A 144,179-nucleotide genomic window follows, 5' to 3' on the forward strand; every position below is an offset into this window, starting at 1 on the left:
TTAAACCTTACTTATTTGTATGAAATGTGTTATTATGTGTTATTTCTATTATGCATTTGTCAATGGAAATTACTTTAGGTCCATGAAAGTTCAAATTCATTGCTGGCATTTTGTCTACAAAATTTTGCAAAAGAAGTGCTTCTATATTTGTAGCGGTCAAATGCAATGACGACTCCACAGTTCTGAAATAACTTGCGGATCTGTGAGCAAACTTCGACTGTGCAAGCAAGGTATGTCGTTTATGTGTATTTATTATAGATAGATAGATAGATAGATTTCGGCATAGGAAGCATATACACAGTTCACAACATAACATAGAATAAAATAATAAGCAATTATTAAACACTATATCATGTACAATAAACTATGACATGCTCACCAAACCAAGGATAACACAAAAAAGAGCAAGCCCTTATTTTCATTGTGGTCCTTATTATTGGTGGAATGACAAAAAGAGGCAGACCTTAAACATAACTTTATTGACCTTAAACATAACTATGTTCATAGTAAAATAATTATTTAATGAAATAAAAAATATAAATCACCGTTCAAAAGAGATCAAACTAATTATCACAGTAGTGCTCAGAAAATATGACAGGAGCTGGAAACTAAGATCAATTGATTATGTTATAAATTATTGCAACACATAGATATTTTGACAGTTGTTATTTGATGATATGAGGTATCATGAATTATCTAAATTATATATATTGCTAAAATGTATGTTATGAAGTATGAACTAATAATTATTAAAAAATAAAAACCTAAGCCGAAGTTAATATCTGCTTATTAAAAGTGAAAAGATACACATATATAAAAAATTAAATATTATTCATTAAATGACTTTTAATGGCAACCTTAAAGCCTTCTAACCTGTTGACCTCTGTGAGTGACTCAGGTAAAGAGTTCCAGAGTTTAATGCTGTTAAAAGAAAAGGATTTGGAACCATGACAATTGACCTTGGGTAAACAATACCCACCCTTTTTACTAAGCCTAGTGCTGTAATTATGCATAGAATCTTGGGAAACAAAGTGTTCACTCAAGTAATCTGGAAAAAGGCCATTTCTTATTTTGAAGACATGACATAACATTATTTGATTTACTCTCATGTGAACTGGTAACCAGTTGAGGGACTTAAAGTGAGATTGGTCAATATGAACTCAAGAATCAAGGTCAAGAACAAACCTAATTAACTTATTTTGACAGGTTTGTAACTTATTTCTTAAAGACTGAGTTATACTATTATACCAAACACAAAAAGCATAATCATAATGACACTGAATCAGTGACATTACAAGAAGTTTCTTCGTATGCAAAGTAAGGAAATCTTTCTTACGATAAAGGAATTTTAACCTAGAATTGGCCTTTTTCAAAAGAGACTCAGCCATTGAGCAGAAAGATAGGTTTTTATCAAGGGTAATTCCAAGATACTTAACGGATGATGTAGAAGCAATGGGTGCACCATAACAAGATATATCAATGCTAGATTGTGACCTAAGTTTTTGCTTGGACCCAAACACAATTGACTCAGTTTTACCTAAGTGCAATGACAACTTATTGTCGATCAACCATTGGCTAACCAAGTTCATATCATCTGTTAGTGCCTTTTCAACATCAAGTACATTTTTACTAGAAACAAGTATTCCAGAATCATCAGCATATAATAACAATTTATCTTTAACCACCGCTGACATATCATTCACGTAAATTAGATAAAAGAAGGGGTCCAAGGATTGAGCCTTGGGGTACACCACAGGTTATACTGGCCTTAGAAGAAAAGGTACCGGAAACATCAACAAGCTGGTTTCTATCCGACAAGTATGATATGAACCAGTTTAAAACGCCATCAATAAGACCGGATGCTCAAAGCTTCACGAGAAGAATTGAGTGGTCGACTGTATCAAACGCCTTCTGTAAATCTAACATAACCATGCCAACAATATTACCTTTATCATTTTCATACCTGATAAAATCTTTTAGGTGAATTAAACAAGTATCCGTGGAGAAGCCACTTCTAAAACCTGACTGAAATTTATACAATAATTTATTATCTTTTAAATAAGATTCAACCTGGTCATAAACTATCTTTTCAAGGATTTTAGAAATAACATTTTAAATGGACACAGGCTGGTAATTACCTACAGACAATTTGTCATCCTTTTTATAGAGGGGAGCAACTCTTGCCGTCTTAAGATCATCGGGGACTTGACCTTGTATGAGGGACAAATTAATGATGTGAGTTAAGGGACTAACAATAACAGAGGACCCGTCTTTGACAAAACGCGAAGGTATGCCATCTAAGCCAGTAGCTTTCTTTGTACCAAGTGAAGATAAATATTTAAGAACTTTACTCTCAGTTAGAATGGAAAAAGAATAACTATTAGCATAAACACCCTTATTTGCATAAACAGAATTAACAAAAATAACACCAAATTTGTGTACACTTTCAGGTAATTTTGCAACAAGCTTACATGCAATAGTTGTATAGAATTCAATAAATGTTTCAGCAATAAGTTTCTTTTCAAAACAAATATTATTATCAATGTTTAAACACATGTTGGAGCCAGATATTGCTTAACCTTTCTTTGAAGGCAAACCAAGATTTTTAAGAGTTTTCCATAAGGATGATGAATCATTTTTATTTTGATCAAGTACATTGTTAAAATAATCTTTTTTAGCATTGTGAACAAGTAACTGAACTTTATTTCTAAGAGGCTTAAATATGTTATAATTATCTACACTTATATCCTTTTTATAATTGTAAAAAGCCTTGTCTCTTTCATTCATAGCACTAAGAATGCTATATGTATAACTTGTGTTTTGATGTTATCGTGTGAATACAGTTTGGGTTCATTTTCATGTCATTTAAATTATTATTAGACGGTAAGACACTTAGCAACCATGCAATTATAAAAAAGGTTCACTATTGTAAATAAATACGAGTCCTTGTATTAATATATTTATTCTAACGGGAAAATATATGAATGTCTGTAAAGTACATATAGTTTTAATTGTGAAAAGCGCTCTTGGAAATTCATGTTCTGTAGATATTTTCTTTCATGTGGGTCAACAGCTATGTTGTTAAAACCAGTGCTTGAACGGGATAATTTCAGTATTGTCGTGAAAAAACACGTCTCGTGCAGCGGATACGTTTTCTGTTATTTGACACGTTTCCAAAACATTAATAAGACACAACAATCCATTTTGTTTGTTTAAATTCCTGTCTGAGGAAAAAAAAATCAGCATAAAACATATGATCGTTAATGTGTATCGTGGCTTTTACCAATCCCTCATCCACCAGAAAACTAAACCGGACTTTAACTTGTAGTTAAATGGACTTTTCAGGACAAACCTAGCCAAGGTAACGTGTTTTTATCGAACACAGGTCATATTTAATATGTGTTTCATAGCGAACATTGTATTTTGAGCCCAGGGCTCCTCATATCCTATGTTATACCATAAGACTTATGCTTTTTAGGTGAACCATTACGTCAGCAGCATATAATGTTGTCTGTATTATAGTCTCATTCAATCCACAATTTAGTTAAAGACAAAACAGAGATAACACGCAACAAACTACAAAAAGAACCATATTAAGAAAACGAAAAGAAATTGTATACAACACAGTCTGAACTTGTTACTGTAAAATGTTGATTTTATTTGTGGTGGGTTGCATTTAAATGACAACAGTAACGATTTTTTTTAAATGAGTGTTAAAGAATGTGGCTTTAATGCAACCTTTAGATGAAGAATCGAATGCAACAAGTTATATAGTCCAAACAACCGATATTGATGGAGAAGTTTCTAAGTTCGTACACGCCGATTCTAAAATACTAACTCCACAATACCAAGGTTGTTGTCGTTCAACATTACATAATCAACAAAGAAAACGGAAACAATAACAAAACACAGTACATTATAATATAAAAAAGGCATGGATTTGTTTGCCAAGTATGGGTGCAACAAAGAAATTTCATCAATTGGGCGTCGATGTTTTGAACGAACACATCCTAACGGCATTGAATACGAGCTAGGGAGCATACACAAAATATTCAGCAGTGTGAACCGAAAACTGAAAACACATAAATATCTAGACAACATAATAAGCAGGAATGTTCGTAATTTTCTCTTTCAAGACAAACACACACTGATTAGAATATAAGTTAAACACAAAAACAACATGTAAACAGGACTTAAAAAAAAAACAGATCAATATTATAGGTGCTTAATTATGCTTTAAATGATAACTAATATAATTATATTAGTTTTTTTCAGTGCTGAAATCAATCAAGTTTGCTCAGGATATTCTAATTTATTTGCGCATTCGCATTTGTACATTACTGCATCTTTTATATATACCTCTTATTTGTCATTATATGTGTTTCTATCGCTAGCACAATATACTGTCGCTAAGTAAGCAACACATGTCCGTAAAAGCATGTTCTTTGCATTTTCAGTTTAAGCCTGCAATAAATTATTTAATTTTGTCCCTGAAATTGGATTGCTTACTACCGTACAAATGCATCAACTATTATTTAAGGAAAGGGCAACATACCATGTGAGGCACAAACAAAATCAAAATGCAAATTGAGGAGGGCGTTCTAGGGGCGCATAATCCAACAGATTCAGTCAACACATTGTGGTTGAAAAAGCTGCCTGCATGTCGGTTTGCAAGGCACCAAGGATCATCATTTCCTTAAATATAAGTTGATGCACCGAAAAACAAGATAAAATAAGTATGTATCCATTTACGTTTCTGAAAATAGTATAAAGTTATGTTTTTTATTACACATAAGGCAAATTAGCAAACAAAATATATACAAATTGACAAATATTTTTTTGTTTAGAAACAAAGTATTTATGGGTAAATTGCGTGTCAGATTCTGAATCTCTGAATCATAATATTCGATTGAAACAATTTAATGTATTTTAAACTATTTTATTTTGCTTAAAAAAGAAATAAATTGCCTTTTACAACCTTATTCTTCTTGCATTGTTTTAAGAGGATCTTAATGTAAAAAACTATATGAGCAAGGCTATTGCTATTTAGCCTTTTAATAAAAACGCGATAAAGTTGAGTCCTGCTTTCATCTCATCGTGCTTAATAAAGTTGCGGTTGTGTTGCTGTGGTCTTAATATAACCATTGAGTATTGAAATTGTAGTTATATTGACATATTCTATTGTATTGCTATTAATATTGAATTATGATGCCATTATGTAAATTTTATTACAGAAATGTTTCATTAATAATTCTTGGCAAAGTGTTATGTTAAGAGGTCCTTAAAACATGTTCCAATCACCATTGCTTTTGAATTAACCGTTTCAATTTGGTGACCCCACTTTTGTTCATGTGTGCGCTTGTTATGTACGTGTGTGTTTTGTCTATTGCATTTGTTTCGTGTCTAAGTTTTAGCGATTGGTGCATTTCTATTAATAAAGGACCGCAATGTGTAATAAGAGAAAAAGTCTTCCTCTTGCTGGTGCAGCATTAGTTTGACTGTAAGTGTATTTTATTGCAAAATGCTATGAAAATGTCGCTAACTTTTATTGATGAAAGAAAAATACTTAACAAGCATTTTAACAGATTAGGCGATATAAAGTTAAAAATATGATGGATCACAAGGCTTGAAACTGAATGAACGTCAGACAAAACCAATAATCGGAGTTAGGTAATAAGAGAAGGATTTCTCCTATGATGACCACAGAAACCGGAAAGCTATGTTAATATATGCACATCAACGACCTGTCAAGTTTTCTGAAGTCAATGATCCATTTTACCTGGTACCAAAAAGCACAAGCAACACAGACATCAACAACACGAGTATGTTCTCAGTGGTATATTTGAGAAATAATTGGAATGAAATATAATCAAAGTGATTACACTTATGGCTGTAGATTCCGTTCTTCCAGCAGAGAAAAGCAGCATAACATATTTATAAACGGTCGACATTTTATTCCAGCGACATTAATCATGCCTGTTACTGTACAACGATTCATATGCCAATTGTCAATTACTCCCATAAGACTTCAAATCAACAAAACAGTTTTCAAACATACTTGCCAGCCACGGCCATGCTGCAGAATCCTTAGATATCAGGATACCTTCACACCAGCACCTATCCCGTCCTAGTGCAATTTCAACGATCCTATGACCATGTGAATTCAAGTTTCAATTTGAAGCCACATTGCTGCTCATCCATCTACAAGATAACTTAAATAAGTCGCTGTACAGCTCCTTCAGCTCACTTCTTTGGTGACACATTCAACATCCAGAACTTGTTTGTACAAAGGTTGCTACAGTTGCTGGGTTTTATTTACAACTTTGGTTGTGTTTGTGTTGCTTATGATAAGTGCTTTTAATGCAAAATAAATAAATAAATTTCGATTATCATTGTTCATGATGTCACGGACCCATTTACTACCAACTTAGTAAACGAAGCAGGTTGTAAGTAACCTGTAGTTTTCTCCCCACATCTATCCACACAATTGTAGTGAAAACTTGTAAAATCTAAATGAAAACACAATTATTGGGAAAAAGCATACCAGATTGGCAATGAATAAACAGAAGCTTATTAAGCTTGGCACAAACACTCTCGCGCTTCTGGTGGTATCAGCATCGCAGGAAAATATTATAGTAAGCTAGCCATGGTTGCCCAGCTCTTACCTTATCATTCAAATAAAGAGCTCAAATGGACAATTTATGCACCCACGACCTTCAGCTATTGGTCACCTTCTAATTTTGATTACATGATATTATTGCAGATTCATTTAGCATTTCTTCTCCTATCCCTCTGTGTTCACAGGTGGAGATTGAGAAGATCTTGTCCATAGGGGTGTCTCTGTCACGCATCATCTATGCCCACCCTTGCAAACAGTCCTCAATGATTCGCTTCGCTGCCAGTAGCAACGTCGAAATGATGACTTTTGACAATGAATCCGAACTTCATAAAGTGAAAAGTCTCTTTCCAACTGCAAATTAAGGTTTTGTAAACGAAATCACTTTAAAAAAAGATTTTTCAATATTCACCTGTGTCTGAATAAGCGGGTGGGTTATTAAATTTCTAGTGTAATATATCGTAAATATTTGAAATATGTTTTTATCTTTAAAGAACTTTTAATATTTTTAACATTCAACGTATAAACATTCTTTCTTAAGGTCAGAAAAGTTCATAGGCTATGAAAGTAGCCTGAACCGACAAGGGAGGCAACTCCTGAGGACACAAAAGGGCAGTAAACAAAAAGTTGCACTTGATTATCTCGCTTTACAAGGGGTCTAATCAAACGTTTAAAAGCTCTTTTCTGATTGGAATTAACAGTCCGAAATCATCAAATCCAGAACGTCGAGACACGAATCTGTCAGAACACTCAATACCATGCTGCATGCATGCTATTAAACGTGTTTATCCGTAGTATCCAACCTCTTAATGAATACATACGAATTTTGGAACTGAACAAATAAAAAAACGCGCATTTGTTATATGTTATTCTATAGTTAAATGTGTATTATTGGACATAACAACGAAAACTGCATTTAAATCGGAAACGGTTTGACAAAATACTGGCTAGGCTAAGCTCCCTGTAGTAATCTGTACAATTGTCTCATAGTATCGGCCCTTCAGATTGGTTGCTAAGATTTATAACTATGCGCATGTACTTGTTCTAAAAAAAAGTAACTTAATGGTAAACGAAACTCTTGTTCATGTTGTTCTTTAAATATGTTTACATTATATTCAAAAATAAGCGGCATATAAAACATTTGATAAAACTACTGTTAATCCATAAACAAACTAACATAATTAAGTGTTACGTCATCATAGCATCACGCTCGAATAAACATGACCAACTTTCCAACGAACACCGGAAATCATGAGAAGGATCGTCGTAATAGTCATAGATAACCATCAAATAAGAACAACTTCTAAAAATTTAAAAACATTAACTTTCAGGCACTCCTTGATGGTTTCTCGTTAAAGGCGCGATACTATGAGGAGGACAGATAATATGAGAGTGCGGGATACTTAACACACTCCCTAGTTAACACACATCGTAAACCAAAAAGTTTAGAATATCTTCGCGGTTATAGACAGTGTTCCTGGCTGAAACCAGAAATTATTTTAAATCATTTATGTATTTGTTTGCAACAAGAAAGTTTTGAAACTGACGATCGGTAATTTCCATAACCGCTTGGAAAAATTCAGTAAACAAGTTTATTTTAATATTCTTATGTTTTCCGCAAATATTGTACAACGAAAATGTATTATACTAATGCACAAATGATTTAAAACAAATATTTCTTTGATTATGGTGAGACAAACTGTCTGTAATTGCTAAAAAATACACCTCAACTTGAATGCATATAATTAAAAAAAAATATTTCAGTTTATACTTCAATATTATTATATAGTTTCATTAAATCCTATAGCTCGGCCACAAACTTATTTTTAGAATGATGACAAATATCTGATAAAACTTGAATTATGTTTGTTTTTATTAAGAAATTTCAATCACATAATGGTGTTTTTTTGTTTAAAACATGTCAATTATATGTAGATCTATTGTTAAAAATAATACCGGCAAAGTTTTAACATGTAATGTAAAATGCCAATAACTTTGAAAATATTCCCTTTGAATCAGTGTTCTGGTTTTAAAAAACAATAGAAATATCACTTTATTGATTTATTTAAAATGTATAAAAACATTTAATATTTTCCGAACGAATGATGAAAACAAATTGATATGAAGATATGAAAAAATCAGGGTTGCTAGGGTGCCCGTATAGAATGGTCAAGTTAGTAAGGAATTACCTGATATTTTAATATATTTGCATTTCTTTTATGTGAAGGCATAACATGTTTAATTAAATGTCGCACTTGGTTTGAAAATGTTTTCAGTAAATAAGTCAATTTAACTCTTAAGTGGCGGTGAAATACTAGTGGCTCGTTATACAGGAAAAGAGGCTATATGCTTTTTAACATTAAAAAACAGCACCATAAACATCACTTTATATGAATTTTCTGTTCAAAAGTGATTTGTTTAAGTGTATAGAGAAGATAACTTTATAAGAATAAACAACCCAATTATATATGTTTAAGAAATTGTGCATGTCATCCAGTAGTTTCATACTAGTGTTTGGTTAGAAAACCAATAACGTTTTTTTTGAAAGTTTGTAACCTCTTGTTGCCAAAATAATCATTAAACATTTAATTTTCAGAGTAATCAATTAAAAGAAAACAGAAAAAACTTTCCTTAACCTTAAATATTGTTTCTGCACTCAGTTGACATCAATTACTTAAGTTTAAAAAAATCATTGGTTCAAGCTAATGATATTGATTTATTGATAAAAGGATTCAGATTCATTTCTGACTAAAGAATGTTTACCTCAAAGAAAAATGAAGGCATAACTGTAAATATCATAAAAGTAATACGAAACAATATCAACCGTATTTTTGGACCATTGACAACACCAAATTCTGCATTTAAGACTGGTTCTCCGCATCCTGCCGCCAAGCAAATTCAAATGCCTACGGGTTCTGAGCATTAAGTTCGGTGTGAACCCCGCCAAGGCCATCAATCTCCTGTGCGCTGCCAAAAGACTTGAGTTGGACGTCATAGGCGTCAGTTTTCACGTTGGATGCGGTTGCCTGGAACCAGAGGCCTTTGAAGCCACCATCAAACAGGCCCGTATGGTGTTCGACCAGGGACGCGACCTCGGGTTCAACATAATGGTGCTCGACATCGGCGGCGGCTTTCCGAGCCACGCAAGCGCGCCAGTCTCCTTTGATTCTGTATGCGGTATTTGACAGTTTGAAGCTCTTCATTGTGCGATGAAACTTTGTTGTGTATTTCCTTATCGTCGGCTATGCATACAATGTTCATAAACGTGCAAATAGGAATTAAGTATTGTGTTTGGTATGCAAACAAGAAGAAAAAAACACCTTTATTTGGCAATAAGTATGTGTATCTTTGACTGAAAAGTAATCTATGGCTTTTTAAATGTGGCCTTTGACTTAGTTTGCAAAAAAATTATTCCGTTTACATGAAAAAAATGTAAATAACACAATTGTCGTGTTAAGATTTGTTCTTCATGTGAAATAAATATTAGTAAATAAATAACGTAATGCGTGATTGTCTTGTTTTCAGATCGCCCAGGTGGTGAACATGGCACTGGAAAAGTATTTTCCGGCGGAGGATAGCCTTGAAATGATTGCTGAACCAGGCACCTACATGGTAGCGTCGGGTTTTACACTTGCGGTCAACATCATTTCTAATCGTATTGAGCCAAGCGGCCAGCATTGCAACGGTATGTTTGCATTTTTCTCAAGATATTAATATACTTTAATAAGTTGTTATTTTACTGTGTTGCAAATATTGACAAAAGTTATAGGATTAATTGACCATTTTGTAGAACACATTTAGTAAGCTTAGATTTAAAACTTGAGTGCGTTGTTATGAGATGTAAGTTGAATCAAGTTTATCAAGTTATAACTTGCAATATGATAATAAAATCATATATATTGAAATTTTAATCACGCAACACGTTGCATAATACCTCTGCAATAACGGTATACATTTGAATATTGAATTCATTGTGTTAGTCGATCTGTTTGTTCTGAAATAAAAATAAAAAATTTGGGTGCGTAATTAATTCACAAGTGAGCCCACATTTAGTTGTTCATCATCATGAAGCGTGCATGTACGAGACAAGTTTCTTTCCTAGTTATCCACAGAATTTCATATGAGCCATGCTCTGTAAAAAAAAGGGGTTAAACGCATGTGCGTATTTTTTAGTGTAATGCCAGATTAGCCTGTATAAACTGGATGTTTGCTAAGAAGAGACTTTCTTTAAACAAAAAAATAATAAAAGGTGAAAGTGTCGTCCCTGATTAGCCTGTGCGGACTGCACAGGCTAATCGGAACGGCATTGACGAACATGCATTAAACCCCCCTCTTACAGAGCGAGGCTCATATTTATTTGCTAGTTAATATATAGATGATAAAGCATTGGGGTTTTTCGTAAGCTTTATCTTGAAATAAAGCTTAAATGTGTTCGTTTGTTATGTATTGGATGGTTATATAAATTCAAGTGACACAGTTTTGTTTGGTCTTCCAGATGGGGAGCTCACCGATCAGCCAAACATGTCTGACAATCCCGTCGTGATGTATTACATAAGCGACGGAGTCTACGGCTCATTAAGCACCCTCCGGGACGACCATACTGCCGCCGAGGTACCATTCAAGCCACTCAAGGTGAGGATCTTTATTTTGCCCTTTGTATTGGATTCCAGTTCTTGTTTATCGGGCGTTTTGTGTTTTTTTAATTCGATTTTGTCTTGAATGGTGAATTTCTAATGTTTCTGCTTGAGAAGAAGAAAAATCGTGTAGTCATACTTTATAAATGTAGCACAGAGAAATTATCTGTAAACCTTGCTACATACAGATAATAATTATATCACCTTCGCCTCAGAGATGTGTAATTGGTAAAAGAATCGGCTAATTTGGATTTTTGTATTTATAAAATTAATAAAAACGTGATTTCCTTTAGTAAAATTCATTTCATTAAAATAAAATTTAACAAATTTAAAGAGATGGTCGTGCTAACCATTGGTGTTCTTTACCCAGGACAACACGTGGATGGTGGTGAATAAAAAGCATATCCGGAACATGTACATGCTATACTGTTTATGAAATGGAATCGTTCTAGTACGTGAATGTCAACGACATGACCTTAGAAAGCAGCGTATGGCGCCCAACGTGCGATGGAATTGACTGCGTACTGAAGAAAGTTCAGCTCCCCATGCTTGAGGTCGATGACTGGTTCTACTTTGAGAAAATCGGCGCGTATACGGTCTCCACTGCATGCGCTTTCAATGGGATGCAGACTCCCAGACGTGTCTATTTCTGCGATGCTGCCGTGTGGTTAGTGGTCTGAGTTCATTCATTGCATGACATTTTTGGTTCTGATTATTGTTCATTTTAATCAAAATATTTGTTTGTGTGACTATTTAGTTATGTTTTACCCGATTTCATAAAATTTAAAAGACTATATGTAAAAAAATACTGACAATATTCATTAGCAATTAAGTTTCATGTAATTAAATGAGAATTAAATATAATAATGTACAACACATATTGGCGTTAGTGTAAAAATTTAAATGGCTAATCTGATAAGTAATGTACATCAGAGTAATATACATCATCAATTTTACTTTATATAAATAAAAAAAAATGTCTACCATCAACAAAGTCAGAAATTTAGCCAATCATTTCCCATCTGGGTGGGTGGATTCGTCATATAGAATTCATTTTACAGTGGGAACCCTCTAAACCAGATCTCTTCTTAACCGGAGTATTTACATTAAAATAAAATAAATATATTAGGATAAATGAAGCATACCAACTTAAACTCAAACTTATTTGTATTTCTAGTGTTAACTACACAGAGAATAATTGGAAGCTCTGATAAATTACTTCCCTTAAAACCGAAATCCAATCTAAGCCGGCATTGTATGCCCACGGATGAACGGTTTACATGGTTTTCACTGTATATATGACCCTTTTGGGAGAGGCTATATCGCAGTAATCTGCCGGCTTTTCTCTCGGTCGGCCACTATACGTAAAATGTTATTACACAACTATATTAATAATATTGTTAATGCGAATATGGCATCCCCGTGAAGAGCAAATGTGAAATACTGTTGTTTGCCTATGAACATAGGCGTGACAGAGGTGTAAGAGATAATATTTTAGTCATAAAAGATACCTACAAATCACGTTTACTCTTTGAAGAATGGCATGTTCATACTTACACTAAGTATTTGTTCTGTGTTCCAGGTTTGACGTCTACCCAGAGCCAGTCCACAATTGCGCCAAATCAGGTAGCCCTAATCTGTGAACGGTCCATTACCTGCGAAACGGTTCCCGCGATATTCCTTGATAGCAACGCCATAATGTGCAACTAATAGAAATTACGTGACTCTTCCCCACAACTTCTAATTGAATGAACGACCAATTAAAAATGAACGTGATATCGCTTTCCTAATTTGTGCATTTTTCAAGTTTCCAACATTACATCGTATATGCTAAAACTTAGAGAGAAAGAGAGTGAGAAAGAGAGAGAGAGAGAGAGAGAGAGAGAGAGAGAGAGAGAGAGAGAGAGAGAGAGAGAGAGAGAGAGAGAGAAAGAAAAAGTAATTAAAAAATAATTACTGTTTCCTTTTTGCTGAAAAGTTACCCTTTCTCTCGTGGAGTGCTTCAAAACATTCCAAAACACAAAATGACGTCATTAGTGTTACGAAATGACGTCATTATACCAGCGAAATTCTCCAGTTAAACTCTTTTACAATGTAAATAAACGCTGAAAAAGCATAAAATAAGAAGAAAATGTGTTTGATTCCATGAAATGTTGATTTTAATTCACTCGTGATCATAGAAAATATATATAACATTATTCATCACATGATATACCCTGTTTGCCATGTAATACAACCATTACATATTTTTTATATTGCACATGTGTAATACAACATTTTTCAGCGTTTTAATTCCTTAGTTTGCGTTTATTGACCAATCGCATTTTGTTATTTTTGCTTAAATGACGTTGCAACGTCAAATGACGTCACGAAATGTAAACAACATTCGGGATTTATCATTATGTTTGCATAAATATTTATTTAATTTGCTCATTTAAAAGCATTTGATAAAAAAGATCTGACACTCGTTGTCATTATTCCATAGTTTATTAAACTCGTCCACGAAATTCGTTAGTAAGCTCGCTAAAGGCTAGCTTACTAACAAATCCTGAACTCGTTTAATAAAATATGGTATGATATGACAACTCGTGCCAGATCCTATATTTATGATAATCTTAAAATAGAAAAAGGAGATCCGAAAATTTGTTATTTTCGCCGGTGCATGACACAGATGGGGATGGTTTGCGAGTTACATTGGAATATGTTGTCAACAGGTTCCGTATTTTCCCTGAAATTTCACTGTAGTTTATAATGGACTGGACATGTAATTTTCATAATTTCGGTTGATGCGATATTTGAATCCCTTAACTTTTAACTAGGTGTGTTCGAGGAGAATGATATCTGATACTTTTTTGCCTAATTAAACCGTTGCCATTCTTATAGACATATTTGCAAATTGTATTTTCTGTATTTTCATTTGTCGCAAGAACAACTGATAATAACTGATATGTAACATGTGAAAACATATAATAATTATAATTTGTTAATCTATATTTAGGAAACACGCCTTGAGCTGTTGCAGCCTTATCAGATGCCGAGATTGAAAAACTGTATGCGGACAACATATTGGGTAAAATACAGATTATAATTGTGTTATCAGAAATTGTTTTGTGTTTTTTAAACAATAGCAATAAGAAAACGCTTTAAATAGAATCAAATGCAAGGGAAAAAATAAATGAAACTAAATATATATTTTAATTATATTTATTATTTTTTTAGAATTGCATACCATAGTAAACACCGTGGTACTATTTATCTTTTTTCTTGATTTTTAAGACTTTATGCTATGCTACAGTCTCGTGAGAGGGAAAATGATAGCGTATAGATACTTGGCACTTTTAAATTTCCACTCGATGCTTTCCACGATGCTACGCAGTGTTTTGCTCCTATTTATAGCAATCTTGCGAATGTATAGCAGATGCATGACAAGATATTCATCGACATGGTCAAGTGATAAATGGTGGATTTCCATTGTTTCGCTTCTCATTACAATATATTATTGGAATCGAATGACATCTGCAAGTTTTTCGTCGTGTTTTGTGATTTGTGTTAGCTTTTGATCATTTTTTTAATTGTTCTAATGTAGTCATGCTTTTCCTAAGACATGAGATTTTAACTGTTTAACACAATTCCTGTGGCAAATATGAGCAGACTGAAAATTAAACCTTAAAAGAACGTTCTTGTTTAAAATCATTTGATCAATACATATTACATGGAGTTATGTGATTAATTGATTTACGTGTGTGCTTTTTACCTTCATTAATCAATACATATTACATTGAGTTTTATTATTTATCAACAACTTGTGTGTTTTTTGTTATTCTTAATACGTTTCATTGTTTTATTTGTGTTTGCGTTTGTCTCTTTATATTTGGTGTTGCAATTTTTATATATCGTTTGACCCTTGTCATTTGCATAGGTAGGCGTGTCTTAAAATTAGTCCGTTTGTTACATGACGTTAGAATTTACACACGCATCCTATGTTATTTAACCCTTGTTGGTGTTTTCTTTTGTTAAAAATGTAAAGCATCTTGGTATCAAGTTGTTCGTTTTGATAAATCTGATTCATTTGTACAATAAAATACGTGTTTGTTAAGTCACAGTAAGTTAAGTTAAGTGATCTATTAAGGCTCATTGACTGATATATTTTATATAAATTCCTGTTGAATATGATATAACAATCATATCATGCAGCGTTATTTCAGGCATATATCAATGCAGTGGAATGATAAAAAATCATTCATAGGTTTATGAATTTTACATTTTCAGTAAATCTTCTAGTCATAAAATTACTTTGAAACACAAATGTTGTCTTTCTACCTATTCAGCCCTATTTTGCGAGGGTCGCATAGGAGAACAATATATTTGTATGTTTGGCCTTAACACTTTTTACGCACATCGTTTATATGTTGAGATAGAAGCATGTCATAAATTGACTGTCTTTAAACGGTAAGTGATTTGTACCTTTGATGCGCGTCAAAAGTGATATAAAGTGATGCTCAGTGTAATCTACTCGTCACCTGTGAAATGTAATATTACGATACAACATATCTAATGCGTTGACGGATGTATGTTACTTTGTTTTCAAACATGCAATACGTGTTCGTGCGCTTGCTGATATTACAATGGAGTTTAATAACGTGTTATGTTGCTTCTCAGACAGCTGATGATGTAAAAAATCTTACCACGACGTTATATAAATCTGCTGAATATAGTAAAAAGGTTCGCCCGTTAAAAGATCAGAACGAAGCTGTTGTAGTTGGGACTGATTTGATTCTTGACGGTAAGTATTTTGTACTATATGCATGTTTTCTCCGTTAACTTCTGTGACAAAAACTTTTGTATTGCAATGTTATTGTTATCTGTATTTGTGTGTTAACTTTTATAAAAATTAAGTAAAAATCATATACCATTTAGCTATAATGTTTTAATACGTATTTTCTCGTCAGGTGCAAACCCAATGTGTTACATTGTATCTATTTATAATAATAGTTGCATTGTCAATCGAATATAAAAGGCAAATTTGAACATGTAAGTTGGTATACCCCATCGTAAACTGAACATAAACATCCTCAGCGGAGTTTGATTGATCTGTTTTTCGACACAGTCTTGCCAAAAGGCATGATTTATTTTACCATTTAATTGATGCGTATACGCGATAAGAATAGTTACATTTACAGTCGAAACCCGATGGCTCGAACTCTTTGTGACCGGCAACAATAGTTCGAGCCATCCGGAATTCGAACCATCCGATTTCTTATAAACTTTTGTTTACGAACAAGTCTGCAGTACATTTTCACCTCCAGTTGAAGAGTACACATATTGCTTAAACTCCGTACTACTTCGCACTACTTACTGCTTTTGAATTCATAAGTTAATAAGAAACAAATATATACTTAATACTTTAATTTATGAATAATTTAATACAGTTACAAATACAATTAACATATAGCATTTAGTAAATTATCAGCACGTTTTAGCGTAGCACATTTTAAGGTAACAAAGAGCACTAAAGAACGAAACATGCACCCGCACTATATACACATTACTTACGAGACAGAAGTATATTCCTTTATTTATTTATATTTTTTTAAGAATGACATTATGTCCGTCTGTGTTGCATTCCGTAGCAGTCGTCGAAAAACGAAGCTTTTTAGCGATTTAGCCGTTGCAGCCATTATGATAAAGCATCTACAAGAACGTCATGTCTTATACAAAATGCCATCTTTTTTACTCAAATCAATTAACGATTGAGTCGATGACATGTTAGCAAACAGGTGTTAAATCAATTATTGCGTGCCTGTAATCAAGCGGTCATAATCGATTTACAATTGTGCGTGTCTTTAATCAAGCGGTCCTAATCGAATAACACTTTTTTGGATCCGAAGCGAGTTCGAGCCATCCGAACAAAGAACGTGTGAAAAATGTAGCCGGGACTGTGAAAACAGTTCGAGCCATCCGATAATTCGAGCCATCTGACAAAATTTTATATGAATATATAGGCAAACGAAATCTGTGCTTTGATGCGAGTTCGAGCCAACCGGAAATTCGAGCCAAGCGAGTTCGAGCCATCGTGTTTCGACTGTACGTTAATTATAAGGCGTAACGGACACGTAGATGGTTTAGATTAATTTAATGAAATGCATTTTATTAATATACTGACAATCTAATGGCAATACATATACAGTATAACTTTATCTTGCATACAACAGGATTATTCAAGTTCCCATAATGTTTCAATGAATAATGATATGAACAATATTTTAATTAAATAAAGCTGATTTTGTCATATTTGTGTTCTTCCCGAAAAATAGAAATAAATGTTTATTGTAAAGTAATTGTAGACTGCCAACATTTAAATATACTGTTTGAATGCGAAACATACGTCTATAGTTATTCTGAATACATATTATAATCTTAACATTCATCAAAGAAATTTGAATGTGGCCTGTACTAAACCGAACTTGAAACTTACAAATGTTATCGTTAATTCAATGTTCCTTGTAAGTGCAATGCTTGTTGTTTTTTTTCAACCAACAAGCATGGCATACGTATCTCGTTTATATTTAAGTTAGACTTTTTGTAAAATCTATTTTATAACCGTTTGTAATTACATCGTCGTAGTAAAGAAGTATCCTGCATATGATGATGCGCTTTAGTTCAACTTAATATGTCTAGAAACTGCACGAAATACAAATAGCAAAAAGACGTATATTTATTTTAAAACAATGAAAAGCGCATGCGCCTTTAAACGCATTTTTGGTGTGGGATATTTTCGACAAAATTTCAAAAGTGGTGGATAGAGAACATCACAATAATTTCATAATCCCAGTTCTTTCATGCTGTCACTACGTTTAAGTTTAGTCATTGATATTCCAACTATAACCACAGGTGGAAGTAACGTAGCCTGGATAGTATATGGGCCCAGGAGCCCAATATATTCAAAAAAAATATAAAATCATCTTTAATGAGAGAAAAATTGACAAAGAGCCATGAATAAAAAATCCCCACCCTCTGATATTGGAATCATAACAAGGTCATTAACTTGAATTTATCATAGACCTGTCTTCGCGGGCCGCAAAAATGTCTAAAACAATTTTAACCCAAAGCATTCCTTAGTCTTCTTATGGGCAATTGGACAACCTTTCAAAAAAAGTTTACTTCACAGAAATCTGTCCAGCCGTTTACTCACAGTCGGCCGATAACCAAGCAATATTTCAAGCCCGTTTGTCAACCCGAATAAATCTTCGACAGACTTTCAAAAATATTGTTTCGTTTTTTCCCCTTAAACAATAGCTCGCGTCCTATTCTTTTAAAACAACGAGGCATGTCACATAATGCATGCATATGCAACGACTTACCCCTAAAACCTAATTCCAAAAGTTTTTATTTTCTTTGCAACAACGGTTTAACTCTTAATTTGATTTACTTGAAAACGAAAGTAGCCATTGCTCTTGAACCCGGCTTTGCAGTGAATTACACTCACAGAGCCAGGCTCAAAAATATCCAATCAACAACATCAACGACGCTTTGACAAATGTAAATATATGAAAAATACTAATCATTCTGATTTTATTGGAATTAGTTTTTAGAGGTAAGTGGTTGCATATGCATGCATTATGTAACATGCCTTGTTGTTTTAAAAGAATAGGACGCGAGCTATTGATTAAGGGGAATAAACGAAACAATATTGTTTGAAGTCTGTCGAAGATTTATTCGGGTTGACAAACGGGCTTGAAATATTGCTTGGTTATCGGCCGACTGTGAGTAAACGGCTGGACAGATTTCTTTGAATTAAACTTTTTTCGAAAGGTTGTCCTATTGCCCATAAGAGGACCAAGGAATGCTTTGGATTAAAGCTATTTTAGACATTTTGGCGGCCCGCGAAGACAGGTCTATGATAAATTCAAGTTAATGACCTTGTTATGATTCCAATATCAGAGGTTGGGGATTTTTTAATTCATGGCTCTTTGTCAATTTTTCTCTCATTAAACATGATTTTATATATTTATTTGAATATATTGGGCTCCTGGGCCCATATACTATCCAGGGTACGTTACTTCCACCTGTGACTATAACTGTTAACAAGTTATAATAAAACCAATTGTATCATGATATTTTTGGTTAAATATTACCACAATTAAACTCCAGTTGCATCAACAGGAGATAATTATTATACTCACTACAATTTCATTTCTAAAATGCAAGTTTCGATACCGAAATGACAAGTTATTCTACTTATGACATTTAAAACGGGTAAACCAAGTATTGCATGAAAACGACGAAGTTCAGACTGTCACAGGATTCAAATTTAAATAAATCGAAACTCCCGTTGCATCAAGGCATTACTCGTTATAAAGCCCTCTTGAACGCTGTAGAACGTTTTAATTAGATCATGTTTGTTTCCGTTTAAGCTATTATTGATTTCAATGAGCGAGAAGAGAATTTGAAGATCAGCGGTTCTCTATTCTTGACATGGACCGATGAATTTCTTCAGTGGAATACAACGGATTACGGAGGGCTTGAACATCTTCTATTGGTATTGCGATTTCGTCAACACTTACCGAATTAGTAACTAATGGAATTTGATTGCAGTTGTTTTGTTACTTCGTTTAAAAACAAAATTGATAAGATCACCATCAAAACAAACTAATACTTTAAATGGCTAAGTTATGCATAAGCTTCGTATTTTTTTAATGCATAAATAATGGTTTTGTTTATGACATATGAACACATATCGCTAAAATAACATTAACAGACGAAAATATTAATTTTAAGTTCGCTTAAAATGCATGCTTGATAACTGTAACTACACTGATTATTCCCATACTGACACTGAAGAGGATATTAAAATGAGCCTTCCCGTGTTACATTTGTAGCCGCAAAATGACATATGGCGACCGGGCGTCAGACTTCATAACTCCTTTCGACCATTTATCGGTTTGGGTTCAAGTGATTTGTTGCTCAGAGTTTCCTCCTCAGGTGATGTTTCCTGGCAACCTTACCAGGTTAGAAACGCTTTAATAATCATATAGCATGCGATGTAGTATTTCTCGAAAGTACAATAACTTATAGTATGGATTATTGTAAGTTAATGTTTATTGTAGAGATGATTATAAAACATTGATACACGTTCATATACAGAATTCAACATATATAATTAACAACTACATACAAAGAGTGAAGCAAAAAAAACAACAACACATATAGCGCAAATATTTTGTTTTGAAAAAAAGTGTTGTAACAATCTTTGATATTAGTAGCTATACATTCCTTGACGACAATTGATATAATAATAGTATACAAGGAGGGGCATTTAACACATGTTTGCACTTAAATCTATTTAAACAGATATTTGAAGCAACGTGTGAAGTAGACATCACGTATTTCCCATTTGACACACAGGAATGTCCTCTAAAATTTTCTTCATGGAGCTATTCAACAGATCAAGTAAAACTGATTGGAGGAAGCTATGTAGAATACGTTGAAGGAAGAAAAGGCATCCTTTTGAATCAGTTTGACAATGCAAGATGGTCGATGGTATATGCTGTTTTATTTTGAAAAAATAACTTAATATTCGTAACATAAAATATCTTTCATAGGCAAGAGTTTACCCTTGAATACTGACAAACGTATTTTAATATTCCATATGAAATTTTCGCGTTATAATTTTGAAATGACAATACATCATATATTCATTTATCCGTAATAATATTTCTATTTAGCCTATACTTGTCTTGTTTTGTATAAATATTTGAAAGCGTATGATTTTAGGAGAACACCACAGCAGGGGAAAGTGAAGATGGCTTTGTTATTTACAAGATGACACTGAAGAGGAAGTCAACATTTTACGTGCTCCATATGATCATCCCAATCGTCTTACTTTCGTTTTTAAACGTCCTCACATTTGCACTACCGATATCGTCGGGAGAGCGTGCTTCTTATGCAATCATAGTGTTCCTGTCTTTGGTCGTATTTCTAACAATAGTAGCGTCTGAGATTCCAAAGAACTCCGACACAATTCCAGTCATCTCAGTTTACATCACGGCAATAATAACACTCAGCACTACGAACGTAATAACGTCACTTTTAGAATCGCGACTGGCATGCAGAGATAAATGCACGAATTCAATCGGTTCAGGATATAGGAAACTTTACCGATTAGCTTGTATCTGTCAGTGTAAATGCGACGAAAAGAGCGATCCCCAAACTGAGCTTGACTGGAAAGATGTTGTTACTGCATTGGACTATTTCTTGTTTTGGTTATTTTGTGCGCTTACCTGTGTAGCAACTGTAGTTTGGTTTGTTATCGCAAATGGACGGCAAAGTAAATAATTAAAACAAAAACAAAATGACATGGAAAAATGCGTAACAAACGAGCGTAATTCTTCGCTTGAGCAAAAAAAAAAAAATTCTACTAAAATAAAAAAGAAAATACGTTTAAAGGTTCAACTTGGTTAAATAGTGGGAATACTCGAGGTTAATGTGACAACCATATAAAGAAAAGGTCGAACTGATCGCCCGTATAGAGGCAATATTATGTTTGTTAAAAAGAATAGTCGCCATGTTTTTAAATCTTCTTAAAATTAGTTTGTAAAATTCTAATATAAGTGGTTCACAATTGTTTTTAGGTTTGGTTATACGACAGGGTTGCCTTACAGTATTAATTTTTTTTTTAAATTTGGACTCTTGTGTTTATAACTATATTAACACATATGCTAATATTTCGACTACAAGTTTATGCATTTGAACTTATAACAATTTACACGATTGTCACTTCTCATAAGGAAAAGGTAGATCGGTTTTGAAATGTTTACCTACTGAGTAGGAATCGCTCGTCCTGTGAGCACTTCGGTCGGTAAACGCATCGGACAATATACAAGAATAATTCTACAATTAACTCTTGCTTATGTTTTAAATACGTGCCGAAATCTTGAAATTATGCTTTTGTAAAACCTATTTTGATTTTTGAAAACTGTTGTCGCATCTCTTACCTGCATTTATTGTCCTTTTTGCTCTAACAAGAAATGAAACATTCTAAAATTTGAACGATGAAAATTAAGATCTTTTGTCAGAGCTTTGTGGTCGTGACAAAATTAAACTTTGTTTTATTATGTTTGTTGTTTTGCTTCCAAAGTTTAATTTATACACGACCAAAAAGATTTGAAAAAAATTATCTTATTTTTGATCGTTAAAATTTTAGAATATGAATACATTATTTGGTCTTATTACACTCAGAATGAAAACGGGAATGTACACAGAATCACTCTCGAAGAATCCCGAATAGCAAACGTTGCTGAAAAAATAATATCTTAACAAATTATATATGAATTAACATTTTAATCATATTAATTTTGCAAAAAAACAAACACTATATATATATATATATATATATATATATAACATAATGATACATTCATACATTTTGTTAATTATGCTATAATTAACTTAGTATAGTAAGAATTATCTTGATTGAGCATACGTGTTTAAGTGTATTATCTCGTATTCTTAGTTTGTAGTTTGAATTATATTTTTGCATGCCGGTGTTTTAGTATATGCTTTATTCTTCAGTTTCTGATCAATGAAGTTACAATACAAGTTTGTGAGATTTTATTTTAGTACACTATTTTCATGTTTAATCATTGTTGTAACACGTATAATACTATAATTGTATACTATATAATATTATTTTAAATGTCCATTCGGAATGATAATGCAAAATTTAAAATAAAGCAACCCCATTATAATTATTATAGGGGGCTTGTCCTGTGCATAAATACTGTTTGTTCTTATTTATTTTTGATAATACACATAATTATTAAACAATGTAATTTAAAATGATTTAAAAAATCAAATGTATGCATGTATTTTTAAAAAATATTATACAGAGTGTGTTCTCGTATTTTTCATAGGAAAACAATGGTTTCTTCAAATTTATCAAGTTAATTTCATCTCTCGTAAGCAAATGGAAAGTTTAATTTCATATTAATAGCGCTTGCCGCTTTGAATTAGCATAAGAACAATTGCACATGTTTCTCAAATGATCGCGGCCTTATAGTCAGATAGAAAATACAGAGAACTTACAGATCTTACAGATCTTTGAATTCTCTTCGCAAACAACAAAATTATAAAACAAAATCGTAAATTTGATATCCGTCGCATAATAAATGTTGTTTATGGATGGATGTCGTTTATATCTATGCATCAAGAAAAGTTCATGTTAAAATCGTAACGTATTTGAGATATTGCCCAGAAAAGTTACATAATACAAAAAATAACAAAGGGCAAAAACTTTATGTCAGAAATTGTAGGGTTATTGTTCTTGTGCATGATTTCTACACACCCTTGAAGTTTCATGCTGAAATCGTGTTTAGTATTTGAGAATAAGCCCTGAAAAAATGCATCATACACAAACATTAAATGGTAATAACTCTTATTTAAAAAAGTGTATGGTTATAGTTCGTGTGCACGGAACTTCTCCTTGTTGATATGTATACACCTAAAATCATTAGCCAATAACATAAGATAAGTGGTTAGTAACGTAAGATCGTTGGTCAATAACGCAAGGTCGTTGTATGGGCGCATATTTTCACGTAAACGATGCATTCCGATTCGATAATCCTCCCACGTGACTGTAGATTCCAAAACTCGTTGAACCAGTCGCGTATGCTTATTTCATCGTTATTATTAATGGCCGGACTATTTTTTAATTCAGTAATTGCTAGTTTGAACCATCAACTCACCTGCAATCCGAGACTCCGAAAGCTCACGTACAGGGTGTGGCTGAAACGGAACAACCGGGTTAGTCGCGTGTCTGCACATGGCTTGCATTAACGGAACGGTCGTCATCTTATGTTGTAAAAACTTGTGACCCAACCCTTTTGCTTTTTTATGAAAAAATCTTTATCTTTTATTTCTATGTGAAGATCTTGCTGATTTATTAGTGTGGGTTGTTGGTGTTAAAAATTGGGTAAATTCACTTTTTGAAACAGTAAACATAAACAGAAAACATGATCGACACAATGTTCGTAATATTATATAATTATTCATTTGTCTTCGAGTAAATAAAAAAAGCGCTACCATAAATAAGGGCGACCCGACATTAGTACTTTTTACATACGATAATGAATTATGTTGAGCCGCGTTCTGGGAAAACTGGCTTAATACTTGTGCGTAAAGTGTCGACCACGATAAGCCTGTGCAGTCCGCACACGCTAATATGGGACGACACTTTCAGCCTTAGCATGATTTTCGTGAAGAGGAGACTTCATTGGAACTCCATTAAAGCGGAAAGTGTCGCCCCTAATAAGCCTGTGCGCAGTGCACAGGCCAACCTTTGATGACACTTTACGCACATTCATGTCACCCAGTTTTCACAGAACGAGGCTTTCACAGTGCTTGCACATCTTGTGCTGAAACTTCTACCCTCAAAAAGCTCGCTCAACAAACCGAACCGCTTATTGAATGAATATGCCAGTGAAATTGCTAACTATGCATTTTGAGACCTTCATGTGACAAAATGCGTGTCGATCTACTTGAGTAGGAACCCTACGTTCTACTTGAGAAGGAACCTACGTTCGTACTCAAGTAGATGTACACGCATTTTTAATGTACATGCATTAAAGCACTGCTTCTAGTGTTTGAAGTAAATACAACGTTAACGATGTCACTATAAAACATGACTTAACAAATATGTGTGGGGCGATTGCCTTCTGCAATAAGCCCCATAGGAAACATAATATACGTAAACCGAAGAATGTAGTCCGTTACAGCATTTAACCACTTTGCATCCAGATTCTACATTCACACACAAAATAGCTCCGATGAGCGCGTTCCATTCATGGCAACGTCTTTTCACTGTGGCATTAGCATCCGATTAACACGCAGTCCTCATGGAAGGTGTATACAGCGACGAAATATCGGTTCATTACTGAACTATCTACACTTAACCGATACAGCGCATTTATGTTCTTTCGTTTTAAGAAATCAACTGCGTTCGCGATATGGGCGACACAATTTAATTACCACGCGCTACACTTTTTACTGTCAAAGTAAACATCTCAATGTTCTCTGCGCTTCAAAGTTTGTATATGACAATTCGCCCGTGCTTTTCATGCCAGTTTTTAACTTTTTCCTTACATACGAAATACATGTTGTGGTTGTCACTTTCAGAGTAGCTAATTAATTTGCGTTAATGTTTTCCAAGTAATCAACAAAATCTCGTATATGTCCGTCCTAACAGTAGAACATTATCAACATTTATTTTGTGTTCCCATAAAGTCGCCATATGACCTACACTGTGTCGGTGTGACTTAAAATTCAGCAAACAAAATAATTGAATATATATATGAATAATAATTGAATCTATATGATGTATAGAAACCTTATGACAATGTTTGTCTTAACGAAATCTCAGATACATATAACACTAAGTCAGAGTAAAAACCTAGGTCAACAGTTCAAATGATAATAATCATAATTGTATTCACAAACGTTTCGCAGTTATGATTTGGCATGTACGACAATGACTTGTTTTAAAAAGGAGCATTTACTTTAAACCCCAATAGCTAAATCATATATTATGTTGACAGCCTGTCACCCTTCCTTACTTCCATCTGTTTTAATCAACAAAGGTGATTGTTGGCATCACGGTGTATAGTGTTTTTACGACCACAAAATTTGAGCAAAATCGCCACACCAGTACTTTCAGTACTTTGATTTTATACTTGTTTAGAAATAATTTCATTTCAATGTCGGATTATCCGTTTACAGATGAAAATGACGAAGTGACGTCACAACATGTATACAATAAATCGTGAAGCCAGTCGACGTCCATATTGATTGAAAGGGGGTTAATAAAACACTATCAAGTACCCTTTTGAAAATAAATAAAACATTTGTATGAGACAATTAACAATGTTCAGACTCACTGCGAAGTTATGCGTTTTTCATGACACATTGATTTTGTATCGTCAAATGTACAGTAAAAATAGTGAAAATCGTATATTTTACGACGAATAATTACACTGCCCCAAACGAGATTTGTCTGTTTCCGGTGACGAAAATATTATAATTGGTAAAATTTGCAAATTAAGATACATTTTGACTTCCGGTGATGTACAAAAGTCTTATCTTTTTGCGCGTAAACAAGCAATCAAACGGCAAGTTCTCGATATTCATGCGAATGGTCGATTAGCATATACTATAAAAACACAGTAATCAACAGAGATAGGATGTTTAGTAAAGAGATTTGTAATCTAATAGAACATAAATAAATGGCTTATCAAGACGCAACGAAGACGCAACAAAACATGTTTTCACACTTAAGGATCGCGTGCTTTGTGTTGATTTTAACGTTGATGTTCTTCGGAGGTAAGGTTTTATCGTAATTACCTAAGATAGTGTTTTTTCAAATGGAAACAAGCATATTTATAAACATACCGATGAGGTCGAAAATGGTAGTATAGGTTTCAACTCAAATTTCTATGATGGTTATATGGTGTTTTTTTTTCACCATTTTGGGAATAGGGCCATGCTATTTTTTGGAAAAATTGCGTTGTTTAGACTTAAATTGGTAAATCAGTGCTTTTGTTCATGGGCTAACAAATGATTTAAAATTGATAATAAATTTACTAATATTCAACTGATGGAGCTTGATGGGAGAAGAACTCCATGTTGAAATTAACAAAAAATATTTTTGCTTGATTACCTTCGATTTTTGGGAATTGTAGGTCCCAATTTTGACAAATGTATACTCTGTTCCATAAGAAATGGGGTCAAGTACAGGAGCCAAATTTGACAATAGAAGGAACAAAACAGCACCGAAGACAATTGATGAGCTAACTAATAATACTAGTATGATAAATCTTATTATAATTTTACTTATTGTGTTAACTGGTATGAGAGAAAAAAAAGGTTTGTTCTCCCTTTCTTGCCTTTGAATTACAATTGGAAAAAAGTATTTGAACTTGAGAAAGCTCCTCTATAATTGTATTATATTGTCATATAATCTTAATTTATTTTGTATATACCGTCTTACTATTTGACCCTTATATATTGACTGATTGTAAAAATGTAATATACTAGTGGTACATGTATAGTAAAATAGAACACCCCATGTGTGTGATGTTAATGGAGACTAAAGGTAGAGGTAAATATTACTCTTAGAGTGATTGGCAGTAATATTAAATTTACCAAGAAACATGCTGATGATAATTGATAGTTTAACCCTAGTTCTTCTTGAATTCTTTTATGAGTACATACGTACAGCTCAAAGTTCTTCCTGGTAAAGGCAAAATATATGTAAAAAAGTCTCAAATGTCTATAAAAATGAGTTTTATCAACCTAATACATTGTAATTAACACGATACCCGTTACCATCAACAATATAAAGATCGATTTCGAATATTGGTCATATGCATCTTCAAACAAGATCACTATGACAAATGTTTCATTACCATTTTCCATTATATTATTTTTTTATTATTGTTCGCTTGTAAGTGGTGAATGCTTAACGATCTTTGAACTCAACTTTTTGTCTTGGTATCGGTACTGGCTTCTCAGATTGTATGTTTGCATCTGGATTTTTTCTATCTCTGGTAATGGTTACATAGAATGTCTGGGTTTTGTAAGACAATGCGACTTGCGTTGACCTTCAAATGACCAATCATTTCAATTGCCACATTTACACACGTATACCTTAAATCCATGATTGTCTAATAAGAATTTAGTTAATCAAATATTAACCAATTAAATTTGTTTGAAATTATAATAAATTTATTCAAGGTCGAGAGCGTTAATTTCAAACTTGCCATTTGTTTTAGACATATCTACAATTAAGATTCTTACTTTCATTAAGTTAAAGCAATTCACATTGCCACCCCTTTTGTTTGGAATAATTTCACTCGCTCAAGACGACATAAATATGCAATTTGTGTAGACAATAGTTCGTGTATATATATATTATTCAAGTTCTATCCAAGTTTTTACATCAGCATGGTTCTGGATTCATAATATAGAGAAAGTAATCAGGATAATATAGTAAAGTATTGAAATAAATGTGAATTACAGAAATATGTTTATCGGAAATACATTTAATATTGAAGAACATAACACAAAGTTATTGTTAAAAAATGCATAATGATATAATTAGTAGTGGTATTTGTGTCAATCTGGACCAGTATGGGCAGGCGAAACTTTTCAACGAACCAGAACCACTTTACAACAAAGCAAATATATCAGAAGAATTGTTCTGAGCAAGTTTCATGATGATTGGCCACACAATGTGAATTTCAGGGTTTTCACAATGTTTCACAAAAGCCAATAAAGAAACTGCCCATCCCACTGGTGGTATATTTTTCAACGGAAAGAACCTATTTTTCTAAATCAGAGCAGTGCGTGTAAGAAAAATAAATGAAAAATAATGAATCTAAAACGCTATGCTATTGATACACGCAATTTTAAATTTACGATAAAAAGCGTTGCACACGTAATAACATGGTTAACATCGCTTTTAATCCAGAAGGTTATTTCGGTTGTTTTAATTAAATAGATACACTCTTTTTAGAAAAAGTGTTATTTTACCAATCTGTGGACATCTCTCTTTAATTAAAACACACCTGTCATTTAACCTGTGGAGCATTCAGATGAATACGCAATATCATGGTTGTTTTGAGTTGAACATGTATTTAAATGAAAATTGAGTTTGCATCGAGACGATTTAATTTATTGAATTAATTTATATGGATATAATTTTGACAAAAAAATAATTGTACAAAGAATGTAATAACGTTATGAGAACATTATCAAAATTGAATGCTCGCCTTATCGTTGTCTGCAAACAGACCTCGTTGAAACTAAATAATTTCAACATACCTTTTAAAGTTTAACGTTCAATTTTCATATGTCTTGCTATTTATTAAAATACTTACTTGTCCAATGTGTTACTCAATAACTAACAACTTTAGTTCCGTTAGTACCTTGATAATGCAATACGATCTTATCAAACCTTCATATAAAATATTGAAAGTAAAATAAAACAAACAAAACGTGGATGTTAACCTAGAATAACAGCTAAGAATAACTCATACTACGAAACTTCAAGCATAAAAATGAGTTTTACATATTGTATAACTTTTAAACACATTTAGTCGAAAGCCCAGTCAAGAAATGGATACCTAGAATAACAGCTAAGAATAACTAATACCAGTAAAGCCTAGAAAAGAGTTGCTCATCTTGTATACCTTAAACAAACATTGCGTTGAAACTCAGTCATGGAATGGATGCCTAGAATAACACAGAAGAATAACGTATACCAGGAAACCCTATGTACGTTGTCATTAAAGTAACATAGAAAATAATGAAAGTAAAATAGATCCGTTGACACGTGGATGGATACCTAGAATAACAGCTAAGAATAACTTATACAAGGAAAGTCCAAAAAAAAGAGATTTACATCTTTTTAAAACTTAAAAACACATTTGATCGAAAACTCAATCATGCACGTACAATAGACATGTACAGAACACTAATGGGAATCCTCATTATTATTTGTTTTAGTGTTTCGTAGATGACTTATTGACACAATTTATGTTTGTCCAACAACTACCATTAAGTATTTTGGTTGTTAATGTTTTTATAAAATAACTCGGTGACATATAAACCGTATATCTCTATTTGAGGTCCCGATTCTTATATTCTTAATTTAAGTATATAATATTTATTTTGTACTCTTTTAAATTATAACTTAGAAGTTTGTACGTAGCCGTGTGATTCCCAAAGACTCTCAGAAAGTCTTATTAGTGCCTAGTCGAAACCTGGTGACTTCCAAAATCGAAAGACAGACAGTCCCTGGTTGTAGCCAAATGACTCCACGATTTTCTGGCTAGAACCATGTTGTTGGAATGTGACTTACAAAGACTTCCACACAGTGGCACGGGGTCGCCTTGTCGTAGCCAGATAGTCTGCGTGTTTCCTTCATCATTCGCATCCTAATGACTCTCAGCCAATCTGGCTTATTTTTGGACTAGACTAGATATTACTAAAGACTCGCATACAGTCTTGTTACTACTTGGACTTAGCCTAGATAATACTAAAGACTCACATACGGTCTTGCTGGTTCTTGGACTATGTCTAGATATCACTTAAGACTCACAGTCAGATTGTTCTTGAACTTAGCATAGTGAATACTTAAGACTCTCAGACAGTCTGCTAGTTTGTAGACTTAGCCTAATGAGTACTAAAGGCTCACAGACAGTATTGCTAGGTATTGGACAAAGCATAGTTATTACTAAAAACTCAAAGATGGTCTTGCCATTTGACTTAGTCTAGTGATTACTAAAGACTCTTAGACAGTCTTGCTAGTTCTTGGACTTATCCTATTGTTTACCAAGGACTTACAGACAGTCTGTTAGTTCTTGAGCTTAGCCTAGTGAATACTAAATTCATACAGTCTTGCTACTTATTGGACATAGCCTGACGTTTACTAAATACTCACATACAAACTTGCTAGTTTTAGCGACGCCTACTGACAACAAAAGACTCATAAAAGAGTCGCAGACAATTTGGCTAGTGTTTCGTCGCAGCCGACTCCCAAAGACCCACAGAAAGTCTAGCTAATGTTTCGTAGCAGCCAAGTGACTCCCAAAGACCCTTGGATAGTCTGGCTTGTGTGTCGTCACAGCCAAGTCACTCCAAAAGTCTCGGAGACAATCTGGCTAATGTTTCGTCGCAGCTAAGTCTCGCTCCAAAAGACTCACATACAGTATGACTAGTGATTGATCGTAGCCCAGTGACTCCCAACAACTTTCAGACAGTTTGGCGAATCCCTTGTCGTAGCACAGTGGCTAAAGGACAAAGTTGCTAGTGCCTTGTCGTACAATTGCGACTTCTTAATACACTCAAATAGTATGGCTTTTTCCTGGTCGAAGCCGTAAAATTCCCGCAGAGTGTGCTTTTTTCCAGTGGTATTTGAATTCTAATGACTCAAACAAACAGCCTAGTGACCCCAAATGACCCCCAGACAGCTAGCTAGTTCCTTTGCGTGGCCTAGAGACTCAATTTACCAATTTATTTGTGTTTAGTGCATGTTCAGAATGCTAATGTGCATGTTCAAATGACTTAAGATAAGGTAATGATAAATTATAATGGTCTTTGCTGTCCATTTGATTCACAAGTTTAAGTTAATTTCATTAACACTGATGCAAATCATGTGTGTGTGTGCGCGTGTGATAAGGTTATCATAAATCATAATGGTCATTGCTGTCCATTTGATTCACATGTTTAAGTTAATTTCATTAAGACTGGTACAAATCATGTGTGTGTGTGCGCGTGTGTGCGTGCGCGCGTGTGCGTGTAAAACAGGCTGCTGAATATGGTTAATGTTATAATTTGGCTGTTCATTTAATTGGTTTATTAGTTTGCTATTTAGGCTTAATATGCTTAATAATATGATATTAAAAGTGCTTTGCTAAAAGGCATACATATTTCACCCTATTTGATAAACTTGCGTAATACTAAAAATATGCTTAGTGTGTTGCTTTTATAGGCCGAATATGGTAAACAGCCTCTATGTTTCAACCTATATAAGAAACTTAATAAATAGGCTAGATCTGCTAACTTTACATACGTTGGAATTGAATAAGTGACTTTTAAGTCATAATATAGGGTTCAATTCAGTTTCACGGCACAAAAGACAATGGTATTAGCTACTCAGTGTAAAGTGTGTGTGATAATTGCTTTCGTGCTCGTTAATCTATTACGATCTTCTATGATTATATTAAACAGTTTAATGCAAACAAACATTGCATGCGTATACAACTATTGTATTAAATGGCAGGGGCCGGTAGCCAATATATCACAATAATCACAATGTTTCGTGTTATGTATCTGTGACAAAATCTAATTATATTTATTACTAAATTTCTTTCTGTGTGCACAATTTAAACATTTAAAACGAGACAAAATATCTTGTAGAGCCGCTTGTTCAATGACAAATTGTTTTAAGATATTAAAATTGCCTTAACACGATCCATCTCCTTCTTGGTATGTTATGCTTAAATTTGTTTATACCAGTAACAAGTGTGTAAGTAACATTTAGTACGTGTATTGAATTACATTTTCCAAAATGGTGATTTATCATGCAATTAATATGGTATACCCCTCATAAATGTTTAATTTATTATAGCAGAAAACCAGTCATGGCTTTGTTGGATATTCTGTCATCACTCGATACCATGACTTGCATTAACAAAATACTTTACATTAGTTACGACGCGAGTATCAGATATTTTAAATACAGTTTTATTAGCATAAACCACTTAGATTTAGCTGATTGGTCTTTGATACGAGCTGTTTTGGGAGGAAAAAATATTTTATGTCTCAATTACTGGGAGCTCAGGTGTTTGGTAGACCGGTAGGCTCTTTTCACATCATTTATGGTTTGCTGATAAATCGCAACCTGTATCAAGATGGATGGATAATATTAAAGTACAATAGCAAACAGAAGAACTTCTATGGTTTGAAACATAAAGAAAAGTGTAGCGTATGGCCCGAGTTTAAAGTAGCTCCATACAATACATTGAGTTGAAAACAAAATAAAACCAATGTGAACGTATAACTTTCCTCAAGCTACCTGGCTTTATTATTAGCAATTATTCCACACCATTGATAAATTGATTAGTTTTGGACAGTAAATCAATTAATAAACTAATCAAATGTTATTAAAATCTGACCTAAAATCCGACCTTAATAGTATGCATTATAAGCATTGACTTCGAGTTTATACAAAATACGTATCGACTGTACAAACAGTATTTGCACTTGTATACACGATTATTTCGTCGATGTTAAGGTTCCATTTGTTCTGAAACTTAACTTCTAGTTTGTTATTAACGAACGTTTATATTGTTCGTTACGTTAATACGGTTAAATGCATGAACGTTATTTTGCGTTTCAATAAATAAAACCTTGTGTTTTTTATTTTTTTATTTTTAATCATGAGCTGTTTTAAAGTTACAGAAGAAGCAGTCTAAAAAAAGAGAAACACCGGTTTATCAGTAATACAAAGTACACAAAATCACGTTGAAAGTTCATTTGTTTTTAAAGGACAAACTAGATATAGCGAAACGACTGAAACGAGCTGCGTGTTGCAAAACTAGAACTTTTTATGATTAAATCTTTATGTTCTCAGGGTTGTCAAAATTTACGATTCATTTCGTTTTAGTGGTGAAAGACATTAACTTTTATTGCTAAAAACTATATATATATGCGGGATTCGATCATTACTCTGGTGACACAAAGCATGTTTTATTTTTATTGTGATGTTTATCACATCTAAGACCACGTGAAATAGCTTGTCGCTAAAGAAGGCTAACCAAAAAGTGATATGTTTAGATTATTAAGTGAAGGGCTATACTTTATACTGTTCTTGATTTTGTTACACAACTCTTAAGTTGTTATGAAACAAGCAAGGTCTATTTAACAACTTTTTCAAGCTGTAGTATGTGGTATGCCGCTATGCAAGACTGCATTTAATATTGAAGGTGAAACCAATCATAGGCAAAAAAATCAGAATTTGCAAAGCTTGAACGATCTTCTGTTTAATGCAATCATCGGTCTATACAACGTACAGTAGCCAAATGTAGAACACGATTAGTATATTTATAAGCGTTTAAGAGGTAAATGCAGATTAATTGAAATTATGTAAAACGAGTATGTTTTCTCTCCGTTTTTTTGCGACGTAGTACCCTTCTTAGGTCCACGTGTCGCTGAATCGCTAGCCAAAGTAGTCATATAATCACGATAAATGAGGGAGATTTGCGTTTTATTGCTGCAAACCGTGAACTGTTAATGCATTACACTGAACATCGCCGGGCATGTGTAATCTTTTAAAAATAGTCAAAAAAACTTATCTTTTTGTTTCATTTTATTGCAATGTTTTTTTCTTCTCAAATTCACATGTCACTGAATGTAGGCTTACCACAATAGTTATATTATTACAACAAATTGGTGAAATATGAGTTTTAATTTGTATATTATAACCTTACGTATCTTTCAATAAACGTCTTGTAGCAGTAGAAAAATGTGTTTGGTTACAACGAGCATGTTTAACATTACTTATTTCGTAACAAGTTGTCGATATTATTTAAATACACAACTTGCTGTCTTACTGCACAACTGAACCACTTACACAGACTAAGTAAATACAAGTGTTTGTTTTTCTGAATCTTAGATTTACGTATCATAGTCAAGGTCCCTAAGAAAGACATCCTCATTGTGAAAATCGACTGGAACGCCAAGGTTGGACCAGACGCTTACCAAGGCTGGTCAGGGACAGAAGGTAGATTTGGCTTAATAGAGACGCACGGAAAAGGGTTGTGATTTCTTGAGTTTGCCAAAAGCCACCATCGTACCCTGCAACCACACAGGCCGTCCAGAAAATTGACCTGGCTTGCTCCAAATGGGCAGGTACACAGCCAGATCGATTTCATAATTGCGCCGCAACGATTCACGCCCAGCATCAACAAGGTAAACACTATAACGTTTCCTGGTGTCGAGATCGGCAGTGACCATGACTTAGTGCTCACCACAATCAATATGCAATTAAAGAGCAAGCGCATCTTTAGTGGATTGATGATCAATGTATCAACATCGACATAGCGGTGGCCACAGGCAGCATGAAGAAAGCCTACAGCACGCTCAAGACCTCACAAAGACCAGTCAGCCCAAGGCAAGTATTATAGCATACGCTGACTGAAATATCCTGCCTGAGAGTTCCGCAATCCTTCACAGGTGGACTGAATACTGCAGCGACATCTATACTACCCGTTTCTACCAGACCCCAGTCATCCTCAGAATGATGCCAGACCAAAAGCGGACGACGAAAGTCCGTCCATACTAAAGCAGAGGTGGAGGAGGCAATGTATAGTCTTAAGGCAGGAAAATCTCCTGGATTTGGCAACGTCCATTTCGAGCTAATTTAGCACGGAGGAGAGGCAATGACTGCAGCAATGACTGCACTATGCCAAAAGATCTGTGAGGAGAAGAAGTGGCTAAAAGAGCGGACCAAGTCTCTGGTCACCCATCTACCGAAATAGGTTTACCTAAAGCTGTGGGAGCATTACCGCACCATCAGCCGTATCACTCACCCCAGCAAATTCATGCTACGCATCAACCTCAATCGATTGAAAAGTAAGGCCGGGGAACTGCTGGCCGAAGAGCAGGCTGGATTTAGAGCTGGGCGGAGCAAAGTTTTTCAACTGAAGAGTCATCATTAAGAAACCTCTTCAACACCAACGTGACCTTTTCAATAACTTCATCTTCTTTAAGAAAGCTTTTGGCATGATGGACTGTTGCATGTTATGAGAGGATTCAATATATACGAAGGGCTGGTACAAGTCAGTCAAGAACTCGTCGGAAAAGAAAAGCAGTACTTCTCAATAGAAAAAAGGCTGGCTTCTTCAAGACATCAGTGGGCGTCCGTCAGAGATGTCTGCTCTCCCCCGTCCTGTTGAACCATTCATTGAAAAGATAATGCCGGTGACTCTACAAGACAACCACACCTTTATCTCCATCTGTGGAAGACACATCTCCAACTTTTGATTCGCTGATAGCATTGGCCCCATGAGTGGCATCAGCAGCGAACTTCAAGATCTCATCAGCAGACTCTATGAAAAAGCAGTACAGGATGGAGGTCAGCACAGAAAAGTCGAAAATAATGGTGAACAGCCAACAGCAGTGCAGACCTCACCATGAATGGCGAAAAGCTAGAAGTAACCTGCTTTAAGTATTTGGGAGCAAACCTGTCCAAGCATTGTCCAGTAACGCTGAGGTCCGTTAAATAAATGACATGGCCAGGCTGACCAGATTGTGGACAAGAAGCTTTATCAGCTTCCACACCAAGTACAGACTCGTAGACAAGTCCTTCGTAGTTTACATCCTATTGTATATCAGAAAGACATGGACGCTTCATGCGTGCACAGAACGCAAGATACAGGCCGTTGAACACAAGTGACCCGGAACGACACTCTGTGCAGGACGGTTCTTCAGGGCAAGCTAGAGGGAGGTCGCCGTTGAGGCCGTGAGAAGAAAAGCTGGATGGACATTGTGAAAGAGTGGGCATCACTCCACATGGATGAATTAACATCCGCTGCCCACAACAGATTTAACTGTTAAAGGATTTCTGTATCGTCATCCCTTATTTTCAACCAACGGCCAGATCGGTAAAATGAATGATGATGATGATGATGATGATGATGATGATGATGATGATGATGATGATGATGAAGACAAATAAGAAGAAGAAGAAGAAGAAGAAGAAGAAGAAGAAGAAGAAGAGGAAGAAGAAGAAGAAGAAGATGATGATGATGATGATGATGATGATGATGATGATGATGATGATGATGATGATGATGATGATGATGATGATCATGATGGTGATAATGATGTTTTTTACAAAATAAAGCGTAGAATATGCTACTTAACATATATTCGCACTCGTGACCTTTGGGAACACATTGTTACGCTTTACAATTGGGTGATTCAGGTTTAAATAAAACCGTATACGAAAATTTATCCCGTTAATAGTGCATTTCATCCGTAGGCTAATGAATATTGTTATAATACGATGTCGTAACTATAAAGTAAAGCGGATGTAGTATTTATATATAATAATTGAATTATATTTAGATGTAAAGTGGGTTGCATAATTATGTTAGTTTGTATAACTGTTTATTATGCGATGAATTCAAACGTAATACAAAATTGATACATGCGATTCGAGAAGAAATTTAAAATGTATAATCCATAGTTTTTCAAACCGTTTTCGCCGATTCGATTGAACTTTACAACTGGGAAATAAAAGTTTGTCAGTAATTAATACGGTCAAATGTCGATCTTCGTGGGATGTCTAAACATTAGCGTTTTAATTTCTTAAGGCAAACTTGCTTCTAACGTTTTACATATTCATGCAATATAGACCGACAGTTGGCAGCTATTTATTTCATTTAGTCCTTTCATCATCATTGTATCAACGACAAGGTTGCACTAATCGAAATTATCGCGAAACATAAGATATACGAGGCTATTATACTGGTACAGTGGCATGATGATAGTAAAATACACTAACGCGTTGTTTTAACTCAAGAGCGCTCCAAGGGTAACACCGAATAAACACTTAAGTGCGCTCACAGGTTAACAAACTTGAGTAGGCTCTGAGGGTAACACCGCATACACATTAAGGTGCGCTCCGTGGTTAACACTGAATAAACAATTAAGTGCGCTCCGAGGTTATCATCTCATAAAAACTAAAGTGTGCTTCAGTAATATCGTCTTAACACTAAAGTGCGCTCCGATGGTAGCTACACATAAACGGAGAGTAACACCGCATAAGCACTTGGGTGCATTCCGATAGTAACACACAATTAACACTAAAGTGCATTCAGAGGTTAACACGGCATAAACATTAAAGTGCGATACTAAGGTAACGCCCAATAAAGTGCACTCTAAGGTAACACCTCATAAAGTGCGCTTCGAGAGTAACTACCCATAAACACTAGAGTGCACTCGAAGAATTACACCGCATAAACACTAACGTGCGCTCCGAGGGTAACACAGAATAATCACATACGTGCACTCTTAAGTTTACACCGCTTAAACACTTTAGTGCGCTTAGAGGGTCATACCGCATAAAATACTAAAGTGCGCTTAGAGGGTTACACCGCATAAACACTTGAGTTCACTCAGAGAGTAACACCGCATGCATACTTAAGAGCGCTCCGACGGTAACACCGCTTGAACAATTAAGTGCGTTCCGAAGGTAAAACTGCATACCCACTAGAGTGCGCCCCAAGTGTAATACCGCATAAGCACTAATTTGCGGTTGAAAGGCGCTTTCTTTATGACTACATAATTCGTGAATTAAAACTTGCTTGCGGATTGATTTGTTCAGAGCATTTCATTAAATAATCTATTGTGTATTCGAGTATGTTTATATGAGATTCATATACACATGATTTTAAGCAAATTTCTATTAAGAAATTGCATTCATAGGGAAATAGGAATCAGATATTGCGACTAATTTAATGCATGATTGCAAATAATTTTATCTTATATTAAATGGCTTTATGATACCATTCCCATCATATATATTTGCTATACTTTTAAGTCTAAACAGAGGCCTGTTGGTGAAACTTGGGACTAAGTTATCTCTATAACATCCATAAGATGCTAAACTTTGCTCGCACATCTCAACAATTTGCGTTAACACATTTTCTCAATATGCCTAGCGTCTAGAAAAAAGGCATTGACAAACAGCGTAGACCCAGATGAGACGCCGCAAAATGCGCTGTTTTCTTAAATGAATTTATGTAAGAAATATTCTAAATATAGAAATAAATATACTAGACATCCCTAATTTTGGAAATAAATTGATCCAATTTAGAAGGATGGGAGAGTCCACTAGGCATAAATGGGTTAAATTCAAACATGCGATTTAGAAAGCGATACTTAAATTTTGAAAATTACTTGCGTCTGATGTTATGCCGAAGCTAACAGCTAGAGTGAATTCAATGATTTGTTTCATAATAGTCACCTTCGTCAAACACGCCATGACACTATCAAGAGTACATCACCAGACAGCCATGTTAAAACCGTTTAATAATTTTATAAACTTATTGCGAAACTGGTTATGACACAGCAACTTCAGCCAGGCACGTCTTGTGTGCACGGATGCATTCAGAGTTGGCAAAGCTCATCTTTAGGACGTGGGTCTTCAAATCATACAGCCTCAGTTTCTTGTTTCGAAAGGAATCATACACATAAGACACAACAGAATAAAATAAAATAGTGAGTAGGAAACATTTGTTTGATGTAAGATATGATTCATCATAATTTGAAATCGAAATATTTGGATTTGAATGTTATTAATACGTATTTTGTAAATTCAATAATTAATTGAATTTGTGATGTTGTTGAACTAGTTACATGTGTTTTAATTTAGAAAAATGTTCACTTTTGTTCGTTACCAGAAGATATTAAAATTGCATACTTATTGTATTTGGGACGAATGGGTGCATCATGTAAAATCTATATTTACCGAGTCTTGTGAAGGGAAATGTGTGTATCTATAAGCATCGGTTCAGTCAATTTAAATTGGATCTTCGTGCATGATTTGTTAAATTTATACAAAGAATTTGTGTGATTTTAAAGTGACAGAACACTCCTATTCTTTTGTGGATATAGTGTGCACTGCTTTAAGGACTCTTTGGAACAAAGCACGTGTCCTACTATATTAAAGCAGTAGAAATATGCAATTAACACTGCATTATGAGTGTTGGCTAAACCGGCCGAAATAGAACAGTTCCTGTTCAAGTTAGTATTGTTGTGTCAAAACGGTCCTATGTGTCCATACTTATACATATATGTTGGGGGCTATTTCGGAGTAAATTTTGACTCTTATATTTAGATAATTGATAAAAATTGTAGTTTAAATATAAATGATATTGGTTGAATCATAATGAATTGAGTACATCTGAAAAGGCTTATGTTCAGCGAAACCCAAACACTTTTAATAAGTAGTAAAATATATTCTAATTTATTCCATTATTCTTGAACATTTAGGCATTCTCAAAACAAATGATGAACATTTAATATGAAGGATTTGCAAACATCACACACTGTGTCATTTTGTAGATAACATTTGAATTAACAAGCATGTGTTGGAATAATTTTCATGATAAAGTTGCATTGAAAGATTCGCATCATTGTATCAATAATTGATAAGTAGGCGTTACATATATTTTCTTTAAATCAGTTCGGAGTTTTATATCATTTGATTTTTAATAAATTGTTATACTTCTTCTGAAGTTAAATGTATAATAAAGTCTTTTATTTTTTACGTGAATGCACTGAATTAAGTCCGTTCAAAAATTGAATTGTTATAGATATTTTATGACAATTTTTTTTTTAATTATCTTTTTTAAAAATCGGCTAAAAACACAAAAAGCCCGGCGCGTTTATTTAATTAAGGTGTTCTATGACGTAAAATATAGGTTGAACATTTCCTCCTATATATATCTGTTACATTAAACCTGTTTCATAAATGAAATAATTTCTGGTAAAGCTTGTTTGACTGTTTGGGATTGCCTTCGTCGCAATTTGTAATCTTTAAAATAAACGTTGTAAATATTTGGGGATTATGTTCAAACGCTGCATGTTTAAGATGTTATAATTATTCAATGATATCCACAACGCCTAACAGGCTGCAAACATTTTGCCCTCGATCGATTTGTTGTCAAATCAGCTGTTAGGAGGTCAATCATAATCATTCAAACAGCTGTTTTCATAATTACTAATATGATTGCAGTAACCGATTACAGATTATGTATCTGTGTTAGATAAATAACCTAGCCTGTGACTTCTTTCCATGGATGTGACTGCCTCACGGCCGATTACTAGCCGATTCGCCCTGGCCATAGTAAAGGTCACAGATGCGAATGCCTTCCTTTACAAAAAAGTAGTATTATGAGACTTAATTATAATTGTCCAAGTCGGGTCGCATAAGTATGACCACTATAACAGTAGAAGTCTTTTTAAAACATTTTTCTCTAGGACTGGGCTTCCATGGGGACAGTAGTTTGCTATTTAACCCTTTGCATGCTGGGAAATTTGTCGCCTGCTAAAATATCGTCTGCTGAATTTCTAAATTTAGCATTTTCTTCGATTTTATTCAAAGAATACTGTAGAATAGCAAACAGTTTGGATCCTGATGAGACGCCACGCTCTGTGGCGTCTCATCTGGATCCAAACTGTTTGCAAAGGCCTTCGAAATTTGGTTCCAGCACTGAAAGAGTTAAATAATGAATGCCATTAAAGAACAAAATTACGTTCGCAGTGTTAGTTGTGTTGTTAGTATAGGTGCGTAACGCAAGTGTTTTTGTCGCATGGTGTAGCTGTCTTACCAAGGTTTGACTGATATTATCCTTTATCAACAATTAATGAAACGTTTAAGAAATGTATCGACATAAGGGCCGAATGAATACATTCTAGTTCTGCAAAGGCCAAAGGAAAATTAAGTATAGGGATGTCGGCAGGATAGTACGCCTTTTATGGCCTTTTCGTACCAACATACAGCATGGAAAATGCTGTTTATTTACGTTAAAATTTAGTCTTGGACATAAGGATTCGGTAAACTGTAATCCACGATTGACTGACGACAGTACCTGAGGTCTCACCTTGCGATGAGTCTTTATTTCTGAATATCTTAGTATTCTAGTCATGGACGATACATTAAACATGAATTTACCACTCCTGAGGCCACATATAATTAATATAAATATAGTGACCAATTGATAATTCTAACACATTAAATGAAATAACAAAATCTTAATATAGCTTGACAGTAAAATCATAGCTGTGTGATTATTTCCTTGCAAAATTGCCTAAATGATGTTTATGTTTACGCAAAATGCCCACAATCAGCGAGAATACGCTCATTTACCGTGATGCAATTATCAAAATTGTTCATTTCTGACAGCAAATAATGTCGCAAAACCCAGTTTATGTTAAATTAATATATTAACGTCATTAGCATTTTAACATGTGTTGCCATCTTTAAAATCAGCAATCGTAATCGCCAGTTTCAAAACGCTATATAAAAGCCATCAGTTTGTAGTCAGAGTGTCGACTGGGAAAGCAATGTTAATTTTCAGATTTTCTTGCAGAAAAAAGAAGGAAAAGGTGAAACACGGACGATGAAAGTGGAGAGATATTTTATCTTGAGCATTTGAATTATAACACTTCAAAGCAATAGTGAATAAAAGTGCTCATTTAAATTAAAACGACTGATAATAATTGCAATAAATAACAATTTATTCTTTACGGATGCAATTAACCGTGAATGTCATAGGTTAACTAAAGATTTTTGAAAGAAGTGAATGTAAAATACTCGACTCTTCAAAGCCTTAGTAACTCGAATGTTGAAAAAAATTAGCAAACACATTCCGCTTTGATATCTGAGGGTCCAATGAATGATCACCACTATATTAGTAAATTCTCAAAATCAGATCAAAGAGACCACTAATTCGCTGATTTTTCTAGGGAACACGTGTGCGGGTGTATGTGTGTGTGTGTGTGTGTGCGCATGTGCGTGTGTGTGTGCGTGGGTGCGGGGGGCAATCGGAACCTCCTTAATTTAATTAGCTGCTGGGAAGGCAACATTTTAAAGGTCGAATCGAGAAAACTATTGGCAGAAATTTGGGCGATTGTTGTTTTAACAGTTTTTTATTATTGTTGGCAAAAAATCTTGAACTTGTGTGGGTAATTTGCGGGTTACTCTACACATCTAATTCGTTTGTATTATCAAACTATAGAATATATGTTTGTTTGCATGTATGTATGTGCAAACATAGACACACTTAACCTTCTGGTGGTCGCTTATTTCCGTGCAGCACGTTTTATACTGGTATTGTTTGTGGCAATTAAGAGACTTGTCAACAGATTGTATACATTAAAAAAACTTTCATTAAATAGTTTCAAATAATTATTGCAATAACGAAAAAGCATAAAATTAAAAATATACTTGAATTGGGTTCTAACACTAGCACGCTACCACTACAGCACGCAGGCATTGACGTCTGGAGGATAGTGTACGTTTTATGTAGCTAATACGCATGTTTGCTAATTTATTAAGAGAAAGCGTTACAACCGCTATTTTTTACGATTTCTATAAATGAATAAGAATAAACAATAAAATATTAAAACATTTATTTATACCTGTTTGAAAAAGATTCTTCTTTGAGCGTATGACTTTTTTATTGTCATTTTGCTAACCTGTGAACAAGTCCCTTCAACTCAACTTAATAATCGTTGAAAGTTTGTACAATGTTGACGCCATAATACGACATTTGAAGCAACCTTGTTTAAACATAAGCTCGGGAATGAAAGCGTGAGTTCGTTTAGATCTTTCAAGTTCAATAAAAAAATGATTGAACATTTATGTACCGCCCTTCCCCTACGAACATACGTTTCCACACGATAGTTAAGGAAGTCAATTACTTTACTCTAACGATACCCAGCTGACATATTTTCAGTGGTATTTTCTAAGAAAGGAGTCAGCCACGCAAAAGTTATTTCCCTAAACCGTAGCGGCATTCTTGTTTCGTTCACCGTTTATCAACGCATACACGGTAAACGGGAATACAAACTTCATTTCAATTGTCAAACATTGATTTTCGTGCTATTAATATTGAAACGAAAAATAAATTACATCTATGTCTTGATTTTCTCGTTTCGTTTTTTTTTTTAATTCAAAACGAAACACAAACAGAAACGTGGGAATATCCTTTCATATTTGATTTACAAAGATAACATTATTAGCTGTCGCCGTATTCGCTTCAATAAGTCTTATTTAGATATTTGGTATTTGATTTGTCAATTACTTTGACTCACGTATTTCATTTTACAAAGTCATTTCTCTAAATGGCCATGACGATGGTTACCTTTTTACCTCAAATAAAATGCATACCATCGGTCGGCACGTCATACACTAAATAATATGCAAACAAGTCGTCCCCGGTTTGTTATTCACGTTATATCAATCATTTACTAAGGCACACATGTATACTGTAAACACATGTGCGGATATATAACGTTGACTTCTCCAAAAGCGAACACAGCAATGAACATGGATCAAATATGTTCGAAACTCATGTAAGTTATTCATTGTACACTTTAAGCATTGGCTTTCAACACAAACAGCAAAATCTGACTTTTCTAAAACAAATTTTACAAATAAAATACTTATTCAAATTCTGTACTACGTACTGAATTCACTGTTTGGGTGTTGGCAAGCTAACGCGACCGCCGAAGCCCTATATATTATTAACCTCAACCTTTCGGTAAAAACTTAAAATGGATTTCAAAGTAAAAGAAATTAAAGTATGCAAGGTACACCTTTGTGCTTTTGTGCGTTTTGTGAAGTTTCATCTTGATACCTCATATTATTGTCAACATATGCCATGTACCACAAAAAATTGCATTATTCACAGGGGAAATAAATGTTTATTTATTAAATAAGTATTAATGGTTTTATGCACTGCGCTGCTCTTTACTGAGATCAACCTACTTATTATATACTCCATATAATATGAAAGTATTAAGACTCAAGGGCAATAACTATAAAATATTGTCTCTAAAATAATGATTTATGGCTGTCGTAATATTCACATACCCTTAATGAGATTAACATAAATAGGTCATACCTCTTATAGTTTTCAAGATATGCTTGCGACAGCATTTCAGCACAGAAATATTCAAAGGGCAATAACTGTACAAATATGGAGTGACGTGTTTTAGTTCTCATGCACTTTACATTGCGTCATTGCGATCTATCTACGTATTAACTTTCAAGTTAATACCTCTTTTACTTTTAAAGGTATGCTCCGAACAACATTGAAGTACAAACATCATTACGGGCAATAACTCTAAAAGAATAGGAGCAAACGTTATGATTCGTTTGCACTGCACATCCGCTTTAAAAGATATATCTACTTAACAAGTTTCAAGTTGATACATCGTTAAGGTTTTAAGATATAGGGCATTTAGTCTAAAAGTATGGGAGCAATAATATATATATATATATATATATATATATTTCCCTAAAATGTTATTACACACGTCCACATTCGTTAAAACGTAAGTTGCTTACTATGGAACGGTTACTGATCTGCGGTGGACTAATACATGTAGTCCTTACTTTAGACAAAAGTAGCTTAGGTTAGATATATTCAAAAATAAACGCTTTTGCGTGAGACAATTACGTGATGATAATAGTACATGGATACATATTATTAATAGTTTAACATAGTAAACATACACAGGTAAAATATCACGAATTGTAAATCTAATGGGGATATATGTTTAATCAATGATGTAATATTATCATTTGTACAAGGTATTTTGAACGTTTTCTAGCTTTGTTATACTTCTTCGTCCGGTTTAGGGCGGCTTTAAGTGGTGAAAAAATGTAAATTGCATATTACTTTCAGGTTTTTTTACCTTACAATGAAACAAAATACTCCCACGGTAACTAGATTCAAATAATTTGTGATGAAAAGCAAACGTTCCATAACCATAATATTCGGTAACTGTTTGTGATGATAAAACTTAAATGGCGCAAAGCACTTTACTTTACGGCATGTTAATTGGTTTCGGGATAGGTGGGAACATATATTTACTTTTCCTGAGGCGCTCAAGTGTTTTACAACCTTCTAGGCGATGTTCATATCAATAAAACTTTGATTACATCTTAAAAGGTCACATTTTGAATAAAATAATCAGGTATAATTTACCACGTATATTTCAAATCTTATAGGAATGATGCATGTGTTTCTGAATTAATCAGTTTAAAGTAAGCTGTAGTTCATGGCATTTATTATCTTAGGTGATATCTTTGCTATGTTGGTAAAAGTGCTGTGGGCAAGAACAGGCAAAAACACATTTCTGTAACGCAACACTCTTACCATTTTAATTAGTTAGTAGAAAAGTTAAGTTTAACAATTTTAAGCAACGCTCTCTCTGTAAAAGCACATGTCCGTGTTCCCGATATCTTATAAGGACTGCTATTCATATATCAGGCAATTTTAAAATACCAAAATACCCGTTTCCGATTTGGACAAGTTGCGAACTAGGCTTACGTATAGGCTATGATTATAATCTATGATTTTTGTAATGTTTGTGTGTTTGGGTTCGAGACGGAATTGATTTAAGAGAACAAAATGAATGTCATGTTATACAATTTTTGTTTCGCAACTTAACAATGTAATTGTGTTTTTTTTTCAATATATTTTTATCGGCTACTTTTAAGTGTCCGCGTAAGATTATAAGAAAGTACCGGTGAAACATTGTGTGGTTATTGTAAAATACACCGTCTTGTGCGATTGTGTTTAACATGATTACCGGAGGATGGTTACACTGTCTTTTTACTGTCGTCAGCATTCAGGATCACTTTCATTAACTTTCTATAATACCAAGATACATTTAGATATAAACCAGACATGCATGTCTGTAATGTGTAATGCATGTCTGTAATGTCATACATGTTGTGTAATGTGACACAACAGACGTGTTCAGAGGTGTACTTGCTTACCACAAACATTCTAATCTGCACGAAATTCCCCTATTCCTTAACCTAGATACGAATATGTTTAAAAGGACTCACTGGGGGCTGACGAGGTATAAGCGTAGTCCGTTTCGCTACGAAGTCGGGTATATGTTTTTCTACGAAAACATTGTGTACATACACATGACATCGAAGAACGGATTAGTGGAAATTTGTGTTTAAAACAGGTAAGATTATGCTTTTGTAATAACAAAACTCTGAATTTAAGCACAATGACATTTCATAGGTCTGTTACATCAAATTATGATTCAACATGTGTCTGGTTTATGCGTTAAACATTAAATTTACCGCTGATTTATCAAACCGAAGTCAAGTTTTATTTTACAAAAATGCAATTAAGGTTTACAACTATGTTTAATTGACACAATTTTACAATTTCCATATTGATGTATGTATCGTTAAGCCACTGGTGTGTTCAGAAATGTATAAGGTGACCCAGTTGTCAGAAATAAAGGCTAAATAGTATTATTATGTATGATCGTGTCTCTGACAGCATACGTATATGCCTCGCTACGACAACGCTTTAGCGTGTATGCGTTTCTCACAGAGGACGTATTGGTTATCTCTCAAAGGCGAAATAAAGAACATGTTTTTTTAAATACAGAGTCATGGAGTGGCTGGATGTTTCCTTTGAGGAAGAGATAGTAACAACGACACAACATGATCCGAAGCGCACAGTCGACATGGTAATGCACATTATTATGATATAATTAAATTCACGACTAGGCCAAAGGAAACGATCAAAATCGAAAATCCATATATAAGACGACAGTTGAGAGTCGAGAACCTATTGTCGTCGGTCTCAATAAAAATTACGCATCTTCACCTTGTGACAATCCCTTATACGTTCTTTTGGACAGAGACCGACGATAGGTTTTTAGCCTACGGTATTCTTTATCAAATAACATTCGATGCTCGTTATGTTATCTCGAAACTCTGCTTATGTCAAAGTAAATCCCATGTCCCAACTTCGATCCTTCTTTATCTCATACGGATTTTTACATTTAATCTGTCAAAGCGATTTTCTTGAAAATCGGTTATCGCCAACTAATTTTTAGATGAATTTCATGTTCGTATACATGATTTTACCTGTAAAATCAACACCTGTAACAGCCGTAAGGTGTGGAAAGTAGGTACCCAATGGCACAAATCCGCAATTTCCTAATCAATGTATTGTTGTTAAGGCTTGACAGTGGGTTTCTGTCACAGGTTATTGTTAACTGTGTACATGACGGCCGGTAAATTTACCTCGTGTTACAATGTGGTTAAGGTCCGGTCTCACTATGATGCCGGCGGAGCCCCGGTGCGTGATCAGGCATCTACCGGGATGAACCGGGGCCATACCGGGATGAACCGGTGCTCCACCGGGATGAACCGGTGCTCCACCGGGATGAACCGTAGACGACCGGGGACAACCGGGGCTCCACCGGTAAAATATTAAAATGTTTAATACCTCCGAGATGAACCGCGAGTCACCGGGAAGGACCGACACCGACCGGCGTGGCACTGTGAACAACCGGGACTGCACCGGTACGGCACCATAGCTCCACCGGGGCCCAAACAGACCCCGGCAGAGCTACGGGGAGCCTGGTGAATGCCGACAGAGTCCCGGTATAGATTCGGTACATAAATAAACCGGCGCTCTGACGGTTCCATCCCGGTTGTGTCTACATTGTCCGAAGGTACCACTGGCTCGGGAAATATCTGACAATGGGCGTGTTAATTCGTGATATCTTTCGCACAGGACTTTCTGTCACTGTAGATTTTGTCGGAATTATCAATTTGCCAGAAACCGGACTGAATGTAATATTTTCAGAATACTTTTAATGTCGCCACCCATAATATTGAACGTTCGATTTCTGTATTGTACACCTGGTGCAGTGTCACAAGGCATCTCCCACATAAAGGGAACCTTTTCGTTTGGATGCTCATGCGCACAATTAAGCACAGCATCTTTTGCACTGGGAAATGGTAGTCTGCAGTAACTGCAAACTGCATGTGATATGTCCTGAAAAGGATACAGAGACTTCGTTGAGTAACCTATACATTATATTTGTACTTCGTAGCACAACCAATACATACTCTGTGCGAAACCTATACATAAAGCGACTTGTAATTTCCTTCGAAACAAAGCATTTGAATAATTAAAATACATGTTCGTAACCGTTTTTGTACTTTAAAATGTGTAATGTACATTGAATCAAAGTAACATGTAGTTTAATTCGATTTAAGTTACCGTAATTGGCTTTTTTAACATAATAACCACCATATGCATTGCTTCAAATCAAAATATTTCGATTTTACCTCAAAATAAATGTACAGGCTGAAACTACGCACATTTGTTATTAGTTTTTTATTGAAAATAAGTACCTACCATTACTGGATGTTCCGTTCTCTAATCCATAAACACCAGAAAATATGAAACTCGCCTGATTAAGTAGTGTATGTACACAATGTTTTCGTAGTAAAACATATACCCGACTTCGTAGCGAAACGGACTACGCATATACCTCGTCAGCCCCCAGTGGGACTGTCAACCACGAATGACGAAAAAAGAAAAGTTGTAAAATACCGTATTTTTTTACAATTCTTAGTTTATATTGATAACAATATCACGACTAGTATATTTTATTACTCGAAAAAAGTTCATATTTTCAGTATATTTGGTAATAAAATTTCGCGATGTGAAATCGAAAGTACATCGCGAAAATAGGTGACATAACGATATACACACTATAAATAACGCAAGTAGATTGATCATTTTCTAATTTAGATAAATGCAATTCACTACGCATACACAATTTGCATTCCTGGGTTTACCACGTGACGATGATGATCAATATACGGGTGTTATTTATAGTTAACTGGTAATTACCTGGTAGACATACCCAGTAACATTTATTACCAAATATACTGAAAATATGAAAACTTAATAACTTGTTTCAAGTAATGTAATATACCAGTCGTATTATTTTCATCAATGTAAACTAATAATTGTAACAAAATACGGTATTCTACAACTTTTCTTTTCTACGTCGTCGTGGTTGACAGTCCCTTTAAACACGCATTAGTTAGTATAAGTGCGCTTGGAACACAACTGCAAAACATACCGCTTTCTCTGTAATCTAAGATCATCGTTGTTATCATAAAATACCTATTTGGTGATGCCAGACTAAGTTTAGAATCTGATATCATAATGAACTTACATGAACGATAAGCGGAATGTTACAAAAGTAAAGCCGCGTCATGCAAAAAAGCACTTATTGCATATGCGGCTATCGTCGCTCAAAATCAGACTGCTACACTTTCTGCTCTAGTCACGCAAGGTTGATGTATTAACAATGCATTTAAAAGCACATACAGCGAATAAAAAACTGACATAATGTACATCAGGCTTATAATTTAAGCATACGAAAATACTTTTTAACAACTTATTTTATTTTCTTCGTAAGATATTACAGACATACACACACATACAAGTATATATTATACATAGTATTTAAAGAACGTGTATTAGAGGGTACATAAACTATTCTTTCCGTAAGATACAACATACATACATGCAAGCGTGTTATTTACAGAATATTTAAGTACAATTATTTGAGTACAGCATACATGAAGTTATGAAACACACATTTATACGGTTTAATATTTCTAGCACTATACAAACGCATTTGCTTATACATATAATACGACTTTAGTTGTAGGTTTGTATATCTTTTGTCTGTTATATATTACACATTCGAAAGGTAACGTAAGTGCTGAATTGCATAATGTAAAATACATTTAAAGTGCAGACTTCAATAAATATTTGGCGATTAAACAATATGGTATCTTAATAAAGTTGTATGTATTATAAGAGTTGTCATTGTCTACAAATATTTTTATAAGGGACCAGTCTCGTAATGCATCATCTGTGTTTAGAGTGGTTTTATCTATTTCGAAATTGTGCTTCATACTATTTACAAGTCCAAAAGTTGAGGGGATGATTATGTTTTTCTTCTGACAATGAAAATTATACCGTTTAATTTCTAGACACACAATGTTTAATTCATTCATTTTTTGGGTCGTGATTCCAAGTATTAGATCTTGACATGTAATATCAATAGTTAAGCTTGTTCTTCATCTACGAAAAGTCTCAATAACAAATATAACAATTTCTTGGGAATATGGAATACCAAAACAAGTGTATACTATTTTCTACTTCATTTTTACAAAACGTACATAAACATAATAGAAGTTAACCTGCTTACACCAAATGTGTTCATTTGATAATGAACCGCATAAAACCAAAGAGATAGATTACCCTCGAATTCGCTTGTTTCAATAGTGAATCAGTAGCATGCGACATGTGATGTCTTTTAAACAATCGATTTACCCAATGACCGTACCTACATACCGAAATCGAAATCCCGTGTAGATCAGAGTTGATCAGAGTTGCTAATTGCAAATGAGGAAGTCTTGAATTAAAACGTAAGCTCAAACTTCGCTATGCAACACAATAACTACACAATAAAAACAGATTAAATAAAAGTTATAACAATGCAAATACCAGTAAAATCTGCGTTCAGTAGTACATCGTTGAGTGTTTCATTATATGAAGTTCAATGATAGGTCTTGTACATTTTTCAGCTGGGGACTGTCCATCGGGATGGCTGTCGCGTCAGGACTCGTGTTACAAGTGGAATTCATCAAACTGGATGACCTTTGATCAAGCCAAGGTAAATTTTAAGTCGTGTTTTCCTATATACAAGTATAGTTTCTGAAGAAACAAGTTCGCAAATTGTGTAGGTATAATTAATCAAGAACAACATTATGGTGAAAAATACATCATATAATAAATGCATTTTCCATTAAACATATTTACATTCCATTATTTAATTGTTGTCATTGCATAATCATCGCCTTATTTTATTCAATAATTATGTCAATGTATATTTGCGCAGGATTATTGGTCGAGTCTTGGTGCGCACGTCCTATATATTGATAAAGAAGAAGAAAATGATGTCGCAGCATTCGTTCTGAATGGTAAATGTCTATATAGTTTTTAAAATAATGTCGATCGTTTTAATGTTCTAAATATTCATACAGTATTACAGCCATACACATATTTTAGACGACTCCACTGTGATACATATTAAGGTTTTAATTTTAGCAAGTGACGATTGTAAATCACTGCATTAAAATAAGTATTACAAACACGTTTTAATACGTAAGTAACGTAATAACATATAGTCAAAGTGACGGTTTAAATTGCAGCAACGACCGTACCTGGTGCATGGGTTTGGATAGGCGTTAACTTCACAGATGAAAGATGGATATCGTCCATTAACAACAGATTTGTCACGTATTTTAATTGGAGGGTCGGTGAGCCGGATAGGCTTGATGACCAATTTTGCGTTTCTATTCATGAAGGTTACCAATGGCGATGGTCAAATGTAAGGTGTACCGAGATATCACATGCTATATGTGAAATAGACATGTAGTTAAAATCGTACACAATAGTTAATCTTTTAAGTGCGTAACCATCAATAAAGCTTATTAGTGCATACTTCATTGAGGACATGTTAACTGCCGACTGTGTTTTGATATTTTTAATCGAATAAGACGTTGTTATGGATACCGTAGCGTAAATGTCATCGATTACCAAGAAAACATAAAAAACATAAATCGCTCCATTTTTATAATTTCCCTATGATTTGACGTAAATTGATTGGATTAATCAAATGTTTGTAATTGATAACCCCTGAATCACAACCCATATTTTATAAGGTCAACAACTGATCAATTCTTTTCATGTTTAAAACTTTGCCATGTCCATTGGTCATGTCAACTGCCATTATGTAAATCCAATAACGAACTCTTAGGCACCAAAGTTCAGCTCTGTGCATGTTTAGGGGAATAAGGATAATTAATGTTTAATTCAAGTTTGGTATGCTGAATACAAATGCTTTTCTCATATAAAGCTATAACGTTAACTGCTTTCAATGGAAGAATGAGTGGTATGCGCTGAGGAAATTGCTGATGGCATGCGTCGCTCTTTTTGGTTTTACTTTTAAATTAATGTTGTCATGTTGTGGGTTATTTCGTTTAAATTATATAAAAATTGCCTATATATTTGCATTTCTACATGTATTAAATTTACTTGACGATTTTAACAACGGCATACCTATAATCAATATCACCCTATCGCATAACAAAAAATTTTCCGAAAATTGTAGTTATTGAAATAGTATCGAAATAAATTTGCATTAATTTATATTGCTATAGTCTTTACATCTGAGTGTTTTGTATTGATCTATACCTTCAAGGTTTTTCTAAAACATACGTATAGGCGTTTAATGTGCTCTGTATAAGCTTGTTAAAAACCTAAATACATAAGATCATAATTTATTGCATTATTTCAGTGAAATTATCTGTTGAAACGTATTCATATTTCTATTGTTATGAACTTCATACAGGCATTTTAAGTTTTATCTGCTGTTGTTATTGTTTTTGCTCAACGGAAGTAACTCGTGTTCTTTCCGGAACTCAATATTTAAATAAAACGAGTTATTAACGATAAGGCTGAATTGTAGTGTTGAACAAATTGAATTAAACAAGTTCCAGCCTTTACACAGAGAATTATTGCAAAAACTGAATTACCATGTTTAAAGAAATCTTTACAGAAAACAAAATCTAAAAAAGGTCTCACTAAACATGTCAAGAGTGGGAAAATGTGCACAAGAAGGTAAATCGTGAGTTATCTCCCCAAAACAGCAGAGCAATTTATTTTTCTTTTTTCAAAGCAAGAACGATAAACAGGATTTTTCATTTTCATTTTATGTTTCAAACATGGATTTTCAGTGCAAAAACGTTTGCACTGGCATACCTTTAACGAAGTTTGTAAAGAAAAGTGCTAAATAGGGGACAAATCCCTGCATCGTCGACTTCAAATAGCCATATTTCAATAAATCCTGAATAATAATAACCAGGGTTTTTCTAACATACATGATAATACCTCCTGTGCATATACCAAACGATATTTTAATCCAAAAATGCCTTTAAACAATTATAGAACTGGATTTTCTTACCCTACCGAAATTCAGCAAAATTTATCGGAAACTTTTCCAAGCGAGTCCAACTTTTCACATCATATCTGGTTTCCGTGATTGGTAATATTTAGATCGAAATGCAATATGAAATGCAATAAGTTTCGTGTTTTGTTTAATAATTAATACAACAAAAAACGCCATAAACGCTTTGGTTTTATTTATGTTGATTGTGTTTTGTTTTATTTAAAAATCGTTATACGAATTCATATGTACTGTAATTCGTGTTTTGTTTGCTTCGAATGCTAAAAGAAAGTACGTACACGGAGAGCGTGGTTAGCACATACAAGTTCGTATTCCCGTTTTAAAATAATTAACAATGAAATAAAATACAAAAACTAAAATGATTTCTTTACAGCGTTTATTGTCGCACTTATTATAACATATTATAATTTATAAGAAAAGTGTTTTAATGTTTTTTTCAATTTTTAGAAGTTGTAATTTATTTGATGGTTATCCATGACTATTACGAAGATCATTCTAATGATCTCCGGTATTCATTGGAAAGTAGGTCATGTTCATTCCAGGGTGATGTTTTGATTTTTAAATTACGTAACTCACAAGTTAGTAGTTTGTTAATGGATTTATAGTAGCTTTATCAAATGTGTTATATTCCGCTTAATTTTCAATAAATTGAAAAAAATATTTTAAAAACAAAATGAGCAAGAGTTTTGATTTTCCATTAAGTTACTATTTTTAGAACAAGCATGTGCAGATAGTAACAAATCTTAACAACCAATCAGAAGTGACGATACTATGAGACAATTTGTAGATGAAACAGATTACTAAAGGGAGATAAGTCTAGCCAGTATTTTGTCAAAACATGGTCGATTTAAATGCAGTTTTCGTTTTTATGTCCAAGAATACACATTTACCTATATATTTACATATATCACATGCGTGTTTTTTATTTGTTCACTTCCAAAATTGGTATGTATTCATTAAGAGGGCTGATACCAGGGATAGACATGATGCTCAGCTTATAAATTGTGTGAACACGTATATTTTTATTACAATCATTTTTATCGAACATACACTATCTTAAAGAGCACCACGCATGTATTTGAACACAGTCCATTTAAAACTCGTTTAACGCATTAAAAACATATTACTTATTGAAAAGTTAGCCGAATATGTATAGTTAAAGCAATGCAACTTCACGGTTTGCAAAAATGAGACCGTTTGAGCACTTTCGATTAACTGATTTCGTTCTTTCCAAACGAACGCAAGTTCGAAGTGTTCGTGTTTACCTTTTAATTTATTTTTCAATTACACTTTTTTGTTGTTATTGAACTTTTTGTATTCTGTTTTGCTGACTGCCTCATAAATACCTTTTGTAAAGCGAATGCTTTATTCAATAATAAAAATAACGCAATATAAAGTGTTGTTGATTGCTTATTGAAACCAGATAATAAAGAACTAAGTATGCCCTTATTAACGTAACAAACAATTTAAGCTTTTATAAATAACAAACAAGAATAAAAAAGACAGTGAACTTTAACATTGACGAAATAAAAGTTTTTCACAATTGCATATAATGTTTGCATCGTCGAAAAGTCATTCATTCTGTAAGGCAATTTCCAACTCTTCGGTGCAAATAATAATATACATACGAAACATCGACAACAGTTTCGGATCTGCAACAGAACGATAAGCTCCATTGTATCTATAGGACGCACAAAGTGCTTAACGACTTAAAGCGAGCTTGATTCAATATTTGATACATTAAATATTTAAATAACATATAATAATTTATTTGAACGAAAACTCTTGGATTTAACATCAGATAAACTGTAGTTTGTTAATGAGTAGATTAGTTGTAACAAGAGACGGAGTTAACCCATTTATGCGTAGTGAACTCTCCCATCCTTCTAATTGGATCAATTTATTTCCAAAATTAGGGATGTCTAGTATATATATTTCTATATTTAGAATATTGCTTACAGAAATTCCTTTAAGCAAACAGCGCAGACCCTGATGAGACGCCGCATCATGCGGCGTATCATCTGGGTCCAGACTGTTTCCCAAGGCCTTTTTTCTAGACGCTAGGCATAAATGGGTTTATATACTAGCTATCGCTAATTGTTGTGTGGCTAATAACTATATAAACGTGCTGTTCATTTGGCTGACTGTATATATTATATTATGTTTAATTGAAGCAGTAACTTTGTCTCAAAAAGAGAAAAAATCAGAAAATGTTAATAAATTTATCTCCCCCAAATCAGAAAAGGCCAGTCCTTTTTCGTTGTTGATTTTTTGCTCAAAAACAGTTTACGGGAACACACAATTCAATTCAATTTTCAAACATTGATTTGTGAAATAATCATATTGCAACGATAAACGAATAGGGAAATAAGTTTCGCGTGTTTTTTATATAATTATTTCAACGAATAAAGCTATACAAATTGTTTTTCTGTATGATGTTTCTTTGGCCGTTATTTAAAAATCGGAGAACGAATTTCTTCTTCTTCTTCTTCTTCTTCTTCTTCTTCTTCTTTTATAATAATGGCCATGTTCAATATTGATACATTATGGTCATGCGTGGGGGGTTAATAAGAAATAGATTGATAGGTTTTCCGAGTTACTCAATCCACTCAGGAAAATCCTATCAACAGTGATAAAAAAGGTGCAAAACCTAACACCTTAAGCCCTTAAGACTTAAATATATACATATACAACTGTGCATGTGGTGAGAATATTAGTCGAGTTAAAAAATAGGATAAAAGCAGAAACATGTGATCTAAGGAAGGAACACTGATGTAGACAGCACTGATTTAAATCCAGGGATCGTATCAGCGCTGACTACATAAGATGGAAGTGTGTTCCATTGTACAACTTTTCTTGGAAAGAAAGAAAATTTGTGGTAATCAGCTGTACTTGGTGGTATTTGGTATGCCATGTGATGGTGATGGCGTGAGTGTCTAATGTATGGAGTGAGATAGTGAAGGGGATGGACGTCAACATGATTATATACTATTTTATAGAACACAATGAGTCTAGCTTGTTGTCTTCTTGATTGCAATGTATTCCAATTCAAATCCTTAATTATATGTGTGACCGTGCCCGGTGTCTTGCTGTAATTATTCGTTACAAATCTGGCAGCTTGACGCTGAACATTTTATATGTGTTGATTTTTTTATTTTGTTTTGGCGAATCGAAAACAAAAAACGAAAAGACGATATATACGCTTTTCGTCCCAGTAATGTGATTTCGTGATGCTTTCTAATGTCGCTGCATATTTGTTCCTAGAAGTCCGACAATTTTCTTGTGTATTAATGGATACGCCACCAGATAAAACCAAGCGTTGCATAATATTGGTGTTACATCCGAATTTTACTTTATGGTTCAAAAATGCTCAAATTTAACTCTAACCTGCTGTTAAAATGTATCACATATTTCTAAAACATAACATAGAAAATACATTGCGATAACATTTGCAATAAAGCTGCATTTTAGGAGATCTCTTCCAAAGAGGAAAATAATGTATAATGTCCATGTGGCTAAGCGTATATCTCGCAGCGCGGTTTTCTTGGTTAATAAGTTTAATTTGTGTTAAACATGGGTACGGTTAATGGCAATCTTATGACATTTTCTTGAACTGAACAGTAAATATAAATTCCTCATCGCAGTCTGTTTGATGCACTAATTGATTGGTAATTTAAATAAAAAGTGCGTTAAGAGCTAATCATAATCGTTTAAAAGTATTACATTTTTTATAAATTAGGTGGTGTTTTAGAACTATCAACCACTACTCACCTCCAATATTACCCGAATAAGATATCTGGCGATTCCGAGCACTTATATTGATTATTACTTTTATTATAATCTTAAATCATCTGCCCAAGGGTTTGTCTTTGAATGTTTTTATGCATTGTTAAAACGACCCTTTGCTGATGCCTATGCATAGTTATCCTCCGCCAAATGCGGAGAATATAGTTTTTGTGTTGTCCGTCCGTTCGTCCGTCTGTCACAAACTTTTAAGTTTTGACCAGGGATATCAATTCAACGAATTTGCTTGTTTCAACTTTCACTCGTGAATGACAATCAAAAAGACTAGTATATCGCCCCTTTGGTGCAAAAAGGTACCATGTGCCATTGAAATAAGAAGGCACAGGGTACCTGTTTGCACCAAAGGGACGATATATTTATTAAATAGTTTTGTTAGTCTGTTAGCCTTGATAACTTGAGGCTCATCATTAACACTCTTAGGCAGCAAACTAAGCCGAGAAATCACAGACAGTATTTTGAGCACATAGCGTAAAATCAAAGTAGTTTTCAGTATTTATTTTGTACTTTGTATTATGTTTACGTTTCATGGTTTTATTTGCTATGTACCAGCAATTCTTTTGCCAAGTTTATCCATTAATATCATTTCATAGTCAGGGGCGGTGGCCGATTGACTAAATAAATCTGCTTAAATAATGGTAACGGGATTATTTAGAGGAAGTCAAGATAAAATTACATATTCGTTTAAGTCACAATTCATCACCTAAATGCTTCTTTTATTCTACGATTTACGAAAAAAATCTATGTCATAATGCATGTATGCTAAATCATAATGACTAGACAAATAGCTATTCGGTAAAAAAACGGCACAATTAAACATTATTAAATACAAAATTATTATATTTTAAGTTCACTAAACACTTTTAAGGTGCGGCAAATACGAGGAGCATCTTATCAATTTACAATTTATAGAAGTATTCAGGTTTAAACAAGCTAAACGATTGAATAAAATGAAATGTTTCTGTTGTTTTTTTTACTTTATAACAACTCGTTGATCATTCATATAAAGCCTTAAACTCTTGCCTACTAATAACAGTTCGGATGAACTGGTGGTTGCGATAAAAGCCTTTCAATCCAAATAAAACTAGTTTGAAAAAAAAAAACACGTCTTTCCTTAAATGTCTATTATTTTCATTTTACTACTGTTGAAATAATGGCGTTTAGAGTGTTTAGTGTTTTAATCGATATAGATTTAAAATAGAATGTACTTGTAACAATGCATGTATTATATTCAAACAAGCAAAGTTTTCAGACTGAGGAACAATATTTTTTCTCATCATATAAAACTATACTTAACAAAATCCATTAGTCTATTTTAATTAAAGAAATTGATAGACATCAACAATTAAGTAAATAAAAATAATGCAGATCAACTGTTTGCCTTACAAAATGAATTAGAAAATGTTCAATTTATAAACAACTAAATGCCGTTTCAGTGCGGTGCGAAGAAATGGTGAGATTCAATTCAAACGCATAACATGCCACAATCGTTTTTTTTGAGGGGGATACAAGACATTCTAAACAATCATATATTGAAAGATGCATAATATTGCGAATAGTCACTAACTAAACGTATAAAATAAACATAATTGGACAATTAAAATCCTAAATTCACAGATTTATTTAAATGAATGTTGTGATTTATCACACGAGCAGTTATACAGTTAGAGTTATATGCGACAGAAGGAATCATAGTCCTTCCAATATCGATACCATGCATGAACACAAAGAGAAGAGCGCAAACTGGCATACTGATTTATATGTTTAATCATTTCTTATCACGTGGAAACAAGCTTTAATTAACAAGGGGCATGTCTCTTGTGGGTCAATATGTTATGAAAGTTGAATCATATGGGCAGAAATGGGGAACAAATTAAATAAATATTGTTGCTTGGTTAGGTTATACCTTGCTTAAAATACAAACAACATCAACTGTTCTGTTGTGTTGTGCTAAAAGAGGACCATAAAGTTCGATCAGCAATGATACAACATTAACATAAACATGGTTATATCCCTCTATAGACAAATCACTGTGAATGGTTTAAACATGATAAATGGGATATGTCTTGTGTTCACACACAAAAAACGACAATACAACTACAAAAGACTACATAAATTATCCAATTCAATAGCTCAAACAGTAGACGTACATATGCAATTCTAAATTAAAAAGTCCCTGATGATAATTGGTACGAAAGTCAATGTGAAAACAGCTTTTACAAAACTGGTTAACTGTCACAAGCAATTTTTTGTTTAAAAGTCATAAAATATAATTAAATTAACAAGTATATCTATTCAATTATATCATCTTCAAAATATAAAAAAGAACGTTAAGCTCAATAGAAAGTCCCTTTGCTTATCCACTAGGCTAGCAATATGGTGGACCAATACAGTATTTTCTGAAATGGAGTGTACAAATTAGTATTGCAAACGTTTTACACAATCACTTTTTCGACTGCAGCTTTATTTAATGGTCCTAGCACCCAAAATAAAATCTGTTAGTTTGTTCTTTACGACAGACCCACCTAAATGTCCATGAAACGAACTATTATAATGGTGTCGGAGGCTATAAAGGATGTCCGGTTAGCTTAATAACTGATAGCACATCTTCATGTTTACAAATCTACCCTATCGCGGTTAACGGCATGTGTTTACCACAAAGCGAAGCAATTATGCCAGAAAAGTGCAAGCAGAAGTGCTTCATACGTGTCCGCAAGCGAAAACATAAAACACTTGAGCTTTTTTTCCATACTAGTTTTGAAACATTGTCAAGTAAATCAGCATGCAATATATTATTATTAATGAAATATATTATAAAAAAAAACTTTACATTCTAATCATCAAAAACTTTCTGCTAGTTTTGTTTACAATTTTTCTCATTAAATGCCCGAATCTGAAAAATCATTGTTTTACTGTTTTCAAAATAGAACGAACAATGCAGAACTAGTTTTGGAAGATTTTACAGGAATGTTTCACGAACAAGGTCGGTTATGTAATTTAATGAATCAGTTAGTCTATAACGTATTAGCAGAAAGTAATAACACCCCTACATATTTACCCAAATCTCTGTGATTTTAATGAGTTTTAAGAATTGCATACCTCCGGTCTGTGAGAGTTAGAACGAAGAAGTTTTACATCATCCGACGTGTCATTGTTAAAAAACGGAATTCTGCAAGCGAACACTAGTTTGACTTGGGAATTTATTATAAAGAGTATTATACGCTACGACGAAATTTTGCTAAATATTATTTTTAGTTGTCTGGTTCTGTCATAAAAAGAATTGTTATAAAGTCATATTGACGTGATGGAATTGTTTAATGCTATATGCTACAAGTAGTCTATTAAAAATATAGAATGTGGGAGATGTACAGTTTTATGCACTAAATGCTTTGTACATCTAGTGCACAATTTTATTGGAAGCAGTATTTTCCCACTTATAACCAATACAAATTTTGTATGATGTCGGGAAGGGTAAAACTTACTTTTGGCCTAAATAGACACATGATTGATATGTTCAGATAATAGCACGTCGTAAATTGATTATGCAAACGTTTAGTGGTCCGCGCTTTTGAAGCGCGTCATTATTCCAGCTAGTAGCATACAGAAGCAAATTTTGTATCAACGTATGCCCTTTTTACATACAAATGGTCATGAACTCTTAACAAAACAGAATGTAGACAATACATATTATAAGCTTTCCGTCAAATTCCATAGCCATTTTACTTATACATTGTGTCATACTATCATATTGTATATATTACTTTGCATGTGTATATGTACGGCAATACAGGTGGTTAAGCTAACAGACTGTTGTGTTGTCATAGTAAACATATTTCTTCTAGGTGTTCAACCCTAACCCGTATAATATCAACAACGTCAAATTTCAGCTACTCCAACATTAGAGAGACCTTATTTGTAGGGAGTTTCTTAACGATCAAGTCAAACGGTACTGGTTCTGCATTGCGAAGGCACAATTTACACTAAACAAACTCTAATATCATTGTGGAAACAATTTTAGTTATTATGACTTTATGACATGAACACTTAATTGCAAACATACTACCTAAGCAGATTTATCCGCCGATTTTACCAACACATAAAAACATTTTATTAATAAATTATGAAATATATTTATTTCTGGTGCGAAACTAACACTGTTTTTCAAAGTATTCATGAATGGATAAATGCATAGAAAAACGTAAAAGGATATCATAGAACCTGAAGTAACTTTGAAACTGACATATTGACGCATTCAACAGATGCATCGACTGTTTACTTTTTGTTTATATTGCTGAATGATTACACTAAATTAATAGCGTCTTTGGAAATCGCTGAAACGTAGTTTTATCCACGCTTAATTGTTCGAGTCGATGAACTAGCACATACTAATAAGGTTAATTAATTTCTGAACGCTCGTCACAGAGGTGGAAGCGCGCGATGTGCATCTAAATTTATTGTTAACAACGCTGTCGTGAGAATTAAGTGGGACCTATTTGTCAACGGGAAACTACATGTAAAAAGGAAATCACATTGCATACTTGGTCAGTTTATGTTAGTTATTGTATATAGTCTTATAGACCTTTGTACACGACTTCACTCTTATCCACAAAGATCGGTATGTTATAACGTCTCGGTAAATTAGAATTAATACGTGGTTTAAATGCGGTATACACTATTACTTAAGATATGATGTATCACACGAAATTGAATACTCCGGCGAAAAAGCCTCGGGGATTCGCCAAATTGTAAAATGTAATGCTCATTACAAAGCGTTTGGATTTTATGAAGCCCGGATAAAATGGAATAGAAATCTCGTTAGCTAGATTTCATTAAGATTCGATCTTCTGAATACTTTGTGAAGTGTGTTCATATTGGGAATTGACATTTAAAAGATACAGCGTATTTGTTTTTCTACACCTCGTGCTTATTTATGATTTACGATAGATAAAAAAACACATATACGGTGGCTTTAATTAAACATTGCTATGAGTACGTGCGCAATGCAAATGAACGTACAGGCCCGGTTTAGATTGACCAGGACGATAAGGGATGGGTAGAACATGCAACACTTATCTCCCCGCTCGCCGAAGCTGGGCCCAACGGTAAAATTATGTATATGCGTTCACCTGTATTTCAAAGTTTATGTTGTCCTTCCTGAGGCTGCATTATGTGAGGACCAGGAGTGCGCTGCTAAACTCCTCCCTAATTAACTAAATGCACTCACGAAAGTTGGGACACAATTTAAATTAAAACTGCAATATCCAACTTTTTTTATTGAAAGCCGAAGTAACACGAATTAACCCCACCTGTCTGATCAACGAGTCTTACCCTAATTCGATGATAATTGCAAAGCACACATGATCAAAATTCCCTAGTCACTTCAAAAACTCGGTTTATGACAATATCGCCGGGATCTTTACTCGTTAGTGTTCTTTCTGATTTTATGAACATAAAACTAACAGTGTAATTATTACATAAATGTTTTGGACTAAACTAACCATCGTGATCGGTTGTTTAAATACGAAGATGATCACAGGCGTTTTGTTCATTTTGAAAATATTTAGAAATAATTTGTTCAAAGAATATTAAAATTCACTATCGATGGTGTGCAAAAAACATTGAACATACCAACAGTACACAGATTTTAGAAAATCACCCTCAGGCTTCGAATATTTTAAGCATAGACAAACATTCAACGTAGTGAACAGTTCGATACACCGCTATGTAAACATAACACATCAATAAACACTTATTCCTGCTAGTTTGGTTTATTATATTATATTATATTATATCATGTTTAATTATATTATATTCTGTTTTATTCCATTATATTATATAATAAATTATATTATATCTAATGTATAAAAAAATTACAATGTCCTTTCAATTTTGTTTGAGCTTGTTTCTATCGTTATCATTACAATGTTACCAAAATCGTCGTGGGTTTAAAAATAAATAAGGCATCTAATATCTCCAGTCTGTAAGAGTTACAACAACAACAGTTATTCATCATCCGAATCGGCATTGCTAACAAACTAAACCATACAAGAGAGCATTAGTTTTACATTAGAAAATATGTTTAATAGGGTTATTAACGATGTCGAAATAACGAAATATTTTAGTCAAATGTCTAAATGTCTACATTGACCGTGTATAAACGGTAAGTGGTTTGCACTTTAAGAGCGCGTCATCAATACGAACATCCAAGTTAATAGAATGTAACGCACAGGGTAATTTACTCGTAACCAGTGAACTGTAAGGTCGTGATAATTTTTAGTATTTAATTTGTAGAATTTATCTTATGCGTTTACGTATTAATGTGACTGTGTTTTCAAACATGCAATACGTGTTCGTGCGCTTGCTGATCATAAAATGGAGTATGGTCACGTATTATGTGGCTTCTCAGACAGCAGATGATGTGAAAAATCTTACCACGAAGTTGTTCAAAACCGATGAATATAGCAAAAACGTCCGCCCGCTAAAAGATCAGAGAAAAACTGTAGATGTTAGCACATCTTTGACTCTTAATAGTAAGTCTTTTTTGTTATGTGCATTATAAAAAATAACAAATTAAATTAAAACATTTCAATGGCTTCATTGCCATATTGTTTTTAATTAATGTGCTTGAACCATTTCGTACCATGTGTTATTGAATTGTGTAAATGTCAATAGAAACCGAAGGTGTTATATCTTATTTGTAATATGAGCATCTGCTTTGTTATTCAAGAAAAAACAGTCAGATTTGAACGTGTGGTTTTTTTATACACATTTATTTATTATGAGTATAACCGAATTAAAATCCTAAATACACAAACGCAGTGTATTAAAAACTGACAATGTTATTGGTAATTACATAGACGATATATCCTTACTTTTTTCACAGCTACTCTAATAATTTTCCCTTAAATATTCAATCTAATTATGATAGCAACGATGGGTGAATTGAACATAACCATTCTATACAGTTGAGTGCATTCCCACATTAGTGAAATTACTTTTCATTGCAAAGAAAGTTTAGTCTTACATCGTTAACAATACGCGGCATGGCCGTGGTCGCCGTGGCGTATTGGATAAAGGTCTGCCTAGCGACCGGGTATTCACGGGTTCGATCCCCACTGAGTGAGCGCTTTTAAGATTTCACCAAAGACACCAAGTACTGGTTCTAGGCCCTGGGAACGGACTCGAGAGCGTTAAAATAAGACTGAGGCTTTCGATTCAATCGAGCCAAAATAAATAGTTTTAAACTTATTAAACCGATATTAATATAAAATTTCTTACATTCATCAAAGAAACTTAACTGTCGCCCGTTACAACGCGAAGATGAAAGTTCAACATGTTACTGTCCATTCCATTTGGCTTGTAAGTGAAATGCTTTTCAACCAACAGTAATTTCACAGGTTTCACGTTAATCTTAAAAGCGGTCTATATAAAATATATTACATGAAATTACGCGATAACAGCAATGTACTTAACTATCATCCTAGTTTTGAACATAAGCCAAATTTTATCTTCATATGTTTTGAACGGAATAAAAAAGATCTCAGTTGATTGATTTAGTTTCAAACGAGTTTAGAGCGTGTGCAGTAAATCGGATGTTGTGTGCGATATTTTCAACACAGTTTAAATGGAAGAAGACTTGAACATAAAAATGGCCATTTGTTTGATGCAAGTTTAAATATAACAATGTGACAAGAAATTGTACTGCTTAGAGTTACTAAATATTTTATATCTGAATATTTAATTTCAATTAAAAAAAAAGGGTACGGGGATACTAAGTATTACATTATTGTAGTAATCTGGCATAGTTCAGACTGTCGTAGGATTCGAAACGAAGTGAAACTCCCGTTGCAAGTAATTACTCGGGTCAATGCCCTCTTGCAATCATAAGTACGTTATTATAAACTTGGCTTTGTTTCCGTTTAAGCTATAATTGATTTCGATGAGCGAGATGAAAATTTGAACATCAGCTGTTGGCTTATGCTTGCGTGGTTTGATGAGTTTCTTCAGTGGGAGCCAAAGGACTATGGAGGACTTATTATGCTTTCATTGGTAACACTATTGTATCTACAAATACATATTGTTTAACCGATGGAAATAAAATAAAAGTGTACAGTTACTTGTGTAAATGAGAAAACTGATAAGATAATCTTGAAAATAAAGATGCACATTTATATAGCTATGCTGTTAATAAGGGAGGTATATTATGATTAATCCACTTGGTTGTGTTCATGGTATATGCACACATATTTACTTTACACAAACGAACAAAAAATTCGTTTGCTCAAAATGCGTGTCTATCGTTTTTATACCGTTCTTTCTCCATACTCACATTAAAGAATGAAATTTAATGTTTCCTCTCGTGTTGTATTTGTAGCCACAAAATGACACCTGGCGCCCAGACGTTAGACTCCATAATTCCTTTCGGACATTTACTGGCTTGGGATCGAGCAATTTGTTGCTCAGAGTCCTTAATAATGGTCGGGTTATCTGGAATCCTTATCAGGCCAGTAATATTTAAATTATAATAGCATTTGCGATTTATAATGAGGGGTAGAAATGTAAAATGTAAATAAAAAACTAAGTGTATACAAAAGAAAACATAGGTAGCGAAAATGTTTTTTGAAAAAAAAGACTACAGTTTGTAAACACGTTACAATATGATTATCTATACAGTATACATTCATTGGCGTTAACGAATAAAATAATACCGGAGTATCATACTGCGTGTTAATAATTCATTGAAGTATGAATCTATAATTATTAACTTGCACGGATTCATTTTTATTTGAACAGATTCTTGAAGCAACGTGTGAGGTAGACATCACATACTTCCCTTTCGACACACAGGAATGTCCTCTGAAGTTTTCTGCATGGAGCTATGATAAAGAAGAAGTAGCTTTGTCTGAATCAAAAAACGGAATCTATTCGGAAGACTTTGAAGAAAATTCAAGATGGTTGTTGGTATATGATTTGTTTATTTTGGAAAAATAAATCGTACCATAATCATACATTTCATAACCTACATTTTACTCTTAAATAACTGTATGTGATGCATATTGATTCTCGTTATGTATGATATCTTCATAGTATATTTTGTAATTTGGAAATATTAAGGCTTCCTGTATACAGTAATTTATCCGTAATTATAGTGCTATTTAACAAAATCACTTACTTGTTTTGTGAAATATTTCAAAACGTTATGATTTTAGGTAAACACAACAGCAGATTCGAAAAAACGTGTTCTACATACTCATCCCAATCGTCCTACTTTCGTTTTTAAACGTCCTCACATTTGCACTTCCGGTATCGTCGGGTGAGCGTGCTTCTTACGCTATCACAGTGATCCTGTCTTTGGCCGTATTTCTAACAATTGTAGCGTCTGAGATTCCAAAGAACTCCGACACCATTCCAGTCATCTCAGTTTATATCACGGCAATAATAGCACTCAGCACTGCAAACATAATAACGTCACTGTTAGAATCGCGACTTGCGTCCCGAGATAAATACAAGGACCCAATAGCCCCTGGATATATGGCACTTAACCGATTAGCTCGGATTTGTAAGTGTAAACGTGACGGAAAGAACCATCCGGCAACAGACATTGAATGGGAAGACGTTGTAGCTGCATTGGATTATTTCTTGTTTTGGTTGTTTTTTGTGCTTACCATTGTAGCAACTGTAGTTTGGTTTGTAATTGCAAACAGACGGCAAAGTGAGTAATTAGAAACAAATTAAATGTGCATTTCAAAAAATAAATAAATACGAGGGTGATGTGTCGCTTTAGCAAACATATTAATATATTCAAATAAAAAGGAACATACGTTGAACGATTTGGACGTGGTTAAATAGTGAGCATACCCGAGGTAAGAAAACGAATTTTTCGTATTTGCATCCAATAACACAAAACAGCTATCAAGGGGCCTTCGTCCTGACCATTGACCTATATCCATTGCAGCAGCAGCTGAATTCTCCAGTACATTTGTATGTGTCAAAGATATCTTCCGATCAGATTTGAGTCTGATTTCAAACCACGTACGTTCTTTATATTCTCCAGAGTATTTAAATAACATCAAGCTAATCGATGCTGAATTTACCATCTAAATCATCGTTTTCTTTGAAATATGGCTTGATCGTAGTATTAAACGATGTATCCTGCAAATGCCACTTTTCTGGTTAGAAAATATTGAACTGACCGAATGGCTTTTTGTCTTAAAAATATTATTTACGGTGTTCTCAGATCCGACGTTGAAATACATGGACTGAGTCACGATATAAATTTCAACCATAGCCGATATTTAAGTTTGTTTATTTACTACAAGTTAACACTCAAGGCAGCTGGAATAGCCATCGCTGCTTCCAAATTAAAACTCTTAATATCTTCTATCTGACTCAATCGATTGGGAATAAATATTTTAATCATATTATCTTTTGGAAACAAAAACGACATAACATACATACATTTTATTATGATATTTTAGTCTGCACAGTATGATTCAATTCTTATTATTGTATTTAGCATAAAGTTTGTGAGATATATTTTAGTACACTATTTATATGTTTCATAATTTACATGTATATAGAGAATAATAGGTTGGTGACGTGGATGGAGAATGGCACCAACCTATCATTATATTTATCCTGTAAAAAAATTCTTTTAATTGTATGCTTTTTTTACCGTTTTTTTCATTGTACAAGATTTTAACTCGGGAGTTTTGCTGGAATAATGACGTCATTTCATAAAAAAATGACGTCATTTCACAGTAAAACAGAGATATTAGGTTACCTGGCCATCTAGCCCATTATCTTTTGGGATATTAGGTTAGCTGGTTATCGGGCCGATTTAAAAGTATGTGACAGGATAAAATTCCATTACCGTACACTAGATAATTATTTCCTCCAATATTTATTCGGACTTTTTTTCTAAATAAAAGAATAAAAATAAACCAACCTCATGTCATTACATCAGAAATTCGTATACAGGAGAGATTGGGAAAATGTGTTACCAATAAACTAATCCCAAACACATCCCTCTTTTGTCATTCATACGTTTTTCATAATTAACATAACTATTACGTAACATTATTTGCATTTTAAACGAGTGAAGAGAATCAGCATTACGTGTTTCTAGTGGGAGATTGTTCCATTCTGTTATTGCAGAGGGTACGAACGAGTTTGAGTATGAGGTAGTGCGAGCTGTCACATTTCTAATAGAAAACAAAGACTAAAACGATTCGTGAAATTTTCATTGGTGAACCAAACGTCCAATAGCTCAGTGGATAAGGCGCTTGCTGAAATCTAGAGGTCTCGGGTTCGATCCCGGGTCGGGGCACATACATGCCAGTCATGTTTCAGCGGAATGCTGACTGACAAATAAAGGCTTAGCTCGGCATTAAGACGTGTTTGTTTTTTGTTGTTTTAGTTATTAATTGTACTACATGTGTTATTAATACATCTGTAATGCAAATTTAATTGCTTTCTGGTATTTTCGAAGTCAGGCTTGTTAAAATTCAGTCCACGAATATCGTATGTTATAGTTAATTTGTACTGTGTTTAAGTCTGTTCTTGTTATACTCTGCATTCAGTCATATGGAAAAAATTATATGATCATTTAGTTAACTTTCTCAATTTTGAAACTTTTTCTCTGTTTATGAAGCGAGCTGATTGGGTTAATATCAACAAGCGTCAACAGTTCAAAATTAAGGATCCGTGAATAACTAGATCAATCAGTACACACATGTACGGGTTTAAAGAACAACTCGCAGCTATGATAATTGCGTTAATTAGTCATGTGCCATATATGTCTGTAAGAAACTTGGCATTTAATTAATTTTACTATCTCTATTATGTTAATAATGATTATATTGGTGGAGGTAAATATGTTTTATGTTTCTCATGTTTATCTGTACAAAGAAATGTGAAAGTTGCAATGTGCGAAAGAAAAATATTGTTGTATTTGTAATTGTGTCATATATTTTTATGTTATTCTAGCTATGCGATTCTCAAGACCATCGCTCATATTTGCAATTTCGATGTTGATGATTATGTTTGTGGTAGTGATTTTGATCAAATAGTTAGCCGTGACATTTGAAACGCTAAATTGCTGATAGCATAATGATGCTGATGGTTGCTTAGGTAGTGGTGCTTTTAATATGGCAAGGGTAGCCGCCGACTTTTAATGTGCAACATGTAGATGACAATAATAATGTTGATGGTGATAAGCATGTGGTTGACATGGTTAAGTCTAGTCGTGAGATATGTAAGACTAACTCTAAGATAGCAATACTGATGTTTAATATGGGTTTAGTGGTGCCATTATACTAGATAAGTGTTGTCGTGAGCTTTGCAAGACTCTGTCAGATGGCAATAACGATATTGATACCATTAGCAAGGGTGTTGTTTTCTAGGTTTAAGCTAGCCATGAGATTTAAAAAACTTACTTTCAGATAGCAAGCATAATGCTCATTGGGTCATTGTCGACCTGCAATGTACTGCAAGTCACCCGGGGGGTGACTAGAAGCCGATTCATGTCACCCTGGGGTGACTTCAAGCCGACGCTAGTCACCCCAGGGTGACATCAATCGGCTTCTAGTCATCCCCGGGTAACAAGAATCGGCTGCTAGTCACCCGTGTATTTGTTTATCAAACGGCACCGCATCCAGGTATCTAATATAGGCTATTTTGTCTTTGTTTTTAAGACAGTCGGCTCTACGTTCGTTTTTGTAATATTTGTACACATTCCCTCGCATATGAACGACAAAATCATGTATTTTTTTGTTGAAAAAGTAAAATTGTTGCCGATGGTGACTTTATGCTGATTTCGAGGGTGACTAGAATCGGCTTGAAGTCACCCCCGCTTGAGAAGAATCGGCTTTATGTCAACCCCGATGACTGCAATCGGCTTCATGTCAACCGAGGGTCACTAGCGTCGGCTTGAAGTCTCCCTAGGGTGACAAGAATCGGCGTCTAGTCAATTTCAGCCGTGAGTTTGGCAAAAGAACTCTATGATAATTATGACGTACATAAGGTAGATACTGGTATAAGTGTTGTCATCCTGGTTGAGTCGCGCTGTGAGATTTTCAATACCAACTCTCAGATGGCAGTACAGCTGTTGATGAAGTTGTTTCTGGTAAAGCTGTTGGTATCCTTGTTAAGTCTAGCCAATTAGATTGCCAATGCCAACTCTCAGATGGCACTTCTAATGATGATGATGGTAGTGGTGTTGTTAACATGGCTTAATCTAGCCGTGAGATGTGACTTACTCCCAGATAGCAGTTATTATGTTGATAAAGTTGACACTAACATATGTGTTACTGTTCTGTTTATGTTTGAGCGTGAGATATGGAATCCCAAATATCAGATGGCAATAAGTATGTCGATGACGGTGGCAATGGTATACGTGCTGTAATACTGGTAAAGTCTAACAACTTAGGCTTATAGGGTTTTGTGTATGCATTTCTCTTAAAGTTTAAATAGAAGCCTATGTTTCCTACAAATATAATGTGCCCCAATTCTGATCATTGTTGCTTATCCGAGACAAACACGATTAACGCCTAAAAACACCGGTCGTTATGCTTCAAGTTCGTCTCTAATCGCGTACGCGGACCTGTTTGGTTCCCCCTGTGTGATAATTTTCGCGAAATGTTCGCATGTTTTGCTATCGTAAGGCATATGAAAGGGATGTTTTTACGTCTATGATTTCGTACATTAAGGCGCTCGCACGTGTGTATGTCACCACAAAAAGTAAGATTCGTTTGTTAATTATTTAAAAAAACGCAACCAAGTATTAAAACGGATTTAACATTCACTGTTGGATTCATAATATAAGCTACCTCAAAGGGGATCCTCATAAGCTAGTCAGTGATCTTAACAGCATGTGACTTATCACGAAGATGGTCCAATGTCCGATACCACCATCAATGCAGTTGGAGAAAAATGTGGATCATACTCAATACTGACATTGGTGACAAGCCACTCTGATGGTTGGCCGTTTAGACATGCGCAGAATTTAATACTGACATAATAAACAACCTTAAAAGACATATCCAAATAAACACAACCCTTAAAATGAATTTTGTATCGTACATATCGAATTGAATGACAAACAGCAAAGTATCAACATTAAAAAAGTGCTTCAATTTTTATTTTACTATACGCCATATGAACAATGTCATAAATATCGTGTTGGTGCGTACTTTCATATTATTTTCTGTTTGCGTGACGACGACTTGAAATCCTTCCAACGCGCCAAAGAATTAAAACTTCATGTTTATTATGAAATGTGTAAGAAGGAGCTCTTTATTTGACTTCGGCAGATTTGTGGGTGAATGTAGTAAGAGAAGATAAATATTGTTAGAGGATTCAACCATTTGGTCGAGACGGTTTTGATGTTTTTTATCGATACTGATACAGCCATTAGCATACTAGTGAAATGCAGTCAAAAACAGTTATTGTTTTGATTCAACATATTACTTGTAAAATACTTGAAATGTTTTATGAAAGAGTCGATTCATTTTGGCTGACAAATCAACAGAAGACTATCGACGCGGCTCGTTAACCACACGTTTGTGTGATAAATATCAATATAACTAGCAATTTGTTTCATCTCAGTGCGTTACAATTGTTAAGTATGTATATGTTTTATTCACATCGTTGGTAAAAAAACTCGAGAAGGTAGATGCCTTTTGGCAATGTAAGTCGTAAATTAAAAGCATCCTTTATCATTTCAATTGTTTGATATTTGTATATTAAAATACATGGATGCTCAAGTTTTGCAACAAACTTTACAACGATAAACACCTGCGTCCGAAATGTTTAGTATTTGAAATTCGGTCAGACTATATTGGATCATGTTGCCTCTTATAAAAAATATCGAGTACCACTCTATTTCTGACTAAATTATGTGGTCAAATAGACCACAATGACTGGAGATGATTCTCAAAATAATGGTACACTTTGATCTTCTCCACGAGTGTAAGCCTTGTGGATGTACCCCATTTAAAATCTCGTGTTTTCTAAACGTTTATACTAAAATCTCGTTGTAATCACGTTGCGGCGACTCTTACCATTATTATTATCAATACGTAGACTCAGAGTACTTGCTTCATCAATTAGTTGATAAGACAGCCAAGAGAATTATCAAACATGCAGATACGTAATACCGTTACCAATTTTTCCATTTATCAATTTAAAACATTTATTGACAAACTTCAATCAATACCAAAATCTGTGAAGATTAGCGGATGTGAATATATTTTCGTAATACAGTGACGCCTGCCTCTTGTTTATAACATATTTTTTTATCCCTGCATAACATGAGACATGGTTTGAATTCTTTTGTGTTTAACCATAATTCATTAATTTATAAGAAGTAACACAAAGTATACCTATAAGAACCTACGCTCTTATGTTTAGCGCCACGACGTCACGTGCATTTACGCGTTTTACGTCATATTATAGACATCATCACGGTCATTGATAAAAACATTATTTGTACAAAATTTGTGGACAACATCACAATCGAGAATTGTAAGTAATTTAGTTCATTTGGAACAAATCATCATGGAGACATGAGTCATTCCTGGAAGGGATGGGCACGTGGGTAGCTGTGAAGTTCGGACTCGGGGTTCCCAATCAGTAAAACCTATTACTAAACTGTGCTTGTTAGAGACTGCGATCTAGGGCTCCATAGAATTTTACAATTTTTTAAATGACTCATGACTCGCGGTGAGTGAACCCTTGACTAAATGTTAGTTAAAAGGTTATGTATTTCATGTAACTTATGTAAATTGTATAGTTAACCTAAAATCTGAGAAATGTGCCTGGAAAAAAGTTGGTTGGCATTGTTTAGGCATGGCATCTTTTTATGTCTTTTGGTATCCACGTACCTTCTGCTGAAAATCTAGAGGGGATGTCGCCTTCTAAGGTGCTCGACACCCTTTTAATTAGGTCAAAGGTCAATGGGTACAGTTTTCAGTTGTGTAGGAGATGAAATACATCTCATTGTGATTTATAACCAAAATTGAAAAGTTTAAGTCAGTAATATTGTCTGAAAATGAATCTGCTTTTGTCTAATTAAAAAAAATTCTATTCTAGTGTTCACTTATATAGGTCAGAATGTCATTTAGTGCACTTTTATGCCAAAATAAACATTACAACTGGCATTGAAAATAAACATAATACAATATTATATGTTTAAAAAGTATTTTTTAAACAATGGAATAGTTTTTGCTAAATTTTGTCAACTCTATATACATATTTGTAAAGTAAAAAGAAAAATTAAAAGGATCCATTATATATATAATGAAGTACAACATACGCTTAAAAAAAGGCGGAAACACATTTGTGTATTTCAATATCTTATTACATTGTTTTTAAGTGTACATTCTTCATCCTGTTTAAACTGCATATATCTTATACTGCTGATCTAATCCCTGGTGAATTACTGGATAAATTCGACAAAAAGAAAAGTGAAGTGAAGAAATTTTCTATCTGGAATTCCTCCCCACATTAGGTTGAAATCCTTATGAAGTTCATTAAAGCCCAAAGAATAGGCGATTGGCTGTTGCATATTGAAGCCTTTTCCGAGATGCTACCGTGGCTTATAGTGTACGACGACACAAACTATGCCCGTTGGGGTCTTGTATATCTAGCAGACATAAAACATTACAATATGCAGCACCTGAAGTGTTCAAAGAGTTTATTGAATGTCACTTTGAAGTTAGGCTGGAGGAAAAAGCATTAAACGGAGTACCTGTCGACCAAGCTACTGAGTGGAAAAACAGAATGTGTAAAACGACAGGGGGTATTATTGGAATAAAAGAACAGGACCAGGCAAGAGATAGGTTTTGTATTACGTGGTCAGAAATATCTAACGTTTCCTATTGTACCATGAAATTGTTCAATCAAAATGATGATGACGAAGATATTGGAATATTCAAGAATAGAGCAGATGGAACTTGTTCGAGAGTTTCTTCAGAGGAAGAGTGCATCAAGACAATGATGCAGCTCTTTGGTTCATATGACATATTCGGAGTGCATGAATAGGAGAACAGACTGTTCTCAATAGAATCTAAGGACGCTGCAACTAACGACATTACAGATGATTTATTAACCTTAAAAGTCGAGGTAAAAGATTACTCAAGGAATTAGCAGAGAAAAGGCTGAAACTACAGAATGTGGAATTTTATGCTCTTTTTCAAAAGGTACATTCCAAATCATTTGTATATCTCCATAAGGAGACAGTAGTGAAAAGCAGAAAATGACAAAGATTTTAAAGGCTGACAGAAAGCTAATGCAGAGACTTTTCAACGCAGCTTAATCAGGGAGAGCCGTAAAACAGCATCTGTACTAGAACATAAACTTTCTGATGTGCCACTATCATTTGCAAAGGCTAGTGGGAAAATGCATGAAACCCAGAAATCAAACATAATCCAAGTGCTTACAAAGGACAATGATATAGTGACGCCTCAATTTGTTACAACAACGACTGATGCAACATGTGCAATAATTGATGGTCACGCCCTAATACAGAGTTAAGGTAAGCATAAGGACTGTCAAACATTTGGACAATATGCAACTGTTTTTGTAACATGTGTTTTAAGGCATTTCAGCGCAAACACTATCCGAGTTGATGTGACTTTTGATAGATACTTTGGAAGTAAATATATCAAAGAAGCAATGAGAGTTTAGAGGAAAGGAATGCGTCGACATATTAGGAAGCTCATAACAAGTTAAAATATTCCTCTTCCGCAAATATGGGAACAGTATATCACACACGATTACAATAAAGCAGACTTGGCTGAATTTCTCTCAAACAAATTGCTAAAACAATCAGAAAATCTTCCAGTAGGATCAACTATAGTTGTAGGATTTGGATTTGCAGATGATGTTGATTTAAAGTCGAGTACTTTTGATTCGACAAACCTATGTGTAAATCATGAGGAGGCAGATACGCGGATGATATTGCACTCAAGGGACGCTATTGATAGAGGCTACAGGCGTTTAGAAGTATATTGTAGAGACACTGACGTTCGTTCTGCTCTTGTTAATATACTACCTTGGAGCTGACGCCGAGGTATGTATGATATCTGGTACAGGAAAAAAAGAAAATGTTATCCTGTGTACACAGTATCTGAAAAACTAGGTGACAATGTCAGAAGGAACATTTTGGGGGTTCACACATTGACAGGATGCGACACCACGTCTGCTCTAAATGGAATAATTAAGAAAACCGCTTGGGTGAAGTATATCGCAAAACCTGATAAATGGGAGGGTGTTGATAGAGATGGTGATGCTCTAGCAGTTTCTTAATTTCTGTGTGTGCTGTATGGCTGCTGTCAGGATCACCCACCAAACATTGACACATGTAGGTATCGTTTTTTTACAGCCAGGAAGAGTTTGGATTTGTTGCTCCCTACAATTGATGCCCTTGAACTTCACATTAAAAGGGCAAATAATCAGGCAAAGATATGTCTAAATGCCATAGATAAGGATTTTCAGCCTGATGATCCTGTTGATAATGGCTCATGGAAACTTGAAGAAAATTAATTGAAACCGGTATGGATGAGGAAACCAAAGGTTCCTGCAGCATGTGTCCATTTAGTATCATGTGGCTGTCAAACCAAGTGTAGTACAGCACTGTGCAAATGCTAGCGATCTAACCAAGGAAGCTTGTTTGAATGCGCATATGAAGCGAATGGCTGTTTAAACCCTTGATAATTATTGTAAACCATAAAAAATAAGGAGATACATATACTGCCATAGTAATTCGTGTTTTGGAACAAAACTGTGAATGTATGTTACGTATGTTAAATAAATTATCGCACAAGACCGACATTATCGTCAGCATGATGATACAGTAGGTCATAATAGTGCATTGAAGTCAGATGAACATTTGTTTTATTTTATAAATGGTACTTCAAGATTTTGAACTGTATTACTAAATAGATCACTGTTTTTGGTAAAATAATTGTTGTTTTACATTATTCATATCTATAACAATTAATACTAATTTGGTGAAGTAAAAATAACTTATCTTGCATGAATATGACATAATAGAACGTACAGTATTAAGAACAACATTAGAGTATACTATTTGAGCTGAAATCTTTTATTTAAAATAGTATTCAGCATAATATGCATATAAAACAATATAAATATTTAGACTGTAACGTAGATCACACAAGTTTACTTGTACCTATACTTTTCTTGTTTAAAGTCTCGCAATTGTATTGATATGATAATGCAGAAATAATTTTGGTTCTTATTATAAAAAGTTGTTGTATTATAAAACGCAATAAGTATTTAAAGTCTAAAAATAAATATTGTTTTCTTTTTATTAAGGTAACGTTATTTACAAAGTTTGGAACATTCACTAAAGATACAACAGAGAAATACTCTTTTCATCATCAAAGTATCCATCTCTCATTGAAAAGTTTCTTACATATATATAATACACGGATCTTTGGTTGGTGTCAACATACACTGACATTTACGTGTCATACGGGTTATAAAAGTGCACTTGATGACCTTTGACCTACTAATGAAAAGCCAAAAATAAATAACCATTCAAGTAACAAATATAAGTCAGTTCGGGAGTAAAATCAGTAAAAGTATCTGATATTTCACAATGTTTGCAATGTTACCTCAATGGTTAAAGCAAAATACACTCATTGACCTTTTGACCTTATTACAGGGTCGTCAAGCATCCCAGAGGGTGACATCCCCTCCAGAATTGTTTTAAAATTTATTTTCAATCATTATTACATAAAAGGAAGCCATGCCTAAGAAATGCCATCAGATGTCAGATTTCAGGAAATTTTAGGCCAACTAGTATAACAATTTTAACATTGACACATTAAATTGATAATACTGATAATCGTTATATACAATTGTTGTATTAAAGACAATTTTAATTTTATCATTTAATTTAGATTGTTGAATTTCTTTCAACGATGATGCAATTGTTTGTCACAGTTATGTTTGTTGTGCAACTGCAACTGTTACTATTGACATAAAATTATGCATTAATGAGTCAATGTGTATCATTAATAATTCACTTTAAGTATATAATACCCCTGTCCAGTTCTAATGATGCGGTATGAATGTTATATGTGCATATGTGATGATTTCATACATGAACAGAACAGAACAGACATTTTATTTAGACTTATACATAAGTACATCGTCTTAATGCATACAGTATAAAATAAATATGTCCCGTTTTTATTACATTTAAATTGTAAACAAATATATATATATATAAATGATGTAACATATTACTATGTTCTTTATTCAGATTATTAATGGAGAAAAGAAAGGAGATAACACCAGTATACTTAATTCGTGGTAAATGTAATTATTGCATCTGTTTGTACTTATTCTTATCACGTATTATAGATTTATTTATGATAAGTATATTAAGTTAATGGAATTATTTACATAATTCAAGTTTACTTGTCTTGTCGTAGGCACTACTGTTTTGGGTTTCCCCTGGTAAATATTGTTTACCTTGTCAGTGTCATAGTGAGTAATGCTTGTCTGCTATTAGATTAGATATTTCATTGTGGGGAGTATAAGAACCTACGCTCTTATGTTTAGCGCCACGACGTCACGTGCATTTACGCGTATTTACGTCATATTATAGACGTCATAACGGCCATTGATAAAAAATTATTTGTACAACGTTTAAGGACAACATCACAATCGGTATTATTACTTTATTTATTTATTTATTATAATGTATTCATTATTTAATTGTTATGTATTTATTGACGTGTGCATGTTTTGTGTAAATGTAATTTAAATGAGTTGTTAGAATAATTAATTATTATTATTTGACATTGCTTAATATTACATTGTTATAATTTGAATGTATTTGTGTTTAGAGAATCGTCTACGTCTACGTCTACATCTACGCATTCGTCATCGTATGTATGTGAATGAATCGGTAGAAAGACGCATGTCTCCATGATGATTTGTTCCAAATTAACTGAATTACTGACAATACCTTTGCGATTGGTGGGTTAAAACAGGTATTGTTACTGGTGGCATATACAGTAGCACAAATCATTTGCTTTCTTAATGGACACGTGTGTTCGCCAGTACAAAAAAAAGTTGCTACAAAGGTAAGCACAAACATAACCAAAACAAGAAATAGTTCAATGTCTTCCCATCCAAGTTCATTTCCGAAATGGCTCTTTCCGATACGTCTTTGACAGATCCGAGCTAAGTAGTAGATTTTCATATATCCTGAGCCGAATTAGTCCGTGTCCTTAACTCGGGACGCCAACCGCGATTCTAACAGCGACGTCATCACAGTGGATAGTGCTAGCATTGCCGTCATGTAAACTGAGACGATAGAGATGGTGTTGGAAATCTTCGGAATCTCAGACGCTACTATTGTTAGAAACACGGCTAAAGATAGCAACACTGTGACAGCGTAGGAATTATGCTCACCAGACGGTATCGGACGTACAAATGTGAGGACGTTTATAAACGAAAGTAAAACCATGGGGATGATAATATAGAACACATAAAATATTGTCTTCCGCTTCAACTTCATCTTAAAAATAACAATTGCATCATCATCTATGTCCAAGTACGATTCAACTGTGGTGAAAATGGTACAATTCTGCCACAATCGATTTAACTCAATTCCAGTGGGAGAACGAAGGTATTCATTATGTTTGTATTTTAATGTATATAATTAAATAAAGGTCAGTGTACGGCTGATATTGCGAGTTTAAGTTTTCAAATTAAACAAAAGAGATCAGTGTTGCATTCCATGATAACCATTAATAAAGATCACATTTTGTTTAATATATGAATGTCATTTTTCCTATTATTACAGTTGTACAAGCTAAATTAACAAGAAAAACTATTGAATGATTTAAAAAGTATGCAACTCAAAAACATCCCTTAGAATAAATGATTAAAGATCCATCGGTAGAATTTAGGCATTGTTATGCTATTAGTTTTTTATGCTAGAATTTGTTTAATCTAGAACATTGCAAAAAGTACCAGCTACCATCTTGAATTTTCTTCAAATTGTTTAAAATAGGTGTCTTTCTCTCCTTCGATCATTTGTTCATCCTGATAAGTAAAGCTCCCAGCGGAAAATTTCAATGGACATTCCTGCGTGTCGAATGGCAAATACGTGATGTCAACGTCACAATTGGCCTCCAGAATATGTACCTAAATGCATACAAATGTGTCAGTGCCTCTTTTTATAAAGCAACCGACATAAGTATGGTCCTGATGTTTCTTGTTGCAGTGCGTGCGTGCATGTGTGCGCGCGTGCGTGTGTGCATGTGTGCATGCGTGCGTGCGTGTGTTTATGGCTACACATTTAGTATTTCAATTATACTTAAATATTCATATTATATATTGAATGATAAATTTATTTTTTTGTAATTCTGTTAACCAAATACGTACATATATATGAACTCAGACAAAGAGGTAATGTATTAAAATTACATTAATCACGTTTTATCATAATTGACGTATTGTTTCTTACCTGATAAGGAAACCAGGACACTAAACCACTATAATTGATTGTTAGCAGCAATTTACTGGATCCCAGACCAGTAAAATTCCTGAATGTATTATGAAGAGCAATATCCGGTCGCCAGACATCATTTTGTAGCTACAAATGCGATGCAATTTAACTTAATCATATTTGCTTTGTCAAACGAGTTTGGCAAACGCAATATACATGGAAACAAACAGGTGATATAAGCGAAAATTAAAAACCATGACTATGCTATTGTTCTGCGAAGTAATTATTGTTTTTATACGTCCATGTATGCTTAACTTGACACATAAAACATACTAATTGTTCCTTTTCCACCGAAGAAAACACAATGAATTACATTCTAATAATTGCCAATAATTTTGATTGATAAAAGCAACAACTTTCTATGATATAGAAAGTCACTTTAGCATGCACGTGTCTGTTATAACGGCATCAATTAACAGCCCCCTTTGTAGAACAGTTACAATATGCTTGACTGTGTAACACTATTAAAATGTTACTTGATTCTTTATAAACTCTGGATGTTTATATTTTCCAAACGCACTTAAAGATATTGCTCAAAGTTACCGGTTCCACTTTTTTTTTCTTTATTAGAACTTAAATATGAGTCATGCAAAATGGAATTGAGTATTAAAGTGTACACACTGGTATGTGTCCCAAATTTTAATGACATATCAGCAACATATTTTCAGTAATTTACCAGCCAATACTTGGTCGCTCTGCTTTCACATATCATATATGCAAATAAAAACGTGATTTGTATGGTTTGTAATATACTTTCGTAATAAGTTAAATTGAAAAGGTAACTATCGGTTTGACATATAAACTATTGTCATTCTGTTAATCACATACTCAGTAAGCCACACTTGTCAATAATCAGGTGGAAAGAATGATAATACGTTTTATCAACTTATATTAACTAAGTTAAACGTATAGTCAATATAATAGAATGAATTGCAGAGTCGTGTTTTAATGTTTCAGTAAATGTAATAATCCACATATGATGAATAAAGCTTGTTACCAATAAAAGCAGATCATGTCATCCGTAGTCCTCTGGTTCCCACTTGAGGAATTCATCAATCCATCCTATTCCAAGTTATCCGCTTATCTTTATGCTTTATTCTTGTTCATTGAAATCAATTATAGCTAAATGGGAAGTATAAGTTCTAGACAATACAAGAAATATTTAGCACCTAGGTTTTGATTAACCTTTGACGATATTCAAATAAACAAAAAACACCGATCACGTGTTCTGATAATTAGAGTGCAAGGAAGGATACTCATAACGGTTTCAAATCTATGCAACAGAACGACATGAGTTTTTAATTGGTAGATTATCAGAGATAGTGTGAACATTCATGAATTTTAACATGATACGCTTACTGTTTTTCAATTTATTTGTATGTGCCCATGTTATTTCGTAATGTGAAAACATCAATTAATTTTTAATGCCACTCATTTTTATATAAACCTTACTAAAAAATAAGACTCGAATAAATGCGGAAACTAGTTGCTTTACACTCAATAATGTGAGGGCTTTACTTGCATGCATATTAGCGTTACATTCGTATTTAAGAGACAACTTTAAGGACGTACGCGGTAGTTTAGTTTAAATCATGTGGCTGGAGTTGAATAAAACAAAACCAAGACAATTGCAGGCTGGTCGCTCCTTTGTACTCATGCATTTGAACGCAAGTTTCTACCGCACTTCAAAGACATGTTTTCATACACGTCATGACAAAACGAACATTTGCGCTGCCATCAAACTGATATAATCATACACTGATTTTGAGATTACTTGTGTGACTTGTTGAACTAGTAGTCACAACAAGCAACCCTGTGTAGCGTACAGGAAGTTGGACATGCCCGAATTCTTAAATGGAGAGAACATCAGATATCAACGCACTAGTATAAATTATGGATTCTCAATAAGTTCAGATTGTTAACCTGTCAACAGAGAAAGTAGTTCACATATATAATGCTGATCAACCAGGATTCTATTAAATCTCGATATAGTGTGCTGACATTAAGCGTGTATATTGTTTGACTTTTTTTCGATTTTTAAAGCATGCGGGTGAACTGCACTTGTGAACAAACACTGCTGGAGACATTATAGTTTCCGTTTGTTTTGCTATTCATTAATAATTAATGAAAACTAAGTTTGCAATTAAGTTTTTAATTTAATTATAAGCAATTTTCATTTTTGCAATTCTTAAAATAATATTTACTCTCAAAATCATTAAATCATACTTATGGTATTTGTAATGCTATAAGTTTGAATATAAAAGAACAGACTAATCACATATTGGGAGAAATTATGTAATTTCACCCATTTTCTCTATTGTGTGTTCTTGTTTGTTTTTTATGGTGACACCCATTTGTTTTTTAAGTGCCACTTCAATTAAACTAAACTGGTGACTCTGTTTTTTTTAATTTTATTTTTCAGTCATATTACGATTGCTCTATTGCAATGTTTAACAAAACAAACCATTAAAATTGTAACATACATCGTAAATAAGAGTAAAGGTACCACATTGTATTAAAATCGGTATCTCTAGTGATACACTGGCATTCTGGACGAAAAAATTTTATACAGTGGCATTTTGGACGAAACAAAATATTATAATCAATATATTTATAATAATTATGTTTATGGTCATGTAATTGTTGCAGATTGGGACACTTTTAAATATCTCGAAGCATGTGTCTGTGAATCATCCGCGAAGGTACTAATATGCCAGTGAGAAACAGTAACCTATGTATAACCAACCGACGCACATTTGTTTTGTAAACCAACAATCCATATTAAAGACAACTGTCTTTGTATAACCACGAAGAAGAAATAATAATTTGCATTATTTTACGTATTCCATTAAGAAGCAAAATTAACGATTTTGGAAACGAAGCCAGAGCTATTCTTTATGGTCACATTGACGAGATTCCTGCAATAAAACTAGACCTTTGTAATAAGGACACATATTTTGTAAACTTCTTAATTGTTTTAATTCATTTCCTTTAAAAAACAATATTCCTTAAATGGCTAACATGATGATTGCAAACAAATCTATGCATACATTATTTTAATCACATTTAATGCGTTATATTGCCCACATGCTAATCGTGCGTCGCAGAAATTTATTATTATTATTGTTATTATTATTATTATTATTATTATTATTATTATTATTATTATTAGTAGTAGTAGTAGTAGTAGTAGTAGTAGTAGTAGTAGTAGTAGTAGTATTGTTGTTGTTGTTGTTGTTGTTGTTGTTATTGTTATAATTATTTTTATTATTATTACAATTGTTATACATATGTTTGTGATCCTTGTAAAATACAACAAAAATGAAGGTAATTATCAGAGTACGTTCATAATTATGCACATTTCAACCATTAATTCGTTCGTTTGAAAATTAATAATAGAAATAATTACACTTTAGAATTCAAACAGTGGTTTGGATGTGTAAAAAACATTAACAAATAACTAACAATTAAGAATCATATCTGTGTCAACCACAACAACATCGGTCTGGTTTATTAAAGGGTGAATGTAGGTTTTTGCTATATCCATCTGAGTGAAACAACTACTTAGTGAGCTTTTTTACATCATCCGCTATCTCTGAGGTCACAAGACCAGTGATACAAATCCATTGCAACATAAGAAGGCGTACGAACTCACAGGACATGTTTATACCAGAGTAGCATATATCCGTGCGTTTATTATAATGATGAATACAATGTTTTAATTTTACCCGTACAGTTCACATGTAGCGTGAAGATTTACTCTGTGCGCAGATTTTTTTTTTACATTTCATCTGTTTCGGTACGCTTCATGGCTGGTTTACAATGTGTGTTTTATTATCCGATCTTTACTTGACTTTACAGGCTTCTTAATTTGTAAAAGGTTTCGCTATTAAAATCAGCAATTAAATACATTGTCTATATAGATTTTATCGAACATATGTATCATGCATATACATCCTAACTAAATAATGGGGCATTTAACACCCAATGTTACTACCTGTTCCTTAGATGCAGATTGATAATGTAGCATATGACACTAAATTCGAAAATATTGTTAACAACAAGGGATTTTGCTGATACTTGTTCAAATGTATTTTTTCAGCTTGCTGAATAAAGTTGTTATTTTGTTTTGTGGTGTTTCTTAACCATTGGGTGAAAATTAGTAATAACATGAAATTGTTATTCACTGTCATTGGTTTTATTTTAAACAACGATTTAACAAGGTTCATGTTTATTAACAATAATTCTGGGCTATTTGGTTTGGAATCCATTCAAACGGTTTAAACTCCAATGGTTTGAATTGGCAATTCCAATATATGATTCGCATCTTTCACTCAATATCTAACTCAGACATCCGACATAGCAATACCATTTGAGTATTATAGTTACATTTCGAGTGCATGAGTGCATATGTATGTGTGTGTGTTTTCTTTTTCTTTTTTTTTTTGGGGGGGGGGGGGGCAAAAAATTACCATTACATCGCGGCGGTAACTTAAATTACGCCTATTCTCCTGTTTCAGAAGGTTAAGCATTATGACATGCCCTTTTTACGCGAGTAAATACAAACTAGCCGGGAAGTAACGTCAAATTATATCAACTCTATATTAAAACGATTGCGTATTAATGCGTGTTCAAAGATGTAAGTTGTACTCCAACACAGGTATTATTCAATTCTGAGTTTGCAAAACTTTTCAGAGAAGGTTACATTAAAATATGCGTATAAGAACTCTTTTTATATTCATATTTTCACAATAATAATGATCGAATCAAGAGTATATTACGTTTTAAGCAATGCGAGGTAACATTTTTAACACTGAATTCCTTCATGCTTTTTTCGAATTGTATGAATTGTGTATTACAGATGAACCGGTTTCTTAAAAGGAATGAAATAAAAAAGAAACATAAGATTTTATTTATTGAAAGCCAAAAACAGCGTACTATGTATCACAAACAATTCAAGCGTTGATGAATGACAAACTACAAAAAAATACGAAGAAAAGGTACTTTAAGCTAGCTAGATTCCAAACTTGATGTGCAACACTTAAAATGAACATCAAAATCATTCTTTGGAACAAAAGCATTTGCAACGTTCATGAGATAAACGCAGTTTGTATGAAGCAGCTATTTGGTTTTCTATGGTGATGTTGTTAGGCGCTGAATGTGGAGACTTAAAATGAGGCCTTCTTTCATACAAAGATACCGAATAAATATACGAACTATTGGTACAAAGATAAAATAAAATAAATAAAACTATATGATGTTTCTACGTTTTGCATAGCAAAAAAGTCCGTTATGATAAATTATGGGTATGATAAATTGGCTGACATAATTTTATGTAATAGTACATTTCGCAGAAAATTGCAAAAAAATAAACGATTTAACAAGGTAGAAAAAAACGAAACAAATTTCCTAGTTGTTTTGTATACGCGGGTTTATTTGTCGTTCTGTTGTGTCCGGGAGTTTCGGCCTAATTCAAAGCCGCAAAAACGTCAGAACCATATGAATGAAATCTGCCGCCATACTTATAAAAAGGTCCTGGCGCGTAATATGCAAGGTTACCAATAGCTTGAGATTTGTATGAAAACGATCTCTGTTTTTCAACCTCGTGGATGAATATAGCTAGAGGAGATGAATATAAGTAGAGGATTCAGCCATTTTGTCGCGACGATTTTAATGACGCTTTCAATTCTCATACAGAAATTATGATACTATTGAGATTCAGTTAAGAATATACATTGATTTGCTCAAATCGGAAACCATCGAGGCAGTTCGTTAACCACACGTTTATGTAGGACATATCAAGATAACAAGCAATTTGTTTAATCTCAGTGCGTTATAATGGTAAAATATGTTTATGTTTCATTCAGTGCTGTGGTAGAAATACTCATTAAAGGTAGATGCCTAGCCCCGTTATCGTTTGACCGCCACTACAAACAATACCACAGTTGCTACGAAGGTAAGCCCAATGAATAACCAAAACAAAAAATAGTCCAATGCGGAAACAACATCTGTCCATCCAATTTCAGTTGCGGATCGGCTCTTTCCGTCACGTCTGCATTGACAAATCCGAGCTAAGCGGTAGATTGCCATATATCCTGAGCAGATTAAGTCCTTGTCCTTATCTCGGGACGCCAGTCGCAATTCTAACAGTGACGTCATCACAGTAGCAATGCTTAGTGCTAGCACTGCCGTCATGTATACTGAGACGATGGAGATGGTGTTGGAGTTTTTTGGAATCTCAGACGCTACTATTGTTAGAAACACGGCCAAAGACAGGAACACTGTGACAGCGTAGGAAGCGCGCTCGCCAGACGATACCGGAAGTACAAATGTGAGGACGTTTAAAAACGAAAGTAGAACCATGGGGATGAGTATATTGAACACGTAAAATGTTGACTTTCGCTTCAGCTTCATTTTGAAAAAATAACCATGGCATCAACACCTTTGACTTCATCAACTGTTGTGTTAACCTGAAAATATGCAGCATTTAGCTCACCAACATTATCCAAATTTACGCGAAATATGTAAACAAAGATTACATGTCATAATCGTATTCGGTTTTGTATATGCACATGTTTTGCTATTAGAATCATTCCTTTACATATTATGTATCGAAAATCTGTTTGTAATAACTTACAGTTGATTTCAGGATGGACAGCTATTTATTCATTGTATTTGAATTTTATATATTATAAAATAAACGGCTGTGTTAGTTTGATATTTGCGATCTTAAGTTTTTTTTTTAAAATACACAAAAATAAACAGTGCTGCATTCGACAATAACAAGTATTAACGGATAAATATTGTTTACTTTATAAATTCCATATGCCGATTATGACCTTTTTACCGACCGTTAATTACAGGGTAGAGTGATAGGAAATACTTTTTAACTTTGTTTTAATTAACGCAATGAATTAAGGCTATGATAGATGGTTTGTAAGTGATGCTAGCATTGGATTAATCTGTAAAAAAAAGAAACAAATCGTACCAGCGACCATCTTGAATTTTCTTCAAACTGTTCCGTAATGATGCCTTTCTCTCCTTCAATCATTATTACTTCATCGATATAATAGCTCCAAGCGGAAAATTTGAGAGGACATTCCTGTGTGTCGAACGGGAAATATGTGATGTCTACGTCACACGTTGCCTCCAGAATCTGTACATAGATACATACATATGTGTAAGTCCAAATGTGTATAAAGTTATTGCCATTAGTTTGATGCTGATGTTCTTGTTGCAACTAAAATATGTTGTTTTGCTTGCTCATTGTTAATTGTGTTTATTGTTCAGGTGATACTTGTCAAAATTGCATGTTGATATATAATTTATATATTTTAATTTAGATTCCCTTTTACAAATAACCTACATAGACATAAGCTTACAGTGATATACATTTACATCATCATCGACCGATAGTGTTTCGTACCTGATAAGGATACCAAGAAACTGCACCAGTGTTATTCACAGCCAATAACAAATTATTGGATCCGAGACCGGTAAAATTCCGGAAGGAGTTATGAAGAGCAACATCCGGTCGCCAGACATCATTTTGTGGCTATAAATGCAAAGAATTAATAACATTATTATATTTGGTTTGTCAAATTAGCATGGTAGCATGGTACACAATACTTTTAAACAAAAAGGAGATTTATTGAATAACGAAAACCGTGCGTGTTATAATGTATTATAAAGTAAGTGTTGTATTAATATTAATAATAAGATTGACACATTAAAATACTATACGTTGCCTTTTTAATCACAGAAGATAATGAACGAATTAAATTCTTATGATTTCCTATTATTTTCAATGATAAATAACAACAACTGTTTATGATATAAAAAGTCATTTAAGCCGTCATGTGTCTGTTAAGACGGCGTACATCAACAGTCCTCTTTGTATACTTTTAACTGTTAAACATGTTTGACTGTTAAACAATATTAAAATGACAAGTGATTCTTTATAAGATGAGTATGATTTTAGTCTCCGAATTTACTATATTTCTCACACTGATCTATACCTCTTAGTTTAAGATTTAGTAGAAGTTAGGCATCATGAACATTGAGATAAAATTTTTAACACTTTTGTGACCGGTATGTGTATCAAATGTAAATGAAATAGCGGCTACATATTTTTTACTAAATATCGAAATATCGGCCAATATTTTGTCGCTGTGCTTTCACCTTTCATATATGCACAGTAAAACCCCATTTGTATGGTTTGTAATGTCCTTTAGTAGCAAGCTAAATTGAACAGGTCACTTTAAATTGGACTTACACAATATTGATTTTCTGTTTATCACATACTCAATTAGCCCCACTTGTCCATAATCAGGTGTGGTTACATATAGCAAATAAAAACGAATGAATAAACTGTTACCAATAAAAGACGACCCAGTCCTCCGTAGTCTGTTGGATTCCATTTGAGAAAATCATCATACCATGCCATTCCAAGATATCCGCTGATCTTTATGCTTTCTTCTTTTTCATTGAAATCAATAATAGCTTAAATGGAAACAAGGAAAAGTTATGTCTATACTATGCAAGAAATGTTTAGCACAAAGGTTTTCAGTAACCATTTGATGATATTAAACGAAAAACGATTTCGTGTTCTGGTGCTTATAGTGTAAAGCAGGATCAATCACGACGGTTTCAACGCTGTGAAAGATATGATTGAATCAGTACGTAAATTGCCAATTTACCAAGACAGACACATACTACATTGTAAACATATCATCACTATTACACTTATTAAACGGTACATTCCCTCATAAAAACCAACTAGAAAAGTCGCTGAAATATAGTCAGCGTCTTAATAGTGTACCGAAACAATAAGGAAAGAGTCAAATGTACAAATTATGTTCATTTGTATGAAAATAAATGATATAAATAAAGTAAAAACAATACCGCCTCGAAACTTCAAAGCGCATAAAGAATACAAAGAGCAGATGTATTGCTGCATTCGGCATAAATAAAATTAGTGCTGGATGATGCTAGATTTCTTTATTTAAAGACAACTACTTTTATGATTATATTTCCAGTCTAAACAAGTGGAATATAGCTTTTCTAAAAGATAGGTCTGACTTACAATTTGAACATATCTATGCTAAACGATAGGTCTGACTTACAACTGGAACATAGCTATGCTAAAATATAGGTATGACTAACAACTTGAACATATCTATCCTAAATAAAGGTCTGACTGACAACTGGAACATAGCTGTGCAAAACATGGGTCTGACTTACAAGTAGAACATAGCTATGCTAAAAGATAGTTCTGACTCACAACTCGAACATAGCCAGGAGAAAAGATAGGTTTGACTAGCAACTGAAGCATAGCCATGTTACAAGAAAGTTCTGACTCACAACTGGGACGAAGCCATGTTTAAAGATATTTCTTACCTACATTTGGAGGATAACTATATTAAAAAAGGTCAGAATATAGTTCTTGTTTGCTACTGGAACATAGTTTTGCCAAAAGATAGGCCTGACTGACAAATGGAAAAGAGCCATGTTAAAAGGAAGTTCTAACGTACAAGTCGATTAAAGCCATGTTAATTTATAAGTTTGACTTTCAACTTGAAAACAACTATGTTAAAATAGAGGTCTGACTGAGAACTTGAAGAGAGCCTTTTTAAAAGATAGGTCTGACTTACAACTTGAACAAAAAGATGTTAAAACTTCGACTCAAATCGAAAATTATATTTAGCTAACGAATTGGTGAACTTATCTTACAGTAGGGAATGTAATATTAACAATTATTTATTCTGAATGGAAATTTCTCCAACATCCTATAGAAAAGGTCAAAATATGTATAAGACAATCTCCAAAAAGTAAACTTACAGCAGTTATTGAAACCCATGCCAATATATATGGCACTTAACAATTATTGGACGAAATTATACATACGTCTATGATCAATTATAAAATTGTTATCATACAAAGGGGATTATTTATTATCGTTAATGTTGCACGTATCTGTCATTGATCTCGGTTAGAATATAGTTATTGACATTCCTCACTGTACGTCGGACAGTTTGCATTTTTTTGCTTTGTTTTCTTATGAAGAGTCTGAATCATACATTGTACGGTTTACTGAATTATTTTTACTGCAAATAAATAAATTTATAAATATCTCGAAGCATGTTCTTGTAAAAAAAAAGCGAATGGGATGAATGGCTAGGCGGTTTAAAAAAGAACATAATATATATATATATATATAACACATGTCTTTGTTTATGCACCGAGAAATAATTGTCATTATTTGTATGCTATTTATACCCATTCTTATACTTACGGAGCAAAAAAAAAACGATTTAATTTATTCATTTGTCAATTATCCGGAACACGCATAAATTCTTGTAGAAACAACCTGCTCCATATATTTGCTGTATTAAAAATAAAATAACTTATCTTACAGTAGTGAATGTAATATTAACAATTATTTATTCTGAATGAAAATTTCTCCAACATCCTATAGAAAAGGTCAAAATATCTATAAGACAATCTCCGAAAAGTAAACTTACAACAGTTATTGAAACCCATGCCAATATATATGGCATTTAACAATTATTGGACGAAATTATACATACGTCTATAATGAATTAATCAAATTGTTATCATACAAAGGGGATTATTTATTATCGTTAATATTGCACGTATCTGTCATTGATCTCGGTTAGAATATAGTTATTGACATTCCTCACTGTACGTCGGACAGTTTGCATTTTTTTTTGCTTTGTTTTTTTTTATGAAGAGTCTGAATCATACATTGTACGGTTTACTGAATTATTATTACTGCAAATAAATAAATTTATAAATATCTCGAAGCATGTGCTTGTAAAAAAACCGCGAATGGGATGAATGGCTAGGCGGTTTAAAAAAGAACATAATATATATATAGACACATGTCTTTGTTTATGCACCGAGAAATAATTGTCATTATTTGTATGCTCCTTATACCCATTCTTATACTAACGGAACAAAAAAAAAAGATTTAATTTATTCATTTGTCAATAATTCGAAAAACGCATAAATTCTTGTAGAAACAACCTGCTCCATATATTTGCTGTATTAAAAATAAAATACATTCTTAAACACAAATAACTTACTATTTAAAATCATATGTGTTTCAACCTCAACAACATCGCTCTGGTTTATTAAAGGGCGAATGTTTTTGCTATATCCATCTGTCGTGAGTGAAACAACTTTTTGATGAGGTTTTTGACATCATCCGCTGTCTCTGAAGTCACAAAACCAGTGGTACAAATCCATTGCAACATAAGCAGCCGAACGAACTCATAGGACATGTTAATACCACAGTCGCATACATCCGTACGTATATTGTTTTGATGAATACTAGGTTTTACTTTTGCTAATACAGTTCACATGCATCGCCGATTTGTTTGACATTTGATCTGTTTTGAAACGCTTCGTTGCTGGTTTACAAATGCATATTTTATAACCCAATCTTCACCTATCTATACAGGATCCATAGTTTGTTTAATGTGTGCTTTTAAAATCAGCCATTAAATAGACTGTCAATATAGATTATATCGAATATGTGTATCATGCATATACATCTTAAATAAGTTATGGGGCATTTAACACGAAATGTTACTACTTTTTCATGACATACAGTTCGATAATGCATTATATGATAATTAAAATACATTAATAAAAAAGGGATTTTGCAGATACTTGTACACATGTTTTCCCCCGTGCTTAAAAAAGTTGTTATTCTGTTGTTCAGGTATTTTCTTAACCATTTAGTGAATAAATAGTAATTAAATCAAATTGTTATTCGCTTTGAGTGACTATTAATTAAAACAACGTTGCTATGAGGTTAATGTTTATTCACATGTGTACGTGTTGTGATTAATTCTGAGCCTCGTGTTTGGTTTGGAATCCTTTCAACCGGTTTAAACCCACTATGCTTTGCTTTAACCGTTCCAATATATGAGTGGCACCTTTCCCCATACATCTGACTAAAACATCCTAATAAGCAATACCCTATTAGCATAGTTACATGGTTTATGGCGTGTTTTTGGAGGGATGGTTGGGCTGTTTATGTCAGGTTTCTTGTTTTGTTTATATAAATTTGACAAATAAATGACGCCTATATTGCTGTGGAAACTTAATGGGCCCACTTTTCCTGTTTCAGAAGGTATACCAGCATAACATTCGCATAGTAAAGCCAGTATATAAAAAAGTTACTTTGACTAAGCAGAAACGTCTTGGTATAACGTCTCTATACTTTGCGATTCTTAATTTATTGACACATTAAAGCGACTGGTTGTATGACGTATCCACCTATGTTAGATGTACTCCAACAAGGATTATTATCTTATTCTGAGTTATGAATAATTTTAAGAGAATGTAAATGTTCAAAAGTCATTAGAGCACTCTTTCTGTATACGTAGTTTTACAATATTAATATTCAAATCACGAGCATAGAATGTTTTAAGCAAAGCGAGTTAACGTTTTGTAAAACTTGTTTCCTTCAGTCGTTTGGATTTACTGAGTTTGTACTTCAAAAAAAACGAATGATAAAACTTGTACTTAAAAAAAAACGAATGATTTAGCAGTAGTAGTAGTACAAAAAGCAGTAATTATAGCAATAATAGTAGAAATAGAAGAAGCTGCAGTAGAAGAAGTTGTAGTAGTAGAAGTAGTAGCAGTAGTAGTAGTAAAAGTAGTAGTAGCAGTTGTAGTAGTAGTAGTAGTAGTAGTAGTAGTAGTAGTAGTAGTAGTAGTAGTAGTAGTAGTAGTAGTAGTAGTAGTAGTAGTAGTAGTAGTAGTAGAAGTAGTAGAAGTAGTAGTAGTAGTAGCAGTAGTAGTAGTAGTAGTAGTAGTAGTAGTAGTAGTAGAAGTAGTAGTAGTAGTAGTAGTAGTAGTAGTAGTAGTAGTAGTAGTAGTAGTAGTAGTAGTAGTAGTAGTAGTAGTAGTAGTAGTAGTAGTAGTAGTGGTAGTAGTAGTGGTAGAAGTAGTAGTAGAAGTAGTAGTAGTAGTAGTAGTAGTAGTAGTAGTAGTAGTAGTAGTAGTAGTAGTAGTAGTAGTAGTAGTAGTAGTAGTAGTAGTAGTAGTAGTAGTAGTAGTAGTAGTAGTAGTAGTAGTAGTAGTAGTAGTAGTAGTAGTAGTAGTAGTAGTAGTAGTAGTAGTAGTAGTAGTAGTGTAGTAGTAGTAGTAGTAGTAGTAGTAGTAGTAGTAGTAGTAGTAGTAGTAGTAGTAGTAGTAGTAGTAGTAGTAGTAGTAGTAGTAGTAGTAGTAGTAGTTGTAGTAGTAGTAGTAGTAGTAGTAGTAGTAGTAGTAGTAGTAGTAGTAGAAGTAGTAGTAGTAGTAGTAGTAGTAGTAGTAGTAGTAGTAGTAGTAGTAGTACTCAGATCTTGTTAATTTCGTTTGACTGCATCAAGAAATGATTTTCGGTGAAGCTTTTACCCATCGTAAATTGACATTATGATTTAATTGCGCGTAACAAAATAAAAGCGTTCTTTACTTTTAACGGGGCATGCTCTCACAGCTTTATTTGCATTTAAAACATACCTCGTATTCGTATTAATTGTGGGACTTCACGCTTAAAGGCGATAGATAAAATTCACGCTCATACGGGCGTTAAATTGATAAAAAGCTAGGAGTGAGAACACAATAAACATGTACGTTCAGGCCCAGCCAATGTTTATCGGAGTTGGAGGGGGCGGCACATGAAGAAAATTTCTGAACCCAACGCTAATATGATGCATGTGCCTTACGTTATGCGTTTAGATAGAAACATATGTTTCCAACAAATATACGCCACCCAAAGTCAAAAAGTGTTACTTATCCCAGAAACTAGGTAAAGAATCGGCAAGTATGCTTAAAAATTAATGCAGGCCTGTATATAAAAGAATATAGTTATTTATTTTTAAAAATACGAAACTATTTCCTTATCTGCCAAAGCACTGTTGATTATTTCGACAACACATTCGGCACAACTTGGTCGGGCGGTTAAAATAGGTTACTTTTGATAAAGTAGAATAGATCTATACATGAAATTATACTTTTTGTTAGAATTTAATTTATTGCACTGTCATTTAGACAGCCGAGTATCGATAATTACGAGGTCAATTCAACTGCAGTATGCCCGAATTGCAACGTAAATGTGTGAGTATTATATGTGGATCCTGGCGACGATCATGCCGTTCTCTGTTTGCAATAAAATAAATAAAAAAATGTGTTATTAACAAAATAACACATAAAATATTATATTTTTTTTAAAGATTTTGTGACAAATAGTATGTCCATAAATGTTTAAAGCTAAATACAATTACTATAACATAGTCGTAAATCACAGAAGCATTATCAGGACATTGATTCGTATAACACGTATAATGTGAATGTTTAATGAACGTTTATTGAAATAAAACATCTTGTTATGGTTTTATTTTTGGATAATTTAAAAAAATTCTTAAGGAGTTATAACGGAAATACAAAACGAAGTAATTAAAAAAAGCAAGCATTCGAGAAAAAACTGTGCGCAAGGATAATTCTCAATCTCTGAAGCTCGTTGCACCCTGCCTTGTTACTATGGTGGTGTGAGAACAAACACAAGTTTGGATCAGACGCATAACCGCATGTGTGAGGCATTCGACCGACAGGCCTGCAACTGCGGTGGTCGAAGGAATGGACTCAGTGAGCTTTAGAAAAATTGAGCCATAAACGAATTATGTTGAGGCGAATGTTGCAACTGCGTAGATGTCGTTGTTGAGAATGGTGCATATAAACAAGTCCAAGTCTCGACAATCCTGAATCATTTATTATAATGACTCACACGAAGACAGAATGATTGAATGAACTGTCGACGAGTTTTCAAAAGTCTCAGAGGAATATGCCAGATGTTTAGATGATTGTCTGGCAAACATCCACATTCATCAAAATACTTGCTATTATCGAAATTAGTAAAGCCGCCAATCAACAGGATACACTTTACACCGGTAGTGTTGACCTTATTTTGGCATCTGTATGTGCAGCGCAATTGGAAGCTTTTACGTTTTTTAACGCCTTGATACAGTATCCAGTGTTCGGGATCTCGTGACTTTGTGGGATCCCAATTAAACGTTGTTGTGTTGTTTTTTTTTTCAAATATCTTTTTGAAACATTTAGTCGCAGGAATTTCAACTAGTGCATAAAAAAATATTTTGATTCTGCTTATTGCATGTGAAATACATCGGAATAACTGTAATAAGCCTGTGGTCTTGTTCAAAATTCTATTTATTAATACTACACGGTATGCTTCATGAAACGTGAAGGTTTTTCACCGATTTCAGACGTATTCAAGGATTTATTCTTCTACCTTCAGATATCGTCACTAAATGCAAGAAAATGGTCGTTTATGCACTCACGATTTATAAAAATGTACTTCAATAACTTGAGATATTTGCAAAAATAAAGTTCTAAACGGTGTGTTCGAATTCCGTGCAGCCCGTGTGTTATCCCGTGAAAACCACGTTGATATTGCACCCTGGTATCACAATCGATCGCTTACTAATACCCTTCGTCAGGACACAGCGTGGGTTGACCGGCAATTTCAGCGGCAGAGGCATAATCAATGGGACAGTTCATGGGATGGTGAGTCCGATGCCTAGTGGTCATTGTATGACGCCGAAATATTTCTGCAGCACTCGCGCCTTGATCTTGAGCTTTTTGGTTGCATAGGGGTCATTATAATGTTTATACATGTTTGGTTTTGTTTTAGCTTTCAACTTAATCACTAGTAATAAAAATGCAAGTGAACAGAAAAGCAAATGATTTTTTTTCTAGAACTAATGATATTTTTATTTTATAATACATTTTTCATATTTCGCCCCCTTGGTGCAAAAAGGTACCATATGACATCGATATTAATAGGCAAAAGGTTACTTTTTGCACCAATTGGGCTATTTCATAGATAAAAAAGTAATGAAAAAGTTGAAGTGCTTCAGCTTAAAAATAAATTGTATTATTGCGCAATGGTTCTTTATTTACGCCCGCTGCATTAGTCAAACTATATGAAACGAGACAGGGGTACACACAAATCACACACATGTCTATCATCATTTTTGTCAATATTTTTACATCGTGCAGATATTAATGGTGCTTTTGGTGAAAGAAGCAATCAATATCACAGCATGTATCTGATAGCAAAACTTTCAAGGAAGAAAAACTAAAGGCCAAAACTTATATTCAACTACAGAAAATGAGACGGAGACCAATAAGTACAATTCAAAGACACCGGATTTTCTCTAGGTCAATTAACAACACTGCTGTAGAATTTGACGAACCCTTTTTTATCTCATGTAACACAAGGTAATTTGGTTATTTTGATCAGATCACTTACACTTACCGTGCAAAAAACTGTGTGTGAATCGTCAATATTGGAAAAGAATTTTAGCTCTGACCCTATGGAAATTAGTCCAGTCAATTACGTGGAAAGCGATCTTATCAGATGTACAATAACTTATAGTGTAAAACCGCGTTTAATAGTAGACGACAATGTAATCATAATTACAAATGTTTATTCCCAAAAAAAACTTAACATATGTACCAACAGTAATAAGGTATACACGTGACTGAAATTGTACTGCCGAAAGACAGTAAAATATATTTCAGCACCAAAGATATTGCAATAAACGATACCTAACCTTAATTTATTCACTACATCAATATTGATATAAGAGGTAGCTAGGCAAGACGCTGGTATTGCAATGCTGCATCCGGAACAAATGAATTATGCCAATGAGAATCAACACTTAGTAGATGATTATTCATCAACATAATCATCTGCATATGATTGATATTTAATTCACTCTTCAGAATTAAGACTGTATGTACGTGCATGTGTTTATATGTGTGCAGTCATACCATACCAGTTAGTCTTTCTGTAGACACATGGGCTTTCACGTTGAATCATATTTGGTGACATGGTATAAAATAAAATGGTATCATGGTATCACAACTTATTAACATATTCACGTGTTTTAACAGTTATTACTATAATCATTACTAATAATTAGCAATTACACAGATGGTTTGAATACGAATTTCTTTAGTTATGTAACACTTATCAAACTTGAATAACATATTATCAACATAACCCCATCTAGTAAGGCGAATGTGCTGTAGAACTTGACAAACATATGTTTGGAACCGAAATAAACAGAAATAAATTTCGTGCCATTTCAGTACGTTGTGTTCGCATGAAATAATCGTGTAATTAAGTTCCATGATGTAACCATACCTAGTCCTATAAACCAACCTAAAGTTTTGTTTTTATCACCCTATCCATATGTATTCGTGTATTCGTACATACATACATGTTAACCCTTAAATTCCGCTCAACACGATTAACTCTCTTCATGCTCTTTTAACATCAAAACGAATGGAGTTTAACAATTCCGTATCATAGATTATTGATAATAAACCAAAGTTTGACAGCTTGACGGCCAAACGATGTGAGTTCGACATAACGCATTGTTTTACCCTGCATAAAGCTGTGTTCGACGAAGTTAGGCTAAAACCAACTAATAACAATGATTAGCTTATATCGACGCATTTATTTGAATCGTGGACCGGCGTTTAATGCGCAATACTTTGCCCGATTATGTTTTTTTTTAAATGCCGTGATTGTTTAATACCCACCAATGCAGACAAAGTTATGCTCTATTTAATGTATTAAAGTGCTTCGAGCGATAAAAATCTAAATCATGTTTTATGATGATGCTAGAACATTTTTAGAATGTTCGAAATATCTGGCAAAGATACGATTTATTGTAAGCATTTATGTCTTCTATAAAGTATTTGTTTCCTTTCGTGTTTTATTTTCACCGTTTTAAATAGTTAAGCCATATCATACCCATCAGTTACACTGCTCGTCGACATGATCAGCATAATCGTTTGATCAATCTGTGCTAATACTGTTGCAAAAGCAAGTCACTACTAATTGATGTGGATCACACCTTATAGCTTGTCTTCAATCAAGTGTAATCAATATACAACAGCTTTATTATATGTGGGAGACACATTAATAAACCTAGAAATGAAAGATATTGCATGTACTGTTTAAATAACAAAACATTTGATATAGAAGACGAATACCACTTTGTATGTATATGTCCTTGCTCTTCCGATTTAAGAAAAAAGTATATAAATAAGAAATATCGTATACGACCATCCGTGTTTAAATATATACAGTTATTGAAAAGTGTAAATAGAATTGAACTTATCAAATTATCTTCATTTATAAAAGAAGCATTAGGTGTACGTTCTTTCTGCCTTTTATAACAATATTGTGTAATTGTTCATCTCCACTGCCTATTGGCAGTCATTAATAAACCGACTCTAATAAACTATTGTTACACGAATGATACTTACTTCTTTCTTACTGTTTATAAACTGTATGTTTATTCAATAACCATTGCTGTAATGTATTTCTTATACACTATTGTTGAAATGAAACGCCGTTAGTATGTAAAATTCACGTTGTCACTTTGTAAACTATTTCTTGTGTTATAGACGATGTACCATGTACAAGTCTGAAATAAACTATCTATCTATCTATCTAGCTAGCTAGCTTTATTTTAAACGTGCATAATTTAGCTTGTAAAACGTTTTTGTTGGCTGCTTTATGTTTGACTGATATTATATTGCTTAAATAACGTTGCACCGTTTTCGTTAAGTTTGTGTCCAATAGTTAAAAAGCACATAGAAGTGATCTTACACGCTTTGTGATTGAATATCGTAATTTATCTAACTTGTTCAGAAACTTCGTTGATAAGCTCAAAAACAAACGCTTACTTAAAAAGTCCCTAAATTGACGAGTTTAAGCAAATATATGCAAGATGTTAAACGTGTGTATGAATTAAATGCAAATATACACAATTTCGTGACCGTTTTCCTAAAAATTATTCAGACTGTGATTTCCGAATATGCAGTTCAGTACTCTCGTTGCTGAGATACCTGGGACTGGATAGCAGATTTCAGATTGCTTCTTTGTAAGCCTCATGTTAATTGATAGTGTAGAAGACAATTGTTATCATGTCACGTTAAATTAGAAAGGTTAATAACTCCAGTCTGCGTATCCAACAGAATTAGTTTTAATGAGTGGATATTGTAACCGTCAGGATTGCAGAAGCTGTGATAACTCAGTGCAATAACCCCTCTTAAACCAGATACATCTACACAAGAACAATAAATAAATTTATTAACAACATTAAAATAAACTATTTACAATATGATATGACTATCAAAAGAAATAAACCAACAAAGAATCAAAGTTAATGGCCAGTTAACGTAGTTCAACTGTAGATATAAGATGTAGTGGTGAAATGTGTTAACAAAGTTTACATGTCCTTATCGTATTCGGTTAGGTATATGCACATGTTTTGCTAGTAAAACCATTCCTTTACAGATTATGCGTCGTAAACTGCGTTCATAGTTACCTACAGTTGATTTCATTACGGACAGTTATATATTCATTGTATTTGAATTTTATATATTTTTAAATAAAGGGCTATGTTATTTACAAATAACCTACATAGACATAAGCATACAGTGATGGACATTTAGATACAAAGAATAGGTATCAACATTATATAAATCACGTGATATCATCATAGACCGATAGTGTTTCGTACCTGATATGTATACCATTTAACTTCACCAGTATAATTTACCACCAATAAAAAAATTATTTTAATCCGAGACCAGTTAAATTCCGGAAGGAGTTATGAAGAGAAACATCCGGTCGCCAGACATCATTTTGTGGCTATAAATGCAAAGAATGTATAACATTATTATATTTGGTTTGTCAAATTAGTATGGAATACGCAATACTTCATTTAAACAAAAAGGACATAAAATTGAAAACCGTGTGTGTTATAATGTATTATAAAGTAATTATTGTATTTATAGTAATAGTTATTGATATATTAAAATACTATACGTTGCCTTTCATCACAGAAAATTGTAAACGAATAAAATTCATATGCTTTCCCATTATTTTCAATGATAAATAACAACAATTTTGTATGATATAAAAAGTCACTTTAGCCGTTATGTGTCTGTTACGACGGCATAAATCAACAGTCCTCTTTGTATACTTTAAACAGTTTAACATGTTAGCTGAGAAACAATATAAAAATGTAAATTGATTCTTTATAAAATATGTATGCTTTTTTTTTCGGAATTTACTTTATAATATTTCTCACACTGACCAATACCTCTTAATTTTAGCTTTAGTAGAAGTTAGGCATCATGAACATTTAGATAAAAAAAAGTTCACACTTTTGTGACTGGTATATGTATCAACAGTAAATGATATTACGGCTGCATATTTTCTACCAAATATCGGCCTACATTTTGTCGCTCTGCTTTCACATTTCATATATGCACATTAGAACATGATTTGTATGGTTTGTAATGTCCTGTCGTAGTAAGCTTAATTGAAAATGCCACTGTAAATTGGACATACACACTATTGACATTCTGTTGATCGCATACTCAAGCCGCACATGTCCATTATCGGGTTGTAAGGATGCTAAATTGTTGGACCTTATTGAACATACTTACTTACATTTAGCAAATAAAATCGAATGAATAAACTGTTACCAATAAAAGACGATTCAGTCCTCAAAAGTCCTTTGGATTCCATTGGAGAAATTCATCAAACCATGCCATTCCGAGATATCCGCTGATCTTTATGCTTTCTTCTCTTTCATTGAAATCAATAATAGCTTAAAAGGAAACAAGAAAAGATAATTTCTATACCATGCAAAAAATATATTGTGTTAAGCACAAAGGTTTTCGGTAACCTTTTGATGACACGAAACAAAAAACGATCTCGTGTTCGGAGGCTAAAAGTGTTAAGCAGGATCCCTCACGACGGTTTCAACGCTGTGAAAGCTATGAATGAATCAGTACATAAATTGCCCATTTACCAAGACAGACACATACTGCATTGTTGACATATCATTACTTTTGAACTTAGTAAACACTTATTTTTTTTTTAAATTAAAACAACATTTCTCCGAGGTTAATGTTTATTTACAATTGTACGTTTTGTGATTAATTCTGAGCTTCGTGTTTGGTTTGGAATCTCTTCAACCTGTTTAAACCCAATATGCTTTGCTTAACCGTTCCAATATATGAGTTGCACCTTTCCTATAAATCTGACATCCTAGTTAGCAATACCCTATAAGCATAGTTACATGGCGAGTGTGTGTTTTGGGGAGTGGGCTGTTGTATGTCAGGCTACTTGTTTTATTTATCTGAATTTGACAAATAAATTATCCCTGTATTGCGGCGGAAACTTAATATAGGCCCATTTTCCAGTTTCAGAAGGTTTACCAGCATAACATGCGCATATTTAAGCCAGTAAATAACAAGTAACTTTGACTGAGCAGAAACGTCTAGGTATAAAGTCTCTTAACTTTGCCATTCTTAAGTTATTAACACGTTAAAGCGACTTGTTTAATGGCGTGTTCGCATATGTAAGATGTACTCCAACACAGATTATTATTTAATTCTGAGTTATCAACAATTTTAAGAGAATGTACATTATAAAAAATCATTTAAGCACTATTTTTATAAACATAGTTTCACAAAATTAATAATCAAATCACGAGTATTAAAGTAACTTCACTGAGTTTTGATTTAGCACTTCTCAGTATCAATAGACCAATTGTCTTTAATCTTCCTTGTTAAGAAGAACTCGTAGAGCTCTGAAACAGTGGTTGAAGTGTGAGGTCATGACTTGGTATTAAAAACTTCCTTCTATGAGAGGGTGAATATTAAATTATTACCATTTAAAGTGTGCTTGTACGATTTTTATATGTGTTGAATTGTTTATATATTGATAAAAATATGTTACAATAACACAAAATAGACAAGACAAATTATGCATTGTCAGCGAATTTAATATAATGCAGCAAAAATAAATTAGCGCCCCAGGCCGATTGTGACGAAGATATTTCGTACATATTTTCCTACAATGATGGAAGCAATCGTCTTTTTATTAGGACCGAAGTGTTCGTGTGTCGTATAAATGGATATCGTTGCAGGAATTTAAAATGATATGTAAAACTAAATTTAGATTCACATCGTACATGCATGATATACATGCTGGACTGTACAGACATTTTCGATTTCAAAATTAAGTATCTGGCTTATTTCGCATTTTTCGACACACGTTCTTCTTAACTTTTATTTTAATTGATATTGAAATGGAGAAATATGTACAGTAAGATTTTTATAAACTATATATAAATTCATAAATATTTGACCAAATCGTACAATCTCACTTTAAATGTGACAATAAACAAATGCAACTGAAAGTTTTTTATAGACAGGGATCGACAATGACTATTCTGAGTAAAATTGTCTTTGTGCAGACATTCTGATTTTGCGAAACGAATAAGTAAACTAAGGGATATTTTTTATAATTCACGGATGATTTTGAAGGAGTCCGACGGACTTCCTAGACACAAAAACAAGGAGTCCGAGTCTCATTGGAGTTTAAAGGTGCGGTTTATAGTCTGCTTCGATATGTGCATATTCAGCCGACTTCGACATTAACCTCCCGATCACTGGGATTTAAGTCGTCTGCTTACATTTCCACGGGTCTCGGAGTACCGGACTCACATTAGTGTCGAACACTTCAACTGTTAACTATCTCAGCACGAATTAATCATTTAATAAATGATTCACGGTCATGCGGAAATATATTTTCCTTGTACATTTAAAGGGGCCTTTTAACAGATGTTGGCATGGCTTGAAGTTTGTCTTTAAATGCTTTATATTGATAAATGTATATATTTGATCTAAAAAGCTCCAGTAAAAAAACAAGAACAACATTAATGAAAGAAAAACTAGTAACCCTCAACTGGGCTCGAACCACTGACCCCTGGAGTAAAAGTCTATCGCTTAGACAACTTGGCCATCCGTGCTAATACAATGAGCGAAGTAGTTTATACTTTATGTATGCAATCCTCCTAGTATCCCAAAATATAACGACAAAAGCAGAACTCTCCAAATTCTTCTATCGTTACGCGTTGCAACGCTTTATAATTTCCAGGTTTAAAAATCGTCAAAAGAAGCATATAATGAATATTTTAAAGGATGGTAAATGTTCAATATTACTGTTTCCTCACAAACATTATAATTATAACGAAAATTTGCGAATCTCAAACATTTTTTTTTAATTTTGTCAATTAACCAAAACGTGAAAAGGCCCCTTTAACAATTCATATAACTACCGCAGTTTACTCTCTTAACAGAGAGTAAAGTTTAAATTAGACATGATATATTAAGTCACACGTGTTTTCACGACAGCCCGAATAGCGTTATTGGAATAGTTTTGCCAACTTTTTTTGGAGGGGGATATCAATTCAACGAATTTGCTTGTTTGTATCGATATGCAATTGCACACATTGTATGCAGTGTATCAGAATAGCATGAAGCCACGTTTCAAATGTTTGTATGACATGTTTAAAAGAAAACATTTAACGCCATTTTATTTTGACAATGTCATTGCCGAACGCGATCGTTCAATTAAAGAATTACCATGAAAATGACAAAAATGTTTTCTTACGCAGATTTAATAATTTATTCGTAATGTTATATCATGCATGTACCTTTAATGCAATGTTAAAGCATGTGATATATAAAACTTCCTGATAGCCATGTATAAATTCATTTAAATCTAGTAAGTGTTGTGGCATAGAATGACGCGGTAAGTGTGCTTTTGTGAAAAGGCGAATATTGGTATGTAAATATTGATGATTATTGGTACATATATTGATAAATAGGCACTAGAACCTTATCAATGAAAACGTATTTTATAGAGTACATAATTCACTTTAGATTGCTGTCTTAAATCTCAACAACTTATTAATGTTTAAGGTACAGATTTTTTCCAGATCAATATGGTATTACACACACCGAAGGTGCTAGTTGGAATACATTTCATACTTCTGGTAAGTCCTTACAAATTGCTGATAAACACATTTTTAGCGTTTAAAATTTAAGTAGGGTGACATTATTCACTTACGAAATATGATATGCCTTGTCAGATGATATCATTGTCACGAGACACACTTAAGTACGATTTTGTTCTCAATAAGGGGTGTTGCGCCATATATCGAGCATTGTAAAACCCTGTCGCCGGTATGAATATATTATGCGGATATTTTTATGTTTAACTTTTTGTTTTCATGTAAATTCAGGAACTAATTGGTATATGCAGATTTAGTTTGACAAAAAATGATTTCGCATCAAAATATGCTGTATTATGTTTATGTTTACCATTTCCACTGTAATTACGATACCGAAATACAACACAACATAGACAGCGATTGAATTTCGTACTTTAACACTTACACACTGATTATAAAACACTATTTTGGATATGTAGGCATGTCCGAAGTGGTGTTGAAAATCGTTTTGTAAGTTAATCTAATTTCATACAATTGTTAAGTTTTGTAAAAGGTTATTTTACCGTTTACAAATATAATAGTTATTCACAACGTATTCATTAATTCATTAAATATTGCATTTTATTAGGCAAATGTATGGTATTGTGAAAACACTTACCTTTGGTTAGTGCCAAATTGTTAATGTTTATTACAAAATTGTGCGCTGACAAATATTTATTACCCTGTTTAAGGTATACGACCATATATTTCTTATCAAATATATATAATCAAAATTGCATCGTAACTAACATTTGTCGGACGATGTTTATTAAGACATGCCGCATGCTCACCAATATGTATACACACTTATGAATACAAATTACTTTTGAAACTCTTGTCCACAGTTATCCCCTGTTTACGCGAGCGTTCATTTTCAAACGTTAAGGGTTGACTGTGAGCCATTATGTCGGAAAATACAACCCTTTACCGGCTATTGTCCTGTATATGGGTCATGCCAGTGGTACTGCCATGAAAAACAGGCAGAGTGTCCAACAAACACCAGATACCATTGTGCTCGAAACTTTAATGACCAGGACAGCTTTGTTGCGGCGTGTGCACAGGAAACATTCTGTCGGGCAGGTAGGGCTTAACAGCACAATAAAGGTATTTATTTCGTTTAAATGAAACTATTTCTTTACTGTTTTATGGAATTTTATATGACCATTAAATTCAGGTGATTAAGTTGTAAAAAGTAAACATGAGTTTGTTTCAACTATAACGTTTTTGTACCACATGTAATTATTAATGAATTGTTAAGTAGCATGTTTCTAAAAATGAAAGTATCATGACTTTTTATACATGAAAGTTTCATGATAATGTTTACCAAACCTCTGTGACATGATGCTTGTTAGAGAGAGCTGCAAAAGATATTGGCTTAAAAAGGGACTTGCGCAATGCTTTTAAAGTGTTTAATATTTGTGTAAAACATGTGGGCGCGAGTTAAAGAACCTTCAGAACAAATATCTATGACTGTTTGTTTAGCCTCAGTCATCGATAACCATTGAAGCCGCCTTGCCATCTTGGAGCTTAGGGTCAGATTTTACCACAGCCGGTCCGAAAGAAACAAGAATCGGAATTCAATCAACTTTACCTCGTGTTTAACCACTAATTTAATGAATCATATTACCGTTCCAAGCCAATTAGTGGCACTGCCATGTCAAATATTTCATTGACTTTCGATCTAAAAAGCTTGCAATGCTTCATGCAGACGTCCTATAGCTTAAGCACTAATGACTTCCCCCACATCTTTCTTTAAAATTCCTGTAAATGCATCACGTAAAATAGATGAGCCGCTTATCTTTTAGAAATGTTCTCTGTCTATCAAGAGCAGCAGCTATTTTAAGATGACAATATTCACAGTGCCTCTCGCTGTGTATTGGGAGCTTTAGGTAGAGATAGAAAGCTTTATGTTTAGCGAATGCTAATCGCTGGAAGTAGCAATTAAAAGTGACATCGGTACTAATGTTGTCTCTCCTGATAACTTTTCAGCTGCTATTTTCCGGTGGTTGCTTGTTCTTCCTTCAGTGCAAGTGCTGTGTCTAAAACACCCATTCTACCTTACCGACCTTCCTCACGTTTAGCAAGTAGCAAAATCGGTCTTCTTCAATCTTTTTGGTTGACATGACGAACAATATCAAACGGATAATTTAGTCTTTTGCTAAATTTCTGCGGATCATACAGACTTGTTGCTGAACTATGATTTATATTTTTCTAGAATAACTGTCCGTTTTTTCTTGAATTCGGGCCATATCCAATATCGGGAGCAAACCAACCACAAATTAATCAATACTTTCCTTCAAAATAATGTTTGCATTGATTTGATACCAGAACACAACTTTCGACACATCGCCAAATTACGGAATTTTAAAAATTTGAAAAGATAAAAAAAAATATTTGTCGCACCAACATACAAAATATAATTTGCCGAGCGTTAAACGAACGTCAGTGTCACGAATCTGAACATATTACAAATATTTTTTAATAAAAATGCCCTCAACATTAGCGTTGGCTGAGTTGTTAAGGACAATCAGCAAATAAAACGATGTCACGAGTTTGATCAAAACAAATGAACCAAAAAAGTTATAAAAACAAAACACTAAACCAGAGTACATGGTAACTTACAATCATGCGCCCATTGACGGATCGCATCATATATGTATTGTGTTGAAAATAAACCTTACTGTAGCATCCTTTCATACGTAGTCACCAAATGTACATAGTATAAAAGGAGGTTCTAAAGAAAAAAAAACAACAGATGGACAACAATTACACATTTTAAATAATGTTTACAACCAAGATGTCTGCTCGTGTAATGGGTGTTTGTTGTTCACATGACACAATAAATAAACTCATGCATGTTTATAAATATGTTCTTTGGACAGACAATTGAATGACGAACGTAAAACGTGTATTTGAACTCCAAGTCGTGTTGATTAAGGTCTAAATATTATATTAGTTGGGTAATATTTTCTTTATATGACACATCATCAAATGATGGCTTTTTGGAAAATAAATACCAAAAACAGTTTAACTTAGTCGATGCGTACATCCTATTGTTCAGTTACACAGCTGTTGTTAGATTATTTTTCATTTCCATAAATAGTAATTAATCTCGTAATCATATCGTCGGCCAGCTGACACTCTTATATCTGGTGTTTTGTTTATTGAATTATCTTCCCGTTTGTATTCATTTGTTTATTGAATGACATTGTATTCACAAGCTTATTCATTAAATGAAGCTAATGGTTAACCGTATATTCATTATTTGAAGAAACTAGTGTTAACATCTACATGTGAAATGAAATACGAGAAAACATGGTTGACAATGCATAAAAACGTGCTAATCGATTTTTCTGAGACTAAAGTTACGTTTGAAACATTTGCACATGTTTGATTGCCTCCCAGGTCATTATCAGTCTTGATGTTTATAAAACAAAATGTCAAACTGATGATAACCATTTATTTAAACGCGCCTTGTCACGTTTTGATAAATTGACAAAATTGAATAAAAGTTGTTTCAGATTAGTTAATTTTCGTTTAAGTTATGATATTTGTGAGGAAACAGTAATACTCAACATTTACCAAGCTCTAAAATAGACATTATATGCATCTTTTGACGATATAAAAACCTGAAAATTATAAAGCGTTGCAACGCGGAACGATTTAATAATTTGGATAGTTCTGTTGATTGTCGTTATATTTTGTAAAACTACGAGGATTGCTTACATTAAGTATAAAATACTTCATTCGTTACATGACGACGGATGGTCGAGTGGTTTACGTGGTTTTCTTTTACTCCAGGATTCCAGGGGTCAGTGGTTCGAGCCCTGCTGAGGGTTTTATTTTTTTTATTTGTATTGTTGATTTTTTACTGGAGCTTTTTAGATCCAATGTTTAAATTTATCAATATAAAGCATTGAATGAAAAACTTCATAACATGCTAAAATCTGTGGAAAGGCCCCTTTTAAGGGTTCTTTTCACGTTTTGATAAATTGACAAATTAAAAAAAGTTACATATTCGCAAATTTTCGTCAAAGTAATGATGTTTGTGAGGAAACAGTAATACTGAATATGTACCATTCTCTAAAATATCTATTGTATGCAATACAACGAGGATTGCTTATATAAAGTATAAAATACCTTAATTCATTGTATTAGCACGGTTGGCCGAGTGGTCAAAGCGATAGACTTTTACTCCAGGGGTCAGTGGTACGAGCCACGTTGAGGGTTAATTTTTTCTTTCTTTAATTAAATTAATGTTTTTTTACGGAGCTTTTTAGAGGAAATGTTTACATTTATCAATATAAAGCATTTAAGAACAAACTTCAATACATGCCAAAATCTGTGAAAAGGCCCCTTTAAAAGATAAAGCATTATTACTTTATTTAATCCTCAAATATTTTAGTATGTAAAACATATTATATTTTGTACCGACTAAATCAAACAGAGACGACATATATAATACACATTAAAGTAATAAATTAGTATCATACATAAATAGAGTTTATTCATGGACAAACATGACAATGGCATAGGAGCATGACCAATGGTCAGTTAATACAATATTTACAGAAAACCTTTCAACCTTGTTGTTCAATATATGCATTTTGTTGTAAACTTTCAATTTAAAAATAACAGACCCATTATTTGTATGTGATATTGGTAAATTAGTTATTTTTGACAGGGATTGAAAAAGTATATATCTCTGAGATATGGTCAAAACAATGCAGTGACCATGAACCTTTGTAATAAATTGCAAATCTTACAAATGCGTTCACATTTAGCGGCAACACGCATAACGTATGCAAGTAATGGAAATAATCTTAGTACCAGACAATATTGTGTTGCATAGGTTTATTTACTAAGTTATGTCACATTCAAAATTTACAATATTTCATGGTTTAGACAATATATGCATTTTAACGTGATCAGACCAGTCTCAAAACAATGCTTAGCACAATAGAATTAGACCATAGTCAATCAACAGTTCAGTAACATTTTTAAGCACTGTAAATATCATTCAAAGTTAACGTTTAAAAGATAAGTATAAAAGGTATACTGATTGAGAAGGGCGCTGCAAGTACTTTGTATTGAATAGTTTTTTCTTATTGCTCTTAGGTGAGGAGCCTCCAATATCGAAATATAACGTTAGTAGTGAACCTAATCAAGGAACGGCTTCCGTTTTCTGTAGACCATGTTCCAGCCCAGAAAGATTCAATGCTCGCTTCAATACTTCGTCTGCAACTTACAGTGAATGTCCCAATGTGAAAACCAATCTTTGTACGGAGCAAGCACACAAACTGGACTGCGGATATGTGTCATACAGGGACCTTACAAAAACCGACCGATATTGTCGATATGACGCTAGGAACGGGTATGCTACACAATCGGCAGAAATGTGCTTTTATGAAAATAAACACTGCTTCCAGAAGAAATGCCCTGCCGATGAAGAACTTTTATTAGGCAAGTAGAGACTATATGTATTTCGAAGCTCAAATAACAAAACGCTTTAATCTAAAACACATAGTTTTCCCGAGTACACGGTACAGGTACATAGTTTATGGAAAAAGAGCATTAATTGGAGATGTATGCACCAGTTTCTCATTCCGAGCTTATTGCTCATATGTATCAATTTCCAACCTGGCATTTGGTTTTGAATTTATTAGAGTATAATTTACATGGTCCAAGTATATGTTGTTTTCAGATTATTCGTGTGCTTAGATTTGCCAAATTGGTTTCGCCAGACTGCAAACCTCCGATGTATGTCGCCCAACAGAGATGTAAGTCATTGTTCTTTAACCGTTTACACTTTAATGCAATTTAATACTCAGAGATCGATGTTATCTAAAAAAAACTTCATATAAACGCAATTTCTGTTATGTATGGATTCATACACTCAAAGAAATAACATCTTATTAATTTGAGCATCAATGCACTTAGAGTTTTAACATTTTAAAGCTTATGTATGTTTGTGATGTTTATTAAAGACACATTAAGGCATTTGGTATTTCTAAGCCATATTTTATGCGAGGTCCTAATCACGAATAGCGACATTTAAATTTAAAGTTACGATGAAATTATGCAGTTTTAAATTATTCTAATGTATTCATCGTGCGTGCTTATGAATTTTGTTTTCAGAAACATGTCAATCATCATATCAACTCAGCCTTTGTCGAACGATCATTCATATATGATGACCACTACCGTACACGGTGTTACAGGTATTAATTTTACAATTGAAGGCTGAAGGCAACAATCAAAATATTATTATAAAGGCACGAGTTTTTTATTGTAATTGTATGACATGTCTTAACTCTCAAATTCACCATTCAATCTGCTATAACAGGTTGATACTTATGAAGGAACAAGTAATGCTACTGATTACACTATGTTAATATTTTATAACTAGCATTTTGAATCATTATTTCAGCGATGAGTCGACTGAATAAACGAATTGCGTCAGGTTTCAAACATAAATTAAAACATACTGTCGTCAAAATTACAATACACGTTTAGTTTAGATAGTTTGTGCATATGATATAAAGTGCTGATTACACTTTCAGAAAATAAGCCATTTCGGACACCTTTTGAAGGGAAATATACCATCGTTTCAATTGTGGCTTTACTCAGTCTTATACATATTACTGTTCTTGTCATAGCAGTAAATTGTTTTATTCAAGACAGAGGTAAGTAGAACATTAATATGTCTCAGGTAACATATTTTTTTTTATTGTTGTCGATAAAAGTGTTAAACTCTGATTTTAATGGAATGCCTCCTAGCAGAGAATTGATTATATAATATTGAAACCAAGAATACGTACTTGCATTTACATTTGGGATGATGTTGTGACGGGCGGAAAGAATCGTTAAATATATGTCCAACTCTTGTTATTGTGTTTTTATTTTGCGTGTTTACTTCAATTATAATTGAAAATGTATTAGCACTTAATTAAAACAAAATACACAATTCATAAATAAAAAACAGTTGTAGTTATAAAGTGTTTTATAGACTTATCTTTAAAATATTTTGTTGTTAAATACAGTGATTCGAGAAGAGATCCCACTCATAGAACGTCCAACAGGAGGTATGTCGCATGCCTTGTTTTTAATACCATTTATGACCAAACGATATGAAGTTTCGTTATTAACAGTTGGTTATATGAAAACCATATAAACCACAAATTAAGAAGAACCGTCTATCACTTGCAAAGACAACGGAAACATGAATAAGGCCCATGATTAGCACGTGGGAATGATTGCTTCGATGCTTTCAAAGCAAATTGTACACAAATTATGATGTAGAACTGGGTGTTTTTGTAAACTTACGTATTATAAAAAAAATCTTTCAGAAACAAGGGTTTTGGAAGAAACGTCAACACGAAGTATATTAAATGGATTTTGGGATATTTGTTTAAATTACATTTTGAAATCTATTAGAAAAGCATCAAAGCATGTAATGTAATCTTTCTTATCAATAGATAATGGCATTATTATTAAATCGATAATTTCATAAATCTGAACATCTCGCCAATATTTGTTGAAAAATCACATGTTTGAAACAATATCTTGTATTTAATGTAACTTTGTGTAATCTTGAATCCATGTGTGTAACTGATTTTGTGGCTATTTCGTTTGTATAGCAAGCGTACTAACAAATGTTCGAAGTAATTTTTTGCAAACATTGAAAATTACATAGATTTTAAATTATAAGAAGATGTATGTTATAAACCGAAACGATAAAAGGTACACAGTACGCACTGGCTAAAAAGTGTTGGTAATTCGATGAGCCGACGACTTCCCCGTGTATTAATGTCTGGCTTGTGAAAACCATAATTATCATTTTATATTTTAATCTCAATCCCACAGACAAAAACGCATCGGAAGCGCTTTGTTTTGAGACAACACATTTTGAAAATACTGAGACATCGACAACCAGATGTTCGGGGACAGTTGCATTGCAATTTGATGATACAAAAGCAGATTCACCTAAACCAAGTATTACTAGAGCAGATGATCCCACGAACAGACTTGAGCACTACCCAGGGCAGGTACGTTCCGTTATCAACTTACTTTAATAGAAAAAAACACTATTAGTTGCTTATAAATAAATTAATTTATCAAACTATTATCCAAATCAAGTTAAACTTATAAATTGAGGGTGTAAGCAAATGTACATTCATTACAGTACTGTTACAGTAACGTTAGATATGATGTAGGTAACTATTTTGTAAATTGGTTTTAAAATATGCATTCAATTATGAGCTTCGATTATAAACACATGTCCGTTGATTGGGTTTGCTACTAATAGCGTTTCTGCGTTGGTTTCAGTCGGTAATCGATATAATTTACGATTGATAAATATATGTATTTTGACGGAAAACACTCCGTTTGCATGATCAATATTGCAGATAATACAATTTTCTTCTAAAAAATAATCCAATCATTATGGTCTTTTTGTAAATCTATGCTTTTAACCACTTTTTATTTTTTATAGTGGATTTAATGCAATTGTTATGTCATTGATTAACACAAATTGCGTAATTTCACAGCAGTTTAGTGCTGCACCTAACTGCTTTCGGTTATAATATTAATTTAAAAAAAACAACATTATTTACCGATATATTGCATTGTTGTCTTTCAATGTTTGACGACTTACTCAAAGAATGAAAATCATTGGCGTTTCTCTTGAAAAATAGTACTATATAACGTTATTAAACTTTTACAACTTTTTGCACTCCGGTTTAAGAATCAATTATCATTTATTTGCTATTTAATATCATGTTCACAGTCATTAGTTTAGTAAGGTTTAGGCACTTGACATTCTTCTCCAGCAAACGATGCAAACTATCCTTAAGCAAATAAATGAGAAAGGTTTCAAATGGAAAACATGTTTAGAAACTATAAGAAACGATACAGATGTCAGTAAGCTTAGTGGTTTCGAGATGGAACAAAAAGATCCTTATTTCACCGAAGTTCGTACAAGGTGAGTTTGGTTAGTTTGTTGTTTTTGTTTTAGTAAACGCACATAAAATATTGCAATAATGCAAAACTGAACATTTGCAGTAATTGATATGTTAAGAACATTTTATTTCAATAATCACATTTTTGTGTTATTTTATCATTGGCAAACTTACTTAAATATAGTGTTTTTGTGCGTTTGGTGTACTCTCTCAAAAGTGAAATCGATCGAACGAAAATTTCTCTATCAACTCATCATCAAAGAAAACATTTTTAGTCGAACTTTTGCTCGATGAATATGCACGGAGACTTACATTAGAAGTGCTTTATAACCACCCCAAAATAACTGTTTGATAAAAATATTGAGCAAGAATGTGTAGCACCTATGAAAAAGGTACACCGGCCCCTCAGAATGGATGACATGCTGTTGTAATTATTACAGAATCGATGTCCCCGGTTACCAGGCATATGAAATACCCTTTAACGACACAGCTTCCCTGTATGAGATTGTAAGTGTACAACTGTGTGGAGATATAAACATGGAGGCAATAATACGAGTGGCTGTAGCACGATCTGCGCTAAACAACTACACACAAAATGTCAAGAAGGTACATAATCAAATACCTTACTTTTACATTATTGCTTTGACATGGTTTGAGCCGTAATCCTTATCGTAAAACGATTCTGAGTTCAGATTAAAGATATGGAAATAGATTAAAAAATTACCTCTTGGCATTGTTCGTTATGTAATCAGATTTTTTTCTATTTCTTTCTCAGCTTGTTGACATGTTCAGTAAATCGACGGATGCTGTTCAAGAAGCCAAAACATTCTTCGACGCACATAGAATTTATTATAAAGTTACAAACCTGAAGAGGGATGTTGAACATTGTTATTTTGAACGTATGCGTGAAATCATCGTTGAAGGGAGAAGCAAGGGTTTGGATTCAGTCTGTTTTCATTTTGCTCATATTTTACAAATCATCCTTTTCAAAAATATTATTATTTTTTAATAATTGAAGTGTTAACTTCTTTGTTACAGGTCCTATGCACGTGGAATTATTTGGTGAAGTGTTAAATTGCTATAAAATCCAGCACGACGATGGTGGATGTTTCGACGGTAAATGCGAAAAAATGTTACCTGGTCTCAATATAGGACTATATTCATGCGAACCCATTGATAGAGAATTGTGCGTTTACTGGCTTTGGTCAGACTCTCATGACCCGGGTCAGTATATAATCATCCCTTTACTTAAAAACGACAAAAAATATGAATAATCTGCCATGGACTCTGAGACCCTTTCAAACACACCAATTCAGGTACGTGTGCGTTTTTTTAAGCATAATACAAATTATTTTACAATAAAGTGGTGTTCAACCGCACAGACGGGATTGGATACAGTTAGTTTGAGTTACAACTCGTACATATCATTAACTACTAGTATTTAACACAACATACGATTTCATACCCAGTCTATAATTTAACAAGCCATTTATGATCTGCCCAGTTTTTGAGAATAATTTATGTATGCATCAATTATTAACGAACTTATAAATGATGAATTGTTTATAATTTATTTAAAATTTGTAATATATAGTACTACCTTTTAAATGCACATTGCAGAAACAATGTCAGGATATTATCGACAAAATATCTAAGCCAAGCCTGTTTAGTTGGAAAGAATGTTTAAACATGATCGAATATGGAGTAAGTTGGGATTTTGCCAGTTTGAAAACAGTTCGTATTTGCAAACCAAAAGAAACAGTGGCTATTAACACGTAAGACAAATTTTCTCATATTCGCGAACCAATTTCATGAATTAATTCGTCTAATTTAATGATTTAAGCTGTAATGCTACAACACACAATTCATTCGAGAAATATACTTTAATTCCTGCCAATGAAACATAAATTCTGTTGAGCATACAAACAACGAAGTATATTTTTCTTACAGTGCGATTGCTCCTGGCTTTACGGCCTATGAAAAACCTGCGAACGAACCCGTGTGTGTATACGAGTGGATAAGCCGTGTGTATGAGGGTACAGATTGTATGAAGTTTATCGTTCGTTTGGCTGCAGCGCGGTTTGCGATGGAGAACTTTAACAAATATATAACAATGGTCAGTCAATTATCTGTCTGATATTAACATTAGTTTGAACTTATTATTAAGAATAAAAATGGTAAAATATAGAATTTAATCATTTAAAATACTTTTTAATTTAACGGATAAAAATAAGACCGATCTTACACAAATTAAAAAATAAGCTTTTTAATTCGATTAAACTAATAATTTAATTATTTGCAAAAACTTGATCACGATTCGTTCGTGCTTGTAAAACAGTGTTCAAAAAGAGAATCATTGTGTTTTCAAGCTAAAGGCAATCAGTAAGAGAGTATTGTGTAATTTGCAGCTGTGTGAAGCTTTTAATAAATCGAACAACCCCTCTTCTGATGCAAAAATATTTTTCAAACTCCACGGCATTGATTATCAAAACAGCAACGATTTAAAGAACGGTGTAAAAATCGCGTTAGCGGTTCTGGTGCGAGACACAGTCTATGAGGGAAAAGGAAACGGTACGAAGACATCTTTCATTTCGAAATCTGTTTAAGGTTCATACATGCTCGTTTAAATAACAGTGTGCATATTCTGAAGCGATATTGATAAACAACAAAGATCTATGTATACGGTTATTATTGTTAAATTTTCACATACATTAGGTTCTTATGCAAATGTTTCAGGCCCGCTTTTCTTAGATTTCTTGTGCGGTGCATTTAACTACCAACTTACAAAACACTTCGAGAAAAATCGATTCCGTGGTCAAGACGTGGGGACAATTCCAGCTCTTACCGCTACATTGACATCCATACCACCGAGTGACAGAGAAGTGCATCTGTTATGGATGGAGTCAAGAAACGATACACCTGGTATGTGTAGAATTCTCCGATTGAAAACAGACAAATACACGAACGACGATAAGGCCTCATGTGTTACTTAAGACAGTATATTGGATACTCTTATATACATAAGTTACAAATTACATTTATTATAATTTTAGCTTTCTTATGATAATCATGCCCTCCAAATGTAGGGTTTATAATGTATGTGTGTGCGTGTTTTCAAATACATATAATCTATTTTGACATACCGGAATTATAGTGTTTTGGAAGACCGATCATACGCAGTACATATTTGATATATATTCTGATTGGTCGAAATAGAAATAGTAAACGAAAAGAAAGGAACAGTAGTGAACATGACTGTGTAAATACGAGCAGTAAAAAGATACAAAAACACAGAGGCCCGTCCAGTGAGAACTAGATTTTGGACTTTTCTTCCTCCGTTAATGACTTACTTGGATATACAAACTCTGTGTTATACGGCGAAGAAGACGTTGAAGTAACGAATACTAGTGTTTTTGGAAACAACCAGGAAGCATACGATCCAACGAAGGTTAACACCATGGCGGCAGCGCAGCCAACATAACATGACGTTGAAGTTTGCTTGAAGGCATAAGTTGACGACGCACTGTAGTCAAACACAAACTACAATGTCTTGATAAGATGGACCACCGCATGGCTCTTGACGATAGAGTCAAAACGGTTGCAGAGCGCGATTTCAAGCTCGACCATATCTCCGAGGGGCGGATATTGCAGCCGCACAGGTTAGAAGTAGGTTAGATGATCTTGAGCGTGAGCGTAATAGTCTTCGTGACGATTTGATGTACATGAACGCTCAAAGCCTGAGAAATAACCTTGAATTTACTGGTGTACCGGAAACAGAGAACGAAACACATGAGACAACCGACAAGATTCTGAGAAAACATTTGAGCGATGCCCTCATAATTGTTCAGAAAACTGCGGACACTATCAGGTTTTAGAGGGTCCATCGATTGCTTGCGGAACACACACGTGGGAAGGTTATTTCTATAAATAGAATTCGAAATAGAAATAGTTAACGAAAAGAAAGGAACAGTAGTGAACATGACTGTGTAAATACGAGCAGTAACAAGATACAAAAACAAAGAGGCCCGTCCAGTGAGAACTAGATTTCGGACTTTTCTTCCTCCGTTAATGAATTACTTGGATATACACACTCTGTGTTATACGGCGAGGAAGACGTTGAAGTAACGAATACTAGTGTTTTTGGAAATAACCAGGAAGCATACGATCCACCGAAGGTTAACACCATGGCGGCAGGGCAGCCAACATAACATGACGTTGAAGTTTGCTTGAAGGCATAAGTTGACGACGCACTGTAGTCGAACACAAACTACAATGTCTTGATAAGATGGACCACCGCATGGCTCTTGACGATAGAGTCAAAACGGTTGCAGAGCGCGTTTCCAAGCTCGACCATATCTCCGAGGGGCGGATATTGCAGCCGCACAGGTTAGCAGTAGGTTAGATGATCTTGAGCGTGAGCGTAATAGCCTTCGTGACGATTTGATGTACATGAACGCTCAAAGCCTGAGGATGTACCGGAAACAGAGAACGAAACACATGAGACAACCGACAAGATTCTGAGAAAACATTTGAGCGATGCCCTCAAAATTGTTCAGAAAACTGCGGACACTATCAGGTTTTAGAGGGACCATCGATCGCCTGCGGAACACACACGTGGGAAGGTTATTGCTACAAATTCACGTTTGCGATTATAATATAGTGACCAACTCAGAACGGGTTTAAAAGAAGGTCGTCCAAAATGTGTTACATCAAAGTCACATACATGTATCAGTATCGTTATGGTAAAACGGTTAAATGTCATTGTATTAAATAAACAATTAATATTTAAGTTTTCATTAAAAAAAACATCCACCAATATGCATCTTCTAAGCAGGTGTCAGGTATTCCAAATTGCTTCATGTATTCCGAATCGCAACAATGGCAGTATTTGGTTACAGCAACCTTATGCTAGTATCGAAACGGCTTTACTCTTTTCTGTTTTTCATTACACTTATATTGCACGTACATGTGATTGTTCGGCGTGGTACTTCGACGTAATCTTTTTTGTTTGATTGGTGGGTTTTCATGTACCTTTCGCTTTCTAGAGCGGTACACACTTCGTTACGACGTTTTTTTTAAATCTTGGCATCCTCGACATATATAACTGGCGTCTTGATATCTGGAAATAGTAAGCTTTGTATTCCGTTTAGTAGGCATAGTATTCCGTTTGATGCATATTCAAACATAAGTATGTCCATATGTGTTAAAATAAAATGGTAAGAATTACACTGTGTTAATAATACCGTCGAATGTCTTATACTTTACACACACTAAATGTTAGCGTTAAGTACGCGATAAAACATATAATAATTACAATTAATAATATAACAATTAATTAAAAAAAAAGATAACTCTTGATTTCTTCAAGTGAAAATGATTTCCAAAACACTCGCACCAATGAGGAATTCATTCACGAAAGTTATTTCGCATAAAACCTTCTAACATAGGAAAGAGCTGTTTATCAGTTGGAAGTCAGGTCCCAAAATGTGCTTAAAAGGAAGTTTAGTTCCAAAAAGAGGGGTTAAACCGTTATAATTCGGCATTAAATTAATTAATAGACAAAAACACGCGTCGAGATAATAAAATAATCGTGTTTATGTTATATTTTACTGTAAACATGTACAAATACTGTTTATTGTGAGAGAAAATGATATTCGAACATCCAACATCTCGAAGGTCAAGAAATTAAACAACAAATTTGTCGACGGTTTTGCTTCAATAACTTTTTTTATTCCGACGTCTACGGTATTGAAACAAAAAACCGAGGGGAGCACAAACACCGTAGAGCCGAAAGGGCTTTTTCATTCAAAAGAAATGTAAATAAAATTGGCTTACCGGGTGAAAATATCCGCTACTCTTTCACGAAAAACACTTAAGGTAGTGCACCTCTAATGGGCACATATCCAAATATAATCTAATTAATTATTTTCTTAATCAGCATCATTTCACTGAACTACATGCAAATTTGTAGGTAGGCTTTCCATGCTTTTTAAAAAAATATACCGATTTTTTCAAAACCACCCCCACGCTCGGCTTTTGTCCAGTTTATTTTCACCCCTGGGGTATATAAAAGTTCCATAATTCATTCAAATTTCCAAATATGGGCATGCAGTTGGTGTGTACAGATGCTGTAAAGGTGTTTAAAGTTTAAACAAGATGAAATAAGTATTCTTTTACAGACATTTATTTTTTACAAATTTTTATCTATGGAAGAGCACCATGAAATGTAAGTGATATCAGCCAAGTAAAAATTGGGTCAGTTAAAAACAAAGTGTCATAAAATTCAAAATAGTATCAATTAAGTCATATTTTAAACTTAGTTTTTATAGAAACACTATATACAGCAAAAATACCAAGAACTAGACAGATTTACCGTTTACTTTTTGAAATAAAAATAAAAATGCAACATGCATGGTTCGTATTTTCAACAGTAAATCACCCAATTTCGCCATAACGTTGTTTTAATTTTAATAATTGAAAAATGTGCAACATATTTAACAATAAATATAGCTTATATGCCATATTAAATCAAATTACGTTAGAAAATAAATAAAACGCGTCGCAAAAAAGTATACGTCGTCGGCAGGATTCGAACCTGCGCGGGAATATCCCAAAAGATTTCTAGTCTATCGCCTTAACCACTAGGCTACGGCACCTAATAGTAGGCTCTTCAACCTTCGAAGAAATCGCGGGAAATCATTAGAGGTGCACTACCTTAAACGACGCCATCTTTGAAGTTTTGCAACAACTTTCTCACTTAAACGCAGTAAGCCCCCCTGCTTTATGAAATGTTTTAAGTGAAGGCATATGTTTAAATTTACGTCTTATATTAAATTATGAAATGTTCAAGTGATGCATGTTTTGATTGAATACATATTGTTTTTATACCGCACATTTATAAAAACGCATATATGTGTTTATGATCTTGTCACATCATTTTTTTACGAGTAGGATTTTACAATTTTTTAGGATTAATTTATGGAGCTTTCAACTAACATATTCCTTAAATTGTCATTTGTACGAGTTAAACTTGGTAAATTGGCAGTGTTAACATAAACTGATATAGAACTGAAAGGTGTAATTTTGTATGGAATTCCTTAAAGCAATGTTCGTACGTTAATGGGTTTTATGCATTGTAATCAATTTTATTCGATTCAGGAACGTTCTTTTGTAATGTTAGATAAGCAATGTCTACTCGGAGCCGTATAAAGCTTTAACAGAATTACGTTGTTTAATTCATTGTCGTCGATTCACCCACAAAGTGCAATTTAATAAAATAGCAATTAATTAATGTTTATAATTCATAATAATCCGATGAATATTGAATTTGAAGTTTCTTGTTCGAAAAGTCTTTCTTGTTGACATTTCCTAACTAGTATTGAAAGAAGTCTGATAGGACAAAAATAGTGAATAGACAATTCTCAATAGCGCAAACAATTGATTGTCAGGTTTTTAACCAAACGTTAAAATAAATACATGCTTTTCGTCAATGTGTTGATATTGCAATCAAATAAACAATGTTTAGGATTAACAATATATTTTATTTTATGCTTTCCGGTGGTTTATAGAGAAATATCAGTGAAATAAAAGTGATATTTCACAGTTTTAAACAGTGAAAGATAACAGTGAAAGATATCGATATTTTTCACTGTTTTACTGTGAAATGACGTCATTGTTTCGTCGAAATGACGTCATAATTATCCAGTTAAACTCTTTTACAATGTAAATAAACGGTGTAAAAAGCATAAAATAAAAAAAAAAATTGTTGGATTCGATGGAATATCGATTTTATGTCACTCGTGATCATAAAAATACATATTTTCATTCGAGTGAAAATATTATTTTATATGATCACTCGCGACATAAAATCGATATTCCATCGAATCCAGCAAATATCCTCTATATATTTCGGTCTATACTTATGAAACTTATTATCAATAACTGAAGTATATTGCTGAGCTCATATGACCTTATACATCCGGTTTAGCGTTTTTCCCCGGCGTATAATGACACATGAAGATACAAATCCAGTTGTGGTTATTTCTATGCATAAAACAAAAATTCAAAATATTGATAAATTTTGCACATACCTAGCAAATCATTATGTTACAATTTAGTTTTTCGTCGCTTAAGCTATTCTGTTCAGTATTATCTATTTTGTTATTGTGATTGCATGAACAAGGTTCGTACTTTGTAAAACTGGCCTGATTTATGTTGTGTCAAATAATTAACATATTTAGACATAGAATTTGTCTTTTACGCCAATAGGTCATACTAGTCGAATTAGCGCGTATATTTGTAATTATGCCTGTTGGTGTTTCGTCACCTTAAACAAACCAAACCGTAAAAAAAAAAATCAGAGGTGCCCAGCGGTCGAACATTGATTCAAGAACGAGACATATATAAGTAGTATATTCGATCTACTAATATTCGCATAATGATTAATTCACTATAACTGCTACAGCGCAGCTATCATACATTACGTATATTTAGGTAAACAAACCACTTATTAACGACTATAAAACAAAAAATTAGCTTTGTTTCTGCACATATTAAAAAGCTTCTAAAATGCAGTCGGAACAAGGCTATTAATAGCCTCAATCGATTTGTTCGCTGATATTCGCTATGTTGGACATCAGAACATGAAATATATTGCCTTCTCTTTATATAATTTTAGATCAGAGCCAATATTTGCTTATCATAAAATAATGTGCTATTTTATTTGTTTAAAATACAAATACTAAAAGCATTATTAAATGTGGAAATATAGTTTTTGATAAACGCACCACTTAAGTATAAAGGGGTTTTCGTGAATGCTGATGATTTAATTATAAATTATCAATATAAACTACAAGATATCATCACGTGTTGGGAGAGAAACACGTTTATTTTTGTCAACTTAATTTCAATGTTTCATTTCTTGATTGAATTGTGAAACCATGCCTTTTTCATAAAGTAGACACATGGAGCAATAAGTTGTAATAACCTTTATAATAAATCCAAATATTATATTCCTTGTAAATAATAACATTTATTTTTGTCCGCTCTCTTTTAGTTATAAATAAGGAATATTAAGTTGTATTTTCCTTAACATCGTATAATACTATGTTTGATCAATTTGTATCATGGAACGTTGTCATTAATGACGTATTGTTAATTACTGATTTTAATCAATGCGGTGAAGAAACTTTCTATCGAGCAAATGCCATCTGATAAAAATGGCACGTCTAAATGAACCATTAACCGTTCAAATGTCAATATCGGAGGGCTGATTTAGCCGTTTTATACCTAGATAAAGTATTTGCGAATAGTGACGGGTCCTTGAATGCTGACAGGAGCAATATATATCTTACACATGATTGACAACAACCGCCATACATGCAGATACAGTATGATGCCAAATGTTATTTAAAAGCTTTGGAACATGGCGGGAGCTTGATAAAGAAGCCATATTTTTGGTATACTAACATCAAAATTGAACAGAAGATGATACAAAGTACAGTGAATTGCCAATGCGTTGTATCGTCCTTTGTGGTGTACGGTACTTAAACATGAGTTTTGTCTTATTTTCATTAAAATTTCCTTGATAATGTTGATTTCTAAGATGCTTTATGACGGGCTGCCTTTTTCATCAGATGCACAATCCCTTTTTTATTTTTGGATGTCAATCTTGATAAACGAAAACGAAAAGCCTTGTTCTAAGAGTGCTTGCTTTAGTCTATTTTATTTATAATCTTCATAAGCAGCAGCAACATTCCATTTTTATCTTTACTTGGCTGTGATTTTTTTGTTTTAAAAAGACAGAAATAAAACCAAAAAGAAAACAACACGTTCGTCTGTTTTGTAATGTAATGTATGATTTAAATTAAAAACTGCTAGTTTTTGTTTCCTCCTACTAACCTTCATTCAAAGAACTATCAAATGTTCATGTTTTTTGGAAATCATTTTTACTTTGGTTTCAAAAGTATGCAATATCAACACAGTTATAAAATAATGGTTAAATGCTTTCACTTTTCATACGGTGGGTAATGTCAACAAAATGATGCATTTTTTTAAATCTGTTTTCATCGGTTTTAGTAGCCTGATAGCAATCTTATCATCGTTAGATTAGTTAGCCCGTCGAATAAAACAAACATCTGTCAGTGTCGCCAAGCAAAATCCATTTTCCCGTTTTAATCAACCTGTTACAATGTTCGCACGTGTATTTTAAGTAACTTTTAACATATTTTATTTTTATTTTTTTACTTTAAGGGACTCTCTAATTATTTTAACATCCCTGAAATCACTGATATATCAACATTCGTATATGACTCTTAAAGTTGGAACATTTGTTGCTATCATTTGTTTCAAGTTTCGCAATTTTAAAATTTCTGTTTATATCTAAAGTTTCAACATGTGGATCAGTTTCATTTACCATTTAGGCGGCAACTTAATTTTGCCAGATCATATGTTGTATTAAAAATAAATGTTATCATTTATGAACGGGGGAAACGTATTGATTCTCCCAAATTACTTATACAGTTTAAAGCACACACACACACACACACACACACACACACACACACACACACACACACACACACACACACTCACACACACACTCACACACACACACACACACACACACACACACACACACACACACACACACACACACACACACACACACACACACACACACACACACACACACACACACACACACACACACACACACACACACACACACACACACACACACACACACACACACACACACACACACACACACACACACACACACACACACACACACATACACGCACGCACGCACGCACGCACGCACGCACGCTAGCAGAAATATTTTCTTTTCCTTTAAAAAAAATGAGTTTTCTTACTGTATAAAGTGAACAAATTCAGCAATATCTACTATTCAACTACTTATATATTTCTTTCTTGTCGTATTTTGATAAGACAAATATATAGAAAGCATTTAATTGATGTTAAAATACATCTAATCTAATTCGAGAGCTTTAAGTTTTACGAAATAATCACATCCTTTAACGGTTAATATTTGGATTTCTAATTTATGCTCAAACAAGCGTTTTAAAAAATGACTTCACTAAAATATCATCGAAATGTACATAACTAAATTCAATGAACAGACTGGGATAAATCTAATATGAAAAAGATCATCCATCAACTTATTCAAGCAAAACGGTAAATCGAAACACTATTTAATACTCGACCTGACTTGTTCCAAACAACCACCACTTGAACCAGTCAATAGGTAATTTTTGGTATCAATTAATTTTACCACAGGCAATAAACAACACAGTTTGAGCATCACACTTTGACACTTTACAACAAAACACATAATAAGCATTTATTTCTCAACATCTTTCTAAAAAAAAAAAGAAATACATATTATTTCATATTTACTTATTTTGGTAAAATAAATGTTTCAAATTAATTATTAGAATCATTATATAAAGGAGCGCGGTCTTATAGTTGCATTAGTCTAAGAAATGCATAATGGCATAGTAAAACCGGTCCCAGGTCAATATACGCATCAAACAATCAGCTGTTTTTGTAATGGTTTGCAAGATTGACACAGGCTACACGAACTTCGCATTGATACCTGAAATAAAAACACTCATTCAGCTCCATGAAAGCCTTTTTAATTTGTTTTTTGCTTCAAGTACTTTGAATAACATAATCAACAAAAGCAATTGCAAGATATGGCTCCAGACACAAAAGCGTTCCGGATGGACAGACAGGCAACGACACAACACAATTCCTCCGGCTATTTCTCTGTAATAACGATTTTACAAATACAAATGCTTCATTTCTATAAACTATATGATAGGTAAGCAATGAGATATTTAAAGTCAAATGTTAATATGTTATTATGTTTTTTTAAAAATGCAATGCTCATTATATGAACGCCTGTTTGACTTAAAAGCCAAAAATGTTTACATATTGATCCATAATCATATTCCAATCTAGTTAAAAATGTTTGCATTAAGTTAAGTATCATATAAAATAAGTGTGTATATATATAATATAGACACAGATGCACCTAATCACAAATTGTGTGACACACAGCAAGAGTATGTCAACTATAATTTAGAGTCATCATTCATGCTTTATCTTTAACCTGATTTATGTTGGACCTTTACCTTAAATGTGAGGATACGTGAGTCGCAATATAGTGATCATATCCAGCATCTTAATTCAAACATGCATGATTATAAATGACTCGAACTTACAGAAGCAAAGATCTGCACTAAAGCCACATTTGAACGTTTACTTTTAAAATGAGTTTCAAGATTGTGGTACAGGTTTTGTCTGCGACTAGGTGCCCCAACATGTTGATCTGATGAGTTGTGGAATGTTGTTTAAACTTTCCAGATATAAATTATAATGCTACTTGCTGAACAAGCTGTTGTATGTCTATATTTAACCATTTGACTTAAAAAGAGATCTTCACCTTCGGGACGCAAGTTTGCATGCGACACAAAATCAACACAAGTTGAAAATGTATGGTAATATCGGTATTTAGTGTTATTTATATGATTTTGGTATTATAATTTGAATTATTATAAAGAGTTACATTAATTTAGTTTTTCCCCAATCAGTGGGATTGTCGCGTGAACAAAATTCCAATACCGAAATAGCATTTTTAGCAAAATGGCTAGGCCAATTAGGTAGCCACTAGAGTTGGTCCATTTGTGACCCAAGGCATATGACAACAATTTTAGTGGACTACAAAACGATGCTGCACATCAAATATTAGACCCCTTACCCTTTTGGTTTCAGAAAATAATTTTTTTTAGTAATTTACTAAAGTCTAAAAAAATCGTATGACCCCTAGGGCGAGGCCAGTTATGACCCTAGGAGCATGATTGAACAAACGTAATAAAGGGCCATCAAACAATATTACACACCAAAAATTAAAGCCATGATATTTAAAGTTTAATAGAAGAATATTTTTGATGTTACATTTTTCTAATCATTTTTATTCAGGTGACCTACAAAAATACATAATGCCTGCACAGTTTCATTAAAATCAGTCCAGTGATGAAGTAGGCGAATTGGTTAAAAGATGAGTTAACGCCCCTCATAAATGCACTAACGGATGACAGACAACACGGTATCCTTTAACCTCACGTGAGCTAAACATGACCTTACCAATAATATTACAAAACGTTCGGACGGACAAATTGTTTTCATGTTCAGGTTCAAAGTAAGAATCAATAATACCTGTTAATATACCTCTGTATCATAATGTTTATTCATGTGTCTGACTTACTGGTTATAATTTGAACCAACTAGATTTAAGTATGAATTAAGTAAGACACAGACAAAGTTTATGTGAAATACTGTGTCAAAGTAGCAAAATAGTGGATCATTGATATGTATACTAATGTAATTGTCCAAGAAATCATGCACTTGAATAAACACTTTTTGATGCAATCATTTTTAAACTTTTCGTAAATGCTTGATTGATAAAGGCAAATATTTAAATGCATAAGTCAATCAAAGGGGTGTATAATATTCATGACAGAAGCCTCTGGTAGGAATTGAGAGTTTAAAACTATCATACCTAGATATTTTTTATTTCAATCTAAGTTGGTCACAAATACAACATTCAATGCATGTTCCCCTTTTTGTGTTATTTTCAATTTGTTGAATACCTTCATGAAGGAGTTTTGTCAAAGAGGCTCTAATTTACTATTAGATACTTTACTATATTTACATGTTGTGTTTCAGAGATTAATTGAGATTTAATCACGATCTTGTTGCTTGTTAAATAAGTATGTGCATAAGCATTTTTTTCATAGATGTTTTAAGTGTGGATGAAAAAACAGTAGATATGCCCCTTTTAAACCATGTTTATCAATTTTCAAGTAAAGCATATCATGTATATTACTGTTGGTAATACAACAAGCGGACATAAACATGTGTCTTAATTGCAAATAACATAATGTTGATAGTAGACTTTTATGTCACATTTAAAAGACTGATATCACATTTTGTTATTAAAATGTTACTAGTATTTGACTTCAGAATACATTATTACTGCAGACCTATACAAGATTTGATTTGAGGCAATGTAGTTTGTCATATATATCTAAAATATCGCTGAAATGATGAATACATAACTAAGTGTGACGCTGGCTACATCAGCGTTCAAACCAACTGCAGATAAAGGTTCGAGAGTAAATGAACTCTTCAAGAAATATTGTCGAAGTTACTGAACAGGTCATGAACTCCAAAAATGGTTCATGACCAGTTGAGGTTCCCTTGATGAACTGAAAAAATGTTAATGAAAGTCATGTTCTAATGAATGAACTGTTCATTAATGTTTAGTTAATGAACACAACATTAATTTACCGAGTAGTTCTTGAATTAACCTTAGGTCTATGAACATTTGGTTCATGTACTTTCAGTTCATAAGAAATGAATGCACTTTATTAGAAACGAAATAAAGAATTGTGCAGAAATGTATGATCATCATAGTTAAAAACAAACTGCACTTTTTGTTGCAAGTATACATCTATATAGAAACCTATTCAACACAAAAACGTTGATTAAAAGTTTAACATTTGTTTTGTTTTTAAGATTTTAAAGTTAACAGGAACACATAAGATAAACAACTTAAAAATGCTTTGATCTCTCTTCTAATATACTACTCATCATTGTGTTACCAGTAAACAATTAACTAACTATCGCGTGATTATGAAACCAGCTAATAGCGTATCCATTTTCACTGAATATATCAAGTGAGCTTTGGGGAGCTGTACAGTTGCTTAAAACTGTATTGTCAAACAGAGCATTTTACAATGACTAACATATAAAGCGTTTTAATTCCTTTAATAGTCTATGCGTTTTAATTCACATTTTGACACTTTATATGGTATATTGATTTACAAATTGTTGCTTGACTTATATGTCTTAATTGTGTAATTTCTCAAAACACATAAATTTTCATACAACTTAAAAGTAATCAGAATGACACTAAGCAGCAGATCAAGCAAATTTTGAAATAAAATTGTTATGAATGAAATGTACATCAATATGAAAGGTTATGTCCGCCAGTCCATGCTAGTTCCAATATTACATTGCATATTGCTTCGTGACAACTGCATGTTTACATATAACACTTGAATGTTTCTATATGATAAATGCTATTTGCATTGTGATATTTACTACAAACATACTGCAACTTCCGTGAATCTTTGTGCTTCTTTATATCACATGGTTGCATTAAACTTGCACATGGCATGACATGATAAATGTGCATAAGGTATGCATGCGTGTAAATGCAAACAAATCTATTAAGTACATTATTTATTATTTCAAAAAAGTTTTGATTGCTGGTTGATTTTTACATTAAACAATTAATTAATCTTACTAATTCTGATGTTTACATTTTAATTGAAAATGTCCACAAGGCGAAAGTTATAAGCATTGTGAAAGCCTTGGCGTGACATGCAGTTATTCAAATGTGACATAACAATTGTAATATGTAATTTATATTGAGAGAAAAACCAGTTGATGCATGTCAACGGGCAATAATTTAACGGGAACACAATGAAGATCAAAATTGACATATACAACTGTTGAGTGATATAATGAACTAGCATTTATTTGGAAATTCTCAATCTGGAATGCAGAAAAAGACAGAATTGTTTCGATTGATAAGACACTTCGGCTTCAACTTAAAAAAAGGAAATCGTTGTTGTCAGATGATAATAATAGAAAGAAACTCAGCTCTGTACTGGGAACTGTACATAATGAGCAAAGTGATGTTCTTCCCTGCTACAAGTTAACACCAATACAGGGAAGTTTCTTTATCTAGTTAACATACAAACACAGGCAAGATATGTACCTTGGAACACAATCCAACAAACGCCCAGTCAGAACAGCTGCGATGTGTTTATTGACGATCTTCACAAGTCACCAATAATCAATAAAATTCCTGTTCTACAAACAGTGATATTGAAAAGTTTCATGATTGCAATCACCCCCCAAAAAAATAAAAAATGGGACGTATATCTGCTAACTTGTCAATCTGCTAAATAAATAATATGAAAAATTGTAAATCTGATAAATTGTAAATCTGATAAATTGTTAATCTGAAAAATTGTAAATCTGATAAATTGCCTGTCATACTTACAGAGCTTGGTCAGTGACCTCAAACAATGACCCTGAACACATGCATAAATGATCGATATAACACTCATAATAGAATCAAAGCGCTGAAGGCACTCAAGTTGTTTGCTGTTGTATAATCTTAGACGCAACTCAGTTTTCAAAATTAAGTTATAGCTTTTTATATTGCAAGTTGGAAATGAACACAACCCATTCACATTTATAAAGAGTGTGTCTTAAAGCACAGGTCGAGATGTGTTGTTCCTTTTAAAATCATTCATAAAAAGATAATTTAAGCTTCATTTTGGGAAAACAGTGCTTAATGCATATGAATCAATTTTCATTCCAGTACCAGAGACTGTCTGTAACGAAAAACACCCTAAAGTCAGAAAGTGTCGTCCTTGATTAGCTTGTGCACATTGCACAGGCTAATCAGTGTGCACAGACTAATCTTATTTGATAAGCATTAAGCCCCGTTTTCCTTGAAAGCAGCCAATATGTACAGACTTCAATAATAAACACTAGACTGGCCAATGTCGTCTTACAAGCTATTAAACACTATTGATTAAATACACTCTGCAGTAGTAGAGTAGACGCTTCTAGCATTCGTCGTCTGCATAATTTTACTGCAATTAGTGAAGACAGGCAGTGGTTATCGTTCCTAGCTTAGCAAACAGCAGACTGACTTGCAGTTATCGTTCCTAGCGTAGTTAAAAGCAAACTGGCTTGCAAAACTGCGTCTCTACATTAGTGTGAGCGTTAAGTGATATGAAGTTGTTGCAACTTTACTTTAACCATAGCATTACGCAGATACTGACCATGGCAATTACATTTGCATGAATAGCATAGCTTGAACTATTCGGACTATCTGGTGAACAGAAGAACTAAAAAGGTAAATGAAAATTAAATTAGCACTCAAACAAGCAACATCTATGTTAGGAAGGACAGAGTTATCTAAACCAATATAAATTTAATCTTGTTGTATCTGTTATTCCCAATACGACCTAAACAATTACATGGCATACATTTAAGCGTTGTTTAGTATCACACACAGTTAATGGTTAATGTAACGTGCTTCTCTGATAGCAGTCTGAAAACAACCATTCAAGTTTTTACTTCAAAAATATACATAAAATGCAAAAACACTGAAGATATGTATCGTTTAAATTAGTTAACTGCACCAAATCAGGAAGGTTTATATTGCAAAGTTTTACATGATAGAGACCTAAAGAAAAAATCTAAACAACCACATGAAACAAAAACTGAACCCACATAAAAGCTTTTGCACTAAGATATCTGAAGCATCAGGAAGTAAATCTCAAATCTTCATAACTTAAACCTGTGAAGTGTTAGGTTTTTACATGTTAAAAAAACAATTGAGCATACGATAAATCCAACTTTAACAATGACAACAACACCAACGACCTGAAACCATTTGACCAACCCCTTAGAACTTTAAACCTCAAGACCTATTATAAGGAACTCCAAATCTTACACTTTTTAAAGAGCGACTCGATAAATATTAAAATGGAATATAGTCTGTCCTATAGAGACCGGGAATAGTTCAGCTTAAAAAGCGGTCTCTGCAGGAGTGTTTTCTTAATTCATGGTGACTATGTAAAGGCAACTGATATCTTGCTGTACTTGTATGGTTGTTAATTCAAAAACAAGTGATATTTATAATATAAATTGCACAATACTTTCAATTAAATTTATTTCGAAAATATTATAAAGGAGAAATAAACAAATATTATTTTTGTTTAAACAAATCTTTTAATCATTGATAAAGGCTCATTTTCTATGAAATGACATTTTCTTAAAAGGTATTAAACCATCTCAAAATGTTGTTCTTTAAAAGTTACTTTCAATTGATGAAATGGCATGTGATTTATACTGTCATTATTGGGTGTTGATTGCCTCCACTTTACAGCAAACATACGAAATAAACTGTGTTGCTAACACAAACAAGAGCCATGTTCACATGGCCATCCCCGCCGAAATATGTTTGCTTGTATGAGAAAATTAGTTTTAGAGAGTAGAATAATATTTGTTAGTCAAACTCTTTTCTTGTGAGGACGTATCGCATAAAACCAGAAGTGACACAAAACTGGCTAGGGCAGACAGGAAAGGCGGACAAAACCTTGTTGTGTTTCACTTCTTTTCCCTATTTAAGATTTTGATTTTAACTCGGTAGGGCGACACATTCTTGTTGTTTAAAGTTGTTCTTCAGCAACAAACCAAATAAGCAACAAGTTATGTGTTCATGTGGATTTTTTCGCTGTTTTCAACAGTATTTCCATCATTTCACGTCGGAATTAAATCCATTGCCACTCGTACTGGTCAAGCTAGTGTACCAGTACTATGTTCACATACTTATCGACTGCACAGTAAATTTCCTAAAATTTATGGTCAACACTCCCGGAAGATGTTAAAGTTTGGTTACGAGGAATCGTACGAGATACGCGAGATGCTCGTTCCAGAGACAACCATTGGTCTTCGAGTGCCGGTATGAAGCACATAGCACTTCGGTATAACATCTCACGTGAACGAGGAGTTAGTGAGTGTTGATCGGGGGAATTGAACATGCGATCAAATGAGTTCTGGCACCTGTATTTTACCACTCGACCATTGATCTATTCATAATTATGCCAGTTTATGATAAATGCCCTTCTTAAATCAGAGTTATAGATGGAATTGCCGTAGAAATAATTTTATTATTGGCAAGTTACGTGTCTTGCCTGAAATCAAACATGCGATCCTTTTATTTGTTTTCCAACTTAGCTATACGGCCCAGTACAACAACTAGCATTGTTTGCCAGAGAGATACAAGTATAAATAAAAACGTGAATTATTTTTGGTTAAAAACGTTCAAGGTATACCCTTTCATCATAGAATTTCCATAAAATGATAATTACTTATACATGTTGGGGCATATTGTTGGGCAATTCATTTCTACTCTATGTTATTCAGCACTTAGTACTCTTGCAGTAACCCACGCTCTTATAAAGGAATCAGGAACATAACTGCAGCAAGTCGAACCCGTAGCCAAGTATAAAATTTTGTAATGAATACTAGCGTGTCCTTGACCTCTTAACATGGTAAGGCGTTTTTTTTATAGTCGAATTTTAAATGAAGTTACGGTATGCAAATCCATCAACAGGTTGATTAATTGAAAATTGACCTTAAACCTAGGGAAACATATTTTGGACAGTGTGATACGAATAATGCGGAAAGAAACTGCTTGAAACATACAAAAAATAAAACACACCTAGTGCCACAGGTAGGACTTCACAACATTATTTATGTATAAAAAACTTATCATACTAAGTATGCAACAGTCCAAAAATAGAGTGAATGCCGAACTAAAATTGAAATGCTTCAGAAGCTTCCGGATTGAACCTGTTGTGGTCAGTCATATGTAATCAGTTCTTTTTTGTGTCCGTTATAACATTTTTGACTTGGAAACACTTGTCCAGTATGGAGTAAGATTCTGAACTGGCATTTTAATTAAAACTGTATTTTAAGACATTTATTTATTTTAATGAATAGTGACTTTGTGTCATGATTGTTAGTTTAAGCCCAATTATGAATATCATACGATTGTCAACATCTAGTCAAATAATGTTGTGTTTTTTGTTCTTAATCTTTAAATGTAAAAATATGCATGCATATTTCTTCGTCTAAGTCAGTTAACGTGTAATCACAATGTCTAAAGACATGTACTTCTATGAGAATCCTTGTCCTGACCATAAAATTGTTGTTCAACATGTGAGATAAAATGCAAGGTTAAAATGTGCAGTTGAATACATATCAATGATGACATGCATGTTAACACCTGCAAGTCTTTGCTTTCAAGCAAGTTACCTATTGAATTTATAATGCAGGACATATTAAAGCAATGGTCGTGCTGATAATGAATGCATGATTGACACATTTCTTATTTTGTGGGTATCTCACCTTGTATCCTCCGATTTTAGAAGGAAATTTCTATTATTACAACAAATAAGTGTCTTTAGGGACCATATATTTGCAAAACAAAAAAGCATTTTATTTAATAATAAATGGTTGCTTCCTCGAGAGAAGTGATCGTGAAAACATTTATCAAGGATATTCTACTGATAGACACCCACGACATCAAGTTAGACAGAGTGCATCGCATAGGTCCATATTCCGACAGGAAAACACGACTGATAGTCGTCAAGTGTCACGACTAAAACGACCGCGAACGAGTGCGCACACAGTCTTTCGTCGACATCATAAAAACGGAACTTTGCAAACGTAAAATATGCGTCTGCATCCGACGACCACAACTACATAGAGAAGCTAGACAGGCTCTACTCCCGTACTCTTTATAAATCTTTACAAAAACGGAGACTGAAACCGTACGCAAAAACATATCGCTCAACATTCACAATTCGCATTACACAATTTGTTCACAGTAATCATATTGAATTAACTATAGACGAAAAGTGTTGACTGTTTGATAGTCTTGTTGGGTCGAAATTAAATTACGCAGCCGAAACATGGGGCGCTCATGAAGGAAAAGATATCGAATGCATACATTGTAAATTTCTACGTAAGATACTTAAAGTCAGAAAATCCACAAACCTAGACGGACTTTACGGGGAATTGGGCAGATATCAAATGCATATAAGACGACAATTGACATTAGTTGAATACTGGATAAAAATCATCGATCCGAACAACAACATACTGACAAAATATATTTATAATTAACTTAAGAGCGATGCTTAACGTAATAATACATATGCCGGCAGGAACTGGGCTTATCGGATTAAAGAATTACTCGAACACATTGGATTAGCTAGCATATGGACGCAACAAAATACGTATACCCCAAACGAATACGACCCTAAAAATAATAACAAATTGGATATATATAAACAGACTTGGTTTGCAAATATAAACAGCTCAAATAGACTAGTTGCATACCGTTATTTCAAATATTTAACGGAAACATATTTTAAATGTATTAATAACAATAAATTTAGAATATCACTTACACAATTCAGAATCTCTGCACATACTTAAGCTATAGAAAAAGGTCGTCATGAAAACATACCAAAAGAAAATAGGAATTGTATTTGCTGAAATATGAATGCTATAGAAAGCGAATTTCACTTTGTATTAGTATGCTCCCTATATAAAGAAATTAGACAACAATACCTAAAACCATACTTTCGTCATTGGCCAATAATGAACAAATTCGAAATTGTAATGTCATCAAAACCAACAAAGAATTAAAAAACCTATCAAAATATGTTTATTTTGCCATCAAACTAAGGTCAAATGTAACGAAGTATAAAATATATGCTATTAACGCCTTCAGTTGTGTATGTCTATTAGAAAAGATGCAATAATAAGTGAACCGTATTTACTATGATTATTATTTCCTTTTGCCTAATGTTACAAAAATAAAGGTGATCTAATAACTGTATTGGATAGAGTAAAAGTGACTAGTGCGATTATTTTATATTATGTTGACCATGTGTAACGAAGAAGATCACTTCTTTATATGATTTTCCAAATTTGAAAATGTACTTCTATTGTTATCATTATCAATTATAATATTTTAAAGGTAATTGTTTTGAATCATTATCAATTAGAGTATTCAATTTACATAAAAGAGTCAGCAAATATTTGTTTAATGTTAAATGATTAAAGAAATCTACTCATTTTGTTTTTAATTTTAACATAAGCATTACGAAATAATGTTACTTAACTAAGTCTGTGTAATTGAACAACTGTTCATAGTATGCAGCATTGAAAATATAATTCATTATTTAAACAATGAGAATTTTCTTTTTTGTTTATGAAATTCACCACCGAAAATATATATTGCTTATGTAACTGACATATTGATTTTATTCTTTGAATGATTTTGACCTGCCTTTTTTTCTTTTCTGCTTTACCAACTATTTGTATACATCGTTTTGTGTTGCACTTCTCTAGTTGGCAAATATCTAGTTTAGGCGAAAAGTGTCGTCCCTGATTAGCCTGTGCGGACTGCACAGGATAAAAGTGGACGACACTTTTAGCACATGCATTAAACCCCATTTTCACAGAGCGAGGCTCATATAAGTGTTCATTACAGTCTGATTATATCTTTGAATATATATATATATATATATATATATATATATATATATATATATATATATATATATATATATATAATTATATATATATATAATTATATATATAATAAGCCATAATTATTTTCATTTATAGTGTATGGTATATGATTTTTTTTCTTTATTTGCACAGCTCATTAAGTAGCTTTTAAAATTTGAATTAGAATATTTTCGAATAAAATTTTCCCGCTGTAGAAATTATCGCAAGAATTCCGTCTATCAAAGTAGAATGAAGAAGAATGCGGGCATGATAAAGTCTTAACTGCATCAAATGAAGCCATTGTTAGATTGCTATATTAGTATGATATATTCATGTGTTACACAGAAGAATAATTATAAGTACTTACGTTCGGATTATCAATGTGAAAAGTAAAGCCGCTTTTCAACGACGGTCTCTCATCCTGATCCGATGATGCCACCATCTTTACGCCCTGTCTTCGACTCATGACGAAATATCCAACCTAACTTTCATTTCAGGCAATTTTCATCCAAATGTGAACTGAACTACAAGACCAGGTTTTATTTATTCATATCGTCGATTTTTTTGTCGGGATACTAAGAAATCTATTTTTTTATTTCTTTATAAAGACACAAACGCAATAGTCAGTTATTTTGATTTTTAAAACGTATGTCGTCAATCACAAAATGTTCATCACATTTAACAGGGATAAACTGGACCAATTAGTGCAATTTAAAAGAATTGAGTTATCTCGAGGGAACAACTGAGCTAATCCGTTCCTACGAGTTAGTTCGCCAATCAAATTGATTGTTATATAGATATAATTTTTGCCCATGATCATTATTGGCTGACTAACTCGTTTCCTCGAGAGAGCTAAAATTATCTAGTTTGTTTAATGCATCCCTCCTTTATTTTCTGCACCACTCCTTTTCTCATAGCACTCCTCTTTTACTTAGTTTTGCACTCCTATTATTTTCTATCTAGTTCACACGACATAGCTAAGTCGTTCCATCGAGATAGCTTTAATTTTCTACTCGTTTGTTCAATGCACCCATCCTTTATTTACTGCATTGCTCCTATTTTAATTGCACTCCACTTTTATTTAGTTTTGCACTCCTCATTTTTCCGTATTGTTCCATCGCCTTAATATTTCATTCCCACGACATAACTCGTTCCCTCAATATAGCTAAAATTATTTTCTCTTTTGTTAAACGCTCCCCTCCTTTATTTACCGACACAGCAACAATACAATAATCCTCAATATTTAGAAAACAATAAAACACTAAATAAATTATTTTTGATATAGCCATACAAACAATTTTTGTATAGATTTATTATCAAATGACTTCGTGTATCGCCATTCTATCAAATCGTTTTATTCAAAGTGCTTTAGGAAGGCTTTCTTTTCATTTCCATTTGGTATAGGACGTTTACATACCAGTGCAATAATTAAATATCAGGTAAGCGATAATAAGTCCTCTTGTCCCTATAGTTTTTTTTGCGTGGGTTGAATTGCACTGTTAAAATATCAGATTACGTTATCATGCATTAACCGGTACTATTCTCTTTTTTTTTCAATGTCAATCATTTGCAATGAATGGCTGTGTGGAATTTCAATTACAATTTCATCTTTAAAAATTATCAGCTGGATAGACCACTTCGAAAAGGCTGAATAAGGATATTTTGCATTCAACTTAGACAGGGTCTATCCTACTTAGGCCAATGAAAACTTAATTGTTTCTTAGTTTCCGGTCAAAGGAAACCTCTTAGTAATTTAAATCGAATACAAACGTTGTCGAGATGTAAAGACATGGAACAAAACCTCACGGTAACAAAAAAATCCAAACGACACGAACTGTGTCTTGACGAGTTCAATGAAATTTATTTTGACAGCAAACGTTTACGACAGTGTTTGTAAGGGTGATGCGTATCTAACTATATACTCGGGAATGAATCATGTTCATTTAATATTCATGTTGATAGCAATTAATACTGAAGTACCTTAGTGTAAGAAATAACCAACGTTTTCGGGAATATAGTGCTTAGCTGTTTATGTTTTGTATCACAGTCTGCACAGGCTAATCAAGGACAACGTATAAGTAGCCTCAGCCTGGAGGTGGTTTTAATGGTATTATGTCAGTTGATTTGATGGTTAAATACTGCTTTTGCGTTAAATTTAAGGTTCCAAATTCGTGTGTCGTCTAAACACATATACCGGCATTCACATAACTAAACAAAGACTGGTTATTTAATAAAAACAGGTTGAAGGCTTTTCATAAATAACTGAACTTATCTAAGAAAAGTGTTGACAATTTTTTTGTTCGGACCGTCCTTCAAAACGTGGCACAGTAAATAAGTTTCAATGTGTGCATATGTATAAAAACCAAGACAGTTTCTGACCTTTTAATATCAAAATTGGGATGCAAGAAACGATCAGTTAACCGGTTACATTTTCAGGAGAAGGTTAGCCTGACTTTTTTCATGGAATAATTCGTGCAATTTTACGCTTTGCGTGCGTCATACTGCAAACTTGCGCTGGTGACCATTTAAAACAACATGCCTCATCATCGATGGTAAAAAATAACGTGTCAAAAAACAGAGAAGAAGAAATAAATCAGTTCCTTTGTGGTTACCAACAGGGGGGGGGGTCTGTTCTGATAATTGGCGCATTTTTTGTTGTCTAGCGACCTGCCGGAATTGGGCGCTATCAACGAAGACGTAAATGACACCTTTATCTAACTCGCGATAAAAATCAGTTGAGGTATTGAACGGCTTAATTTGATGTTTTGTTAACAACTATCCACAACTCATTGTTTGACTTTGATTTTTTTATAAAAAAGGAAAAGGAATCGAAAAATATTGTAATTTAGGCCAAACAAACATTGTTGGATATTTAAACGCAATAACTGGGAATTTATCAGACATATTATAAGATGGCAAACATTTAGATGACGATACCACTTTAAATACAAACAATTCATACTTCACGCACACGAGTTTTCCTAAACGCATGAATCAAGATCACGTGATTGACATTCAAGATCGCGCTTTGATCTCCATGAGCAAAACCACCAGTCACATTTTTGCTAACGGTCGATTAGCACAAGATAAGCATCACACCGTGCAATCGACATGGCCCTATTCCACTACGAAAACAAGCCCACGATTCGCTTCGATTTCTCACATTTATTGAATCGGGAAGACTCGTGACAGTCTGCGATTCAGTAACGACAGTGGTACGATTGAGTTACGACGAATCGTGGGTTCGGTTGAAGTCTTGCGAATAGGGTCGCAACTTCACTACGATGTGAAAGAATCTACTGCTACTGTACTACGAACGATGCAGGTCCGTCACGACTAAGCTAGGACCTCACCGAAAGCAACCATGAATTCGGCGCCAATATCTACTGATATTGATTCTAACACGGCACGCGACTTGTTTTCTATAGACAAACAAGGAAATAAAGCGTGGGTTATTCTGCAATAAATTATGGGCGGAACATAATGTTTCGAAAATAGTTCCGAATAAATAAAGAAAATATTGCAGTAAAATGCACGTGCTTAAATCCCGCTCTTAAAGAAATGTAAAAAATGTAGCACGTATATAAATGTAATGAAACAACAAATTGTATATTTGGTGATAAGTGGCATGACCACGCCTGCTAAGAATTTGTTTGTTAAGAAACGTAATTAAGAAAACATTTATAGCATGTCAGCTTTTCAGAAGAATTAACACATTTGACGTCATTTAGTTTCTATGAGTGTTGTTCTCAATGAAAGTGACGTAATTTGCAATTTTTTTATGAATGTAAACGACGTCAAATGTTTGTACAATTCAATTACGTCACTAAATAGTGAACTTTGTACTAAGAAGGGCGGAGTATTGAAAAATATAGTTCACGTCCAAAAGCTTTAAGCAAATCAATCAGAATCGTGTAAGAATATAAATAATATTTTTCTATGATGGCTTGTTGTCGAATAACCCACAGTAAGGAGTATATATTCGTGTTATCAAAGCACTCGTGCTCCGCATTTGTGATTTAATTCCTACGCATCTATACTCCTTACTGTGGGTTATTCGACAACAAAACATGATGGAAAAATATTATTTCTTTATCATTTTTTACAAAATCGTAACTGTTTCGTAACTAAATCGCGAGAATCTTAGCGGGCTCGCAACTCAATCGGGGTGAATTTTTGAAAGTCTTGACAAAGTCGTAAATGATTCGTAGACAGATCACGTGATCACCGATTCCCCGATTGAGTCACGAACTACCTAAGATTCCATTACGACGCCCAAGAACGCACTACGACACTGTTACGAATCAACTGCGATTAAATTCAGTCTTGGAGGTCTTGGTCAAATTTTAAACACGTTTAAAAAACTGGCCGCGATTTTTTGGGAGCTCACGACTCGCCCGCGACTAGCTACGAATGAGTTAGGACCTTCGCCGATTGAGTTACGAATGTCCCCGACCTCAAAATATTGGAAATCGGGACAAATCGTGGAGAATCGGGTCGTAGTGGAATACCCCAATAACGCATCGGCTGCGGTTCATCCATCTGCAGCGGTACTCTATACATGTCGGGTAAAAGCGGAGTGTAAGTATTTCCCTATTCTATATAGTTTACATATTGAATTGAGCAGATTTGCGTGTGTTCTTTGAGAGCCCAAGTAAGAATGACTTTGTGAACGTATACTTTACCTACCTAGCTGCTGACTTCCGTTGAATCCGTTAGAATGTGGTAAAAAATCAAACAAAATTCACCACTCTTTCTGTAAAGCTCTAATTACACAGGCTTTAGACCAAAGATAAGTATAAACAACATTTTAGTGAAATATATAATCATTTCTCTTCGGTTATTCCAAATTACAGCATCCCACATGAACACACCACATTTTTATCAATATTTAAATTCGAGTGGTGTTGTCAAAACTGCTCAAGACAACGGCCGCGGTTACTTATTAGATGGTCTCGACATCGGCTGCGAAAATAAAAATATGCTCAAGCCATCAGCTGAGGCAATGACAATTGACATGATGAGATGTGGACGTAATTCATTGACCATATACGATAGAACTATCAGATATTTTTATCACAAAAAACAGTTTTAAGATTTTCATTCGTATTTTGAAATAAAATGGGAAGGATGAGTGGATTTCTTTTTAAATAATTCATACTTTGACATTATTGAAACAAGTCATTTACACGCAATATGTCTCCACATCATGTAGAGTACACTTGACTCTCGCTATGCCAAAGAAGGATATATCGAAGTAAGGCTTATAGTGTGCTTAATACTTCCAACTGTTGATCTTAGAAAGCTTAATTACTATGATATTTGTCACAATCAGGCCTGAAATGGCTTTAGTGAAAGTTTATTCCATACTCTTGGGTATGCACTGTTCTATTTGTTATAAAAATTTGGAAATAAGGCCGTACAAAATGCAAGTCAAGCTTATTATTCACTATAAATGCCCTACTTTTCTTGTGGATGGAACATGAGATTGGGGTATATGGATAAGCATGAAGGTATGTTAGCAAAGTTGAATGGGATTTCAATATATGTACGTTTTAAGTGTTATTTCTGGGTAAAGTAATCAATATTGATTTGTTTAAGTACTCCTTTCCTGTAATCTGATCCATGCCTTGTATGTTTTTAATATTGTCTGTTTGCAGGTGCCTTGATATTACTGTTTGTTATGGAAAGGAATGGATGCAGTTGTTGTGTTTGTGTGAGGACCTTCAAGAGGATATCTTGAAGTGGGAACTGCACATAGCATTAGTGTGTTTGTGTGAAAATGATGAATCGACAACTTAGACACCAAAGAGAATAGGTTGGAACTTGTCATTTGTTTGGAGATTCGTGATCAGTGCGTAACCCACATGATAGTGACCGGATTGTTGGCGGTGTGCCTTTTGAGATGCGGTTCTCCACTCCGCCCATTTTGCGAATATGGCAGCGTTGATAGATGTATGCATTTAGCAAAGACATTTTCCTGATAATACATGTTTAATTTAAAAAAGTAAGGACATTATATGGAAGAAAAGAATGTATTGTGCTATTGTATGCCAAATACAAATTATTTGAATGTTATGTCAAAAAAATGAAATGTCATGGTTTGTTAATAAAAAAGTCATTATGACCTAGAGTCATATTTTATATGAGACATCATATAGAGGCAATCGACTACATGTTTGTGTTTATTAATCATGATTGGCGTCAGAACTGGCCACACACATGAAGTAATATATTTTATATAGATTAAATAACTAAATAACTGAACAAATAACTTCCTACCGGACATGTACCCGATTTATTGTGCGGCAGATATAAGAGATTAGCAAAGAACGGCAACACCATTTAACACAAGTCTTGATGCACCAAGAGGAATTTACTGATTCAAAACATGTTCAGGGCTTGGAGAAAGATTCATCTTGAAACGTCACATTTTACTCGTATGTCGTCCTATCAGAACATTATAATGTATTGCTGTTAAAAGCATAATTTAATGTTGTAATTATACATGTGGACACTTCAATACGTGGTGCATTATATTTGTGCTAAGTGTATAATCTAAATTGTCAGACAAAAGTTCCAGTTGAGAAATCAGTACAGCAAGATTTTTTTATAAACAAGATTGTTAACACAGTTTTACTATAGCAATATAAGATAAACTGACCCGCCCCCAGGGTTTTCAATGGACTGTAACCATTTTTGAGCCGCGCTATCATAAGAACAAATGCTCTGACCAAGTTTCATGAAGATTGGAATATACATGTGACTGTGAAATCTAGAGTGTTAACACAGTTTTACTATAGCCATGTGAGAAAATATGCTATGGCGGCCATGTTTTTCAACAAATCCTAACCATTTTCAAACTCAGCAGAGATATTAATGAGACAAATGTTGTAATCAAGTTTCAAAAAAGATTTGACTATTTATGTGACTTCTAGAGTGTTTACAAGCATTATCTTTAATTTTACTCAGTAACCGTGTTGCTGACATCACGTTGCCTAGTTTCGATCACAACACAAATATCATTGGGGACAATTTCTTTTACCACGTGTCATGACGATCAAACAATAAACGTGGCCTTTTGCGTGTTAACAATGCAAAATGTTGACGTCGCATGAAGGACAAAAGGTGATCCAAAAAGCTCACTATGAGCACGCAAAAATTAGAAACTTAACATTACATGTTTAATGAAACAAATGTCATCTTTATTTTCACTGAACTAAATTTCCACTACTTTATATTGGTCATGGCATAGTCAGTGAGGTAAAGATTATTCAGATATACATTACATAGATTGGCATGTTCACAAATTCAAATATATAACTGTAAGATTAAATTAATTCTTTATCCCAGTCATTGTCAACACTTATTATAGTCATATCACGGTGGTAATTTACCCAAGCACAACTATTCGTGGTCGTGGTAGTGCGGTTATAAAATGTCCCTTACTGTTATGACTGGTAACAGTATTTCTAAGAATAGATCGTACATACAAAAGTTATGTTATCATTAAAGGTCCAAAAATAAACTTGAACTAAGCTAGACCAGATGATATCACAGTGAAAAGTACAATACGCATTATCACTGACAGAAATACATATGTTCTTGGCAATAGCTTGTTTCATTCGGTTCACTGTTGTTGTTTTTCTCAATACGAAACAAAATCCTAAGCAATTCAGCGTAATACAACCACTTCATATTTATGGCTTTATTTGTACATGGATATGTGGAGAGAACATCACCGAAATTGATTAGCTGTTTGCATGTATGGTAAATTGGGTCTTGGACCCTGAGCAGTACAGTTTGATCTCAGTTCTGAAATTTAAAGATTTAATAGCATACAGTTGACCATATGTCAGCAAAGACTTTTCACACATTGAATAAACACACATTAACAGATAGACATGGATGCATTTTTGCCTATTAATTTTTGTAGTAAAATTGAAAGTATGCTAGAGTCATAAATAATGTTATTTTGTTCATATAGTTATACTTCTACAAGTGACACATCAAAAAATGCATTATAAGCATATCAGGAGCCATGACATACACTAAGTATGAACATGATGACTAAAGACAAGTATAAATTAAAAAAAAGAATCCTTTGACTGCGAATATGAATTGTTCAGTGCTATTGTATCGCAACTTATTATTGAAATTTGTCGCTTCATGAATCGCGCAAAATATCGTGTGTCGCTTCGTGTGTCGAGCAAAATGTCGTGTGTCGCTTTGAGTATCGCGCAAAATATCTTTTGTCACTTTGTGTATCGCGAAACATATCGTGTGTCGCCCTTCGAACGCGAGACATGATATTTTGCTCGATACTCAAAGCGACACACGATACTTTGCGCCATACACTAAGCGACACACGATATTTTGCACGATACACGAAGCGACACGTGATATTTACCACGATATCGCCTTTTGGGCTACCTACACGAGATTATAGATGGCACTATCCGGACTCCGTATCTGCGTGATAATTAAAAGTTCAACTTATTAATGTATTTGAATGTGTGAGTTCTATACAGTTTCAACTATTTTCATTCGTACCGCGACAAATCACAAATGAATTATCCATGGTCCTTAGATACCAAACAGTATAATCTTGAAAGAAAGCCGCAACCGATATAGATCGAAAGTTAGCTCGTCATAAGAGTATTGCCATTATTATTGCTATTTTAACAAAGGATAGAAGGAAGTCATATAGTACACCGCATGCCAAACACATTTGACAATCTCCTTCGAATTACAGTGGAATCTCGAAATGTCGAAGTTCATAAACCTTACAAATTATTTCGAGATAAAAGATATTCGAGTAACCCGATTTATAAGACGCACACTTCTAACTAGTTATACCTAGATACAGATGAAAAACGATGCTGTTGCTCTCCAGTAGGTGATTCCAACATTACTTTCAATCTTCATGTAGCTGAAGTTTGTAAATGCATTTATTGCGTTTCAATTAAATAAAACCTTGTTTCTCAAATTTGAGAAGGGAATGAACTTACATGTTCAAAGTTTCCATTACTTCAATATATCCGTCTTCAGCATAGCGATAGTCAAGTGTACTCTACATGATGTGGAGACATATTGCGTGCAAAT

General features: G+C 33.6%; 4 protein-coding genes and 2 long non-coding RNA genes across 26 annotated transcripts in view; 5 read left to right on the forward strand and 1 right to left on the reverse strand.

The window, feature by feature from the left end:
• LOC127858673 (ornithine decarboxylase 1-like) overlaps positions 1 to 12,893 on the forward strand; it is a 16,309-nt gene extending 3,416 nt beyond the window's left edge. Inside the window, 7 exon segments of the mRNA XM_052395876.1 lie at positions 154 to 230; positions 6,805 to 6,977; positions 9,483 to 9,786; positions 10,142 to 10,301; positions 11,112 to 11,248; positions 11,703 to 11,917; positions 12,833 to 12,893. Of these exon segments, the coding sequence (XP_052251836.1) occupies positions 154 to 230; positions 6,805 to 6,977; positions 9,483 to 9,786; positions 10,142 to 10,301; positions 11,112 to 11,248; positions 11,703 to 11,917; positions 12,833 to 12,893 (1,127 nt within the window).
• Positions 12,894 to 15,662: 2,769 nt separating this feature from the next.
• Positions 15,663 to 52,612, forward strand: LOC127858071 (acetylcholine receptor subunit beta-like). Of its 2 annotated transcripts, XM_052394956.1 has the most exons (5): positions 15,663 to 16,033; positions 19,665 to 19,789; positions 20,130 to 20,258; positions 20,602 to 20,790; positions 21,025 to 22,579. In XM_052394956.1, exons 1-5 carry the CDS (start codon positions 15,817 to 15,819, stop codon positions 21,583 to 21,585), a joined length of 1,221 nt encoding a protein of 406 aa, XP_052250916.1. In that variant the 5' UTR covers positions 15,663 to 15,816; the 3' UTR covers positions 21,586 to 22,579. The 2 variants fall into 2 exon arrangements, with proteins under 2 accessions (XP_052250916.1, XP_052250917.1); XM_052394957.1 differs by lacking the exons at positions 19,665 to 19,789; positions 20,130 to 20,258; positions 20,602 to 20,790; positions 21,025 to 22,579 and adding exons at positions 51,059 to 51,147; positions 51,373 to 51,454; positions 51,686 to 52,612.
• LOC127858072 (uncharacterized) lies at positions 46,460 to 48,584 on the forward strand. Its single transcript, XR_008038742.1, has 3 exons — positions 46,460 to 46,593; positions 47,031 to 47,112; positions 47,697 to 48,584. It is a non-coding gene; the product is annotated as an uncharacterized LOC127858072 (long non-coding RNA).
• Positions 52,613 to 77,956: 25,344 nt separating the features above from the next.
• LOC127858073 (uncharacterized) lies at positions 77,957 to 79,035 on the forward strand. Its single transcript, XR_008038743.1, has 2 exons — positions 77,957 to 78,009; positions 78,189 to 79,035. It is a non-coding gene; the product is annotated as an uncharacterized LOC127858073 (long non-coding RNA).
• Positions 79,036 to 81,659: 2,624 nt separating this feature from the next.
• On the reverse strand, positions 81,660 to 86,275 carry LOC127858682 (neuronal acetylcholine receptor subunit alpha-9-like). Its single transcript, XM_052395905.1, has 2 exons — positions 85,949 to 86,275; positions 81,660 to 81,710 (listed from the first exon to the last, which is right to left on the reverse strand). The coding sequence occupies exons 1-2, from the start codon at positions 86,273 to 86,275 to the stop codon at positions 81,660 to 81,662; spliced, it is 378 nt and encodes a 125-aa protein (XP_052251865.1).
• A 17,300-nt stretch (positions 86,276 to 103,575) lies between these two features.
• The window catches only part of LOC127857712 (uncharacterized), an 82,509-nt gene continuing 41,905 nt past the window's right edge, over positions 103,576 to 144,179 (forward strand). For 3 of the 20 annotated variants that reach the window (XM_052394352.1, XM_052394351.1, XM_052394354.1), the window contains exons 1-12: positions 109,801 to 110,060; positions 110,403 to 110,525; positions 110,883 to 110,924; positions 111,706 to 111,887; positions 112,671 to 112,822; positions 113,240 to 113,405; positions 113,575 to 113,734; positions 113,838 to 114,115; positions 114,420 to 114,574; positions 114,750 to 114,915; positions 115,208 to 115,370; positions 115,536 to 117,375. In XM_052394352.1, coding sequence (XP_052250312.1) covers positions 109,940 to 110,060; positions 110,403 to 110,525; positions 110,883 to 110,924; positions 111,706 to 111,887; positions 112,671 to 112,822; positions 113,240 to 113,405; positions 113,575 to 113,734; positions 113,838 to 114,073 — 1,182 coding nt within the window. In that variant the 5' untranslated portion in view covers positions 109,801 to 109,939 and the 3' untranslated portion in view covers positions 114,074 to 114,115; positions 114,420 to 114,574; positions 114,750 to 114,915; positions 115,208 to 115,370; positions 115,536 to 117,375. Of the gene's footprint in view, positions 103,631 to 103,768; positions 103,843 to 104,684; positions 104,920 to 108,957; positions 109,303 to 109,543; positions 109,620 to 109,798; positions 110,061 to 110,402; positions 110,526 to 110,882; positions 110,925 to 111,705; positions 111,888 to 112,670; positions 112,823 to 113,239; positions 113,406 to 113,574; positions 113,735 to 113,837; positions 114,116 to 114,419; positions 114,575 to 114,749; positions 114,916 to 115,207; positions 115,371 to 115,535; positions 117,489 to 144,179 lie in introns of those variants that run through there. The other 17 variants (XM_052394363.1, XM_052394364.1, XM_052394362.1 and 14 more) reach the window with 13 other exon arrangements.

This window comes from Dreissena polymorpha, chromosome 14 (genome assembly GCF_020536995.1).
Source record: "Dreissena polymorpha isolate Duluth1 chromosome 14, UMN_Dpol_1.0, whole genome shotgun sequence".
NCBI classification, from domain to species: Eukaryota; Metazoa; Mollusca; class Bivalvia; order Myida; family Dreissenidae; genus Dreissena; species Dreissena polymorpha.

What these genes read in the sequence shown, in the direction of transcription:
- LOC127858071 (XM_052394956.1), top strand. Translation starts at nt 15,817, where the DNA reads ATGTATGTTACTTTGTTTTCAAACATGCAATACGTGTTCGTGCGCTTG. An exon ending in GGCTTGAACATCTTCTATTG is followed by an intron (nt 19,790 to 20,129) that starts GTATTGCGATTT and finishes TTACATTTGTAG; the next exon opens with CCGCAAAATGACATATGGCG. An exon ending in TTTCCTGGCAACCTTACCAG is followed by an intron (nt 20,259 to 20,601) that starts GTTAGAAACGCT and finishes CTATTTAAACAG; the next exon opens with ATATTTGAAGCAACGTGTGA.
- LOC127858682 (XM_052395905.1), bottom strand. Translation starts at nt 86,275, where the DNA reads ATGAAGCTGAAGCGAAAGTCAACATTTTACGTGTTCAATATACTCATC. An exon ending in TAATCTGCTCAGGATATATG is followed by an intron (nt 81,711 to 85,948) that starts GCAATCTACCGC and finishes TCTCCATTTAAG; the next exon opens with AATTCGGGCATGTCCAACTT.